This window comes from Emys orbicularis, chromosome 16 (assembly GCF_028017835.1).
Source record: "Emys orbicularis isolate rEmyOrb1 chromosome 16, rEmyOrb1.hap1, whole genome shotgun sequence".
Taxonomy (NCBI): Eukaryota; Metazoa; Chordata; order Testudines; family Emydidae; genus Emys; species Emys orbicularis.
This window is the reverse complement of record NC_088698.1, coordinates 908,829-1,052,330: the sequence shown is the minus strand read 5'-3', so window position 1 is coordinate 1,052,330 and position 143,502 is coordinate 908,829. Positions and strand designations below refer to the sequence as shown.

Here is a 143,502-nt window from a genome sequence, read left to right as displayed (position 1 = left end):
CAGAGGAGAATGGGGCCATGTGGAAACTGACTTAGGACGCCCATGGGGCACCACAGTTCAATAGCTGACTCAAAATACTTAGGTTCTTTTGGCCAAAATATTTCAATTTTGGGGCATTTGGTTTTTCAACAATTTTTTTTTGAAATTTTACATAGAAAGCTGATATTTTTCTCAAAAAAAATCTCTAAGTTGCAAACCCATTTTCCACTGACAACCAGTTTTGATGGAAAATTTTCGCCCTGCCCAAGTTGCCTTGAAAGTGTGAGTGGCCTTGGTGAAAGGCTGGGTGGCCAAAGCCTGGTTACAATGATAAGCTTTGGGTCATGTTTGATTTTCTGCAGATAAAGTAGCTGGCTGTAGCTAATGCTACCTGTTGCTCTTGCTGTGGGGCTGCTGAAGATTATTTCAGAAGAGTTTGCCCTTTAGTTTTACTTTTTATACAGGTTTCAGAGTAGCAGCCGTGTTAGTCTGTATCCGCAAAAAGAACAGGAGTACTTGTGGCACCAAATTTGTTAGTCTCTAAGGTGCCACAAGTACTCCTGTACTTTTTAAACAGACTTTCTCCAACAGGTAACCCCCTGTGAGCTCTTTCACCAGTTCTTACTTTCCTTTCAGGTTATTGCTAATTAGTCGCTATCTTGTCTAACTTTCACTATTAGACTCTGACCCTCCCTTCCCTCCCACACATCTGTTTCATTTACACATTCTTGGCATTTGCTAGACATTGTGGCCAAAAATCCCCTGAGGGAACAGAAATTTGGTTTACAAAATTCGTTACCTTGCTCTGGGGCCTAATGACTGTGACAGTTTCTTAGGATTTATGATCCATTCATAATGATACGTTGCAAAGGAAAGAATCAGCTCCTGGCCATGAAGAACAGCAAAGATAGAAGTTGGGGAGAGGAAAGCACCTGTAACTGGGCTAGTTAATTAACTGGTGTAGATTTCTAGTTTCCCTCTCTGCCACCAGCATGGGTTCTCTTATTGTTGCTGTGACACTTGCTGGTGTGAGGGAGTTGCGGAGTTCCTTAGGACCGGCTACAAACAGCTATCAAAGGTGTACTCTTCCACCCACAACATGGAGCTACCAGTGATGCATGCAGAACCTCCCTCACTACAGTATCCAAGAGTTTTTCCAGCTCAGCTTATCTCTGTAGCTAAATAAGCAAACCTGCATTCTGCCTTAGCCAGAGGAGCCTTGGATCACACCATGCTCCAGCCAGTTCTGCTCTCTCCCAAACTCAAACATTTGGAAGAGATATAAATCCCTATGCTTCAGGGCGTAGTCCAGTCACTCACTGCTCCGAGTCAGGAAGAAACTTCCCCTATGAACAGTTTATTGTACGGATCCTAACACCTTCCTCAGAAGCATCTGATTGTGGCCACTGTTAAAGCCATGATACTGAATTGGATGGACCACTTGTCAGAGCCAGTCTGGCAATCCCTAAATTCCCCCAGGCACTCTAGGGGCTATCTCTGCTGCACTACATTCTTCAGTGATTGCCATCTTGCGCTCGGCCAGATAAGAAGAGTTTTGCAAGTAAGGAAAACAGGGAAATGTGAGGCTATTTTGTAACAGTGCAGGCAACTGGGAATCCCATTGAACTAATTTCCATTACAGGATGACAAAATGCCTGGACATGGGCAAGGGCTGAGAAAAGAGAGAGTTGGATGAGCCACTTCCTGAAGTCTTTACGCAGGCAAAACGCCCATTGACTTCAAGGCGAGATTGCCCCAGTCAGCAAGGAGCAAGGTCTTCCAAAGAGCTTAGTGACATTTTTCTCACAAAACATTTTCCCCCCAGCAAAGAAATGCAGATTCAGATAGACACAGACATTGAGAATATGAGTCAAATTCACAGAATTGTTTTGGTGAAATAAAAAAACAAAAACCCCACCCATTAAAAAAATTCCAAAAAAGTCAAAATGTTTTGTTTCCCCATTTTCTAAATGGAATGGTTCTACTTTTCAATTCAGATCAACATTTCATTTCAACATTGCTTTTAATGAAATATTTTAAAATAAAATTAACAATCTGGTTATACAAAAATAAGTGGGTCTGACTTATCAGAATGATCCAGGTAGCCTACTCCCAAGAGAGAAAAACATTTAAATCCATAAATAAAATATTCTTGTGTTCATATTTTAACATATATTAAAAACACACACATATATATATATAAACCACATATTTTTAAATAGATCTTTCCAGTACAAAGCTATTTTAAATTAAACCATTGTACATAATAAATACAGAACCTGTACAAATATTAATCTATAAATTATTACAGAGCAGGGCATGCTGGTTGTTTCAAAGGTCCCGTTTCATTATGTTGGCATCAGTGCCATGCTACCCTCCAGGGGTACAGCGCAATGGTGCCTTAGGACATCAGCACAGCACCAGCAGGTGATGCCACTCCCAGGTAATACCAGGGAATTAAAACTCCTCTAGAGTCATTTTGACAGCAATACAAATTACCAGGCCAGATCCTCAGTGGGTGTGAATTGAAGTCTTTGGAGCTAAACCAAGTTACTCCAGCTGAGGATCTAGACCATGGTTTGGGATCTCAAAACCACCTCTAGGAAAGCACAACAAGGGGCATAAAGAGAACAAACATCTCCAGCAGTCATGTGCTGAGTGTTGTTGAATCCTGGTTAGGAGAGACACATACTCCACAGTGCACAGCGACTTAGTCAGGCTGGGTCACTGGACCTTTGAATCACTGGAAAATCAGGCCAAGTTTAACAACATGTTTAATGTTCAGACAGTCAGTGCTGCCGGGCCACAGTAACCTCATGATCTGATCTGACCTGGGAGTGACTGGTATGAATCTGCTTCACAGGCTATCAGGCTTCAATCCAGCTAGTGCAGGTAACAATAGAGTGAAGAGATGGCAGTGAAGGAAGTACAAGCCCAGCATGGACTCAGCTCACTGTCTTCAGTGCTATTGTTACTCATGCTAGCTGGATTCAAGCTAGCTAGGTAGCCCATGCACAGCTTTTGCTGTGTAGACATACCCTTTGCCAACCTCCCAACAGCTCTGTGCTGCTGGTGACTTGGAATAACCAGTTAATCTCACATATAATTTAAGTTTCTATACCATTGCCCAGCACCTTGGGTCATCATTTGCCCCAGTGCTAAGTGAGCATAAATTGTTACTGTTCTGTTTTAGAGGCATTTTATTACACTCGCTTGTCATTGGTATAAATAATTGCTCAAGGTGTCGGGCAATGGAAAAAATCAGCCAAGTGGGCAAAATGGGTTAAACTAGGGTTGGATCATCAGGATCAGGATTGGGGTGGGCAAACGTTTTGGTCTGAGGGCCACATCTGAGTATGAAAATTGTATGGTGCACCATGAATGCTCACGAAATTGGGGGTTGGGGTACGGGAGGGGGTGAGGGCTCCGGCTGGGGGTGCGGGCTCAGTGGTGGGGCCAGAAATGAGGAGTTCAGGGTGCGGGAGGGGGCTCTTGGCTGGGGCAGGGGTGCAGGTGAGGGCTCTGGCTGGGTGTGCAGGCTCTGGGGTGCAGGAGGGTGGGACCAAGAGGTTCGGAGGGCAGGAGGGGAATCTGGACTGGGGAAGGAGTTGGGGTGTGGGAGGGTGTCAGGGATGGAGGCTCCGGGTGGCGCTTACTTCAAGCAGCTCCCGAAAGCAGCGGCATGTCCCCCCTCTGACTCCTACGCTGAGGCACAGCCAGGCAGCTCTGCATGCTGCCCCATCTGCAGGTGCCGCCCCTGCAGCTTCCATTGGCCCTGTTTACTGGCCAATGGGAGCTGTGGGGGTGGCGCTTGGGGTGGGGACAGCATGCGGAGCCCCCTGGCTGCCCGTACACATAGGAGCCAGAGGGGGGCCGTGCCGCTGCTTCCGGGAGCCATGCAGAGCAAGCACCTGACCCTGCTCCCTGGCAGGAGCTCAAGGGCTGGATTAAAATGTCTGAAGGGCTGGATGCAGCCCCTGGGCCATAGTTTGCCCATCCCTGGGATAGATGCTGGTTCTTTGTGCATTTGAATCCAGCCTGTTCTACTGTAAAGGATCTCAAACAGTGCAGTAATGAACCATTCCTGCAGAATCCAGTAGTGCTTTTGAGAAGAAAAAAGGCACCTTGGTTTCTGTACGCTGTGCAGAGGTACCTGGAAGCTCTCAGGCCAGCTTTCCATAAGTGCGTGGTCCCCAGCAGCTGCCATTGAGACCAAAGGAGAATCCCCTCCAACCACTTGAGAACAACAGAGAATCCCTCCCACCCCCAAGAGCAATGGTGGCTGCTGCATGCCAAGCACTTTGCCAATCTGGCCCCGAGGGACTGTCTGTCCTAGCACATTGAGTGTGGGACCAGAACATGACATGGCTCTGGTGTACCTGCACTGGGCTCCGGTGCAGCCGCTTCTCAGGGTTAAACAGGAGTTGTGTATTTCATTCAAGTATTTCTCGGAAGCCTGGCTCCGTCCCCACTACCAGGTCTGGGCGGCAGCCATCTAGGGCTCCCTGGCTCCCACTGGGCGGCTCATTCCGGAGCGTGAGGAACCCTCCTTTCTTTTTGTGCCTTTCCGTCTTTTCCTTTGATCTCTGAGTGCCTGCGGCGCTTTCTTCCCTGAGCCCCTGGCCAGTTTCTCCAGGAACTTGTGCCAGTTCCTGAGCACTTTGCATCCGTCAATCTTTTGCTGGAAAGCGTTAGTGGCTGCAGGTCTCTCTGGGGTGTGCCTGGAGTTGGGCGAGACGCCCTCGAGACAGAGGGCACAGCCGGTGTTGGAGAGAAGCCCTCTCACCGCCCACTGGGTTCTTTGGAGTTTGTCAAGTAGTGCAGCACCTGGGGTGCTCAGCACCTGCTGCTGCTTCCCGATGTTCTCGAGGGCGTCCTTCATGTGCACCAGAGTCCGGTATAGCTCCTGCAGCATGACAACCTTTGGCTGGTCTGTTATATTCTCTGTAGGAAACCACTGTACAGCCTCATCGCAGAGTCGGCGAAGGTCGGACATAAGCAAGCCCTGGTGAGTCAACTGGAAATAAAAATAAACAGATACAATGCCAGCCACCATGGGAGAGATTGACGGAGTCGCTTGGGCCACTGTTACGTGGCCAGTAAAGGAAACCCTCTTAGACAAACACCTGCCAATGATTGTCTCACTCCTGCCTCGACATGAGGGGATGGGCTAAATGACCCCTTGAGGTCCCTTCCAGCCTAAATGTCTATGATTCACTACAATACATTACATTTATAGCAACAGGACACTACCTATCGTGGGACCTCAAAGCACTCTGCAGATGTTAAGGAATTAATTGTCACACCAGCCCACAGAAATAGGTCAATATTATTACAGCCATTTTATAGATGGTGAAACTGAGGCACAGAAACATGAAGCAACTTGATTAGTGAGCTGATGACAAAGCCAGAGCTAGAACCAGACTTTTTGGTACCTAGGTCAGTGCTTTAATTACCGAACCATGCTTTTTCTGCTATAGTCCTTGCACTAGACTAGAGGATCCAGTACTAGTGCTTGACAAACTACATACGTATTCAACAACATGAAAATGCAGCTACTTCTGGGGTGGAGAGTAGCAGCCAGCATGCTAAACCACAGCAGGAGAATGGGAGATGTTGGCTGAGGACATGACACAAATTTCAGCTTCATGTTCATACAGTGCAGGCAGGACTGTGGCTTTTAAGATCTAAGAAAACTCCCACACTCTAAATTGCTTGGAACCCAGTTCTCCTCTGGCAACATGGCAGGGTTGGGGGCTGTGCTGGTCATGGTGCTCAAAGGAACATGAGTATGTCAGAGGGAATGCTTACACTGCTTGGGCCTGCCTAGCTAGATGGAGGTGTTCTCCACAGTCAGCTCTCAGGTGATTACTCTTTGACAATGGCAGTCAGGTACATCCAGCCAGACGGCACCAGCTGTGCTGCTGGAGGCACCAAACACGTCTTAACATTCCTCTGATCTATGATTCATTGGCCTGTGAGTTCCCTCCCACACACACATTCTGGCCAAAGCTCAGGGAAGCACTGATGGGCTCTGGGGAAATCTAGCTGGAGGGAAGGTGACTGTGTCAGCGGGGTTATTCCCCCAGACCACCCACACACCTCCAACGACTCACAGCGCACCAGTCTGCCATCCCAGCTAGTCATGCTGACTCTACCACGTGGTATTTCCAGCGAACTCTTGTCCCAACAATAAGGCAGGACACAGAGCAGGTCCCAGGCCTTTTTTGGGCAGAAGGATCCCAACATCATTGTATGTCAGTGAAACAGCCACCTTCGTGGCAGACACTGGGGACCGAACTAGTGACCTCCAGAGCTAAAAGCATGAGTCTTTACAGCTTGAACTACAGAGGGAGGCTGTGTGCTGTAACAGGCCCCTATGTACTGGGCATGAGGTGCTACACACGTCACCCGGCCTCCACCTACAGGGAAATCAGTCAACTCCTTGCTTACTCCATGGGGCCATCCCTGTGGCTGCCACCTTATGGGTACAGTTATGCAGTTACCAGCATGGGCCAACCACCTGTCCCAACCCTGCTGGATTCTGCTGTTCTTAAATGCAGCTGTGCCCTCCATGCAGAGCTTAGTGGCGAATCACTTGAGAGATTCTTCCCAGCCAGAGGTGCCCCCTGGAGGGCAGCACTTACATAGGACCTGAACAGCTCCTTGGCTTCCTTTTCCATCTGTCTTGTCTTTGCTGTGATTTTGTCCAGGGAATTCCGATGACACCCTCGGCAGGGGGCAGTGCTGGAGTTTACATGTGCCAGACATTGGATGAAGACACCCTGAGTCACGGCTAGAAAGGAATAGAAAAGAGTCACATCAACTGATGCAGATGGTAGGGAGACACCAAGATACCTTAGCCCATATTGGAGGCCTTGTATCAAGGCAGGCAGTAATGAAGGAGATGTTAGCTGGAAACCTCTGTGCTTTCTTTGGAAGGAAAAAAAGTAACATGTAATTGCTTCTCCTTTAAGCTCTCAGATCAGCTACTGGTCACATATCACTCTGCGAAAGCTGGCAAGATCAGAGCCCAAAGTGTCTCTTTTAGCACTGGCAATGGCTGAGCGCATCAGCTGGCCATATAGCAATGTGCGGCAGAGCAATAAGACGTGGCTCTCTAGAGTGTTTTACACTGGGACTTCAGAGCGCTTTGCAAAAGCAGGAGTCATCCCTGATTTTCCCGGGGTGGGGAAGTGAGACCCAGCGTGGTTAAAGCATCAGTGAAAACAATCTTCGGTTTGGATTTCAACATTCCTCTGCATGTTTGCAACCCCCACTTTGTAGCATTATGCTTGTGCAGGAGGGCCAAAGACTGACTCGGGAGCCAGGCTACCTGTCCCTGGGGAGTGGATTCTAGTGTGTCCAGGGTAACTGAGCTAGGATCCCTGCATCTGCTCTCAAGGCTGACACGTGCCTGCTTCTTAGGAAGCCAGTTAAAATCCCTGTGTCGTTTCTTTTCCTGTTAGCTCATAGGTGGCCTGATTTTACTCCCACTGAAGTCTATGAGGCCCTGAGTCATTTGCTCTATAACAGTGTTCTCCCCTGGGGCCCATGCTCAGGCGACCTGCTTGGGGGCTCCCCAGTAGGGGGCCGTTCTGGCTCCCAAGTGGAATTTCCCAGAGGCTGGAGTAAAGGAGCCCAATGTGTCCTTTGTCCGTCTAAGCAGCAATGCTCGTTGGAGATGTAAATGACTCTGTGGGGCTAAGCACGGAGTGGCTCGTCCCTTGGGACTATCCCAGCTGGGTATCTGGGGGTATCTGAAAGGTACTAGAAGAGACCTAAGAAGCTACAGGTTCTGCTTTCTCCCCTCATCCCCCCGCATAAATATTGCAGAAAAACTAGAATCCAAGATTTCTAATAACTCCTTGGGCAACATTCATAGATTCTAAGGTTGGAAGGTTTAATTCTGGTCATCTAGTCTGACCTCCTGCAGAACCCAGGCCAGGGCACTGCCCCCAATTACATCTCCATCCAGCCCATAACCACTGTATGAGGCAGACTCATCAACGCCAGCGAATGCCAATCCAGGTGTTCCTGGCAGAAACCTGCGGGGTGTCCCAGGGTAATTTCTTTTGTTCATGCTCTATCCCCTAACTATATCTACTTCCCTAGATCAATAGCTGGGACACAAGGTACCCGCAAGGGTGGAGAGGAAGGTGCCTAAATACCTTTGTGAATCCTACCCACATATCTCCCTGTTTCTCTCATACGCATCACTGTGGTATCTGCCTTTGGTTATTCAGCATTCACCCTCTTGGCTTCGATGACACGATGCAGTTGAAGTAAACATGGTCTAGATAATACTTGGCCCTGCCATGAGTGCAGGGGACTAGATGACCTCTCGAGATCCCTTCCACTCCTACAATTCAATGATTCTGTGCTGCCTGGGCGGGGTGCCCCCTCCTCAGACAGTGTAGCTAGGCGAGTTCGGCAAAGGATTTCTACCAGAAGTTTTCCGTTGGAAAATGATGATTAGACGCAATGGACGTTCCATGGGAACGTGTCAAATCCATCAAAACTTTCAACAGAAAGCAGGCAGGCGCTCTGGGCAGCTCTGAGCCAGCCAGCTGCCTGGTGCCCAGGCTTATCGGCCTTCCCTGCTTCCTGGGCTGCCCAACTCCTTGCTGGCAAGGTGGGCAGCCCCAGAGCTGGGGAGCCTGGGCACGCAGAGCGTTTCCAGGAAATATTTCTGAATTCCTTTCTAGCAAAAAGATTTGAGATTTTTGACTTTTGGTCCCAATTCAGGACAATTTAGCTTTTTACACTAGAAATTTTTCACGGGATGGAAATTCCACTTCCTAGCCAGTGCTAGGAGCCAGGATCCACAGGGCCATCGCCAGAGCTGCTAGACGCAGCACCTTGGGAGCACTTGAATTCCTCAGAGTGCCGCCCACATGGCTCCCAGGTGGGAAGAAACAAGACTCGGAGGAAGTTCACTCCTGATGCAAAGGGGGCCAACTCTATTGACGCTGGCAGAACTGCCCCACTTATGCCTGGTCTGGAGGCAGCCCTCCCTCCTGGGGAAGGTGACGTTTGGCCAGAAATTGAGTTTGGTGAACTTTTCTCAATCTTAAGACTAACAGATGTATTGGAGCATAAGCTTTCGTGGGTGAATGCCCACTGCGTCTGACAAAGTGGGCATTCACCCACGAAAGCTTATGCTCCAATACATCTGTTAGTCTTAAAGGTGCCACAGGACCCTCTGTTGCTTTTTACAGATCCAGACTAACACGGCTACCCCTCTGATACTTTTCTCACTCTTGATGCTCACACAGCTCATGGAGAAGCTCCTGGGTTTTCAGATTAGCAATCTCCCAGAACATACTGCACCACAGGCTAGCTGAAGTCAGCGGGGCTGGGCTGCAGAGATGCTAGCAAGGACAGAGTTGACTTGCTCTTTCCTGTTGCAGAAGAAGTTGTAATCTCCATAAATACCAAGCGTGTTTCTTTAGCAGCATTGCTGTGTGTGTTAATAATTAATATAGACCCACATGCATCTGACGAAGTGGGTATTCACCCACGAAAGCTTATGTTCCAATACATGTTAGTCTTAAAGGTGCCACAGGACTCTCTGTTGCTTTTTACAGATCCAGACTAACACGGCTACCCCTCTGATAATTAATATAGAGTTGCGTATAATGCAGGCAGTCACACATTTTAAAACAACTACCGCACCATTAACCCACCATAACTGCGGCTATGATAATTTGTATACGTAATTCTCAGACGCGCTGCTCACAGTGTCATAGGACATCATTTGACCCTGACACCTTCGACTCTCCAAAAGTCCTTCTGGGCCATACAGTAGAATTTCACCTCGGGACTTAGGTGCTTTTGAAAATTTAACCTGTGGAGAAGGCTAATGTGGTAGGCACCTCTCCCTGCTAGTTTCCAGCCCTTGTGCCACTTGAAGCTGGCTGTGGTGGAGGTATCTGAGCGATGGAACAGGATTGTTACATATTGACACAGTTTTCAGCTCTCTGCTGGCCCACTTAGCCTTCATACACTGATCCTACAGGTGCCACTTGTAGCCAGGAGTCACCTCATGCTGAACTTTTACCTCCTGCCAGCAGTTAAGGAAGAGACAGCTACTGGCTGATCTCCCTCTGGTACCAGATCATGCCCATGTGTCTGTCAAATCAAGTCCTAGACCTAGTCTACAGCTGCCTGGCTCCATATGAAAGCTGCCTGGCTCCCATACAGCCAGAGAAGAAAAGGGCTGAGTCAGGCCCCAGCCATCTCTACATATCTCTGGGCTAAATGATGGTGAAAGGCACCAGACTGACTACTTGGGGACTCCCTAAGCTGTCCACAGACAGGTACAAACTGAATCCCATCCCAACCCACCCGATGTGGAAGGATCTGCTCTATGGGGGAGAGAAGAGATTGCTATAACCTCCCACCCGAGATCTCTTTGTGGAGGCTGCCTACAGTTCTGCTGACACAAGAACACCTTCCTCTCCTGCTAGAACCTTTAGAGAGACCCACCAAGCTCCATTCACAGATGCCATGGAACATCCATGCAATAGAAACCACTTGGGGTTGGTACCAGTAGTGGCTGGTCTCAAACCAACAACTCAGAGGCAAAAAGCACCATCTCTCATTCCCAAAACCAAGATTAAACCCAATGGCAGTCCCCTCTATGCCAGCCAGTGCCCCCAAACTGCCTTGTACAGCAGCTCACGCCCCCCAAACCTAGGGTGTAAGAACTGCAAAGCTAAACCCTAAGGCAAATGTTTTTCAGACCCAGTACAAAGTGTATCTTCTGTGAGGGAGCAAGTACTGATTTTCGCAACCAGTTTTCACTCTTCTTTTTAGTTGTTTCCAGTAAAAGAGCCATTTCCCCAAAAAGCTTTCCAATGCTCACTTTCCACTGACCCAGCTTAGCAGAACAGGTTACAGATTCAGCAAAACACCTCTTAATTTCAGTATGGTAACACAGTTCTATTTTTCTCTTGGGTGACTCAGTCTCCTAAAGGACTGTAACTCTTTCTCACATACTCCTCCACCAAACCCTACACAGCCCTTTCCTTCTGATCACAGCCTGCTGCCAAAGGAGAATGGCAGCGACTCACTGGGGGGACTTTTTCAAAGCTGCCATGACAGCAAGCAATTGGCCGAAGAGTCGAGCAAGGGAAGAAAACGTCGTAACCTACCTAGTAGAAAGCCCAGGGTCTCCACGTTCCACAGCATGCTCAGAGTGGCAAGTGTTCAGTGCAGCCTGCTGTGAAGTGCACTGCCACTTCCTCTGCTAATGGCCAAAAATGGGGAAACTTGCTTTCTTTAGTATACTGATTAGCCAACACCTACTACAGGAGGTGGCCCAGTGTGACAGGAAAAAAAGAGAGAAGCTAACGGAATGACTAGCACCAATGAGTTCTCCGCCGAGCGGCCACCCAGAGGAAATGATGTCTCTGCGCGCTAGCTAATTCTTCGAATAAGTTCCTCGAGATCCCACCAGACCTCATCTGTGATGCAAGCAGCTTCCCAAGTGCCTAGTCAGAGGGCTGCTTCAGAAAAAGACCAGGCCGCTCCACCCTTTGGAGCTACACGGCATTTCAGGGAGCTCTTTATTTTTAAATAGGAAAAAAAATCAGAATGGTAGCTGCTCTATCTGAACCAAAAGCTACCCCTCCTATGGGCACCTAGAAGATGCTGCTTAGAGTCAGCTTGCAGCACCTAGCGATAGACCATCCTCTATAGCTTTTGCCCCTGCGTTGCTCCCTAGATTGCAATGGAGTTACACTCCCATACAGCCAGAGAAGGAAAGGGCTGAGTCAGGCCCTAACCGTCCAGCAGGAAAGGGGGTAGCTTGTTTCACAGCTTCTTATTCACTGAGTCTTCCCCCTGCAGGGTCGAGGGGCTTTTGAGGCTCCAGGCTTGCAGATAGAGGACCATGTGATAGCGTACAGGCCAATGAGTTGGGAGGCCTGGGTTTGGTTCCCAGCTCTTTCATTGCCCTGGTGGATGATCTGGCCCTCAAGGAAGATCATGCACATTTCTCTGTATATCGAATGGGCTGAAGACAGTGGCAGATTTAGAGTTAGTGGGGCCCTGTGCGCAGCTTCATCTTTGGGACTCCCCCTCGGGACCCAGCCAAGAAAAAGAACATTCTCTCTTATCTCCCCCCTTGTTTTTCATTTTTTTTTCTTCATCCTCCTCCTATATTATAAGTAATGGGAAGTAAATGAAAATAAAGTGAGGAACTTTGATTGGGGCAGGTGGTTGGGGTGCAGGAGGAGGTGCGGGGGCAGGCTCTGGGAGGGTGTTTGGGTGTGGGGTGCAGGCTCTGGGCTGGGGCAGGAGGTTGGGGTGCAGGAGGGTCGGGGGGGCGGCACAGTTCCCAAAGTGACCGGCATCCCCTCCCCCGGCAGCAGCTCCCAGGCGGGGGGGAGGGGGGGTGTCTCCACGTGCCACTGTCCACAGGCGCCGCCCCCGCAGCTCCTATTGGCCACAGTTCCTGGCCAATGGGAGCTGCGGAGTCAGCCTCGGGTCGGGGGCTGCAGGGACATGACAGCCGCTTCTGGGATTGGCACGGCACGGAGGGAGGGAAGCAGAGCGGGCAGGGAGCCGTCTTAGCCCTGCTGCTAGCACATCCCCTTGGGGGGAAGGGGGCAGCGGGTCTCCATGTGCTGCCCAGGGCGGGGGCAGTGTGTGGAGCCGCCTCCCCCCACCAGGGGCACGCAGAGACATGCCAGCAGCTGGTTGCTTCTGGGAGCAGCGTGAGGCCACTGGCCATGGCATGCAGGCAGCCTGCCTGAGCCCTGCTGCGCCACTGGCCGGGACTCAGAGGCAGGTTGTCAGATGAGATTTGTCCTGCATTTTGGGGGGCCTGCTGTCGTTGGGGGCCCCGCTGTCGTTGGGGGCCCCATGCCACCACACGGTTTGTTTCATGGTAAATCCACTCTTGGCTGATGACATCCACCTCTGAGACTGCACAATGGAGACTGCTGTATGAGTGCCAAGCATTATATTGCCCAGCTCCAAGGAATCTCTTACAGCCCTTAGCTGCTATCCTAGGCTAGGTCTACACTGCAGCGGGGGTCCGACCTAAGATACGCAACTTCAGCTACGTGAATACCGTAGCTGAAGTTGCGTATTTTAGATCGGCTTACCTAGTGGTGAGGATGCGGGAAAGTCGACCGCTGCCGCGCTGCCGCCGACTCTGCTGCCGCCTCCTGCCGAGGTGGATTTCCGGAGTCGACGGCAGAGCGATCAGGGATCGATTTTACCGCGTCTTCACTAGACGCGGTAAGCCGATCCCCGATAAACCGATTGCTACCCGCCGGATCGGCGGGTAGTGAAGACAAAGCCTTAGTGTGTGTTGGCTAAGACTGCAGCTGTCGCAATAGCTCAGGGGAGGGAATGGGGGCGTGGATGTTCTCTACTTTTCATAGAAGCCCCAGGGAAATGGACTAAGCTCATTGCTGTCTTTGTGCTGCCTCCAAAGCGCTGATGCACCTCACAGGTACAAGGGCTGGCTCCACTCTGAATGCCGATGCTGCTGCCAAACCCCGAGGGACGTAGGGTCTAGAGGGCCAAGCACAATCAGGCCCCCGCTGTGCGAGGTGCTGTACAGAGGAAGAGCTCACCACCCACAGAGACCAGGCAGAGAGGGAGCAGTAACATCCCCAGTTGACAGATGGGGAATTGAGGCACTGACAGATCAAGAGACACACAGGACTGTGCTCAGGGCCACACAGTAAGTTTGTAGCAAACTATGGAACTGAAGCCAGGTCTACTGAGCGTACAGCCAGTGACTTATCAAGCCCTCCTTCCTCTTAGGGACTTGATGATAGTTGAAAAGCATCTACCACTAGCGACATCACTGTGAGCTATTAGCCCCCCGCCATCTCCTGGTCACCAAAGCAGGCCCCAGGGCCGGCGCAACCCATTAGGCGACCTAGGCGGTCGCCTAGGGCACTACAATTTGGGGGGCGGCGACCGCAGCGGTATTTCAGCGGCAGGACCTTCCGCCACCTCTGTGGAGGGCGGCATTTCGGGGCGGGACCTTCCGCCGCCTAGGGCGGCAGAAAAGCTGGCAGCGCTCCTGGCAGGCCCCCCCAATTTTATCTTACAATGGTTTATACCATTGCCTCTGAGTCATGTTTCCTGCTCCGCCCTCTCCTTTCCTCTCAGTGTCTCAATTCCAGCATCCGACACAGATAAGAAATCTACATAACGCTCCATTGATATGCACTTAATCTGTTCCGCAGCGTGCGACACACGCCCTGCAGGCCTCGTGTGTATATCTGTCGTGCGTTCTTTGTGTGAATCATGCTGGACGCTAGGAAGAGAATTTCGTCTCATGTCAAAATAGGGTGACTAGAGAGCAAGTGTGAAAAATCGGGACAGGGGTAATATAAGACAAAGCCCCAAATATCGGGACTGTCCCTATAAAATCGGGACATCTGGTCACCCTATGTCAAAAGCAGATTGACAAGCGACTGTAGTCTGCAGAATCACCCCACCTTTGTCTGGTTGAAATGCGAGCAGAGTTAATTTATGCTTTCAAGTAGGGTGACCAGATGTCCCCATTTTATAGGGACAGTCCTGATTTTTGGAGCTTTTTCTTACATAGGCTCCTATTACCCCCCCACCCCCTGTCCTGATTTTTCACACTTGCTGTCCGGTCACCCTACTTTCAAGTGTGGTTCCGCTCTGAACGTTTACTCTGAAAATAGCATCCCGGGGTCCCCTCTTCATTGAGTCCCAGTGACTAACCAGCCTGCTTTGTTTACAGGTCAAGCCCTCCTAGCTGCTATCCCTGCCAGCTTGGCCTGGGATCTGAGAATCAGGTGGGGGCTCCAACAATAGATTCTGCAGAGGCATGAGCCAGAATAGGCCCAGCTCCCTCTCCCAGAGCTGGACTGGCTCTGCAGGAAGAATAGGTAACTCAGTCCAGTCAGCAAATAGGACTCTGAATTCCCACTTTCATCTCCTCCCAGCTTCCCTTCTTTCCCTTTAGGGACCTGAGTACCCCTGCCCCCCCATCCCATCCCATCCCCCCTTCTTGTCTCATTGGCTGCTGTCCCCTATGCTCTGCAACAACACCAGTCCTGATGCACTGTTTATCCTATAAATGTCCCCATGCGTCTTGCCACCCCACCCCTTCCCCCTTCCTGAGCTGGTCCCCAAGGGCCACCAGCCCACATCACACAGAATCCCACGAGCACTTTGCCAGCTCTGGTTCCTCCATAGCCCCTATGACCATAACCTCTGGGGGCCTCCTTAAGGCATTTACCCTCCTGACCCTCCTGTGTGTCAGGGCAGAGCTGTTATCCCGCTGTATAGCTGAGGAGCCAAGGCACAGGGAGGCCCCAGGAACCTGAACCCAGATCTCTCAAGCCCTAATGTCTGCCCCATCTGGACATCCACACACAGGCCAAGCTTGAGAAGCAAGTGGGCCACCGTACACTGGATCCCTGGCCTTGCCCTTTATCAGACTGTAAGCTGGCTGGGGCAAGCCGCCCCATGAGGTTGGGCAGTGGGTGGTGCCGGAAACAATTAATAATAATAATGATTATGTGGGTGGTGGACCCAGTGAGTAACAAGGGGCTATTTTTACACAATCACTTTACAGAGCAGAATTGCACATCACTCTTCCTGTTAACCCTTTCAGCCCAAAGAAGCTGGAATAATGTCAAGAACCTCACAGCAGTCAGCTTAGATGGTCTAAAGCTGTGCACATGTCGATGGAGCTGCGTGAGCTGCAGGGCCCTTAGCTGAAACATGGCCCAGGAAGGAGCGAACATAACATGGAGGGACTGAGGCATTTGAGGGTGGCTTTGTGGTTACAGCACAGGAGTGGGGGCTGAGATGTGATCTCGCAGGCCCTTGAGATGAGATAGTGGTCCCTTCTGGCCTTGAACTCAACAACTCAGAGAAGTGACTTTCCCCCTCTGTTCAGGATTGCCAGAGACCCCTGTCAACCCCTCCCCAGCCTCTATGCCTAGTGCCAAGCCAATTTGGGGCTGCCTCTGCTGTATTCCAAGTGGCAGGGGGAATTCTGGAAAAGGCAGCATTGCCAACCCTAAGTGTTCCAAACTTCTGATTTCCGAGCCTCTCTGTTATACCCAAATCACATTTTCAAGCTTTTCTCCACAACCATGAGGGTTTGAAACTTACCATCGTGTTTAAAGAAAGCCAAGATTTCCAGGTGAGAAAATGACTCCAGAGGCTGGAGCTTTAAAATAAAACCAAGCAAATATAGTGAGACTTGTGAGAGTTGGCAAGCCTGCAAAGGCCAAGGATTGGCTGGAGGAGGGAAGGGGTGTGGCTGGGGCATTCTAATACCCTGGCTGTTCTGTGCCCTGCAGAGCCCCACAGCCCCAGTAAAGCAGGGGTGCAATTCAGGGCATTGCTCAAGGCCCAACCTGCCCCTGCAGCTGCTGAACAGAGGATGCATCCCCTCTGTTGCTGTGCATAGGCAAAGCTGGATCTGTGCTTCCTTGCCAGATCAGGAGGGTGACGGTGCTTTCGCTGCTTTGCACAGTGATGGGCCAGCTTTGTCAGAGAAGGGCTCTGTACCCATAAAGCCCTAATCACATTCTAGGAAATTGTGCCCACTTGCTAGGAGAAGATGCTGCTTATCTGCATGACAAACTCGTTCGGTTTCCCTTGAACTCAGACATTTCACTGAAGTGCTGACAAACTTTCCCCCATGCAGGTGTTTCCTTCCTGGCTCACACAGCTGCCAAATCACATGCTGATGAGCAGGCTGGGGATGTCCAGAAGGTCTGAGATCTGAGAGTTAGGGGGCCTGTGGTATCCCCTCCCCTTACATGTGACATCCCAGGAGCACAGGGAGTCCACCTACATGTCATGCGACCTCTCTCTCTCACACACACACACACACACACACACACACACACACATTCCTGAATGAACTCATCAGTGTAAAATCTCTCTTTATAATGTTGTTCTCGTACATTCTTTGGGTGCATGTGTATATCTGAATAAGTGCCCTGGGGGGTGAAATAAAGAGAAGTTTGGGAAAGACAGACAGAGAACTGGGGGACAGACAAGACATACATTGTGTAGGGGAGACAGAGAGAAAAAATTGGGCAGATTCAAAGCTATACCTTGCAGTTTCCTTTTATTATTATTACTTGTATTGGGGCAGCCCCTTGAGTCCTGTCTGAGATCGGCGGCACACTGTACATGTACAGAGATGGTCACTGCTCTGAAGCACTTACAGTCTAAATAAACAAGAGCGATGGGAAACACAGAAGAGAAGTAACTGGTCCATGGTTACAGGCAGAGCTGGGAATAGAACCCACAACTCTGTAGGGCACAGCTAATGTTGTACAGGGATACAGCTGCAGCAGTGTAACCCTCCTGCTAGATGGCAGGTTTGCAGTGGGACCAGGGAGCTGCAGGCTCTTTTCTGCTGTGTCAGAGTAACAAGCTGTTTAAATAAAAAATTACGTAGTTGTTACTCAGAAGCTCTTATTGCTTTGATGCAAAGAGCAACCAAGTCTCGTGGCCTGTACACTGGACCAGAGACTTATATTGCGTTAGAGAACAAATGTTTCAAGAGGTCTCCTAGGGAAGTAGCTGTAGTTGTGGATCCAAACACAGTGACACGCTAACTTGCGGGGTTCTGATTTGTTTCATCTGGAATAGCTACGGACTTTGATGGCAGAGTGCATCCACAGGAACCCCCAGACTGGCTCAGAGCTGAGGTCCAGCTAGCCCAGCTGTGTGACAGATGCATCGAAGGAAGGTGTAAGAACCCCACAGTAGCAGGTGTGCTATCATCTGCCCCCCACATTAGGGTTCATCCTCAACTCTAATAGAGATCGGCTTGAGCCCTGCAGCATGAGGTTTAATTTCCCTTCCCCATTAATGAGAACTGCCTATTGTACTGATCAATGCAGACAGCACTCCTGCCAATCGATGGTGCCATATGCTGCTAAGTTGTTGTCTTGCATGTTATTAGGTTGTTGTAGGTGATTTGGGGGGACAGCGGGGTGGTAGCATGCTGCACGTTTGAGTCCTGCCTGTGTGTGCAAGAGTTATTACTTGCAGTGTGTCCGTAAATCCTTTGAGTTCTGTGAGTATTACAGTATTGTTGTTACCCCTGCTTTGGAGGTCTGTGCTCTGAGCTTTGTCTCTCTCTCTCTCTCCCCTGAAATCCATTGTGCTACCAGCATATGGGGTCTTTTCCAAATTGTTCCATTTCGTCCGGATACAACTGAATACAGAGATTTTTTTTTAATTGATAAGAACTAAGCAGAGCATCCCCACTGCCATATTTGACCCAAAGTCACCTGCAGGGGCTCCCAGGATCACTTCCTGCAGGTCACGGAGGATGGATTCTCCAGGTTGTATCATATCACAGCGTAAGCTCCTCGGAGCGGAGATTCCATTCAAACCACTTTGGGGCTCAATTTTGCAAAACCCAGCTGCCCCATTTGAGTCCCAGTGTTGCCAATCCCAAATGTGCAAAAATCCCGAGACAGTCTTTAAAAAATCATGAGATTTAAAAAAAATGTCCATGGTTTGGCGTCTCTTTCTTTGCCTTCTGGCATTGGAGCCGCTAGGCCACAGCTTCATGCTTTTTGTCACAACCACAAGGGCTAGACTTTTTTTTTTTTTTTTTTAAATCAAAGCTGAGATTCTCATATCATCTCCTGACTGGTGTGTTGAAAGAGTAACATTTATTTGCAGTCTGCAGGATAGATTGTCACATTTCCAAAGAGGAAGCTGATCGGAGCCTTCGTAAAACATCAGATATCATGAGACTGGTGCCAAAATGGCAAGTTTGCAATACTGAACCTTTTTTTTAGTGGAGCCCTTTTTGTTCTCCCTTGTCTGTCACCGAGATGAGTCAAATCCAGCCCCATTCCTCCTGCGCTGCCCAGCCTCCTCTTGCAGGAAGTGAAAGGCAGACGTGAACCAGGCTCACTTAGGGATTTGGGGAACAAACAACCCCCCCAGAAATCTGACTCACAAGGTTTAACACAACCAAAGGTGCCCCCTGTTTGTTGCATCTTTACAGGCAGGGAATGTCGGTATAGCCACCCCCTCAGCACAACCCTGAAAGCAGCAGCTACCTCAGTCTCCCCATTCAAGGGACTTTGTCAGTAACTCTCAGACCCTCTGTCCATTCACAGCCCCTCTGAGGTTCTGGTTTATTAAATTAAAGTTCTCAAGTCCATCCATTTTCCCTCATACCGGGTCACTGCCAAATTTGCTGCTTCTCACTCCCAGCAGCCTCTGTGCTCCACCTGAGCATTCACCACTGAGGCTTCCTGCTGCTCTTTCTAGAGGGATCAGCTGGGCCCTGCTCAGATGGGCCTTCTTAGTAACCTAAGATTGGCTGGCCCCAGGCCTCCAGCCCTTAAAGGGCAAGCCACCCTGTTTCCAGGAACATGATCTAGTGTTTAAACCTGGGAAATGGCACTTGAGAAATACATCTATCTCAGCTCTGCCACTGACTCACTGCACAGGCAAATCACTTGACTGCTCGGTGCCTCAGTTTACCTGTCTGCAAATCAATGCAGCAAAGGGTTCAACAGGATTTGAAAAGGGCTGCAGCAGTTTTATGAACAGGAGAACATTTGTACCTACTTTTATTCTAGATCTAGATGTTGCAGAAGAATAGCAACTGGCCTGCTTCAGGGCATACGCTTTTGGTGGGAGTGGGTGTCCAGAGGAGAAACATTCCTTCTTATCAAGGAGGAAGGATAGACCAGGCAGGATGGAACAATGATGCAATAGGGTACTAGACGACAATTCCTATAGGTATTATAATAGTATTTCCAACCTATTCTTCCTGTGAGTCACTGCATGGGAGAAAGTTGGCTAGTTCTCACAACCACTCATTCTGAGGCCCACCACCATAAAGAGCTCTGCTGAGCCACAGAGCACAGCCTGAGAATGCTTGGGCCCAGCTATGAAGAGGTATTTAGGCTCCTAAAGTCCCTGGAAATCAGTGGGAGTTAGGAACCTAGATACCTTTGAGGATCGGGGCCTTTGCTCTCCAGCGCAGAACCTGGCCCTGCCTGGTGGTTAAATAGGTAACACAGGCTTGAAGGAAAGCTTAAGATGGCCATGGTTCCCAAGAGGCAGCTGATTGTCACTTTTCCTGGGTTTAGCGTACATGCAGACGGGACAATCTCTTGGGGATGGCTACGACCCCATAAGTACTTCACCACGCTATGGAGAATTCTGTGCTCTCTGGACCCGTCAGGCCAACTTTTCAGTACTGAACAAGTTTCACTGCTCTGAACTTATCCCCGCTGTTGTCTGCCCCTCATGTCATCCAACAATCATTGCTGATTTGCTCTTCATGCCTCTCCTTCATTCTGCACATTCTCCAGTGCTGTTGTGACAGGTCTCCTGTGAATGGCCCACCCACAGAGACAGTAAGAGCTGCTACAAGCAACTAACAGAGTTGCTCTCTTAGTTCAAGCGGTGGAAACCTGTGCTTTTGGTGCTAACGGTCTTGAGCTCTACCCTTGCTGATGCCCCTGGGGAAAGTTGCAATATGGTGCATTTCATGCCATTTCTCCTCCATCTCTGCATACCATCTTTGAGACTGCCTTGAGCTTTACCATTCAGACTGGGAATAAGGTGTAAATATTTGACAGTGGGGGTCATTAACCATTGGAACAACTTACCAAGGGTCGTGGTGGATTCTCCATCACTGACAATTTTTAAATCAAGTTAGATGTTTTTTCTAAGAGATCTGCACTATGCATTGTTTTGGGGCAGGTCTCTGGCCTGTGTGATACAGGAAGTCGGACTAGGTGGTTACAATGGTCCCTTCTGGCCTTGGAATCTCTTCTCCAAGGGTCTTCATCACAGGCTGTTGGTCTTTGTCACTGGCTGTCATTCCAGCTAGGTCCTCATTCTGTTCAGCTCTCCGTCGGTTGTTCGCTGGGAGCATGTGGCAGTAGCTGCCTGTACTCAGATCTCTCCAATGGCCTTCATTTCAAGGGATGTCTGTCATTTTATCCCCAAAGTTACCTCCATTCTACCTCCATTTGGCCTCCCTTCCCCCGCACTGCCGGCAGTGATTGACACCATTGGCAGAAGGATGGCACTGCAGGAAGGAACCATGCATTGTAAGTTTCCTGTAGGGACCATTTTTCTGGGTCCATCATCTTGGGTCTGTTGCATGTTGTATTCCACTGTGGGCCTTGGTTGGTTGACGGGGGCAGCCCCAGTGCTGGGATTTCATAGGGGGCGTAAAGGAAGGGCGCAAGCCCCAGTATGACGAGTTGCCGTACTCACCACTGCACAGCACTGCCTCCTGGACGTTCTGGGGATTAGCTCAGTCAGGCCAACGCCCCTTCCCATGGTTACACCCTGTCAGTTTCTCTTCCGCAGCCTCTCTCTCGCTCCAGGAACCACAGTGTCCTCTTCATGACTCAGCCTTCCACCCAGGTCACTAGTGTGGTTTCCCCTTCCAGGGAATGTATCAAGCCCTCTCAGGCAGTCTTCTGCTTCACGGCCTCACAGTGCCATGCCCGCAGTGGCTGGCAGGGGAATCCAGGCCCACCCTCTACTCTCGGGACCCTCTACACAGCAGCCAAGATCTGTTCCCTGAACCTTGCTGCCTTTCCCTGAGCTGCTTCAGTACCTCCTGGCCTTCCCCATTCCTCTGGGTTTGCCAGTCTCCTCACTCCCTCCTCCCAAGGAGTAACTGCAGGCAACTTATCTCTGCAGCCCCACAAACATTCCTCCCTTCTCCCCAGCCACCCCCTCTGCTTCCCATTCCCTGGCTTTTGTAAAAGCCCCACCTGTCCCTTGCAGGTGAGCTTCTCTAATTAGCTGCCTTCAGCCTAAATCTCCCCTGTTTACTGCAGCCTAATCAGCTGATTGAGCCCACTTGGCCCACTTCCACAGCGGGAGTGGAGAGCACACCCATCACACCCCCTCAGACTGCAACCCAGGGGTGGCCAGGTATTCTACTCTAAGTCACCTAGAAGGGACCTCAGGAAGTCATCTAGTCCAACCCACTGCTCAAAGCAGGACCACTCCCCAGACAGATTTTTGCCCCAGATCCCTAAATGGCCCCTTCAAGGATTGAACTCATAACCCTGGGTTTAGCAGGCCAATGCTCAAACCACTGAGCTATCCTTCCCCCTATACCTACCCTGCACCTGCCCCAGGTGAGCTCTCAGCTCATCCCTTTCCTGTCTGAGGCCCCTGACCATGAGCTGCAGCCTGTCCCGTTCCTCCAGAGCACCTTGGAGCTTCTCCCGCTGGAACTCTGGTTCCTGTACAGCCTCCTGGCAGGCCTGTGCTGCAATTGACAGCTTCTTTGTCAGTTGGTCAATCTGCTCCACCGAGTCCTCCAGCACCCAGGCTCCCAGGGTCTGGGTCCCCACTGGTATGTGGCTTATCTCGGTATTAGCCCTGCATTGATTACTTTCCTCCCTGGGGGGTCTCTCCTCCCCCCAGTTTCACCTACATGTCTTTACCTGCCTCATGGGCATCTCCACCATTCTTATGGGCTCCTTACAGGCCCCCGGCTCTTCCTTTCCCTCTTGCCTCGGACCCTGGCCCTTTCCCTGACTCTCTGTCTTTGGCCTGTGGGGCAATGCCTTGTTATAGGGCCCTTCTCCCCACATTGAAAGCAGGTCCTCCTCTGACCCAGTCGCTTACTGAGTGGGGCTCTCTGGGCCCTTGCCTCAGTCCCAGCCACCTGGCATGGTTCTTTCCTTCCCTCCAAATAGGGGCAATCCCTCTCCAGGTGCCCCTGCTCCCAAAGCCGTAGCACCTTCCAGCGTGGGCCTCTGGCCTCCTGGTCCCTAAGCGCCCTTCCCATTCTTGGTCCTTACTACGTCTCCTGCTTTTCTCCTGCAGGATTCTGTCCAGCTGCTGCTGTTCACCAGCCACCCACACCAGACAGTCTTGGAAATACACTTTGGCTTCCCACAGTCTCTGCTGGTTCTCTAATATCTGTTCCCACAGAGCAGATACCCACCCCTGCTGCTTCTCAGGTCCCCCCTGTGGGAGCTGCAACTCCAGCATCCCCCCCTTAGTACGGGACAACTTCCCTCCGCAAAGAAAGTCTGTGCTGGGGCATTTCCAGCCTTTTGCCTTCCTTAGGGGCTGTGTCTCTGTTATAGCCCCTTGCCACAGGGTTCAGCCACCTTACAGTCCCTTCCTGCCCTCACTTTGGGGTTCTTGTCAGGCCCAGTCCATAACGGACCCCTTATATGAGAGGCAACCATCCTGCCTGTATTTGCCGCCAAGTGTGATGGGTTGCTGTACTCACCACTGGACGGCGATACCTCCTGGCGGGCAGTTCTGGGGATTACCTCGGTCAGGCTGACACCCCTTCCAATGGTTACATCCCCCCACTTTTTCCTCTGCAACCCCTCTCTCACTCCAGCAACTGCAGCACGGGGTTACCATATTTCAAGTTCCCAAATAGAGGATACTGCCAGGGGAAGGGGAGCTAGAGGCAGGGTGCAGTTGGGGAGTGCTGGAGGGATGTGAGTGTATTTGGGAGCGTGGGAGGGGCTATTGCGTGCTGGAGGGGTTACCTGCAGCCTCACTCTCAAGGTAGGGGACAGTGTTGCTCCCTGTCATGGTGGCAGGGCAGCTGGCACAGGCCCAGGATGCAGCGCCAACCTGTCAGTCGGCATCTCCCCCTCCCCAGGTGGGGAACTGGGGCCTGGCCCCGTCACCCCTCTCGGACGGGCTCTGAGGTCCCACGGCAGGGCAGGCTGCCTGGCTGACAGGCACTTGACTCCACTTACCTGGCGGTCTGGGCTGGGCTGGGGCAGGTGGGACCCAGAAGCTGCGGATGCAGGGGAGGCATCAGTCAGGATGTGGAGATGGCTCTTTCTGAGCTGCAACATCTGGAGCAGAAAAATTCCAGATATTTCCTCTTATTTCAAAAGCCTGCCCAGCCACAGGGTGCAGGACAAAAAACGAGGTCATGTCTAGGAAAACCGGGACTTATGGTAACCCTACCGCAGCGTCCTATTCATGACTCAGCCTTCCACCCAGGTCACTAGTGTGGTTTCCCCTTCCAGGGAATGTATCAAGCCCTCTCAGGCAGTCTTCTGCTTCATGGCCTCACAGTACCATGCCCACAGTGGCTGGCAGGGGAACCCAGGCCCACCCTCTACTCTCGGGACCCTCTACACAGCAGCCAAGATCTGTTCCCTGAACCTTGCTGCCTTTCCCTGAGCTGCTTCAGTACCTCCTGGCCTTCCCCATTCCTCTGGGTTTGCCAGTCTCCTCACTCCCTCCTCCCAGGGAGTAACTGCAGGCAACTCATCTCTGCAACCCCACAAACATTCCTCCCTTCTCCCAGGGAGGGACTGCAGCCTTCTCCCTGCCACCCCATCTGCTTCCCATTCCCTAGCTTTTGTAAAAGCCCCACCTGTCCCTCGCAGGTGAGCCTCTCTAATTAGCTGCCTTCAGCCTAAATCTCCCCTGTTTACTGCAGCCTAATCACTGATTGGGCCCACCTGGCCCAATACCACTCTTGCAGGGCCAGTGTGGGGAGCACACCCATCACACCCAGAAGCAAGCATGATGCTCTTGAAATGATGCCATGAGCATGCACAATGCTCCCCAGAGATGGCTCATCCCCCTGAGTCACTGTCTATGAGAAACACAAGTGGTCCCAAGTAGAGGCCAGGTGGGAGGAGGGAAATCCTGGTCTCAAATACCCAGAATCTCTGTCCTGCCCCCAAAAAGAGAGAAGGAAATGCTGGTTTTCCTCTGAGGTCAGAGCCTTTAGGTTACGTTGATTGAACCAGGATAAAGATAGAAGGGGGGAAGGTTTCAACACCAAATTCAGTTAAAAATAGAGCCTGTGACCACACTGGCAGTGACTTGTTTCTTAATCTTCCTGGCATACGTCACTGCTGCCTTATGACTCTGGAAAAGGCAGGGAGACAGAGGAAGGAAGGAGCCGGCGGACTTCATAGGAACTCAAGGGCTTTGGAGTGCGAGAGCACTTGGCAGAGCACTGCATACCACTGCTGCATAGCAGGAACTTGAGATGGCTCAATTTGTGTTGGGTAAACATTTGGTATAGGCATGGCCATGCCAGGGCAGGTTCTTTGATGGGGGTGGAACCAGCTGCTCCCCACATTCCCTCCACCATTAATATTTCATGTATCAATAATTTTTTTAATTGTTCTCCGGACATAGGGAACCGCCGCCATCCACTGGCACAAATCCCCACAGCGGTCGATGGAGTTACACTAGAATTACACCAGACAGCAGAATCTGGCTCCCTATGTCTAATATGGAAGGGAAAGGTTAATGAGCTTCGCATCAGGGGCCACATCCTAATCAGGCCCTTTCTCAGGCCTTGCTGAGCTAATCTCCCATAGATTCCACTGCCTATGTGAGAACTGAGCAAGGACTAAGGGCGAAATTCACCCCTGGGGCAAAGGCCAGTACCAGGGCTATGTACCACTTCAGCCCTGTTTTGAAGCAGTGGAGAATCAGGCCCTGAGTGTGACTGACCTTCCATCATGTTCTGGTCTCCTGAGGGGCAGGGAGCAGCTTCTTAAACAAGAGGTGCTTATTAAAGAAAAGAGCCACAAACAGCCTCCCACACAGCTTGAGTTCCAGATGTGTCTCCTTTGTTCACCACCCTTGTCTGGCACTCTTTAGAGCACAGAGAGACATCTAGTGGCTGAATAACATAACTGCAATCACATAGCATTACAACACAGACATGCTCCCACATGCTGCCTGCAGGGAGATGGGACTGGCAGGTCTCTCTCACCTCCAGTGTCCATGTGTCCAATAGGCCAGCCTATGTAAATACACCCGGCTCTCAGCTGTGGTTCCCACATGCACCATGCAATCCCCCCCCAGTGTTTTTGTTGTGTGGTGTGTGATTGCTGGTGAGTATTTGCTTCAGGTTTGGGGGCTGTCTGTAAGCAAGGACTGGCCTGTCTCCCAAGATCTGTGAGAGTGATGGATCGTCCTTCAGGATAGGTTGTAGATCCTTGATGATGCGCTGGAGAGGTTTTAGTTGGGGGCTGAAGGTGATGGCTAGTGGCGTTCTGTTACTTTCTTTGTTGGGCCTGTCCACACAACAAAAACACTAACCCAGGAACCTATCCTTGCAACAAAGCCCGTTGCCAACTCTGTCCACATATCTATTCAAGGGACACCATAGGACCTAATCACATCAGCCACACTATCAGAGGCTCGTTCACCTGCACATCTACCAATGTGATATATGCCATCATGTGCCAGCAATGCCCCTCTGCCATGTACATTGGCCAAACCGGACAGTCTCTACGTAAAAGAATAAATGGACACAAATCAGACATCAAGAATTATAACATTCAAAAACCAGTTGGAGAACACTTCAATCTCCCTGGCCACTTGATTACAGACCTAAAAGTTGCAATATTACAACAACAAAACTTCAAAAACAGACTCCAAGGAGAGACTGCTGAATTGGAATTAATTTGCAAATTGGACACCATTAAATTAGACTTGAATAAAGACTGGGAGTGGATGGGCCATTACACAAAGTAAAACTATTTCCCCATCCTTATTTCCCCCCCCTACAGTTCCTTATATCTCCTTGTCAATTGCTGGAAATGGGCCATTTTCATTACCACTACAAACAGTTCTTTTTCTCTCCTGCTGATAAAAGCTCACCTTAACTGATCACTCTCCTTATAGTGTGTATGGTAACACCCATTGTTTCATGTTCTCTGTGTATATATATATCTTCCTACTGTATTTTCCACTACATGCATCCGATGAAGTGGGCTGTAGCCCACGAAAGCTTATGCTCAAATAAATTTATTAGTCTCTAAGGTGCCACAAGTACTCCTGTTCTTTTTGTGGATACAGACTAACACGGCTGCTACTCTGAAACCAGAGTATTTAAGGTGGCTTGGCACTCTCTAGTTCAGAGGTGGGCAAACTACGGCCCGCGGGCCACATCCAGCCTGCAGGACCCTCCTGCCCGGCCCCTGAGCTCCTGGCCCGGAAGGCTCACCCCCGGCCCCTCCCCCGCTGTCCTCCCTCCCCCGCAGCCTCTGCTCACTGCGCCGCTGGCGCAATGCTCTGGGTGTCAGGGCTGCGAGCTCCCGGGGCAGCGCAGCTGCAGAGCCCAGTCTGACCCGGTGCTCTGTGCTGCGCCGTGGTGTGGCTGGCTCCCACTGGGCGGCGTGGCTGCCTGTCTTGGGGCTCTGAGTGGCACGGCTGTAGCGCCGCCAGCCACAGGTGCTCCAGGCAGTGCGGTAAGGGGGCAGGAAGCAAGGGGGCTGGATAGAGGGCAGGGGAGTTCGGGGTGGTGGTGGTCAGGAGGCGAGGGTGTGGATAGGGGTCGGGGCGGTCAGAGGGCAGGGAACAGGGGGGTTGAATGGGGGCAGGGGTTCCAGGGGGCAGTCAGGAAGGAGGGGGGGTTGGATGGGGTGGCAGGGGGCGGTCAGGGGATAGGGAGGGGTGGATGGGGCAGGGGTCCCGGGGGGCCCATCAGGGGACAGGGAACGGGGGGGTCGGATGGGGGCAGGGGCTGGGCCATGCCTTTCTGTTTGGGGAGGCACAGCTACCCCAACCGGCCCTCCATACAATTTTGGAAACCCGATGTGGCCCTCAGGCCAAAAAGTTTGCCCATCCCTGCTCCAGTTCCTGCGTCCTTTTCAAAGCAGGCTCAGTTATTCCAGTCCCCCACTCTGTGCCTCGGCATCAGGCAGCATATCACAGAGCACCCGGGAGAAAGACGGACAAACACTTCTGGGGCCAGTCTGAGACCCTGTCAGAGGCCTGATTTGCAGCGAGCAGGTGCTCAGCACATTCTAAAAATCAGGCCTCTGGGAGGCATCTGAAGTTGGACCCCACATAACTGACCCACCCAAAATCACTAGCTCCCTCTTGCCATTGTAAGCCAAGCCGATCAGCTCAGTGCATCACAATGGAAAGCAGCTAGCCAGCTGTTTTTGTGTGCAAGTGACAAGTGTTTTATTAACTAGCACCCAGGGATGTGTAAACTGAGCATGTGGGTGCAGCTTAAAAATATCCCCTACAGTATGTGTAGTACGGCACCATTGAGGGGCTCTGCTCAGGATCAGCCACCCCACTGTGTGCTAGGCACTGACCATACCCAGAGTGGGAAACAGCCCCTGTCCCACGGAGCTGGCCATCTCAATAGCCAAGGCAGCCAAAGGGTGGGGGAAGGGGACAATCAGAGTGCGGGGTTTGCTGTCATCACAGCTCCGCCTTTGGTTTTGTTACTGCAATAACTGCAAACCTCAGAAGTTACAATGGCCTGTTAGTATTATTACCCACCCCTTAGAGCGTGTGACCAGCCTCTCAGCCCCAGAGATCAAGCTAAATTCAACAGGGGGCTCCAAGGAAGAGCGCTAATGAGGCACAAATGGAGGGGGGAGGGGGGTGCACGGCAGTCAGTAGTGAGCACACACGTTTCCTCGGTTACCCGACACATGGTGCCTCTCACTTGCTCTGGAGTCTTGCTTCCAGGAGGGTGCACCCAGGAGGCTGGTCCCAGCTTCGCAGACCTGAGCTGAATTCCCTTCCCTGACGGCTGCGTGCCCTTGGGCAAGTCACTTAGGCCCAGATTGTTCAAAGTATTTGGGTGGGGCTGTGCCCAGCATCTAGGTGCCTAAATCCAATGAACTGTCCAGGGGAGTTTGGCTCTCAGTGCCTCAATCAGTGAGGTGTTGCACAGCTGAGCTCAGCAACCCCTAAACAACTTGACAACTCTAGGTCTTAGCCTGTCTGTGCTTCAATGCCCATCTGTACAGGGGCTAAAGGCACTGCCCTCCCTTGCAGGGGGCCGGAAGGATAGCACAATTAAAGACTGGGAGGGACTCAGATGTGGCTGGGGAGGGGGTGTTCCTTGTGACACTGCACCCCATGTTCTTCATAGAGCTATGATGATTATGGCATAATTATGATGTATTTTATGCAAGATACGTCATGTGAGGTGTCATTGAAAAGATTACGATTTACTGAATATGATTATCCTATTTGTATGCACTTATCATTTTTGTATCTGAAGTTAGGAATATTGACTATGTATATGTATTACAAACATTTTTACACATGGGGAACACCCACTAGGCAAAAAGCTCAATCTAGATGGCTGGCTGGGAAGGGCCCATTCAGGTTAATGAGCCATTAGGGCAGAATAGGCCTTAGGAGAAGTTTATATCCCACCTGGGAGTTTATATCCCTTCCTGAGGATGCTATATAAAGTTTATATCCCTTCCTGAGGATGCTGCAGACACTCATGGCTGCTGTGACACTACAGTGACATGTGACCAGGTCACCTGGTGCTGGACTCCATCTTGGAATATCAGTGTTTTTCCATTGACTGGTATGGGAACTAAGTTTTTAAACAAAGGCTATTTAAGGCAAGATAGTGATATCATTGTGGTTCACTGACTCCCCACCCAAAGAGACTCCCGGAAACACGCTAAGGAACAAAGACTGAACTGGGGGAAGTGCTGGACCCAGGCTAAAGGGACTTTTAGCCTGTGAATGGAACACCTGGGGACAGGGTTTTTGCCAAGCAGCAAAAAAAATAAAAAAATAAAAAAAAGCTGCGATCGCGATCTGCGGCACTTCTACCGCCGCTTCATTCTTCAGCGGCAATTCGGTGGCACGTCCTTCGCTCCGAGAGGGACCGAGGGACCCGCCGCCGAATTGCCACCCAAGAGCCGGATGTGCCGCCCCTCTCTGTTGGCCGCCCCAAGCACCTGCTTGCTGCGCTGGTGCCTGGAGCCGGCCCTGCCTGGTGATTCCAAGCTGTAAGCAAATGCATCTTACCCCTTAAGAATCTGCAGCCTGCTTGTATCATCACTTAGGGTGAGGATTTGCTATTCATATCCGATCTATGTAGCATTTTAGGCTCAGTTTGCGTGTTTTGTTTATATGCTAGGTGATCTGCTTTGATCTGTTTGCTATCCCTTATAATCACTTAAAATCTATCTTTTGTAGTTAATACATTTGTTTTTGCTTTGTCTAAAACCAGTGTGTGGGAGTTATAACTCAGGGCAGAAAGCTGTTGTGTATATTCCTCTCCACATTGAGGGAGGGAGCAAATTTCACGAGCTTAAGCTGTACAGTTCCCTGTGCGGTGCAAGACAGTATAATTTGGGGTTTACACTCCAGAGGGGGGGCGCGTGCCTGAGTAGGTGGGAAGTTCCGTAGCTGGAGCATTCCCATGCAGCGCTGATCACAGGGTCTGCATGTTAACTGCAGCTGGGTGTGTCCCTACCTGTATGTGTGCTGGTGAAAGTGCAGGCTGGTCACAGCAGTATAGTGTAAAGGGAGCCCAGGCTGGTGGTCAAGGGGGCTCAGTAGTACCCCAATTCCAGGTGGCAGCCCGGGGGGGACCCATCACATTCCTGTCAAAGGCCCTGTGACTAGTTTCAGTTTTAACATCATTTCAGGCGGGGCCAGCCTTGGAAGACAGCAATCAGCATGGAAGAGGCCAGCAGAGCAAAGGAGAGTTTCCAGCACCTGGTGACAGAATAGCAGAGCTACGAATGGAGGGGACGGGTTAGCTATATCAGCAGCACCCTGCCCAAAATCTAACTGCCCATCCAGAGCTGGCAATGCATGGGAAGTTTTCCTGCACCACCAGCCCAGAGGGGGTGAACATTCATAGGCAAATCGATACAATGCTGCGCTACCTGAGGCTAGGTCTACACTACCCGCCTGAATCGGCGGGTAGAAATCGATCTCTCGGGGATCGAATTATCGCGTCTCGTCAGGACACGACAATCGATCCCCAAATCGACGCTCTTACTCCACCAGCGGAGGTGGGAGTAAGCACCGTCGACTGGGAGCCGCGGAGGTCGATTTTGCCGCCGTCCTCACAGCGGGGTAAGTCGGCTCCGATACGTCGAATTCAGCTACGCTATTCGCGTAGCTGAATTTGCGTATCTTAAATTGACACCCCCCCCCCCCCCCCCCCCCCCGTAGTGAAGACCTGCCCTTATATAGGGTTACCATTCGTCCGGTTCTCCCGGACATGTCCTGCTTTTCTGAGTTAAAAATAGCGTCGGGGGGAATTTGTAAATGTCCGGATTTCCCCCCCATGCAGAGCACGCGCGGCTGACAGGGCAGCCAGACGGATCGTGCCACTCGCACGGGGTTCCGGCAGCCAGAGCCCTTCCTCTGCTTCCCCCTCCTCTCCCCTGCTGCTTGAGATCACTCCCCTCCTCCCCCTCCCGCTCCCTGCATTCGCAGATTGCTGGACGTTCGCATCGGGCCTCCGGCAGTCTGGAGCTCCTCCCCCTGCTCCCCCCCCCCCGCTACCCAGCGCGCTGCTCCGCAACACTCTGCGAGGGCGGGGACCGGGCTATGCGCTCCGCTGGGGAGCGCGGCAGTGTGTCGGCTCCGCGTGGAGCCCGACACGCTGTGCTGAGCGGCACGGTAAGGGGGCCAGGGGGTCGGAGAAGGAGCAGGGGGGTTCTGGAGGGGGCAGTCAGGAGACAGGGAGCAGGGGGGAGGGTTGGATGGGTCAGGAGTTCTGGGGGGGGCTGTCTGGGGGTGGGGGTGTGGATAAGGTTTTGGGCAGTCAGGGTACAGGTAGGGGGTAGGGTCTCAGGAGGGGGCAGTTAGGGTGGGGGGGTCTCAGGAGGGGGCAGTCAGGGGACAAGGAACAGAGAGGCTTAGGTAGGGGGTGGGGTTCTGGAGGGCAGTTAGGAGCAGGGGTCCCAGGAGAGGCAGTCAGGGGACAAGGAGCGGGGAGAGGTTGGGAGTTCGGGGGGGGGGCTGTCAGGGGGCAGGGGTGGGGAGAGGGATCGGAGCAGTCAGGGGACATGGAGCAGAGGGGTTTAGATGGGTCGGGAGTTCTGGGGGGGGGTCTGTCAGGGGGTGGGGAGTGGTTGGATGGGGCGTGGGAGTCCCGGGGGTCTGTCTGGGGGCGGGGGTGTGGATAAGGGTTGGGGCAGTCAGGGGACAGGTAGGGGGTAGGGTTCTAGGGGGCCAGTTAGGATGGGGGGAGGGTCTCAGGAGGGGGTAATCAGGGGACAAGGAGCAGGGAGGCTTAGGTAGGGGGTGGAGTCCTGGGGGGCAGTTAGGGGCAGGGGTCCCAGGAGGGGGCAGTCAGGGACAAGGAGTGGGGGGAGGGTTGGGGGTTCTGAGGGGGGCAGGAAGTGGGAGGGAGTGGAAGGGGCAAGGGCGGGGCTAGGGCAGGACAGGGGCGGGGCTAGGGCGGGGCTCCTCCCGTTCTCTTTTTTGATTGTTGAAATATGGTAACCCTAACCTTATACCTTATAGTTTCCTGACAACCCACCTTCCACACTGGACAACACTAGACAGCATGCCATGAGCAGATGGAACCCAGGAAACAAAATCCACCTGCCATGGCCACTGGTGCTGATAATCCAGGCAGCTCACACACTGCAGCAATGCCAGGCGTGCATGCCGATGAACCAAGCCCAACAGGCTGAAATACGCATCCATGCTTGCGAAGGCTAATTCCCTGCTCCCTCTTTCACATAGGAAGTGTGTATCTAGTTACACTAGTAAAATGTCATCACTGGCTGTTTGCTTATTTTTCCCCCTGGCTTGGAACCCATTTTGGATCCCATGGGAGGTGGGAAGGGGGGTGCAATGGTGCAGCTTCCGCCCTCAAGAGAAGCAAAATTCAACCTCCTGCTTGTAATTTTCTGTCTAATACCAATTGCATGGGCACAGCCCGGAAATCCCTCCCATTTTTAATCCCAGATAAGAAGGCAGTCGCACTGTCTGAAGCTCCGTTTCCTCTGCAGGCTGCTTGTTGGGGCCATCCCCAAATACAGGCCCACGCTGGCCCATCTGATCCATCCACTTAGCCTGGTCCAGGGGGGTCTGCTCCTATGACTTGGGGCCTCCCTCCAGTGGTATCCCTGTTCCCTCTGTCTCAGGGATTATCAGCACAGCGTCCAGCTCAGGAGACAGGCACACCGGATGGCATGCTCAGAGCTGGGCAGGGTTCCCAGCACCCAGTCAAATTCTCCCTAGTAGGGGCAGGGAGTTCCTAGACCTCCCAGTCCCACCCTTTGCTTTGCAGGAGATGGGCTTGAGGTGCTAAAGGAGCACGAAAGCTCCAGGAGCAGGGATTGGTGCTTAAGGTCCTGAGCTCCAAGCCTACGTCTGTATGTAGGTGCCCACCATGCATTCCCGTGAGAGACCCCCACACAGCACCTTAGCACAGGGACTGCTACAGACTCCAAGACTCATCAGCATTAATGCTGCTTATGACCATAAGGAGTCAGGATCCTCGCTCAGCATGGGTGGGGTGGGGAGTTGAGCCTCAGACTTTTAAACCAATTTTAGGGTTTTTACTTAAATCCAGTCCCCACTGATTGCACAGGGCAAGATCCAGAGCAGCAGCCTGCATTCACATCAGGCTGCTGCAGGAGCTACAGCCGCTCAACCCCCTCCAGCACCCATCTGCTGTATGATACTCTTCTACTTTGTCCTTTTTAGGCAGCAGTTGAGACACATGATGGTTAAAGGGGAGGCGAGGAGGAGGGAGAGTCAGAGACTTTGTCGGGGGAGAGAATTCAGCGATCCAGAGGGGTGCAGCATGATTTCCCCCAAGGCTATTTTATTCATAATGGATGAAATCCCCCCTGTGCAACGCTGATGGTAGCAGCAAGGCCCACTCCTTGCGCTGGCTCTCTGGGTACGGGCTGAATTTCACCCTGGGCACCAATCGTCCCACTTGGAGCAGCGCAGCTAAGAGTTTGATGACACAGGGGAACTGACCACAATAGGGGGGACTAAGCTAGTTTGCAGCAGTTATTGCAGAGTTGCTTGCCATATGGACACAGTTCCGGAATAAATGTGATTTAATTGCAACATAATTACTCCACTTTGGAAGCTCACCAATTATTTTGGAATAAAGTGACTCTTTAGAGCGTACAGACAGCGTAGTCCACCATTAGTAACTGTGTTTATTACAGGAGGGGCTGAGGGCCAACCAAGATCAGGGCACCATTGTGCTAGGCCCTGCATATATGCAGAGTAGCCCTGAAGAATTTACAAGCTAAAGAGACCAGCCAGATGCAGGGTGGGGAAAGGGGTCTAACAGGATGCGCTGCACAGCTGCTCTGGTCAATCTCCCTCTGCAGACACCTTTCTCTAGTCAGCCAGAAACTGCACCTCCCTCTCCCGCACCCCTCCCTCCACATCTCTCATCCTCTGGAGACTGGTTCAGTCCTGGCAGGAGACAGGCTGTCTGGAACTCTCCTTCCCCCCCAGAGTGAATGTGCCCCCACCCTCCCTGGGCCCTTGGGCTGGGTGGGGCTCTAGCAGGCAGGGGAAACTAATTGCTTGTGTCAGATTGTTACCGTGGTCAAAGATCAGCTTCACTGGGGGACCTGCTGAGCTCCATGTAATGAGCCAGCTGATGGTGGGTAGGAAGCATGGGGGGGCGGGGCTAGTCCATCATAGTCTGGGACCAAGTGAGACAGGCTAGCGGAGTAGCTGGAGCTCGGCTTGGAGGCAGCATGGCATTGTAAGGAGGACTGTCTAGTGGAGATTGCGGCCAGTCCTGGATTTCTATGATTTAATAGATAGAGACTTGGGTTCAAGTCCTAGCTCAGCCATAGCCTGCCTGCACAAGTCAAGTCACTAGCCTGTACCTCAGTTTCCCCATCTGTAAAATGAGAATAGCACTTCCCTACCTAATGGGGCAGCGAGGATAAAATCCAGGAGCGATTGTAAGGCACTCACATACTACAGTGAGCAGGGTCCTATAACGTAAGTGTCTAGATCGATAAACACGGCAATTCCTCTGCTCTCCTAACCTGATCAAGGGGAAATTCTCTCCCCTGTTGTGCACAGTGCAGATCCCAAGGACTAACAGGAGCCTGGCACGGCCCCGAAAGGGCATAAGGAGCAGCTTGCTGCTGCCTGAGCCGCCCAGCACCAGCTCTACGAAGCACGACAGGAGATTCCGAGCTGGAACATCCCTCGGCTGAGTAACGGGCCTCAGGGCCATGTTCTCCCAGGAGCTGGGAGGCTGCAGCGGTGCAGGGAGCCTGCTGTTAACGTGCTGGGAGGGTGGCTCCTGGTGGAGCAATTGTAGAGCAGGGGAATGGAAACTGAGGCACATCCTTGATTTCAGGGCCCTTAGCAGCAGCAGCCCAGCTAGCTCCTCTCAGGCCCCCGTACTCCTGTGACACGCAGGGATAACGCACTCTCCCTTCAGTCATTTCCAAATCACTGAGAATTACACTTAAGAATCCAGGCTCATTCCCTCCCTCTGCCCTCCAAAGGATTCTCTGGCTCAGCGCATGTGTGGGCAGTTTCCCACGCCGCTCAGCTCAGCCTGGGCTGGGCTGCCAGGATCTCCAGGAATTTCCCTGCAGACCATGAGCACGCACAGCCAGACCCGGAGCAGGGGGCGGCCGGAAGAACGCAGTGCAGAGTGCTCGCTCTAGGCCCAGGAGATTCTCCCCCAGTGCTGTCACATCCTGGCCCTTTTTCATGCTCCGACTGCAATGACACGTTCAGATCGTCCTGGGTGGTGAGTGGAGCAGCGCGGGCCAGGAGAGGACGTCACAGCTGCAGATAACAGCGAGCTATGCAAGGGCACGGCCTGATGAGATACAGCCACATGGGTGTTATTAATGAGCCCAGCAGACTCTCCGGGGGCCTTGGGAATGAATGACCCCCACCCTCTCCCCTCTGTTCACAGCCCCCCTGAGGTAATGCCTCTGGATTGCTTGGGGGCTCACTCACTGCCCTGGAATGAGGAAGAGGGAGAGTTGGAGAATAGCGGCCCATGATGCTCAGCAGGCCTGCCCTCAGACCATGCCTCTCACTGCTACAGGCCAGCTTCCTCATGGCGCAGGCTCCTGCCGACTCAGGGAGACGCTGCTGCAGCGCGAAGGAGAGTGCGGGCCGGTGCATGTAGCAGCGAGGGCAGATGCGCAGGACTGAGATTGCGCTGTAGGTTTGGACTAAGAGGAAGAACGTTCTTAGCGAGATACAGGGATGTTATGGCCCAGTGAGCCAGGAACACCCAGTCTCACCCCAGCCTCATTGTGCAACCTTGGGCCACTCACTTCCCCCTTCTATGCCTCAGTTTCCTTACCTCTCTAACAGCCTTCACTGCGCTTTAATAGTGGCACATAGGGCGCAGCAGGGATAATAGGGCCAAGCCCAGTTCTTCTCCTTCAAGTTCTCCTTATTTTCCAAGCTGGCTCCACCGTGAAAGCTGCTCATCCAAGGAGGGGTTTAGAACATTCTGCCTAAGAGAAGGGATGGGGTAGCCCCAGCGGTAATGCTGGGCTCTGCAAGAGCCTGTGAGAGGAGAAGGCACAGGCACAGTGAGGGTTTCAGATGGGGGCCGGGGGGTTTGCTCAGTTGGTTCTGGCGGACGCCAATACTGACACTGCCTGAGTGCCAGGCCGTTGCAGAGCCGGGCAAAGGGATGAATGGTTCAGGTGCAGGGGGTAGCTAAGGTCAATTTTTTTCTTTCACTCAAACAAAACGTTTCCTTAGAGCTGCGACTGAAATTTGAATTTGTTTGAGGGGCTTTTTGGTTTGGTTTGTGAAGGATTTTCTTTTTTTTTTTAATGAAAAGTGATAAAATTTGAAACAAAGTCTGACTGGTGGGTCTGGAAAATGTTAACATAAACATTGTGCTTGGGGGCTGTGGTTCACCAACGCAACTGGGCAAATTTGACACATCTGCACAGTTCAGTCGCTCCACATCTGCTGGCCAAAAAACTGAACATTTCCCCCCATTTTTGCTCTAGTCAACAACTTCAGTTCATTAACCTGTTCCATTCCACACCCAGCGAGGCAGATGGGGTATTAAGGAAAGGGGGAGGGGGGAGCACTAGACAGGGAACCAGATCCACATCGAGGTGTTTTATTTTCCACATTATTTTGCAAAATTCCACCTCACTGGGAACTCTCCCATTGGACAGGAAGGACAGCACAGTGGTTCGGGCAGTAGCCTAGGCCCTGGAAGGCCTGGGTTCAAGCTCCTGCTTTGTCGTAGACTTTCTACGTGACTTTGGCCCAACTGCTCAGAGGTAGACTCCCAACGCCCATTGAAATCAGTACCTGTTTCCCATCTCTAACATGAGAATAATGACACATCCCTACTTCACCAGGCTGTAAATAAAGGCATTGAAGATTATGAGGTGCTCAGACACTCTAGGAATGGGAGCCAGAGAAGGACCTTAGATTGATTTGTAATGAGCAAAAGTTTCACTTCCGTGCTGTCTTAATAGGAACATTTTGCAAAAAAGGGGAGCAGCCTGAAAACCTGCAACATAGCAAGAGTTCCTGCATTTGGGATTTCCTTGAAACTATTTCACTCACCTCTCCCAGCCCCACCTGGGCCTCTTGGTGTAGGGTTCCTCCACCCTTAGGGCCAGCTCCATTAAAAGGAACCTCATGTCATTTTGAGCCTAGCACCTTTAAGATCTAGGTAACTCTAAACCTCACTTGCTTTTATACCCTCTGCTGGCATCACCTCATCAGGCTCCACAGGTTATTGCTTGGGGGCGAAAAAGGAGGGGAAGCCAGATCCACATCTCTGTGGATGAGGAATTTGGGCTTACACAAGCACAAACTGTTCCCACAATAAATAGGTGTGAATAGGGAGAGCATTCTGGGTAGTATGCAAATTAGCATATCATCTACAGCATTCCAGAGTCAGCAAAATTCTGCTCCAGGTTCAAAAGCCACAGGGCTCATGTAAGGCCTGGGCTGGGCAGCAGAGCTGTTAGGGTACAAGCCATAGGGAAGTGATTATTCCCCTCTATTTGGCACTGGTGAGGCCACACCTGGAGTATTGCGTCCACTTTTGGTCTCCCTACTACAGAAGGGATGTGGCCAAATTGGAGAGAGTCCAGCGGAGGGCAACAAAACTGATTAGGGGGCTGAGGCACATGACTTACAAGGAGAGGCTGAGGGAACAGGGGTTATTTAGTCTGCAGACGAGAAGAGTGAGGGGGGATTTGATAGCAGCCTTCAAGGGATGGTACTTGGTCCTGCTGTGAAGGCAGGGAACTGGACTCGATGACCTTTCAAGGTCCCTTCCAGTCCTACACTTCTATGATTCTAACTACCTGAAAAGGGGGGGGGGTCTAAAGAGGATGGAGCTAGGCTGTTCTCAGGGGTGGCAGACGACAGAACAAGAAGCAATGGTCTCAAGTTGCAGTGGGTAAAGTCCAGGTTGGATATTAGGAAACACTAGTTCACTAGGAGGGTGGTGAAGCACTGGAATGGGTTACGTAGGGAGATGGTGGAATCTCCATCCTTAGAGGTTTTTAAGGTCAGGCTTGACAAAGCCCTGGCTGGGATGATTTAGTTGGGGATTGGTCCTGCTTTGAGCAGGGGGTTGGACTAGATGACCTCCTGAGGTCTCTTCCAACCCTAATCTTCTGTGAATGGAAGCTGAAGAAATTGTCATGGCAAGGGCCAAGGGGACAGAGCCTCCTTGCAGATGGAGTGCCTCTCCCCTGTACTCCTCACAGCTCTTTGCACAGGTGGGAAGGGTCCCCATCTTACAGAGGGGAACTGACACATCCCACAGACAGGAATGGCCACCACACCTTCTGGCTGCCAGCTCTCCTCCCTGCCCCACGCTCTCAGCCTGCTGCTAGTTTGTTCCTTTTCAACTCATCGCTGCATTATGTTGATTGCAGCAGCACCTAGAGAACCTCCTTGTACTGGGCGCTATACAGAGTAAGAGAATCTTTGACCTGAGAGTTTACAGTCTAACCTCAATCCCCAATGAATTTCATGCACTTTCAAACTGGATCATAGAACACGTATTACCTGGCCAGTTAGGCCCCTTGGAAGAATCGCATCATGTGTACACAAGTCATTTGAATTAGTGCAATTTAAAGCCCCTGAGTAGACAAGCCCAGAATATAGAAGACAAAGGGGAAACTGAAGCAGGGGTGAGACTAGAACCCCTTTGAGCATCCACTGGCTCAACGCAGCCCTTGGCTCAGCACTCTCCTGGCCCGATTTGCTAGCATGGCACTGCCGTGAAGACAGCTGCAGCTGTTTAATGCTGCCTAGCCAGCCCGGCATGCCAGAGTTCACCATGCCCTGGGAAATGGCCCTGCCCCTCCAGGGAAGCTGGCTAACACAGAGCATACTTTCCATCCCCCGCACGAGTGAAAATCCCTTGTGGCTGGGGAAATGGCGTCAGGGCTCCCCACACCTTCCCTGAAGCAGGCTGCCAAGTCTGTGGTTAACAGGTCCTCCCTCCGGTGCAGCGTGTCAGCACTCGCTGCTGAAGTGGAAGCAGCAGGTTGTAACCGAGGTGAGAGACGCCTGACCGTGGGGATAGACAGGCCTCATGGTAAAGCATGGGGCACCTCCCATCACCACCGCTTCCCCAATCTCACTCAACTCGGTGTGGGGGACCCATCAGATCACAGGGTGTGGTTCATTAGTACACAGGGACCTGAGCCCTCCAGCTGTTGTTTATGATCATGGGAAACATTCCCAGCAAACTAGAAAAACCTCAACAGCAAGAGGACTTTGCCTCCTTGCTCCCATTCTGCAAGCTGGCTCCATTCTCCAGAACCAGCAGTAGTTGGCTTTGACCTGCTCACAGCCCAGGTGCCATGGGTGTGAAACAAGCTTGCCCCTACATGCCAGGAACCAAGAGCTCTGCTTGGCAGAATCCAACATTCCCTTTGGGCAAAGAACAAGCTGTGCCTCAAAACAGAAGGATGGGGGGGGGGGGCGGGGGGAGAGGTGATTTCAGTTTATAAAACCACAAGGGATTTCCCCTAAAGATCACAGGTTATTCATATGCACCAGCTCCCCCAACCCCCCAGCATCCTCACTGCCCCCAGCTTCAAGGGGAAGCCAGCAGCTGCCCCCTTCCCTGAACTACTGATGCTGCCCATCCACCTAGCCAGCAAAAGGGGGGGGGGGGGGAACACAGCCAAGAGATCCCCTCAGAGAGAGGCAATAACATGGGACGGAGTGGGGAGAAAAGCTTCCAAGTGGACACTGGAGAGAAGGCTGCGGTGAGGTAGCACTTGTTCTACGGAGCAGGGGCTAGATGTGAGCAAGTATCTACCTTCCATCACCCTCGTCTCAACAGGGCCCACAGGGGGGCAGGTGCTTCTCCTCCCTCCCTCCCCCCCCCCCCCCCAGGAGCTGGGCAGGGGTAGCAGGAGACAAGACTAGCACTCCAGGCAGAGTCCCACAGCACCCAGGCGTCTGTGTCATGCCGGCTGACCCGGCACTGTGCTGCGGATAGCTCCAGAGGGGGCACTACAGCCAAGGGGGTTGAAGCCAGGAGAGGTGGCAGCAGTCCTGGCACTCTTGGCTTAGGACAGGGCTGGGAGTCTGGATGCCGAGTGCTCCTACACACTCTTCCATGTGACCTTCACCTCTGTGCCTCACTTGCCTCTCCCCACCCAGGCTCCAAGTCCTAATTCACACATTGGTCAGCCACCAAAACCCACACCGGGGGGAGCCCGCAGCAGCACTCATTGTTATGACTGTCACAAGGCCTCAGCTACAGGCACAAGCCTCCAACAGCCCCTGGGAACCACACTGAAGGCCTCAGGCTGCTAGTGCCTGCAGCCCTGCAGGCGAGATACAGGCCTGCAAGTAACTGGCACTTCAGTTTGTAAGTAAGCTGGTGTCCCTTGCACAGCTGAAGTTCACTGCCCAGCAGTCTGCAGCTCCTCCACCACTGCCTGACAGAACAGGGGGGCTGCCTGCTCTATAAACGCTGCAGGCCCGGGCTTCAGTGGGCCCTCCAGGCCTTGGAGAGCATGGGCTTGTCTACACAGCACTGCGGTGTGAATCCACAGCGCACCAGCTTGCTGTGCAATCAGGGCCGGTGCAAGGATGTTTCGCGCCCTAGGCGAAACTTCTACCTTGCGCCCTCCCCGAGCCCTGCGGCAGCTCCCTGCCTCCCTCCGCCCTGAGGCACCCCCCCCCCCCCGCGGCAGCTCCCCACCCCAGCTCACCTCTGCTCCGCCCCCTCCCCGCGCCCCCCTGCCCCAGCTCCCTCCGCCTAAATGCTGACGATGACTGGGGTGGCCGAAGATCAGGCCGCCGCAGAAGAAAATGTCGCCACCCAAATGCTAGCGCCCTAGGCGACCGCCTAGGTCACCTAAGAGGTTGCACTGGCCCTGTGTGCAATAACATCCCCTCTGGATGCTGTTAAGCAAGAGTCTCAGAATGCAGTTTGGCTTATTGCCCTTGGAATTAGTATGTCAAAGCACCAGCTGGGACTTTCCCTGCGCTCTAGTAGCGTCCACACGGGAGGGGACTGGGCGCTGTCAATTCACACCATAGCTTGCCATGGAGGAAGCCCTATGAGACATCTGATCCTTGCTCCCACACCACAAGCAGAGTGCTGAAGGCAGGGCTAGATTAAGGCAGGGGCTTTAGGGGTTGCAGCAGGCCCCGGCTCGAGGGGGGATCCACAAAAATAAATCACAGGCAGCGATCTCCAACTCCGGGCCACTAAGTCCCACAGCGTAGCGGGGCGCTCAGACAGGCTGCCTCCATGCCGTGGCCCCACGCCACCCCCGGAAGCGGATGGCTGCCTAAGCCCTGCTGCGCTGCCCCCTGGGAGCCACCTGTGGTATGCACCTCCTGGCCAGAGCCTACACCTCGCACCCCAGCCCCCTTGCAGAGCCCACACCGCAACCTCCTGCCCCAGCCTTGAGCCTCCTCCCACACCCAGACTCCCTCCTGGACCCTGCATCCCCTCCTGGACTCCAGCCCCCTGCCCCAGAGCAGAATTGCCCTCCTGCACCAAACTCCCTGCCAGGAAAAAGACTCGTATACAGGGGCCCCACAAAATCTAATAGCCCCCAGCCCACAGGAGAGTTAATCCGGCCCTGGCTGGAGGAAAGTGCTCTAGGTCAGTCAGTGCAATGGGCTGCAGAAGTAGCAGGGCTCTTTAGAAGGATGGGGATTAGCTCCCCAGGCTGGTTTGCGGGAAGACTTTTCATGGAACGTTACCTGACCTACCCTCCCAACCCATCCCTCCTGGCGCTGATCATTCGGACATCTACCAACAGCTCCGCGTGGCAGAATCAGGGCACCTCATCTGTCCTCCCCAGCATCCTCCTCTTGCTGGCATCTCCCCTGCCCAGAGCCGCTGAGCTCTGATGGCTTTCCCCTGTTTCCCCCAACATCAGCCATATGGCCATAGGCAGCTTAGCACCTGTTCATGGTCTTTCAGCTCCACTATACCAAATGCATCCAGCAGAGCTGTTGGGAGAAGCTTCGACAGAGCCTTAGTCCATCAGAATAGGCAGTTCAGGTACAAGTCAAAATGCTGCATGAAATCAAGTCAGTTTTGCCAAAATTTCACTTAAGAAAACCAAAAAGTTCCAGCCATGTCAAATGCCCCATTAGGACATTTTCAGGACAAAGACACTTCCATTTTGAAGTTCAGTAAAAAAAGATTTAGATACAAAGTTTGTGATGTTATAACACAATCAGTCAAAATTGAAAGAAAATGGTACAATTGACCCAAAATGATTTTAAAATTTTCCTTTGGAGAATTAAGATTTTCAGGTTTGCTCCAATTTAGACACCAAGTTCCAAAATCCTTTGCAGAATGGAACTGCTGTTCTCTGCCTGAAGACTGTTCAAAAATATGCTAGGCCCTGTGCTTGTCACACACACTACAGGAACACACCTCCATTCCAGGAACCCACTGCCATCCCAGTCAGCATGTTCCATTGGGGCTACAGCTGTCTCTGCTCCACTATGAATTCCTGGCAGGACCCAGCAGCTATTTTTGAGTTAAAAGGAAAAGTGACTTCCCCTCCTGGTAAGGACACCAGAACCAGTATGTTCTGGTTCTGTTTCAATGTCCTACTGCTTATTCTGTACCACATGCACCAGGAGCTGCTGGGGCTTTTCCAATTTCCCAAATGGCTGTGCTACCATAACACAAGGGCTTTTGAATTAGCCTGGCCCTAGACTGCAGCACCCAGTAGCACTTTAGGAGCGACTCAGGGCAGTTGCAGTAGAAGTGAAACCTACTAACAAGGGAATTGGGTAATACGATCTTCTTAAGAACTACAGGCCTGTAGTTTGTTGCTTGCTGTAGCAGATTTGCTGAGAGATAGAGATTACCAGTTAGACAGCTGCCCTTCTCCTTTCCTAGGAAAGGAAGAGCTGGCTTATCAGTATTTGGCTCCCACCCCCAGATGCTTGTTTAATTCCTGAGCAACCTTTGCTGCAGTGTGCCTCTCCCCCCGCCCCCAAGGCCAGCTTGCCTCCTTGATGTGTTGAGAATCCATAATGGTGCTGGCCCAAAGACCATTTCCCTAAACCCCTGCTACCTACTTTCCCCTTCTTCCCACTCCGGTACAGCTGGAAACAACACAGCTAGGTCCCCATTCCCTTTGGCAATGAAGTGGAGGGGTTAGAACTTTACTACACAGACCAAAAATCTGTCTCTAGGCAATACCAGTGAAGTGCCCTTTCATCCTTGTTCAGGGCCTCACTCCTCAGGGAAGCTGGTGTCCCCTGAAGTTTATGCTCCGACACTGCAAAGCTGGACACTCGGCGGATGAGAGGGGCTATTCCCCTCCAACACCTGGCAGATACACAGCAGCAGCCACCAAACGTTCTTCAAATGGGAGATTTATTGACATTAAAAAAACTGTGCAAAACTAGAAGATTAAGGAAATCTGGTTTTGCTGCACAAACTGGTGTGCGCCTTGCTGCATCGGCAAGAAACTCAACAGGGATAAAGTCACTTGAGGATGAACCAGTCAGCCACTGGGCTAGCAGCCAGAGGCCTTTCCTATGCACACTAAACAGATGAACAAGAGTCGCCGGCAGAGGACAGTTGCCCTTTCCCAGAAGGTGACCCTACATCACATCACCCTGCTGTTCTGAGAACCTGCACATGGCCTCCCTGATCACGCCTAGTCCACCCCTAAACTCTTCATTGTGGCACACAGGATGCCCCATCTAGAGAGTGCTTCCAGCAGCCCAGGCCTGGCTTGGACACTGGGCAGTGGACCATGGCAAATTTCTCATGGGTTTTCCTAAGCTAAGCCATGGTGGGAGTGTTCATCCTGGCTGAGAAGTGCTACTGCTGCCATCCCAGCTTGCTCTGTCTTGAAGGCTCACAGAAAAGAGTTGAGCGGTAGGTTGAAATCCAAGAACAGGCTCTGGGAGAATCTCTTCCAGTCACTGCTGGCAGCTGTTCCCTCATGTAAGAGGCACAGCTGTGCTTCAAAGGGGAATGAGTTTTGAGAGGAAGAGTGCCCTTGCGATGAACTGGAGATTGACAGCCACTCCCTTGCAGAAACAAGGAATATCTCTAGGTGAATGAGTAGCTTGTTACCATATAGAGGCAGCTTTCCTGGCCGCCCAGGAGGGACAGCCTCACCACTTTTGGGAGGACCACCCCCGTCTCTGGGTAGCAGCAGGTCTTGGCAGAGGCTGGGGCAGCAGGGGGTCCCTTGAAAGCCACTGCCATGACAATGCTCCAGGAAACAGGGGTGCAGGAGACACAAAGAGGGAATTCCATCTCCCTGGATTCCTCTTGTAACCGTAGGTAATGTTGTGGCTTTCCTACTCCAATCTGAGGGGAATGTGAAAAAACACACCAGGCTCCTGGATCTCTCAGCATCCATCACAAGGGTAGCTCCAGCTATCCCAATGCGCACTCCAGCTGCAATGCAGGCACTTCCACCACACAACTCAGACATGCTTTTCTTCCACAACTGTCTTGTGCCAATCTGGGGAAATTCTCAGCTTCACAACCAGGAGATTTGTATATTTCCCACCATCCTCCCTTCCCCACCTGGAGTTGCATGTACCCTGGAAATCCTAAAAGAACTCAACTGACTAGCACACCCCATTCTGGCACAGACGCCATCCCGCCCATCAGATGGGAGTCTGGGCCAATCAATCCCTGCTCCCCTGCCTTAAGGACAGGGGGCTTATAAAAGCAATAAAAGTATCGTATCCGAGTGTAGCTAGGCAGCCACAGAGGGGGATGGGTCACACGACGACATTTCCCAGCACGCTCTCTGCTCCTCCTTCCTTGGGAGGGTCATGCTACAAATAGGAGCCATTCTTACATGCTTTAGGTTACCTGCAATTCTTAATACTGTACTAAGCCAGGACTGTGCAAGAGGCCGAGCGCCTGTCTTGAGCACCTGGCAGGGCTGTTAACACTGCTACAAGACCACACAATCCCAAGCAAATCATTTCTCCCACACCCTTGACCATGTGTCAGGAATGATTGTACCATAGCAACCCTCTTCCTTGGCAACTCAGCCGCTAGACAACCCAATGCCCAGCACCTCTTCTCATGCAGCCAGCCACTGCCCCTGACACGTGAAGGGAAGAAACTCCCTATCCCCTACCACATACACAGAGATGCCCACCAGCCAGCCTCTAGGGAGAGAGCCCCACTGCTGCCTAAGCCTGGCATCGCAAATGAAATACTAAATACTGGAGGCTCTATGCAACTAGGCAGTTGGCTACAAAAACAGTCAAAGGAAAAAACCAATGTGACAGGCTTGACTCCAAGCCGGGAGAGTTACAGTCCAGGGATGGGCAACGTCTGCCCAACACCAGTTCATGGTGGACTCCGCTCCCTGAGGGGTAGGTCTGGGGATACAAGGAGCCCTGGGGCAGGTAACACTCAGTTCCCCAGTGGGACGCTCCGGGAGCCTGTCAGAGCCGGCACTCCCGTGGAGAACGCAAGGACTCTCCTGCTGGAGCCCAGGGCTCACGCCACAGCTGGAGCCGTGCCACGCCCCAGGCAAGCCACACCCAGAAACTTGAAGACAAACAAGAGGCCCCTGCTGATGTGGAGCCAGCCATCAGAAACAGGAGACTGGAGTGTTCTCTGCCCTGCTCTCAGTGTTGAGCTCCCCGTCGCCTTTCCGGACAGGTGTCAGAGCGCACGGGAGCTGCCATGCCAGCTATCTACTGCTCTCCTGGCGCTTCTGGAGCAGCTCGATGATGCTGTCAATGCCTTCCTCTGGGACCTAGCAGCAGAGAGAGGAAGCCAGAGCTATGTTACCAGAGACAGAACTGCATGGCCGGTCACTCCCTTGCCAACTGTACTGGAGGGAGGACTGGGTGAACCCCAGAAGTCTGTCCCCATGCAGCTCCACAGGGATCGCCAACTCCCACTGCAAGGTGGGATCAGAGCCGACTCCCCAGCTCTATTTATCCTCCCCTTGGCAAGGAAAGCAAGATCAGGACCAAGCTAGTTATCCCCTGCCTTCTCCACACAAGATGGAGATGGTGCTTCATAGCCTCGGGGCAAGGTGGCAGCTAGGCAGGGCTCCCACAATCCTCACGGCACCCCTTTTCCCCAGCCTTTGTGGGGCAGGCACTGACAGCCAACAGTTCAGCAACAGACGTCCTCCTGGACCCACCTGGGGTCCCTCCCGCTTCCCCACACATTCCTGTTACCAGCATTTCTCATCTTGCAGCCCTGGCTTGGCACTAATGCCAGGGAGCGGGAGCCAGAGCCAGTGAGGTTCATTCTTCGGATGAGATGCATTCCTGTGCCTCCCACCCCGAGCAGGCCCCACACAATGGGGCATTGAACCCTGCGCTGGTGTCAGAGCAGCCAGGCTGAAATGCCACCATCCAGGGAGCCATGCAGGGCTAGGAGACTGAGGAGTAAGGCTAGCACTGAGCCGCAGGCCAATGGGGAGAGGCCTATTCAGGCAGCAAGGCAGTCAGGTGGCCTCATCCCCTTGGAATGTCTGTTCCCAGCAGGGGGCTCTGCTCCCCCCCCCCCCCGGGGCTGGGAGAGAACTCCTCAGTTAAGGGGCTGAGAAGCTGGTCAATTAGCAGCATCTGTTTGCCTGGTTCATTTCCAGCATGCTGGGATCTGGGCAGGGGAGTCGACTTACCAGGGCATGGTCGAAGTTAAAGGTGCTGATGTAATACGCCGATATGTCTGCATCGGCCAGAGGCTCGGCGATCTGAGCCACTATCCCACACTCATCTGAGGAAGGGGAGCAGAGGGGCCAGCGTGGGTACCAGCCCAGTGCCTCTAGGGACAACTTCCGCCTATCACCCATGTGCCCCTGCCCCCTAGGCAAGGGGCTCTCTAGCCCTGGGCGGTCTAAGACCGAGCTGGCAGACCCATGCCTAAAATGGGGTTTGAGCAGGGGGCTGGACTAGATGACCTCGAGGGCTCTTCCAACCCTAATCTTCTATGAACTCGGATAGGATGGCACCATGAAATGAGTGCCTCTTGGCTCCTGGCCAGGCAGCCCACAGCCATTGCACTCCCCGCCATTGAGCAGCCACAGTACCAGCATGCTTTGTTGCTCTCTGGGGCCCCGATAGCGATGGGAGGAATGGTCCCCTGGTTACAGCACTGACCTGGAACAGGGGAGCCCAGGCTTCAAGACTGCTCTGCCACTGGCTTCTGTGACTTTGGGCAGGTCACTCTGGGCACACCTATCCCCTGGGGATAACAGCCCGCCCTGCCCCCCGGAGTGCACTGAACATCTCAGCCTGGGAGGGCTCAATGCTGCTCTAAGGCAGCTGATCCGCTGGGCAGGAGAGTTTACATCCTGTTCCACTTACCGAAGCCCAGTGGCTGCCCGCCAATTCTCACCATCCGCCAGAGCTCCCCAGAGGAGCTGGTCAGCAGCAGGTCACTGGGGAACCTAGAAGCGTTTAATGGAGTACATCACTCCCATCCTAAGACCGTTCCTCATTCCCCCACTAGCTGGCATGAGCCAGGGCAGGCTCCCATGAAGCTGCTCCTAGAGGAGGCCCTGCTAGGAGGAGAAACGCCACACCTCTCCCACAAACATCAGAGCGGGGGGGGGAACGGGAGCAGGGAGGAGCCAAAGGGAACGTGACACCTCCAGAATACCAGCCTCCCAATCCCAAGGCCAAATCTTCAGAGCATGTGGGCAGCTTTAGATGGGGTGAAGGACACTGGGTCCATCTTCTGGTGGATGAATGGTACCTACTTCTTCTGGGTCTCCGCATCCATGACGATGGAGATATAGCCCTCGATCAATGAGAAAGCAAAGAACCTGATGGAGTCGAGATCCTGACTGCCTGGGGCAGCTTCCTTTGGAGGGCTGCAAACACACAGGGGACAGAGGGGTTAGCCCCAGAGGCAGGCTGAGCCCCAGGAGCACACAGCAGAACATAGCAGCCATTTCATGGCTGGCTCCTGGAGAGTTACAGAGGTGCAGCCCCCCAAGAGGTGCCTTCACTGGGAGTCAGTGAAGTGCCTTGTTGGCATCTCTAATACCAGCTGGCTGGTGATGCCATGTCTAGCCCAGTGCTGTGAGTAACAGATCTTCTAGGCCAGCCCCTGAAACAAGCCAGGTCAGACCCAGCTGCTCTGTCTACAAAGCCATCTCTCCTCACCTTGAGCACTTGTTGTCTGATCCACCTCCTGCTGGTCAGGAAGGTCCCCCCCTTTCCCTCCCCCACCAACAGCCCAGCTGAGCTAAGGCTGAACTCCAGCCCACCCTCTGCTGGGGGATGCTGTCCTGTGGGAAGAGCCTTTCTCCATCTCTGCCTTTGACAAGGTTCTTTAAACCCCAGTGCTGCACGCAATGTCCCAAGTGCCATCCAAGCCAGGTGCTGGCACGCTTGACATCACCACTGTAGCCCCTAATGCCCCCATAGGGCATTGTGGGCACCCCCAGGTGCACTGCAAAGGCTTTGGTCCCCTGCCCATCAGAGCCCTTGGGTGCCTGAAGGTTCTTTAGCAGTTCATAAATTCTTCAGGGATCTGGAGGTTTTTGGCCACACTCCAGCCCTCCACCCTTCTCTTCAAGGCCTGTGTTGAGGTGAGAGGCTGCCCCCCCACTTCTAGCTGTACTCACACCTGCACTGCAGTGCATTTTAGTACTGAGAATGCCTATGCTAAGGGGTGGGGCTAACACAGTCTCCTCCCACTGCCCCGCGCAGCTGCCTACCTGTGTGAATAGAACAGGACATCTATGAGCATGGTCGCAATGGCCGGCAGGGTGTCAGGAGCCACGGTCAGGATGCAGAACCTGTTCTGGGGACTCTGCACAGGGTGCACGGTAGGGCTCGCAGCTGGGAGGAAACACAATCACTCATACAGCCCAGACTGCCAGAGCACGAAGCACCCTTCTCATGCATGGCGATGAATGCCATATCATGGAGCGGATGGCGCAGCAGCATAGCGGGAGTCTGAGCTGGCAGCACTAAGCAGCTCTCATGAACTCAAACCAGTTGTGGGACTAGCATGTCAGCTTCCAGGAGGGTTGAGCTGTGTGATCAGTACCTGGCCCGACAGACCAGCTTACCCTGGGGAGACTAGACACTACAGATGTGAGCAATGATAGCACAGCAGCGCCACCTTGAGGAGGTACTGCACAGAGACTGACATCTGGATGTGGAAGAGGAAAAATCAACAGGGCTCAATTCCTACAGCTACATTGATAAGGAGCAAATAGGAACAAATCAGCAGAGCAGCATATGCTGTAGGCAGTGCAAGGGGTCAGGCCAGGCCAGGCCAGCTCAAGCCACCTGCACAGACAGCCGCTTCTGTGCGCAGAGCAGGTGCTCAATGGAGGAACTCAAACTTGAGGTACTAATGCCCTCCAGTGGCAGAACTATGCTACTGCTACTCTGGGCCATCAGTAAAAATGTACCTTTGGTCACATGGTCTATTAACGCTCCATTTATAAAAGTGGATTAGAATGGGTTAATATATCAGATGTTACAGATAGCAGTATTATGTGCTATACATTGTTACAGGCAAACCAGCGGAAGGCATGACAGATTGGACTAAAATCACCATTTATTAAAAAACCATGTATTCTCTCTATAAACCATTTATAAATGGAACCTTAATACATGTGAGAGCACATTTCCGATTGTCCCCTAGCTGGACTCCAGTCTCTCCCTGGATCCCCAAGCATTTCTGGTGTCTACCAGAGTGGCACCCGCAGCCATATGCATGTAATGCCTGGTGCATACCACTGGCAGAAGCAGGACTGCCCAAGGTGGAGGGGAGGGGGAAGGAAAGCAGTTTGCGCTAGGCCCTCTGTTTGAGAGGACCCCAAGCCAAGTGGCATGGTGACCTGGCACACTGGGTCACAATGCCACTCAGAGTTTTGGCCTGTCCATCACAACAGAGGGGCTGGGCCACTGGGCCAAAGCTGAGTGGTGCCAGTTAAGTTGAAGTGCGAATGGTTCATACCCACGAGGCGTGTCTGGGGACCCCCCTGGTTTACCACAGTCTGACCCGTTCAGTAACTGATCTGAGCTGGAGTGGCCGGAGCCAGAGAACAGAACTGTTCACGCTGGCAGGGTCAGCGCACAATAGGCAGTTTTCTGTTGCAGGGGACAGTGAAGTTGTTCATTCAAACCCCTCCTCCATTCTGCAGAGGGCAGACAGGGTGAGAGCCCAGGGGGGCGGTCCTGGACTCACCATGCTTGGGTTTCAAGAAGCCGTTGCTCATGTCATCACAGTTAACAGGAATGGACTCTCCCTTCACCTCCTTGTAGATATCAAACTCGCCGGCCAGCGTGTGGATCACCACAGGCAGGTCCTTCTCCCGCACCTGGGGAAAGCAACAGGCCTCAAACCTCACCCTTCAGCTTAACCTCCCCCTGAAAGCCTGCTGTCTCCTTGCCATTCTTCTCTACCCCCCAAGGAAGGAAGAGGTGAGCTTCTAATCCCACATCTCACCTAGCCCACTGCCCATTCAACTGAACAGCATGCAGGGAAAATCTCATGCACGACCCTTCTAGGTGAGGGTAGCCTGACCTCTGCTGTTCTTAGAATGGCACCCAGTACACTCTGAATCACATCCCAGTGTTGAGGTGGATACGTTCATCAGACTGTTGCCATAGGAGAGCCTGCACCATTCACCTAATGAAGGTTACTCCGTCACACTCCTTGTGTAGTTGCTCTCCCACCTCTCCCCTTAGGGCCAATTAGAGTCCTCCACCCACACTCCCGCCTGCTACAGGGGATGGCCATGGGGAGAAGGTGGGGGGCTCACCAGGATGAAGTCCGTTTGGTAGGTAGACAGCATCAGCACCGAGACGTTGTGCTCAGCCAGTGGCGCGATGACGGACTTGGCAATCTTCGTCACTCCTATGGCCTGGGAGCTGGTGGAGGACCTGCCGTTGGACAAGACGTTGAGCACCAGCCAGGTGGAATCCACCACCTGCATGAACTCTGACGGGGGCAACTCTGAAATGCCAAGAGGCTGAGGTGAGACTCCAAGCAGGGATTCAGACTGCAGCATTAGAAACGGACATATCAGGCCACCTAATGACTAGGTCACCTAGCACCTATCCCTTCCCAGCCACAGCTCAGAATGCTTTACCAAGCAGTTAGAGGTTATCAGCCAGTATACAAATTGGGAAACTGAGGCACAAGCTCTCACTGAGCTGCTCAACATCACGCAGCCAGAGGGAAATAAGCCAGTTGCATAGAACTGTTTCAGTACATTCAATGCATTCCCATTAGCTACGCTGACTATTTAAGAAACTTTATTAAATTATTTGTATTGCAGTAGCACATAAGAGCCCAGTCACGGACCAGGACCCCATTGTGCGAGGTGATGTACAGAGAGGACAGAAAGAGCTTGCACTTTGACACTCCACAACCACTAAGTCAGTGGCTCTCAACCTTCCCAAACGACTGTGCCTCTTTTAGGAGTCTGATTCGTCTTGCCTACCCCCAAGTTTCACCTCGCTTAAAAACAACTTGGTTACAAAATCAGATCTAAAAATATAAAAGTGTCACGGCACACTATTATTGAAAATTTGCTTCCTCCCTCATTTTTACCATATAATTATAAAATAAATCAAACGGAACAGAATATTGTACTTGCATTTCAGTGTATATTATATAGAGCAGTATAAACAAGTCTTGTATGAAATTTAATTTGTACTGACTTCGCTAGTGCATTTTACGTAGCCTGTTGAGTTGATGTACCCCCTGGAAGACCTTGGTGTACCCCTAGGGGTATGTGCATCCCTGGGTGAGAACCATTGGACTAGCTGTCCTACACAATTCCAGTTACAGTGCTTTCTGGCTAGCCACCCCACAGCTCCTGGCAGCGCTCCCAGAAATGGTGGTTCTTGAAGGTTTTGAAAGGCCACCTGGGACCCAGTGAACTATAGCAGCTTCCTAGACCACAGGGCCGGAAGGGAGCATTGCGATCCAGTCTGACTGCCTGCCTAACACTGGCCAGAGACCTTTCCCTGAACTAGTTCCTGTTTGAATCATAGCATCTCTCAAACATCCAACTGAAAGAACTGCCAGCGCTGAGAATCCACCACAACCTTTGGGAAGTTGTGCCACTGGTTAATTGCCATAAAAAATTTGTACCTTATGTCTAGCCAACATGTCCAGCTTCAGTCTCCAGCCAGTGGCTCATTATACCTTTGTTAGGCTGACAAGCCCCCTGTTGTCAAGTGTGTTCCCCATATAGGTACTTAGACTGATCAAGTTACCCCTTAATTGTCTTTGTTAAAACAGATCAAGCTCCTTGAGTCTACCACTATAAGGCAGGTTTTCCAATCCTGCAATCATTCTCCTGGCTCGTCTCTTAACCCCCTGCAATTTATCACTATCTGTCTTGAACTGTGGACACTGGAAGAAGATTCCGGCAGCAATTGCATCAGTGCCCAATGCAGAAGTAAAATAACCACCCTGCTCCTACTCTGTGTTCTCCTGTTTATGCATCCAAGGATTGTATTAGCGCTTTTTGCCACAGCATGACAGAGGGAGCTCATGTTCAGCTGACTGGCCCCTATGACTCCCAAGTCTTTCAGAGTCACTGCTTCTCAGGATAAGAGTCCCCCCCATCCTGTAAGTACGGCCTGCATTCTTTGTTCCTAGGCATATGACTTTACATTTGGTTGTATTAAAACACTACTTGTGCCCAGCTTCCTGAGTGATCCAGACCTCTCTGTATCAGTGACCTGTCCTCTTCCTTATTTACCACTCCCCAATCTTTGGGTCATCAGCACACGTTCAGCAGTGATTGTTTTCTACCAGGTCACTGTTAAAAAGTGTTAAGTAGCCCAAGGCCAAGAACTGATTCCTGTGGCCCCCCTCTGGAAACACACCCACTTGAAGAAAAGTCCACATTTAGATTGAGACCTATCAGCTAGTTTTTAATCCATTCAATGTGGGCCATGTTAATTCTGTATTGTTCTAATTTCGTAATCAAAAAGCTTGTCTGCATCCACACTGGCACCAGACGGATGCAGGCTGAACATACCGCAGAATGAACTAGTTCTTAGCATGCATGTACACCAGTTGGAGCACATGGTCCCTTACAAGCATGCTATGGAGACCACAGTTCCTACAGCATTAGATTTCTCTAGTAAAGAGAAGTCCAATGTGTCAGCAGCACAATTGTGAAAAGCTATCTAGTCTTTCAACTCTAAGTCCTGCGCCTGGGCCAACGGGCTGAGCTGCCTACGCCACCACCTAACCCCAGCGTTTGCAGAACTGCACTGTACAGCCTGGTTTATTCAGCCTAGATCTAAGAGAATCCAAGCCAGGCCAAGCCTGGCTCAACATGCAGTCCTGGGGAGGAAGGAGAGCTCTGCTCACAGCCAAGAGGCTCAGAGTCACTGCTTTCATCATCACCACCACCACCACCATAACCACATTGGTCATTGCTCATCAGTGATGGTTCCCCAATCAATCAATTGTTTCCACCCCTGACGACTGTGTGTCAGTGCTTGAGTCTCTGCGAAGTCCATTCCTGTCCACTCTTATGTTGTCAATCCATCTCTTCTTCTGTCTACCTCTTCTTCTCTTCCCCTGTACTGTCCCTTGGAGGATGATCTTGGATAGGCCAGATCTTGTTACATGGCCGTACCACTTCAGCTTGCACTTCTTCATGGTCAGGAGGTCTTCATATGACCCAGTGCATTGGTGATGATGTTGTGGACCTCTTCATTAGTGACATGGTCGAAGTAGGAGATGCCCAAGATTTTACAGAAATATCTCATCTCTACTATCTGTATTTTCCGTTCAAGTGCTGCTGTAAGGGTCTATGTCTCACACACCTACAGAAAAATGGAGATGACTAATGTGTGCAGCAGTTTCAGTCTGGATTCCAGGGAGATGTTCTTATTCCTCCAAATTGGCTTTAGCTTTGCCACTGCTGCTGTTGTTTGCACAGTTCTTGCCCGAATTTCAGCCTTGAATCCTTCATCAGTGATGATTGCCTACCCAGATACTTGAACTGTTTCACTGTCTCCAGCTCTCGTCCACTGACAGGGATATGTGAGCTCATCCCATCACATTTGTTTGTCGTCATCAGCTTGGTTTTCTCTGCACGGATTTCCATGCCATATTTTGGAGAGGTTTCATCCAATCGTTTCACAAGGTTGGCAAGTTGATCTTCGCTGCCTGCCAGGCCATCAATGTCATCAGTGAACCGAAGATTTGAGATTGTTTGCCGCCACCCCTCCCCCCCCCCCCCATGCTGACTGTGCATGTGAGATCTTCTAGGGCATCAGTAATTACGCGCTCCAAGTAGACGTTGAACAGTGTGGGCGAAACAAGGCAGCCTTGCCGGACTCAACAGTGATGTGAAACCGCTCTCCTATTGTGCCACTGATGAGAACTGCACTGCTGGCCTTGGCATACAGTTGTTTAATGGTAAGAATAAGCTTATTACCAACATTGTACTTCTTCATGGTTGCCCAGAGAGCTTCGTGCCATACTCTATCAAACACCTTCTTGAAGTCATAGAATATCAGGGTTGGAAGGGACCTCAGGAGATCCTCTAGTCCAACCCCCTGCTCAAAGCAGGACCAATCCCCAACTAAATCCCCAAATCCCTAAATGGCCCCCTCAAGGATTGAACTCACAACCCTGGGTTTAGCAAGCTAATGCTCAAACCACTGAGCTATCCCTCCCAAAAAGGAAGCCAGCATGTTTCTGCCTGTCAACAAAGACATGGTAGATGTCCTGCTGATGTTGTAAGTACTTCTCACGTAGAACACGAAGGTTGAAAAATCTGTTCTGTGGTACTTCTTCCAGCACAAAAGCCAGCCTATTCTTCAGCGATGATATTCTCCGCTTGCTGCTTCAATCTATTCAATATGACCTTCAACATCACTTGCTGGGATGGCTAATTAAGCTTATGATCCGTTAATTTTGACACAATTGCAGTTTGCTTTTCTTTGGCAGAGTGATGATTAGTGACTTCGTCCACATGGAGGACCACTCACCGGTCTACTGAATCTTGTTGCAGATCTTGGTAGGTACATCTATTGCTATTTCTCCTCTGAATTTCATCAATTTGGCTGGGATGTTGTCAATACCTGTAGCCTTTCCATTCTTGAGTGATTTCACAGCTGTCTCCACTTCTTCACATAGTATTGGAAAATCATCATCCTCTGTTGAATCTGGGCTGTCTAAGACTCTAGGATCTCCATTTGTCTGATGGCTGTATAGATCAGAGCAGTAGTTTGTCCACCTATTGAGGATGTCCCTTTCTTCTGTAAGACTGTTCCCTTCCTTGCCTTGAATTGCGTTAGTTTTGGTCCATCTTTCCTTTGTCAGATCTTTAACAACCTGGAAGGCTCGTTTGCTATTTTTATTATTGATACACTCTTCAATTTTAGAGCATTGTTTTTCAATCTATATCTCCTTGGTCACCTTCATTCCTTTCTTGATCTTTCTGTCAATCGCTCTGTATTTATCCGCTCCCTCAGTGCTCTTCTTGTCTCTCTTAAGTTCTCTTTTAATGTCACATTTGTAGTATTTCATTTGTGACCCAAGGTTTTGTCTTCTTATGATGTTCCCAAGGCTGTCCATTGCTGCCTCATTCATTACAGTGTTGAAATAGTTGGTCATTGTTTCTACGTCTTCCTCTAGAGCAAGCAGCAGGGCAAATTTTCTGCCGATCATTGCTTGGAATGACTCTGCAATGTTTCGGTCTCTGAGTCACTGCAAGTGAAAGTGCCATGAACTGGTTTCCTGTATGGTGGGACAGCCAGGGCCTAGAACAGGGGGCAGGAAGACTCATTCACTGGTTTGAAGCCTCAACAAATAAAGGTTTGTCCAAGATGGTTCATGTTGGGGACAACTTCCTGGTAGAAGTGCTGGAGGGATCAGCTAGGGGCCTTGCTCCTCTTGACCTGCTGCTTACGGTCAAAGTGAAATAAATTATATTAAAGAAATAGAATGAATTAAAGAATGCAGTATGTGCCTTTAAGTAGAAGTGAGAAACGTTGCAATCCAGGTGCCAGGAAGGCAGACATTAAGGTAGAATAAGTGCTGTACTTAAGGGCGATTGGTGAAGCATTAGCCTTAGATCGATAAGAGTTAGTAGGGAAGCAGGATATGTATATTGTGCCTCAGGTATTTTTTACTATTTTACTCTCTTTGTCCCTTTGTTTAGTTCGTGCCCTTTGGGGCTCACATTATCTGAATGTATTAGCAGAGCGCTGTGCTAATAAACAGAGTAGTCTTGACAAAATTGTGAGTCCTGAGTCTAACTTTGACAATTAGGAGGTTCTACCGAGATGGCAACCATCTTCACTGGGGCTGTGTGATTCCTGACCGTTTTTGTAGGACGACCGTGGCAGCCAGCACCTGGGCATTTGGCCCGAGCGGTCCTCCTCCTGAACGGAAGGGCGCACGACCACAGTGAGGTCTACGCCATCGAACCTGTTAGTTCCCACTCTGTTCTGGTAGGGATCCCAGGATCTGACATCAGGAATCTGGTCAGGTAACTATTTCTGTGTTTTGTCCGGACTGAGGACTGTCCTGTCTGTGTCTATCCGTCCTCCTGTGGAGTGTTTGAGTCTGGGTGCCATCTCCGTCCGGGGATCGGCCGACCAAGGGGTTCCTGTCCCCGCGGTCTGAGTGAGTGAAATCTGCACAAATCGCAGGCGCACCGCACCTTGGGTAAAACCCTTGGCATGAAACCAAGGGCGATTGAGGCAGTAGCCTGTGAGCTCCTTTATTTGTGTGTGTTGCACCAGGCATCACTCTGATGAACCCAAATTTCCTTCTTGTGTGATTGGTGTGTGTGTAGAGTCCTCCTGTATGGGTAACCAGACGTCTAAGTTGGGACAGTTCCCTAAAGGAATGCCGGCTCATTTTATGTATTTTAGGAAGGGTCCGGACTCCTGTAAATTTCTGGAAAAATGGTCTAGGCTAACTCAGGGAGATCCCAAAACTCACTGGCCACTGTTAGGATCTTGGGACAAGGACCGAGTGGACGTCTTAAAAGACAAACTTGGCCAATCTAAAACTAAATTGGCCACAGGAGAGGTTGATTGTTTCATGTAGTGGTGGGAAGAGGCAAATTGTAGGTGGACAGAATCGAAACTCGCCTCTCTCAAAGATTCAAATAATAAGTTAAAAGCTTTATTAAAAACCTCCTGTCCCACCACCAGACCGAGCGCTCCCCTTTACCCCGTTCTCCGAGCAGATCCCCCTTCATACTCCTGTCTCTCTGTGAAAAAAGATAAAGAAAACTCCTTGTTAAATTCTGGGGACGATAATGAGGAAGACGCATTAATTGGCTTGGCAGCCTTGCGTCGGATCAATAGACAGTCACCAGATTCCCCAGCTCAGGAACAACTGCCACCAGATTACCCGACTCAGGAACAATTTCCAGAGATCTCCAGTTCAGACCCATCCGGATCGTCCAATACCGCCCATGCCCATTCCTCTGATTCCGCTCTGCCCCGTAAAAGCTTGCACTTGGGCCTTAAAAATATCCAGGCTCCCCTCCGAATCCTGCATACTAGGGGCCAAGACGGGGGTCCCACTCGGAGCTATAAACCCTGGACTCATACAGAGCTCCTTTCAGTTGTAAAAGGCTTTCCAAAGCCCCGGGAAAATCCTACCAAATTCGCAGAGGAATTTTTGTTAGTATGGGACACCTATGAACCCTCTGAGGCAGACCTCCTGCAGCTGTTTAAACTACTTACCCCTAGTGAGTATGAAAAATGGCTCACAGCAGCAAATTGGCTCACCACTGACCGTCACTCTACTTTACCAGACACCGGTCCTAATGCTGAATACCGGAAAAAGTGTAAGGAGCAAGCTAAAAATCTATCTGAAGCCATCCCTCGGGTATGGACTCCTAAAACCAACTGGACGGCCATAAACGGCTGTAAGCAACGACAGGGAGAAAACCCGGGCGACTATCGCTCCCGGTTAACTGACATTTTTCTGCAACATTCTGGTATACAGCAACCGGACAAAAATGAACAGGGTGCCCTAGCTAATGCGTTTGTTAATGGCCTCTTACCTGCTGTGGGCAATATGCTAAAACAAATAAGTGTTGGGTGGAAGACCGAAACCATGGACAAATTGCAAACAGTGGCAGAGCACTGCCAATGTACTTTAAAAGGAAAGGAGGAACAATCAGCCCAATAGTTAATGGCCCTGCAAATACAGCATTATTCGGGGCAGGGCAAACAGTACCGGGGACGGGGAAAATACCGGGGACGGGAGGGGCCATGGAACTGGATTTTTGGGTTATGGGGATGTTTGTAATTACTGTAAGCAGCCCGGACATTGGAAGAACGAATGTCCGAGCCGGCCTGATAGTTCTGTAAATAACCAGCTAAATCCCCTGCCGGCACAGCCAATCAGTCCCCAGCCTTATTTTGTCCCACAGCAATGAAGGGACGCCGGGGAACCTCAGGAAATTTTAGCTCCTTTACTACCTCTCACTCCCACGGGTGAGTGTGTGTTAACTATCAATGATTTGTCTCTCCCTTTCCTTGTTGATACGGGAGCTTCGCTCTCTGCAGTTCGTACTACCGACCTGCCTGTGGTTCCCCGCTCCGGAAAAAACGTGTCCGCTGTGGGCATTTCAGGAATCCCAACCCCTTATCCCCTTTCAGAACCTCTACCGGTCCAGGTTGGTCCCCTATCCGCAGATCATGCCTTCCTTCTCTCCGATTCCACTCCGGTAAACCTTTTGGGTCGGGATCTGTTATGTAAACTTGGCTGAAGCATATACTGTTCCCCGGATGGGGTCTATTTACAAATTCCCCAGTCCTCTCTGAGTGATTCTGTGGCCTCCCTGCTGTCTGAAACCCCCCTTTCCACCCCGGTCCCTTGTTGCCCACTGGTCCCATCCCTTGAACACCTAATTTCACAGGTCCCATCCTCTCTGTGGCCAACCCATCCCTCTGAGGTGGGCCGCCTAAATACTGACCCCGTCTGGATTACTGTTGACTCCTCCAAACCCCTGCCTCGCCTGTCTCAATACCCTTTAAACCCCGAAGCCGAGGCTGGCATTGCTCCGGTCATGACCGCCCTGCGGGAGCAAGGCATTATTGTTCCCTGCTCCAGTCCCTGTAACACCCCATCCTCCCAGTTCAAACAGCTGATGGCAAATCATGGCGATTTGTTCAGGACTTTCGAGCCATTAATCGTATTGTCATACCCGCTTTTCCTGTTGTCCCTAACCCAGCAACGATTCTGGCTTCTCATTTTACTGTTAATTTGTGTTCTGCTTTCTTTTCTGTTCCGGTTCACCCTGACTCCCAGTACCTCTTTGCCTTTTCTTACAAGGAACAACAATACACATGGACTACACTCCCTCAGGAATATACGGAAAGCCCGTCTTACTTTTCCCAGGCACTAGCCCGAGACCTAGCTGACCTTGTTTTCCCATCTGGGTCCACTCTAGTCCAATATGTAGATAATCTACTCCTCTGTTCCCCTTCGTTGTGTGCCTCAGAAACTGATTCTTTAGTGCTCCTTACTGCCCTAGCAACCAAAGGTCACAAGGCTTCTCGCTCTAAACTACAGCTCTGTCAAGCCTCTGTCACATATCTTGGTTTTCTCCTCTCCCAGGGTTCCCGCACACTTTCTCCCGCCTGCGTCCAGGCTATCCTTAGCTTTCCCTGACCCCGCTCCCCACGCCAAGTCCGAAAGTTTTTGGGCATGGCTGGATTTTGCAGGCAATGAATTCCCCAATATGCCTCCCTTGCAAAACCTCTCCAGGAACTCACTTGACTCTGTGCCTGACCCCATGCCGTGGCCCCCTGAAGCAGACTCTGCCTTTTTTTCCCCTCAAACAAGGTTTGGCTTCTGCCCCCGTCTTAGGGCTGCCTGACTATTCTAAGCCTTTTACCCTTTTCTGCCACGAACAATCTGGGTGTGCACTTGGAGTTCTCACTCAGGTGCACGGAGGCAAGAACCGCCCAGTGGCTTATTTCTCTGGCACTTGGACCCTGTGGCCCAAGGCTTACCCCCCTGCCTGCGTGCCGTGGCTGCCGCGGCGCGCCTAGTCGAAATGTCCGAATCCCTTGTCCTTCGCTCTCCCCTTACCCTCATGGTCCCTCACTCTGTGGAAACCCTGCTGTTACAACATAACACAGGCCACCTCTCCTCCGCTCGCCTTACCAGGTATAAACTTTTACTGCTGTCAGCTTCGTATATTACCGTGAAGCGTTGTTCTCAGTTAAACCCTGCCACTCTCCTTCCCTTGTCTGATGAAGGTGATCCCCACGACTGCCTTGCAACTGTTTCTGCTGTCACCGTCCCGCGCCCTGACCTCTCTGATGCCCCTCTCCCTAACTCTGACCTGGTTTTGTTTACTGATGGTTCCTGTTTTCGAGACAACCAAGATCGTCTCCTTGCAGGATATGCTGTAGTGTCACTCTCTGAGACCCTAGAAGCTGCGCCTTTACCTTCTGTAACCTCAGCACAAGTTGCCGAATTAGTCGCCCTCACCCGTGTCTGCTTTTTGGCAGAGGAACGCTCCGCCACTATTTACACTGACTCCCGCTATGCTTTTGGGGTTGTACATGACTTTGGCACCCTCTGGCAAGCTCGGGGTTTCCTTACCTCCGCCGGTACCCCTATTAAGAATGGCCCCTACATCGCTGCTGTCCTGTATGCAGTTTTACTTCCGTCTGCCCTAGCTATTGTTAAGTGCCCTGGCCACTCAATGGCAAATACTAATGTTGCTAAGGGTAACGCATTTGCTGACGCCTCTGCTAAACATGCTGCTGCTATAGAACCTTCCCCAGATGCATTTCTAGGTTCCCTTTCTGCTTCTATACCACCGCCGTCCCTCACTAACCTCACCCTGCTCCAAGACTCTGCCCCAGACGCCAAGAAAGACTCCTGGGTTGCCCAGGGTTGCTTGCTCTCTACATCCTGATTCCCTTTGGCGTTCGCCTACTGGCGACTTCGTGGCCCCCTTTTCACTCTACCCGTCGCTGGCCGACCTGCTACACGGTGTTTCGCATGTCGGAAAGGAGGGGATGGTCTCTGCTCTAACTAAGGCAGGATGGTGGGCCCCCCATTTCAGCTCTTTTGCAGCCTGCCACTGTGCCGCCTGTACCACTTGCCAAAGCCACAATATTGGTAAACCTGTAAAAGTGGCTCAGGGATTCCGGGGCCTGCCCCAAGCACCATTCTTGCATTGGCAACTTGATTTTGTACAAATGCCTAAGTGTCAACTATATGAATTTATTTTGGTTATGGTATGTTTATTTTCTGGTTGGATTGAAGCCTTTCCTTGTCACAAGGCTGACTCACTGTCTATTGCTAAATGTTTGTTAAATCATATTATGCCTGCCAAGGGAATTCCTGCCACTCTGTCCAGCGACCGGGGTACATATTTTACCAGACAAATTGTTCAACACCTGGATCGTATATTACATATTACACACCTGCTGCACTGTCCCTACCACCCACAAAGCGCAGGTGCTGTGGAAAGGCCAAATGGTGTACTTAAGAATAAGCTTGCTAAGATTTGTGACTCCATAGAGTTAAGCTGGCCAGCAGCCTTACCGTTGGCCCTTATGGAAATGCGATCCACTCCATCCCAAAGGCATAAATTGAGTCCCTTTGAAATTGTTATGGGACGCCCTATGCGAGCTATGGCTACCATTACTCCAGTCCCAGACTTGAGCTTGACTCACAGTACGCTCCTTCAATATTGCAAGGGATTAATGCAAGCCGTAAGTCACTTCCATTCACAGGTTCGAGCCGCCTGGCCAACGGAACCCACCTCTGACGCTTGCCATGACCTCGAGCCAGGTGACTGGGTCTACGTACGGCACCATCATCGAAAACACGCCTTGGAACCCCGGTGGAAGGGTCCTCATCAGGTACTGCTTACTACCCAGACAGCTGTTAAACTATCTGGCATCGCAGCATGGATACATGCTTCGCAGTGTAAGAAGACACCCTCCCCGGAGAACCAATCATCACCTCAGAACCGCGCAGAGTCAATTTTGACTCCGGAAGAAGACGTAGAGAAACAGCCTGCAACACCTTACAATCTACGTCCTCGTAAGGGTTGCCAGAAGCAGACGACAACCTAAAGCAAGGCCCGAGAAGGAGCAGTAGTGAGCCTAGCACCTGCTGCCTGGTGGACGTAGAACCGTAACTACGGTTCCCTCAGTTGAGGTTGTCAGAACCAGAAGGGCCTTGCCTCCAACATGCGCCTCTGGTGGCGCCTGTTCCTCGGCTGCTGGTGTCTTAAGGTCTGGGAAGTCCACAATGACAATTCTTTTATCCAGCAGCAAGTGTGGATAGCTCAGACCCTTAATATTTCTAAATGCTGGGTCTGTAGCCACATCCCAGCCCACTCTCAAGCTGGTATTCCTGTCCTGGCAATCCCACTCAATTCCCCAGACCTCACTGGAGGACCTCGCCCGTTTGACAAAACATGGAACAATAACACTTGGAAAGCAGTGGGAATAAATGTATCTAAATGGATAGGTGTGGTGGAGGGAAAAGGTCATTGGTGTTGGGTGTGTAATGGGACAAGACTGGATCTGGGAAAAAGCCGTTGCCTTCAGCATATTGTGGCCAATGGTGTATGGAATTATTCAAACAAAACTGAAGAGTGGCGGGCCGGGTATAGAAATATGAATTTTTTCTCAACTTGGGATCAAACAGAAAAATCAATCTCATGTTCCCCCTACAGTAATCTTAGTGAAAACAATACAATCTTTCAATGCCATGTAAATAACACCACTCCTCGAAAGGAGAATTACCCCGTGCCCTTTGGAGGATATTACTCCTCCTTTGCAGGCACCTATGTGACAAATGGGTGAAACCGACCCTTCCCAGCCTTAATAGGCCATCATTGGGTTTGTGGGACCAAAGCTTATACTGTGTTACCAGCTAACTGGTCAGAACAAGAACGCCTCCGTAATTTCAGGCAAAGAAGAAGAAGGGACTTACCAGATGCCCAATGGTATGTAAATAACATAAGCCCCTTGACCTGGGAAAAGGCCATTGGCGGTTCCCTTATCCCACTTTGGGGAGTAATACACCATGCAAAAAGGCTCCTGAGGTTACAAGCAGTAGTTAAAATAATGGCAAATAAAACCAGAGAGAGTTTAAAAACCCTAGCCAAAGAAACAGGGGCGATCCGACAGATGGCCCTCCAAAATCGCCAGGCATTGAACATAGTGCTGGCAGCCAAAGGAGGGGCCTGTGCTCTCATTGAAAAGAAAATGTTGTGTGTTTATACCTGACGACACCAATGAGGTAATAGATCGCGCTAGTCACTTAGAACAAATTGCATATCTTCCCCATAAAGAGCCAAGTTCTTTATGAAAGTGGCTAAGTAACCTGTTCAATTTTTCTGGCATAGGAAACTGGTTGTTTCAGGGAGCCCTGACTATCCTGTTTGAAAGCCTAATGATTTTTGTATGTTTTCAGTTAATCTCCTGCTGTATCCAGAATTGTGTAAGGTATGCCACCCAGGTGACTGCCCCAAAACAGAGTGCTAATATAATAATGTTAAATATCACTGATGAACAAAGAAATAAACGGTTAATATGTGAAACCCAGTAATTATTGGTCTTTGCATAAGCTTGACCAAAAGGAGGGATTGTGAAAGTGAAATAAATTATATTAAAGAAATAGAATGAATTAAAGAATGCAGTATGTGCCTTTAAGTAGAAGTGAGAAATGTTGCAATCCAGGTGCCAGGAAGGCAAACATTAAGGTAGAATAAGTGCTGTACTTAAGGGCGATTGGTGAAGCATTAGCCTTAGATCGATAAGAGTTAGTAGGGAAGCAGGATATGCATATTGTGCCTCAGGTATTTTTTACTATTTTACTTTGTCCCTTTGTTTAGTTCGTGCCCTTTTACCTGTATAAATAAGATTGTTTGGGTCTTGTATGGGGCTCACATTATCTGAATGTATTAGCAGAGCGCTGTGCTAATAAACAGAGTGGTCTTGACAAAATTGCTAGAGCATGCAGGGGTGTAATCAGGAAGGCCAAGGCACAATTGGAGTTGCAGCTAGCAAGGGATGTGAAGGGTAACAAGGAAGGTTTCTACAGGTATGTTAGCAACAAGAAGGTGGTCAGGGAAAGTGTGGGACCCTTACTGAATGGCAGAGGCAACACAGTGACAGATGTGGAAAAAGCTGAAGTACTCAATGCTTTTTTTGCCTCGGTCTTCACAGACAAAGTCAGCTCCCAGATTGCTGCACTGGGCAACACAGTATGGGGAGGAGGTGAGCAGCCCTCAGTGGTGAAAGAACAGGTTAAGGACTATTTAGAAAAGCTGGACATGCACAAGTCCATGGATCCTGATCTAATGCATCCAAGGGTGCTGAGGGCATTGGCTGATGTGATTGCAGAGCCATTAGCTATTCTCTTTGAAAATTCATGGCGATCCGGGGAGGTCCTAGAGTCAACGATTGGAAAAAGGCAAATATAGTGCCCATATTTTAAAAAAGAGAACCCGGGGAACTACAGACCAGTCAGCCCCACTTCAGTCCCCAGCAAAATCATGGAGCAGGTTATGACTCTGTACCCCATAATGCTTTATGGGAATATGACATAACTGGAATATGTTTTGTGCTGCCTGTGCCATGTAACATATCTCCGTAAAGGTTATGGTCTGCTATATCTATTCATCCTATTTGTACATATATATCATTTTGTACTTGAGGTTAAGAATATTGTCCGTATACTTGCTTGATTTCTAAGTAAGCTTTGTGAGGCATTTGGTCAGCTTCTTTAGGAAGGAATTCGCAAGGTTAAGTACCCAATCAGGAAGCACTTGGGGAACAATGCATCTTGGAATACTCCAATCCACATAAGAAGTCTTCCTAGAGACATACAAAATACCATGTGGACAATGGCTTCTGCCTGTAAAGACTGAGTCATGCATGGATATGTGACTTGCCCAGGTGACTCCAGAACTCCATCTTGGAGCTGGACTTCGCATAGGAGTGAGGAGGGGGTCTCCACCCACAAGAGAGTCTATTTAAACCCCTGGGAGACCCCTCCATTTGGTCTTCAGCTGGCTAAAGAGAGCATCTCCACCCCCCAGGATACTTGAAAGAAACTGGAACAAAGGGCAGTGACTGCAAGGGGTGTGAGTGATTGCTGGACCCAGGCTAAAAGGAGATTAGTCTGTAAAAGGGAGCATTCTGGAACTGGTGAGGATCTTATCTATATTCAGTTTGATTAGACATAGATTTGCACATTTTATTTTATTTTGCTTGGTGAATTACTTTTTTCTGTCTGTTACTACTTGGAACCACTTAAATCCTACTTTCTGTATTTAATAAAATCACTTTTTACTTATTAGTTAACTCAGAGTATGTATTAATACCTGGGGGAGCAAACAACTGTGCATCTCTCTGTGTTATAGAGGACGAACAATTTATGAGTTTTACCCTGTACAAGCTTTATACAGGGTAAAATGGATTTATTTGAGTTTAGACCTCATTGGGAGTTGGGCATCTGAGTGTTAAAGACAGGAACACTTCTGTAAGCTGCTTTCAGGTAAACCTGCAGCTTTGAGGTAAGTAATTCAGACCCTGGGTCTTTGTTGGAGCAGACGGGTGTGTCTGGCTCAGCAAGACAGGGTGCTGGAGTCCTGAGCTGGCAGGGAAAGCAGGGGTAGAAGTAGTCTTGGCACATCAGGTGGCAGCTCCCAAGAGGGTTTCTGTGATCCAACCCGTCACAATAGCATAGTTGGCAGGATCTGTGCACAGCTGATTGCTTTGGAGGTACTGGTAGTGATTTTAAGTGAGTTTTAAGTGTGATGGCTGGAGAACAGAGTGGTTACTGGTTTGTTATTTTCTGTTTGCTTATTTCGGGTAAGGGAAGTAGGGACAGAAAAGGAAGCAAAATAAATAAGACTGAAGATCAGAAGAAGCTAAAACTGCACAGGGTGCAAATTGCCCAGAAAGGCTGAACACTGGGCACTGTGAAAGTCTCTGTTAACTAAGAATCCCCTGAGCTGAGTGCATCCCAGTTTCAGTGAACTACAGAGGGGGTGTGGCTCAGCAGAAGAAAGCAGGAAAATGACTACCAGTGAAGTAGCTAACAAACTAGAGCTGGCTAGACTGGAAGCAAACGAGAAAGAAAATGAACATAAAAGACTGATGGAGAGGGAGGAGGCTGCCCACAGGAGAGCTATGGAGGCAGAGGCAGCTGACCACAAGAGATCTATGGAGGCAGAAAAAGCCAGGATGGAGACAGAGGAAACTGCCCACAAGAGGGCTATGGAGGCCCAGAAACGTGAACTGGCTGTTATGGAGTTGAAGAGACAAAACCCTCCACCTGCTGGCTCCATTTCCCCAAAAATCCACAAATGGGGGTGACTATGTCCACAGTATGACGAGTTCAGAGATATTGCCAAATATTTCATCACCTTTGAGAGACTGTGCACCCTCCATGCCATCCCTGAAGAGGACCACATTGATAGCAAAATTGACTGGCAGAGCTCTGGACATATTCAATAAGATGCCTACTGATAATGCTTCAAACTATGGTAAATTTAAGGAACTGGTTTTGAAACAGTTTCAGGTTGTACCTGAAACCCAGGGTTAAATTCAGGAATCTTAAGAGGGGATCTGGATTGAGTAACGTGGCTTATGCCAATGAAATGAGAGATTTGGTAGATAAGTGGGTGCGGGGGGGGGGGGGGGGGGGAGGCATTACAAGCTTTGAAGGGATGTGTGATCTGGTTACTCAGGAACAATTCCTGAATATGTGCAGTGATGATGTAAGACAGTATTTGTGGGACAAAAAGGTAAATGCAGTGCGTGAATTAGCTGGGTATGCAGACTCTTATGAGCAAGCACAAGCTGCAGTCAAACAAACCACTGGCAGAGGGGTACAGGGTTGGGGGGAAAACAGAATTACTGCTTTACCCCTGGGAAACAGGAGGCTGGGCATTCACCTCCCCATTCCCCTGTTACTCGTCCCAAGTTTCCTGCACAAGCAGGGGATCCCAGAAGGTGCTTTCACTGCAATTCCCCAGGGCACCTGAGAAGCAGCTGTCCCAAATTAATGGAGAGTAAACCTCCCTTGTTCCAGGTTAGCTCGGCTGCCCTCAGCCCTGAGGCCCCAGAGGGCACTCCTACCTCTTATCACACCAGCTTGGTGGACATGGGGCCTAGTGAAGCGGACAGGGAACACATCAAGGTTATCAAGATTGATGGTATGGAGTGTCTGGGGTGGAGGGATACAGCGGCTCAGTTCTCTCTGGTTCGACCGAGTGTGGTTCCAGATGCTAGTGTTCTGACGGGGCAGACGACCCACATTAAGGGGTTGGGGCTGCAGAGGTTCCCTGTGCCCCTGGCTAAGGTTCATGTGGAGTGGGAAGGTATGCAAAGTGATTTACTGGTGGGAATGCTCGAAGATATCCCTGCAGACATGTTGCTGGGAAATGATTTTTTCAGCAAAATTAGGGCTGTTAGCTTTTCTTCATGCTGTGAGTTACCACACTGTGGGTACGTCTACACTTACCTCCGGGTCCAATGGCAGGCAATCGATGTTCTGGGATCGATTTATCGCGTCTTGTCTAGACGCGATAAGTCGATCCCGGATCGATCCCGGAAGTGCTCGCCGTCGACACCGGTACTCCAGCTCGGCGAGAGGAGTACGCGGCATCGACGGGGGAGCCTGCCTGCCGCGTCTGGACCCGCGGTAAGTTCGAACTAAGGTACTTCGAATTCAGCTACGTTATTAACGTAGCTGAATTTGCGTACCTTAGTCCGAAGTGGGGGGGTAGTGTGGACCAGGCCTGTGAGGGGGCTCCTAGAAGGGGTGGCTGTTCCAGCTGATGACTGTAGGTCTGATGCAGCTGAACAACTAACACATCCTGCCCCAGGGAACATGGGGGTGGGGGACTCTGAGGGAGTCCCCAAGAATGGGGCGGGGACCTTGGAACCCACAGGGGAGGTGGGGGAAGGTCCCATTGACACCACAGTGCAGGGAGGCAGGATGCTGCCAAGTAGGGGAAGGCAGAACCAAGCCTTTGCCCTGCTGAAGACAACAGGTTCCCAGGGGAGGGGGCAGGGGAGATGCAGTCAGTGCCCTGAGACCGGGATGCTATCTCAAGGGTTGTCTGTCAGGAATTTGCAGCTAGACAAAGGGCGGACCCCTCCCTTGAGAGTATATGAAAGTGTATCTCGAAGGAAACTCCAGGAAGGGAGGGGGGGGGAGAAGTTTTTTTTTTGTGTGAAGAGGATGGGAAACTGTATAGGCAGGCCCCTGTAGGGAAAAACCGGGTCCCAGTCAACCCTATAAGCAGTTGGTTGTACCCAGCCAACACTGGGAGGAATTAGTGCTGTTAGTGCATGACAGTCCCTTTGCTGGTCACTTGGGGGTACAGAGAACATATGACAGGCTGAGGAGGAATTTCTACTGGCCAGGGATACAGAACGATGTGAGGGATTATTGTAGGACTTGTGCAGTGTGTCAGGAGAGGAAGAAACCGGGGGAGTCCCCAGAAGGCTCTGCTGCGTCCCCTGCCAGTCATCCAGGAGGCGTTCCAAAGAGTGGCAATGGACATAGTGGGCCCTATGCCATGCCCCATGCGGAGAGGGAACAAATATATCTTAGTGGTAGTAGACTTTGCCACTCGGTATCCTGAGGCAATTGCGCTAACAGAAGCTGAAACAGTGGCAAGAGCCCTGCTCACCATATTCAGCAGAGTGGGCTTCCCTAAGGAGATTTTGTCTGATCGGGAGGCAAATTTTATGTCGCAGTTGTTCAATGAGCTATGGAAGGTGTGTGGAGTCAAACAGCTTAAGACGGCCCCCTACCAACCCCAGACCAATGGGCTGGTGGAAAGGTTCAATGGGACCCTAAAATCCATGCTGGGGATGTAGGTCAAGAAAAGGGGCCAGAGTTGGGATGAGCTATTGCCATTCCTGCTGTATGCCTACAGGGAGGTACCCCAAGAGTCCACGGGCTTTTCTCCATTTGACCTTCTGTATGGGAGAAAAGTGAGGGGACCTCTCGATCTCATCAGGGATACCTGGGAAGGGTGCAATACGGTAAGGGAGGAACCCTTGACTGAGTACGTCCAGAGGTTCAGGAAGGAGTTGAAAGACATGATGGAAATTGTCCAAAACAACCTCCAGAGCAGTCAGGCCAAGCAAAAGGCGTGGTATGATAAAAATACTTGTAAACGCACTTTTGACATAAAGAACAGGAGTACTTGTGGCACCTTAGAGACTAACAAATTTATTAGAGCATAAGCTTTCGTGGGCTACAACCCACTTCTTCGGATGCATATAGAGTGAAACATATATTGAGGACCCACACCCCACACACCCACACCCCCCCCCCCCACACACACACACACACCATGAACAGGTGGGAGTTGTCTTACCAACTCTGAGAGGCCAATTAAGTAAGAAAAAAAACTTTTGAAGTGATAATCAAGATGGCTCAGTACAGACAGTTTGATAAGAAGCAAGTGTGAAAATACTTACAAGGGGAGATAGATTCAATGTTTGTAATGGCTCAGCCATTCCCAGTCTTTATTTAATCCTGTGTTGATTGTATCTAGTTTGCATATCAATTCCAGCTCAGCAGTCTCTCGGTTTTTGAAGTTTTTCTGTTTTAAGATAGCCACCCGCAGGTCTGTCATAGAATGGCTGAGCTGGAATTGATATGCAAACTAGACACAATCAACACAGGATTAAATAAAGACTGGGAATGGCTGAGCCATTACAAACATTGAATCTATCTCCCCTTGTAAGTATTTTCACACTTGCTTCTTATCAAACTGTCTGTACTGAGCCATCTTGATTATCACTTCAAAAGTTTTTTTTCTCTTACTTAATTGGCCTCTCAGAGTTGGTAAGACAACTCCCACCTGTTCATACTCTCTGTATGTGTGTGTGTGTGTATATATATCTATATCTATCTATCTCTCCTCAATATATGTTTCACTCTATATGCATCCGAAGAAGCGGGTTGTAGCCCACGAAAGCTTATGCTCTAATAAATTTGTTAGTCTCTAAGGTGCCACAAGTACTCCTGTTCTTTTTGCGGATACAGACTAACACGGCTGCTACTCTGAAACTTTTGACATAGGGGATTTGGTCATGGTACTCAGCCCTGCCAAAAAGTTCAAGATGCAAAACTCCTGGGAGGGGCCCTTTGAAGTGGTGGAAGTGGCGAGTGAGGACACTTATAAAGTTGAAAAGCCCCCGGATGATGCTGTGCCCCAACTGGTACATGTAAACAGACTCAAGGCCTATCACAGTAGAGTGGCCGGAGTAAACATGATCTGTTACGCCGAAGGGGAAACTGAGGCACACCTACTCACTGATCTGATGGCTGAATGCCAAGATGGGTCAACCCTGGAAAGTATGGAAATCTGTAGTGAGCCGACACCAGTCAAAAGGGAGGAAGTGTTTTAGGCACTGCAGAAACACGGCAAGGTATTTTCCAACAAACCAGGGAGGACACACTTGCTGTCCCATAGAATCCTCACGAAAGGGGCTCAGCCCCCTCCTTCCCCACCTTACAGGGCCACCGGCAAGGTGAAGGAGCAAATTCGGGCTGAGCTACAAAGCATGTTGGACTTGGGGGTGATTAAGGAATCTGACAGTGCATGAGCTTCCCCTTTGGTCTTGGTCCCCAAAAGGGATGGCACCGTTCGATTTTGTGTGGACTATAGGAAACTCAATGCTGTCACTGTAACAGATGCATACCCCATGCCAAGAATTGATGACATGCTGGATGTGCTGAGCCAAGCCAAGTACCTTTGATCTGACCAAAGGTTACTGGCAGATTCCCTTTGGAGGGGGGAGGCACAACAAAAATCAGCTTTTATCACTGACATAGGGCTCTATGAATTTACAGTGTTACCTTTTGGTCTGGTAAATGCTGGTGCCACCTTCCAAAGACTGGTCAACAGAGTGTTAAATGGTCTGCAGAATTATGCAAGGGCATACATAGATGACATTGCTGTATTCAGCAACACCTGGGGTGACCACAAGGAGCACCTGGGGGTTGTGCTATCAAAGCTCAAAGAAGCTGGGCTAACTGAAGCCCTCTAAGTGCAAGATAAGGAACTTTGGCTGCCCCTATCTGGGACACTGGGTGGGGGTGGGGGGGATAAAATATCCCCTGACCCTCTTAAGGTGGAAGCCATCGTAAAATGGCCTATACCCCAGGCTAAAAGGCAAGTCCAATCCTTGATAGGCTTGGAAAGCTATTACAGGAGGTTTGTGTGTGGGGGGGGGTTCAGTGACATTGTATCCCCAATCACAGACCTATGTAGAAAGCATCAACCTAATAAGATAATTTGGTCAGAGGCGTGCCAGAAAGGCTTCAACAAGGTAAAAGCACTCCTGTCTGCAGAGCCTGTGCTGGCCAGCCGACTTTGAAAAGCCTTTTGAATGGGCTACTGATGCATCAGACACAGGGTTGGGTGCTGTGCTGATGCAGACAGGGGAAAACAGCAAGAAGCATCCCATTGCCTTCCTAAGCAAAAAGCTGTCCCCTACCGAACAGAATTACTCTGTCATAGAGAAGGAGTGCTATGCCAAGCTGGCTAGATTGTTGGGCTCAATGGGTAGTGATCAATGGCTCGATGTCTAGTTGGTAGCCGGTATCAAGCGGAGTGCCTGAGGGGTCGGTTTTATTCAACATCTTTATTAATGATCTGGATGATGGGATGAATTGCACCCTCAGCAAGTTTGCAGATGACGACTCTAAGCTGGGGGGAGAGGTAGATACGCTGGAGAGTAGGGGTCTAGGTCACTCTGGACCGTATCAATTGGAGGATTGGGCCAAAAGAAATCTGATGAGGTTCAACAAGGACAAGTGCAGAGTCCTGCACTTAGGACGGAAGAATCCCATGCACCTCTACAGGCTGGGGACCGACTGGCTAAGCAGCAGTTCTGCAGAAAAGGACCTGGGAATTACAATGGACGGGAAGCTGGATATGAGTCAGCAGTGTGCCTTTGTTGCCAAGAAGGCCAACAGCATATTGGCTGTATTGGTAGGAGCATTGCCAGCAGATCGAGGGAAGTGATTATTCCCCTCTATTCAGCACTGGTCAGGCCACACCTGGAGTATTGTGTCCAGTTTTGGTCCCCCCACTACAGAAGGGATGTGGACAAATTGGAGAGAGTCCAGCGGAGGGCAACGAAAATTATTAGGGGGCTGGGGCACATGAGTTATGAGGAGAGGCTGAGGGAACTGGGATTGTTTAGTCTGCAGAAGAGAAGAGTGGGGGGGGGGGATTTGATAGCTGCTTTCAACTACTTGAAAGGGGGCTCCAAAGAGGATGGATCTAGACTGTTCTCAGTGGTAGCAGTGCAAGGAGTAATGGTCTCAAGTTGCAGTGAGGGAGGTTTAGGTTGGATATTAGGAAACACTATTTCACTAGGAGGGTGGTGAAGCACTGGAATGGGTTACCTAGCGAGGTGGTAAAATCTCCTTCCTTAGAGGTTTTTAAGGTCAGGCTTGACAAAGCCCTGGCTGGGATGATTTAGTTGGTGTTGGTCCTGCTTTGAGCAGGGGATTGGACTAGGTGACCTCCTGAGGTCTCTTCCAACCCTAATCTTCTAGGATAGGGCTCATCTCCTCCTAGCAGGGTGTGGCTGGAAAAGAATGGCAGCTGATCAAAGGAGAAGGCAGGAGTGTGCACCAGGCTGCCAGGATCAGTGGAGGAAAGGAGCTAGGAGAAGGGTAACAGCCCCTGCCAGCTAGCACTGCCAGCCTCAGAGCTCCACCCATGCAACAGCCTGGCAACCTGCTTCGTAGGAGACAGCAAGGCCAAGGCAGTGCTAGGAGACTCTGCATTTGCACCACAGCCCGAAAGCCTCACCCACTCACAGACAGACTAGTCCAGATCAAGGATCCCTTCGGGTACATCTACACTGTAATAAGAGATCCGCAGCATGTCTGCAGCTGGCCCAGGCTCACAGAGCTCTGAAACTGCAGTGTAGATGTCTGGACTTGGGCTGGAACCCAGATTCTGAGACCCTGCAAGGGGGAAGGTCATAGAGCCCAGGCTCCAGCATGAGCCTGAATGTCTACCCTGCTAGGTTTAGCCCACAGCCCAGCCTGAGCCACCCGACCCGTTCTCGGAGACCCACTGCCAAGGGTTTATCATTGCCGCATCGACATCCCCTTCATTACTGTGGGTCAGCCTGCACAGCCCTCCGAACCAGGCCAGGGACTGTTATGCATCTACATAGGCTGTTCGACACTGCCCCACAGCCATGGTACTGTGTGAACAGGCCTGTGCTAAGCAGCCAGCCAAGTGTCCCTTGAGAAGGGCCAGGACAGGAGCCATCAGCACTTAGGAGAGAGAACCAGGCAGCTCAGCACTCTCCCCTCAGAGCAAACAGGGCTCCCAGGCCTATGAGCCAACAAAAGCAAACGCTGCACGGCACTAGCTACAGCAGAGTTTTAACCCCAGCCAGCTCCATGGCATCTAGGCTCTAGAGACACCTGCCCCTCGGCCCCTCCAGCAGGATGGACCCTGCCATCCAAGAGCCCCCATTAGCAAGAGGTGCCAAGACTGCTCCCCACACCTGCCACCTTTCCTGCCTCAGGATGCTCCCTGCCAGTGCGTTCCTGCCCAGCTACAGCATTTCCACCAGGAAGCCAGGCCCTGCAGTCCGGCTGTGCAGAGCCTGGGTCCAAGGCAGTTCAGCTGAAGTGTGGGAGATGAAAGCAAGACAGCCTCAGAGCCAGCCAAGAGTAGGGGGGTGCGGCAGAAGCCATGAGGCTGCTGCAACAAGTACAGAGACCCAACTGCAGCTGCTGCCTGGGCAACATACGAACCTTCCCCACAGCAGCTAGTAACCTCCCACGTACGTAGCCATTCGTTGGGCCAAGCCTCACCAGCTGCAGGCACTGTGCAAGAAGGCCAGGACCCCTCTCAAGGAACCAATGTAGGCAACAGCTGCCTTAGACGGGGACTTACTGTTTCCACGCTGCAGTGTAACACATGCTGACTGGTGACAGAGCTTGCTAGTTCCAGGACAGAGCCCTGTCCCTTTGCTGGTGCATACCTCTCCCTGCACAAGAGAGCTAACACAGGAACAGTCTCCATGGCGCCAAAAGAATGTCCTGCTTAGCTTGTATTCAGTGCTGTATGTTTATGCAGTACCTGAAGGGCAAATGCCACATAGGCAGAGGCAGGCTGGGGAGGTGGGGCTGCAGTCAATATCAGTAGGGAGAGATGGTTCACTGACTCAGATGGTATTGGGGGACCCAGCTTGAGACAAGCCAAGGAAGGTGTGCACTGATCCACATTGGGATGGGGCCCAGTTCCAGGCCACAGCAGGGATCGGTTTGGGTTGGGTGAAGTTATGCCAGGAGCCAGATGACAAGGTTTTGGTCAGACCTTAGGCCAAAGGAGTGGGTTTGGATATGGCTTTTCAAATCCCGTATCGCATTTGTTTTATCTCACATCTAGCTTCCATTCAGCCTGCTGCAATCCCCAGCATGCCTAGCTCTGACATCAGAAACCAGAAGACCTGTTATTTGCATGGCCTTATGCATATTGTGGTTTTTTTCACTGGTGTCAGTTGTCAAGTCTCTCACCATTACTGCAGCAGAGCCCTGTTGTAAAGGCATAAGCTCAGGTTAACACCCACTAGCAGTTCTCATCACGATGAGCACACAGAAAGCTTCTTGACTTGGACAGGCAAAGCAGAACAGCCAAAGGCAGCCAGCTAGAGTGGGTTCAGACAGGCAGCTTAGTGCGAAGACAGGACAGATGGTTGTTAAGGCACTGTCTGTAGCTGGCCCTTCCTCGAGCTGTGCACTCCTCTCCCTCCGCAAAAGAAAGGGGAGAAATCCTCTTTCCCATGAAAGCAAAGGGACTGACAGCGTTTACGTCTGTCAGTATTTCAGGCCAGAATTACAATAGTAACAGCCGCGATCCAGCAATCAGTGTTACTACACCCTGACTTGCCCTTGCCTGCACATCTGCTTTGCACTGCACCAGGTGCTGGATCAGAGCCATTCCCTAGTGCAAGTAAGGCCTTACTGCTCCAAAAATCAGCATGAGCGGGGCAGGAGCCAAAAACTGAAGGGCCTCTAGTGCACCTGTCCCCAGGTACCTCAGGAGCTAATGGACAATTCAGAGCCAGTGAGATGGATAATTCTCAAACCAGGACCAAAGCCAGAGCCCTCTGTATTTACAAGCTATGAACTCCTTGACAAACATTGAAGTGTGAGGTCCTTTCCCAGAATTCAAAGCAATTTAATCTCAACCCTTCTGATTGGAAGGGCAGATGGGGAAAGAAAGAATCATTAAGTGACTTGCTCAAGGCCACAGCAAGTTGCTGGCAGCACTGGGAGTAGAAGCTAGCACCCACCCCTCCTAGTCCTGTGCTCTCACTACTAGACAACACTCCCCCACAGATGAAAAGGTTTCTTAATTCAGCCAAAAGACTTGTCTGCATTAGGATTTTAGCCATCAGTGTAGCTGTCCCTTAGCACAGACCCACAGCATTAGGATAAGCTGCACCAGGTGCAAGTCACGGCTTATACTGGGGCACCGCATTTAGGGCTTGTCTAGACTAGCCCTTTACAGCGCTGCAACTTTCTCCCCTGAGCGCTGCAAGTTTCAGCACTGTAAAGTGCCAGTGTTGACAGCGCTCCCAGCGCTGGGAGCTATTCCCCTTGTGGAGGTGGGTTTTTTTTAAACCAGCGCTATGCCATGACTACACAGCCATGTTAAAGCGCTGCCACAGCCAGCGCTTTAACGTTGCTAGTGAAGACATGCCCTTACACTGGTGCAGTTTCACCAGGTCTGAAAATCCCAGTGTAGAAAAGGCCAGAGTGAAAGCTCATATTGGCATTTGTAATTACAGTCTAAAGCCCCCGTTACACTGAAACAGGATAGAGTCATTAGCTTTCATGTGCTGCTATCTGAGTAACAATCATATAAATAAGCCTAAAGGGGCCTTGGGCACCTGAGATCCAATTACACATCAAAAGAAGAAGCTAACTCTGCAGAACCCACATCAGGGGCTCTGCTAATAAAATGCATCTCAAAGCAAAGAACAATTGCAACCTCAACCAGCTGGAGCTATGCCCCAGGCTCTATCACTAACTCCAGCTTGTTTATCCAGGCTCTGGGAAAGAGCAGTGCTTTGTTATGAATCTAGGGGGAATACACAGGAAGATGTGTCCAGGGGCGGCAGGTTTGTATAAGTTTCAGTGGTGCCCAGAACATGTCCATACACACAGTAAACCAATATACAGTAACTCCTCACTTAAAGTTGTCCCAGTTAACATTGTTTACCGTTGCTGATCAATTATTAGAGAACATGCTCGTTTAAAGTTGCCCAATGCTCCCTTATAGTGTTTGGCAGCCGCCTGCTTTGTCCACTGCTTGCAGAAAGAGCAGCCCGTTGGAGCTAGCTGGTGGGGGCTTGGAACCAATGTGTTAACCCTTGAGGGGTCAGCCGAGTGCTAGTTCATCATTTAGCAGTAAGGCATTCCCTGGGAAATATCCCACCCTCTTCCACCCCCTGACTTCACCACCTCAACCAAGCTTCACAATCATCATTGCTGTGTACAGTATTAAATTGTTTAACACACAGTATAAGTTTGTGTGTGTTTCATATATTAATGAGAGAGAGAGAGTGAGAGTGTGTGTGTGTGTGTGTGTGTGTGTGTGTGTGTGTGTGTGTGTGTCAGTCTTGTCTGGCAAAAAAAAATTCCCTGGAACCTAATCCCCCTATTTACATTAATGCTTATGGGGAAATTGGATTCGCTTAACATCATTTCACTTAAAGTAGCATTTTTCAGGAACATAACTACAACATTAAGTGAGGAATTACTGTATATTTTTAAAAAATGTAAAAAATGTGATGGCTCTGGGGTGGGGCTGGTGTTGAGGGGTTTGGGGTGTGGGAGGGGGCTCAGGGCTAGGGCAGAGGGTTGGGTTGCAGGGGATGAGGGCTCTGGATGAGGAGTCTGGGGTGCAGACAGGCTGCCCTAGGGCAAGAGCCAGAGAGGAGTGCAGCAGCGAGCTCCCGGGGAGGCGCCCCCCCCTCAACATCCCCCCTGCACCACACTTGCCTTGCACCACTGCCACTGCACGTGCTCCTAGGGCCCCTCTCAGGTACCGGAAGCCCCCTCGCCTCTCCTGCAGTGGGTGCCGGAGGGGGGGGGGGCTGCCATCACATGTGCGCCTCCTCCCCTGCTGCTGCCCCTTGTCCAGTGTGGGGCAGGAGCAATGACTGCAGGCGGGGGCCCCCCCTGTGCTGGTGGAGGGTCCCATTGGAAAGTGAAAGGGTCTAAGGGGGAAGGGCATGCTCAGAGTCAGTCTGCCCTGGCAGTAGTGGATGGGGGGACCCTGCGGCTGCAGTTGATGCAGGGAGGCAGCATGGAGCTGCAGGGGAGACAGGGACACTTCTCTCCAGGGGCCCGGGGAGGTGCACGGGGGCAGCAAATGGGGGCCAGGGGACACTGCGCAGGGGTGGCAGGCAGGGCTGGGGGAGAGACCCGGCCCCGAACACTGGTGGAGTTGAATATTGCTGGAGCCCGGGCACCATGAGCCCATATAAAACTCACCGCCTATGGATGTGTCACATGGGTACAGTGCCCCATATAGACCTTATTCTGGTATCAGAATGGCTTTTGGTTTAGCTTAAGCCTCTTTCCAAGCGACAAATTAAACCAAAACACATCTCTTATTCCAGAGCCAGAGCATCTACATGGAGGGGGGAGGGGTTATACAGGTAGAGCTCACTTTAAATGTACATTTTGGCTTATGGTGAAAAAATCCCCCTTGTACACAAGGCAGTTCAAACACTGGCTACAGCATTCCCTTTCACCGCCAACTTGTGTTGAAGTTTGCATCTTTGAAGTTACAAACCCCTTGGGAATGGAGGTTGTTGGAACTCTGAACAAAATGTCGTAAACTTTTTTGAAAGAACCATAACTGAATGTTGACTTAATACAGCTAATTACTCCTGAGGTCCCTTCCAACCCTGATACTCTAGGATTCTAAACCAGGAGGAGGGGTAACCTGCCATATACCTGTATATATATATACTCCTGAAGTGGGGATGGGGTCAAGTGAGCACCAGAGCTTAGTCCCCATGTCACAGCATTCCACACCATGTAGCACGAGCACAAATGACAACAGCAGAGCAGCCTCTGTGGGCTTGTCCCCCCTCCTTCCACTCCCATGACACAGCCTGTTAAAACTGCAGCACAAGCTGCTCTGGGACTTGGATGTGGGGGAGGATGGGCCTAGGGAACATGGAGAGGAGCCCAGCCACCCCAGAGCACTGCAGCTTTGAAGCCTCTTGGAAGGTGCTTATTTGCCTTCGAGCTACAGAGCTAGTGCTGCATAAGGGATCCACCCCAAATCACATTGGGGTGGAACAGCTGAGCTGAATGAAGAGGTTGATGAGAACCCAGGCCCTTGATCTGCATTTAACACATGCCCTCCAACCCAAAATAGCAGGCTCAATAGGTGGGCAACAACCCAGAATTGGCTGACCAGTACTCAATAGAGAACAATAACGTATCACTCTTTAGATTCTTTTATCCAGGCACCCTTTCCCTGAATAAAAGAACAGGAGTACTTGTGGCACCTTAGAGACTAACAAATTTATTAGAGCATAAGCTTAAAAGTTTTTTTCTCTTACTTAATTGGCCTCTCAGAGTTGGTAAGACAACTCCCACCTGTTCATGCTCTCTGTATGTGTGTGTGTGTATATATATATATATATCTCCTCAATATATGTTCCACTCTATATGCATCCGAAGAAGTGGGCTGTAGCCCACGAAAGCTTATGCTCTAATAAATTTGTTAGTCTCTAAGGTGCCACAAGTACTCCTGTTCTTTTTGCGGATACAGACTAACACGGCTGCTACTCTGAAACCTTTCCCTGAATGCAGACTAAAAGGCCTGTCTTCGCTGGAGTCATTAGTAGAAGTTAGGGCTAGTCTACACTGGCGATGCTAAAGTGCTGCCCCGGCAGCACTTTAACGTGCCCTGTGTGGTTGCGGCACACCAGTGCTCTTTAAATAAATAAATAAAACAAAACAACCCATCTCCATGAGGGGTGTAGGTCCCAGCACTGGTGCATTGTCTACACTAGCGCTTTACAGTGCTGAAACTTGCTGTGCTCAGGGATGTTTTTTCACACCCGAGTGAGAAAGTTGCAGCGCTGTAAATTGCCAGTGTAGACAAGCCCTAGAGCTGCATGTCCTTGCTAGTCAATACCCTTCCCTTTCTGTTGCTCTCTCTCTCTCTCCTCTCCACTACAGATTATTTGCTTCCTTGCCCTTCCTGGTCTTTCTCCAGACTCCCTAGCCACTCCTGGGCTACTGCAGCTGGAGAAGCTCGTTATGCAGACCGTCAGTAAGATTTCCCCAGGCATAAGTGCGGAAGTGGCAACAGAACTGGGCTCAGCCTCTTGGAGGGGAAAGCAAGAGTCTCATCATAGCATTGCAAGCTGGACTGTGTCTAGCCCCATCCCTCTCCCACAAACACCCCCATCAAGGCCTGATCCTAGACGGGTCTTTGTTGCACCAACTCCAGCCACCCTGGTGCACCGTGTCCCACCAATAAAGCCCTTGAAGTTGTGCAGTCCCGTAGCACAGGCAGAATCTGAAGTGCAGTAACCATGCGCTCAGCTGCCCTGGCTCCACTCTCAGCTGTGGATGTCAGACATTCCCCTGGCAGTCACCAGCATGAGACACTGGCAGGCACAAGAGAGGACTTAGGCAGGACTGGGTTAGAGCAGCAAGGGTGCAGCCACCCCCATAATAACCTCAGGCACATCTCAGAGAGAGGGACCTCTCCTGCGTTTAGCGCCCCTCTTCCTTCTCCTGCTCCCCAGTGATCAGGCACATCTATACTCCCACAGTGGTGCAGAGCAGGTAGCCCTCCCCCTCAGGAAGAGGGGGATGTAATGAATGGAGGGTTCCTTAACTCAGCTCCGAGCATTCAGCCACGCCCACCTGGATGGGATCCAGGAACTAATTACACAAAAGCTGCCTTTGCAGGCATCAGCCAGGCATCCTTGTTGCTTCCTTCCTGCCCCCTCTACCCCTTCCCAAGGAGCAAAGATCCTGGTTGTGATTCTCTCCCAGCTAGGTTCTGGGAATATCTGTTGTGCATCTGGGACCCCAGCTTCTTCAATGCATTGGGGACCCAGCTAACTGTCTATCATTTGACATGAGGAAAAGCCATCTAATTGCAAAATCTGCTTCTCTTGAGAGGCTGAGGGCTGCCAAAGCCAAGTAGCTGCAAAATACTTTGGTAGGTATCTGGTGACATTTCCCCTGCTTCCAAAGCAGCATTCCAGATGCAGGCCCCACATTACAAAACACTCTCCTCCCTGACACCCGGAGGCTTGAGTGACAACAGGTTTCCCCGTAAAGACTGAAAATGCAGCTCCCACGGAGATGGGAACCTGACCAAGAAAATTATTCTGCTACAGCCTGGCTCTCACCTGCCCAAGGTTAACAGAGCTCCTCCGTCAGAGCCAAAGGCCAACTACAAGCCTTCACTAGGGGGAACAGAACTGCTGAGCCATGCCATCTGGGAGAGCAGTGACTAGCAGGATCAGCCAGGGGCTGGGACTGCCAAGGTCAGCAATGGATGCAGGCTTCGTAAGGGTGAGATGTTCTCCAGCTTGACCAAGTGAGCTGGTCTGGCTAAACCATGCAGAGGAAGTGTGGGATAAAGACCTTCAGTGATGGAGGGGTCAAGCCGTAACTTTGCATCAAGAGCAGCATCAGGGTTAGCAGTGAAGCTCTAATTGTAACTGAGCTGAGAATAGAAACATCACGCCTAAGAACTCAAGATATTGCATCAGACCAGGGGAAGGGGAGCAGTGTGATGGATCTCAGCAATGCAGTTAGACAGTGAATAGACATGGCAACTCAAGTGGTGATGGGAAGGGAGAAAACAATTTAGTTACCTCTTGATGCAGGGCTCCTTAAGCAGCAAAAGAAACATCAAAGCTGAGCTCTCCTAATGGATCAGAGATTGCTTGTCTGACTACAGCTAACCTAAAGGAGTACAATATAAAAGCTGTGGTGGATCAAATTCAGTCCAGACCTTCTTGGGGTTTCTCCAAGACAATAATGGTTAGTGATAGACCAGAGATTCTCAAACTGTGGTCCACAGATAGTTCCCTCTAAGGTGCGCATCTGGGCGGCTGCACACAAGGGAATGAAGGGCCACACACCTAATTAGTGGAGCCACGCCTGCGCAGCTCCACTAATTAGATGCCTGGACCCTGGAGAAGATGCACATGTAAGGTGAGGTGGTGGCCTTGGGGGGAGGGGGGGGGGGGGAAGAGGTAGGTGGGAGGGGGCAGTGGAGCGAGAAGAGGGGGTGGAGGGGAATTTGGGACGTGCAGCACTGTGGCAGCCAGAGAAAGACAACTTTCCCCAGCTCCGGGGCTGCGGCTGCTGGGGAGAGATAGCCCTCCTTCCCAACCCCAGCTTGGGGGTTGCTGCAGCAGGAGAGAGAGGGCACATCCATTGCATTAGAAAGGCAAGACTACTGATATTAAAATATGGGTTGTGCACTTTTATTTGTAGAACAAAAAAGTTTATTATTAATTATTATAATTATTATTATTAAGGGTTTTTTTTTTAAACTATAGTGCTTTTATCCAAAGTGCTTTACAATAGTTAGCTAACGGTGCAAACAACATTTGGAAAGATCATTAAGTCGTCCGCCAAGACCCTCTGCAATTTTCAAGTGGTCTGAGAACCACTGTGATAGACCAAACCCAAGCAAGGAAGTGTTTGGGCAAAAACCATCAGGAATCTGCACTGTCATCACTGATTCCAGACCACTGCTTCAAAAACACTTACTGGTTTTGAAGACCTTTGTACTGTCCCAGAGCACTGTAGCCATGGCAGGCTGAGCAATACTAGACCCTAAAAGTCACAATGCCAAACATCATGCTCTCCCACCCCCACATCCATTTCTAACATGGCAGTAAGCAGCCGATCTGATGTGAATTTTCTGCCACTGGAAACCTGATTCTTAAATGGGACAGCTATCCCACAGTGATTTCTAGCTCCAGCAAAGACAGAGGCTGCTAAAATCATGGCAAAGCTTAAGTGATGGGGGAACACAAGCTATTAAAGAGAATGAGACTCAATCATCGGATTCAAGTTTAGAAAAAACATTGCACAGCATTCAACCTTAATCCTGATGGGTTGTGAGACGGTCAGAACTGTCACAGATCTTTACTCAACACTGGTACAGGATGCACTCTAGCAAATCCCAGACTGATGTTCAACATCCTCCTCAATCCCTCATGTACAGAGAACCCTTGAGGGAGATAGTCACCCAACTTCAAAGGAGGCTTAAGGACAACCACTTCAAACCCTGTTAGTCCCTTGTTTAAACAGCTGTTTGGCTTGACATCTCAATGGAGAGGGCTGGTATCCATGGTACAGAGCAAGGCGAGCGTGTAACACAGACATGCCCAGGCACACCTAGGCCCATTGCCCTGTGTGTGACTACCTCAGTATTTCACTGAAGGGTGCTGGGGGGCGGGGGGGGGGGGGGTGTTCTGCTGAAAGCCAACAGCTAGCTGATTGCCTTGGTTACTGTGATGTGTGATTGGAAAATAATTGGAATTCTGTAACACACTGGAGATTTGGTTTAACAACAGTTAAAGTGAAACTTAGCCCTGAGACCTGCCCTGCCTCAGGTGAGCACAGACCTCCATTAAGCCTGCCCTACATTCATCATTCGGACCATGCAGGCTTAGGGTGGCCACTCTCACCTTTCTGGAACACCAGACATTAAGTACTTCTGGGCATGGCATGACCCCATGCCGTGACGCCACACACACTGCATGTGAGATCACACCACCCAGGGGTGCCATTTGGAGGAGCACACCGCTTCACTCCCACCAGCATGACCTTGTATGCATGGTATATTCAAGGTCACACTGGTCAGGGCAGAGCACACATTCACTAGGGTGTCCCCGTTGGTCTCAGTATCAGATTGGGGACAAGCCCCCCAGAAGAGCACCGTTCAGTCGATAACCAGACGAACGGCCTCTCCACGCAGGCATGAGGATTTACAAAGACAAAAGAACCCCCAAGAAACATTTCTGAATAGGGACCCCCCGGGGTACGAGACAACAGTGTGTAACTGTGCAGGAGAAGAGAGCACACGATTTTATCCATTACGAAGGAGATTCTGCCAGCAGGGGTGTCTCATGAAAGGTGGATCCCAGCTTTTTGGACTGGGCAAGAACTGTCAGAACCAAGCCTTGGGTGAGAAATACCTTAGGCAGGAAAGTAACTTGATTACTACCCGGATCGGCGGGTAGTAATCGATCCATCGGGGATAGATGTGATAAATCGATCCCCAAATGCACTCCCCGTCAACTCCGGAACGCCACCAGGGCAAGAGGCGGAAGCGGAGTTGACGGGGAGCCGCAGCCGTCGATCCCGCGCCGCGAGGACGCGAGGTAAGTCGATCTAAAATACGTCGACTTCAGCTACACTATTCTCGTAGCTGAAGTTGCATATCTTAGATCGATCCCCCACACAGTGTAGACCAGCCCCAAGTATAGGTGCTTTATGGTTTTCTTCTACCTGTAACCTTGTTTCCAAACCCTTATATTTGAATCTGTTAAATAAACTTCACTTTGGTTTTACTATAGACCTGTATAAGTGCCTTATGCTAAGGAGAGCGTGGAATGAGGTGAAATCAGTGAACTGGGGTGCATTGCCTCCACAAAGGCAGCGATCAGTGTACATTGCAGGCATCCAGAAGGGCCTAGGCACTCGAGTAACAAGGTACAGTGTGCTAATTGCTAGCCCGCAGAGGGAAAGGGCGGGGCTCAAAGAGCCCAGAGCAGAGAGCCCTGTGTTGCAAGCAGCTAATGGCTGGGGAAGAGTTCCTCTCATGGGCACAGACAGGGCTCCCTCCTGCTGTAGTAGGGATTCACCCCAGACACCCTGGGTAATCCTGAAAGGCGCCAGAGAAAAGGAAAGCAGGTGAATGCATTGTGATACATGGCATGAGACAAGCTAAAAGCCAGCTGTGTTCCTAGGCAAAGCAGACAGGCAGTTCTTCAGTTATGATTTCCTGGTTAGCCTCTTTCATTACATACACGAATTACTGGCATTTGTTTTGTAACAACATCTGGCATTTAAAAGCTCACCATAGTTTCTCTGCAATAATATTACCTTGTATTTAATGCTAGCTGTGTAGGATGGTGTGATTGCAGAGTGAGCTTTGATGCAATCTTTCCTGAGCCAGGTAACAAGCAGGGTAATTGACATCCTGGATAAGAAGTGGGGCTGTGGGTGCTGATTAACGCTTCGGACATGTCTTCATGTACAGTGCTACAGCGGTAGTTTCAGCAGTGCAGCTGCACCGCTGTAACACTGTATGTGAAGACACTACTATGCCAACGGGCAAGCTTCTCCTGTCAGCATAGTTAATACATCTCCCCAAGAGGTGGTAGCTATGGCAACAGGAGAACTCTCCTGTCAACATAGCGCTCTCTATGGGGGGTGGTTTAATGCCTTCACTATAACTATGTCGCTCAGGGTGTGGATTTTTCACACCCTGAGCAATGTAGTTATACTGATATAGGTCTGAACTGTTACTAGCTAAGGCCAGGTCTACAACACTGGGCTCTAGTGACACACTTCCCTGCCTGCTCTAGGTTACATAACCCACCCCAGCAGAGTGTGGACATCCAATTCTAGTAGCTTGTCCAGCAAGACTACAGCCTACTACTGCTACTCTTTAAGGGAATTACTCCTTTATCTCAAGTGCCATAGGTGTGTGCTTTGGTATTGAAGGTCCCAGGTTCAAACCCTGACAACCTAAACAAAAGGGTTGTTACAGCAACTTGGCCACACTGCACCTATGTAGCATTTGCTATTCCAGCTCCTTTTAAAGATGTAGCTTAGTGATACGGGGCAGGCTTTATCTACACTACACTAAGCCAACCCCCATTAGTAGAATTACAGCGATGTAGTTATGCCAGTGACATTTGCCAGTCACCCAATCACTTCAGTGCTTCACACCAGCACATCACCCATGTAAACTGCACCACATGAGCTCCACTGAGTATTGCCACTGCTGTGATGACATCAGCATAGTTCGCCAATGGTGTGAATTTCTTTGATGAAGACAGGGCCTAGGTTAAATATATCACAAAATTCACAGAATCGTCAACAGGGCCAAGTGCTGTGGCAGCTTTAACTGTACATTTATTGGTTGATTTTAAGCTGTGCAGCCTTCACACTACTAGCACAGCATTTGACCTTTAATAGGCATTCTGCTTCTTGCTGACACTCTTCACTGTGTCAGCATGTGCTAGCTTTACATCACCCCACCAAGCAGGGCCGGCTTTAGGCCAATTCAACCAAATCCCCTGAATCAGGCCCCGCCCCTAAGAGGGCCCCGCGCCCAAGCCCTGGTACGGCGTACGGGCAAGAGCGTACTCGGGGCGGAGGCATCGGCAGCCCAGCCCCGTTCGTTCCCCTGCGGGACCCGAGTGGGACGGGGGGCTGGGGCCTGCTGCCCCCACTCCAGGGCCGCCTGCGGGATTGCACCAGCTGGGCAGCCAGCCCAGACGCGACTGGCCAGGGGCTGGGCGCAGCGTGCGCGCTGCTGGGTCCCCGCAACAGGCCCGGGCTCGGGGGGTTCGGGCCCGGGCGCCAGAGCTGCAGCCGCTGAGCTTGGCCATCGGCCGCTTCCTCCCCCCGCGGCAGTGGGAGCTGCAGCAGCGGCTGCTCCTGAGTCCCGCTGCCCAGGTGGGGAGAACAGCCGCCGCCTGGCCCCGTGGGCCGCCCCCCTACTCTCCCTCCAGGTACCGCCCAACTGAGTCCTGCCTGCACTTGGGGCCAGGCTGGACTCTCACTCACCCCAGCCCCGCGCTCCCCCTGCGTCTCCGGGGCCTCCCTCCAGCGCTTGCGGAGGTGGTTGTTTTTTTGCTCTGCCGCTGGTTTTTTTTTTTTTTTTTGCTCCGCCCTGCGCCCCCGTGTCCCGATATTTGACCTGGGTGATCTGGTCACCCTGTCTCCAGCCAGCCCCGCCCTGCCTCCAGCCCCGCACTCCCTGCCCTGCCCACACCCCCTGCCCTGCCCGCAGCCAGCCCCACACCCCCTGCCCTGCCCGCAGCCAGCCCGTCTCCAGCCAGCCCTGCACCCCGTGCCCTGCCTGCAGCCAGACCCTACCTCCAGTCAGCCCCTGCCCTGCCACCAGCCAGCCCCATGTCCAGTGGTGCCCTGCAGTTCCCAGGGCAGTAACCCTACACACCTGCTTCAATGAGGGGGGCAGGGAGCAGCTGGGACCCACACATGTGCACACCTAGGGTGACCAGACAGCAAGTGTGAAAAATCGGGACGGAGGTGTTGGGGAGGGTAATAGGATCCTATATAAGAAAGACCCCAAAATCGGGACAGTCCCTATAAAATCAGGACATCTGGACACACTAGCACACCCCCAGGGAGTGGTGGGGACCCACACATGTGAAACGGAGCTCATTTCTAGTTCAGGCCCATCTTTTTAAAAAAGAACTTTAGGTAGGGTTAACATACATCCATATTTTCCCGGACATGTCAGGCTTTTTGGTTCTTTTTGGACGTATGGTAACCCTATTGGTACAAAAAATACATACTGTGGCACATCCCTTAAATCAGAACTTTTTATAGGGAACCGGTTACTAAGAAATGAAAGGCTTTTTTTTAAACATATATATATATATATATATATATATTTTAGTCATCCCTGCCGGGGCCCCCCCGAAAATGTTCGAATTGGGCCCCGCACTTCCTAAAGCCGGCCCTGCCACCAAGGCACTTTTGCTCTGTTGAAGTTACAGCTCAGGATGAAGAGGTAGCAATTCAGCGGGGTCCAGAATGCTGCTCTCAGATCTATTGTTCTACATTTCCTGCCCTCCCCAGTGTTAGCGTGTCCTATGTATAAATATGTATCAATGAACAATGCATTAAAAACAGCTTTTAAGTGACTGGTTGTTACAGTACAACTCACAATAGGGACCTAGCTGTGAAGCTCTTTGTGTTCACAGCCCAAAACGATTTCACTGAATTACTTTCCACCCCCTGCCCTGAAGGCAGAGATTCCAAATTGGCCTGAGCAAGGCAGGGCAGCTTGTAATGGATTAGAAGCTAAGTGACCACCAGATCCTCAGCTAAAATAGAAAGACCAGTGCCCACTGATAGATCCACCAGACCCAATCTAGTGCCATGCTGCAGCTGGGGGAAGCAGGGAACTTGAGTTCAGTTTCCAGGTCAGTGACACCTCCTGGGCCAGATCCAACAAGATAAGACATTCATTTTATTCTCTGCCAGCCTGCGCTGTCCTGCAACAGGAAGACACAGGAGTGGGAAGTTGGAAAACACACCCAGATTGGCAAGCACAAATCAGAGGCCTCGTTCTCCAAGCATACATGCACACCATGTGCAGGAGAGGGCTAAGTTAGCCTGGGTTAGCTTTAGGCTGCATCATGCATATAGCTGGCATGAGTCGTGCAGATATAGAGCACACACAGTTCCAGTGATAAGGTCCCTTCCCAACTCCTCTGACAAGCACTGAGTGAGAGGCAGAAATCTATATATAGGAATGAACTCCCTAACACCTCCACCATATTTTGGTGTGGGAGACAAGGGAACCCTACAAAAATAAACTGAAGGGACTTTCATTTGTGCTTGCTAGTATAATATGCTAACTGAAAAGGAATGGAAGCATCTCTTTCTGGTCCTAGTTTCACCAGCACAGAACCGGTATGTTGCAGACAGAGTGCCAGTGCTCGGTGCTGCAGAGCATCCTCATCAGGTTACAGCAGTGGTTTTCAAACTTTTTTTCTGGCAACCCAGTTGAAGAAAATTGTTGATGCCCGTGACCCAACGGAGCTGGGGATGAGGGGTGTGGGAGGGGCTCAGGGCTGGGGCAGAGGGTTGGGATCAGGGCCAGTGCAAGGATATTTTGCGCCCTAGGCGAAACTTCCACCTTGCACGCCCCCTCCGATGTCCAGCCCCCACCTTCCTACGGCCAAGTTCCCCCCAGGGGCCCAGATGTTCACAAAGTGCAGGGAGCACGGGGGGGCTGCAAAGAGGGGGTCATATGGGGGCTCTTCCAGGGGGTGAAGGTGGCAGAGAGGGGGGTGCATGGGATTGTTGCAGGGGGTGGAGGTGGCGGGGGTGTAGTGGCAGGGAAGAGATTGCACAGAGGCAAAAGGGGCTCGTTGCAGGGGGTGCAGTGGCAGGGAGGGAGCGGCACAAGGGAGAAGTGGACAGGAGGGGGTTGTTGCAAGGGGCTGGCAGGCAGGGGTGTGTCTGTGCCCTGGGTTGTTGCAGGGGGGTGAAGGTGGCACGGAGGGGTTTGCACAAGGGAGGAGTGGGCAGAAGGGAGATGGCAGGTGGAGGGGTGGGTTCTGAGGTTGATGCAGGGGTGAAGGTGACCGTGTGGCTGGGAAGGGGGGATTGTTGGGTGGAGGTTGCCCAGAGGCAAAAGTGGCAGGAAAGGATGGGTTGTTGGGGCATGGGGTGCACAGGGGAGAAGGTAGCTGGTCGGTGGGTGTTGGAGGGGGTGGCGCTGGCTGGGGGACAGGTACCCGGGTTGCTCCCACATACACCATTCCCCAGGCCAGGGACTGGACCTGCCCACTCCGCGGTGCTCCGCGGGCCCGTACGGCTCCCTGCGGCCCGGCTAGGTACCTTGCAGGAGGAGACGACACCCAGCTTCTGCTCCCGAAGAGCAGAGCGCAGCTGCGCCTTCTTCCCTATGCCGCGGGCCAAGCCGGGCTCTCCGCTGCCCCCAGGGCTCTCGGCAGCGGTACAGGCAGCCAGACCCCTGCGCCCAATCCTGCTGCTGCCGCTGAGAGCCCCAGGGGTGGCGGGGAGCCCGACTCAGCCCGTGGCGCAGGGAAGAAGGCGCAGCTGCTAGTGCTAGACCCTCCCCTTCCCCGCTCCGCCGCTGGCTGCTCCCCTGGGGGGAGGGACTGATCGCGCCGCAGGCAGCCCCTCTGGAACCGGGAAGCAGCGGGAGCCTTGTGCTCCGCTGTTATATATATATATATATATATATATATATCACTGCTTTTTGGCGCCCCCAACCACTTGGCGCCCTAGGCGGCCGCCTAGTCTGCCTAGTGGTTGCACCGGCCCTGGTTGGGATGTAGGGGTGGGGCCAGGGATGAGGGGTTTGGAGGGGGCTCCAGGTTTGAGGGGCTCAGGAATGGGACAGTGGGTTGGGGTGCAGGAGGGGGGTCAAGGCTCTGGGCTGGGGGTGCAGGTTCTGGAGTGGGGCCAGGGATGAGGGATTTGGGTGGAGGAAGGGGCTCTGGGTTTGGTGGGGCTCAGGGCTGAGGCAGGGGATTGGTATGTGGGGTTGGGTATTGGGCTTACCTTGGGCAGCTCCCGGTCAGCGGGGGTGCTAAGGCAGGCTTCCTGCCTGTCCTGGCAACACAGACCGCACTACGCCCCGGAAGCAGCCAGCAGCAGGCCCAGCTCCTAGACGAACTGGCCAATGGCAGTGCAGAGCCAGTGCTTGGGGCGGAGGCAGCGCACAGAGCCCCGTGGCCCCCCCACCTAGGAGCCGGAGCTGCTGCTGGCCGCTTCCGGGGCACAGCGTCAGAACAGACAGGGACTAGCCTGCCTCTGCTGGGCAGCACCGCCAATGGGACTTTTAACGGCGCGGTCGACGGTGCTGACCAGAGCCGCCGTGACCCAGTGTCTTAGAATCCGCAACCCAGTACCTGATTGCAACCCGCAGTTTGGAAATCACTGGGTTAGAGTATGGACAACCCTGTACTGAATGGTGAATTGATTACAGTGGGGGAGGTCTAGGCTGGATATTAGGAAAAACTATTTCACCAGGAGGGTGGTGAAGCACTGGAATGGGTTACCTAGGGAGATGGCGGAATCTCCTTCCTTGGAGGTTTTTAAGGCCCGGCTTGACAAAGCCCTGGCTGGGATGATTTAGTTGGGGATTGGTCCTGCTTTGAGCAGGGGATTGGACTAGATGACCTCCTGAGGTCCCTTCCAACCCTGATAGCACTCGTCTACAATTTTTGAGAAGTCGTCTGCTTCAGAGATAAAATGTGCTATTTATTATGTATTTTGATGTGCTGAATTCAAATATGACAATTAAAACAACTGATTGGCTACTGTTTCTAAGATATTTAAGTTTTTACATTTTAGATCTATGTATATTGTGTAGATAGAGTTTTAATCATAAATTGTAAACCTAGGTCTTTTCATGTGTTTATGGTTGCTTTACATGATAATATTTCACCTGTCCTGTTTATGTAACCCTTTAAAAATCGGCCAAACGGTTATATAAATAACATTTATTATGAAACAAAAGGCAAAAAACTATTCTGTACATAGTTTAGTCCTATTCAGTGTCTACTCGGCGCTTCTTGGCTTGTCTCTTGTATTCATTAAATGGAGCATCTCTTGTCACTGTCCAGCAATAGTCTGCAAGCACTGATGGGCTCCATTTGCCCTGATAGCGTTGCTCCATTGTTGCAATGTCCTGGTGAAATCGCTCGCCGTGCTCGTCGCTCACTGCTCCGCAGTTCGGTGGAAAAAAATCTAGATGAGAGTGCAAAAAAATGTATCTTTAGTGACATGTTGCAACCGAGGCTTTTGTATGCCTTGAGGAGGTTTTCCACCAACAACCTGTAGTTGTCTGCCTTGTTGTTTCCGAGAAAATGTATTGCCACTAACTGGAAGGCTTTCCATGCCGTCTTTTCCTTGTCACGCAGTGTATAGTCAAATGCATCACCTCGAAGAAGTTCACGAATCTGAGGACCAACAAAGACACCTTCCTTTATCTTAGCGTCACTTAACCTTGGAAATTTTCCACGGAGGTACTTGAAAGCTGCTTGTGTTTTGTCAATGGTCTTGACAAAGTTCTTCATCAGACCCAGCTTGATGTGTAAGGGTGGTAACAAAATCTTCCTTGATTCAACAAGTGGTGGATGCTGAACACTTTTCCTCCCAGGCTCCAATGACTGTCGGAGTGGCCAACCTTTCTTGATGTAGTGGGAATCTCTTGCACGACTATCCCATTCGCAGAGAAAACAGCAGTACTTTGTGTATCCAGTCTGCAGACCAAGCAAGAGAGCAACAACCTTCAAATCGCCACAAAGCTGCCACTGATGTTGGTCATAGTTTATGCACCTCAAAAGTTGTTTCATGTTGTCATAGGTTTCCTTCATATGGACTGCATGACCAACTGGAATTGATGGCAAAACATTGCCATTATGCAGTAAAACAGCTTTAAGACTCGTCTTCGATGAATCAATGAACAGTCTCCACTCTTCTGGATCGTGAACGATGTTGAGGGCTGCCATCACACCATCGATGTTGTTGCAGGCTACAAGATCACCTTCCATGAAGAAGAATGGGACAAGATCCTTTTGACGGTCACGGAACATGGAAACCCTAACATCACCTGCCAGGAGATTCCACTGCTGTAGTCTGGAGCCCAACAGCTCTGCCTTACTCTTGGGTAGTTCCAAATCCCTGACAAGGTCATTCAGTTCACCTTGTGTTATGAGGTGTGGTTCAGAGGAGGAGGATGGGAGAAAATGTGGGTCCTGTGACATTGATGGTTCAGGACCAGAAGTTTCATCCTCTTCCTCGTCTGACTCAAGTCAGAATGATTCTGGTGCATCAGGAACCGGCAGTCCTTCTCCGTGGGGTACTGGGCGTATAGCTGATGGAATGTTTGGATAATGCACAGTCCACTTTTTCTTCTTTGACACACCTTTCCCAACTGGAGGCACCATGCAGAAGTAACAATTGCTGGTATGATCTGTTGGCTCTCTCCAAATCATTGGCACTGCAAAAGGCATAGATTTCCTTTTCCTGTTCAACCACTGGCGAAGATTTGTTGCACAAGTGTTGCAGCATATGTGTGGGGCCCACCTCTTGTCCTGATCTCCAATTTTGCAGCCAAAATAAAGGTGATAGGCTCTCTTAACCATAGTGGTTATACTGCGCTTTTGTGATGCAAAAGTCACTTCACCACAAATGTAGCAGAAGTTATCTGCACTGTTCACACAAGTACGAGGCATCTCTGCTCACTTTGGCTAAACAGAAATGTGTCCCTTTGCAAAATCAAACACTGACAAATAAGAGAGCACGACACTGTATGATTTCTAGAGCTGATATAGGGCAATTTGTTCAGCAGAGTGATGTAAGCTTCGTTATGATTGCATCATCCATGACTTCTAGGAATAACATGATGCAATTCATATCATGTATGATGCAATACCAGCTTCAGATTGCATCATTCATTGTTTCGCCTAAAAAGCAAGTACTGTCCAAACCCAGTCATAGATTTATTCATAGATCCAGTCAAAGATGTATTTTAGTCATTTCTGGTTTAAATTGAGATCCCTTCCCTTTATAACTCACTTATCCTCCGCCATTCCCAAGTCAAGGGTCGTATATACTGACCCAATAGCATATCTTGAAAACTAGAGCCAATCAACAATTTTAAGCATCATTTTCATTCTCAGTGACCCAGAATTAGTAAAGTTTGACTACATTTATTTCAGAAGCATTTTGGCTGTAGAGCAGTGTAGTCTACAGCCTACAGAGGCAGTTTGCATCTTGGTCATTTATTTTATGCAGCCTGTCTGGCAACAAAGGTACAGAACCACCACCATTTACTTACTAAATCTATCGTCTCTCTGCTTCATTGAAGACTCCCTGAACTCACTTCCTGCCTGCTAAATTCCCTCTAAACTACATGGCTGTGCAGCTACCTATTAAGCCCCGGACAGGGACCTGCCCTGGACTTGCCATGGCGGGGGAGGGGGTGCCCCTCCCCAGGCCCCAACCCAGCCCTGACACAGACCTGCCGTGGCCTGGGGAGAGGCACCTCTCCCCCACCAGCCCAGGTGCTGCTGCAGGGAGAGAGGTGGGGGTCCTCTCTCCCCCATCATAGCCCCTGGGGCAGCTTGCACCCCAAACCCCTCATCCCCAACCCCACCTCAGAGCCCACACCGCCAACTGGAGCCCTCACCCACCCACCCCCCAATCCTCTGCCCCAGCCAAGCCCCCTCTCACACGCCGAACCCCTCGGCCCCACCCCCACCACATGAAATTTTGTTATGTGCAGCAAAATAGAGGCGATGTGTCACACAACACCTCCATATTGGTGCACATAATTTATTCTGCACATGGGCGGGAAAAATTAGAGGAAACACTGCCTGCCTGGCTTACTGCTACAGTTTTAAAGAAACAATACATGTATCCTCTTCCAGCCTTAGTTTATCTATATTACTGATATTGCTTCATTACATTGTAGTAATTTGGAATAGTAAGTCTTAGCAAGGTCTACAAGCAGCTGTGGTAGCAGCAACAACTCAAGCAACCAGAGTTTATTTTCACTTGAGTTCTACTGTATGCCAGGGCAATGGATTCTTCCTAACAGTGGAGGAGCAACGAAGCTCTGTTCCCACCATGGCCCTGCTCTCCCCCCCACCCCCACGCCCTGTCCCCCCAGGCAAGCCGGAAGCCAGAGCTGCGCCAGGAAGCACTGGCCCCTCCACCTACCTGGAGTGGGAGGGCCTGGGAGCAGACCCTGGCCATGTCCCCATTCCCAGGGGTCCCCCGCCCAGGGTGGGGTGTGTGTGTCTGCATCTCCCCACAGCTGCCTACATGGCTCTTACTCCAACCCGGCTCCGGCGTGGCCGGGGGGCAGGGACTCGGGGGTCAAAATGCCACAGGCAGGCCATGGCCCTCCACCCGGGAGCCATGGACCCTCCACCTGCCCTGGGCGGGGGGGGCGGGGGGGCCTGGGGACACAGGCTAAGGGCTGCTCTCATGACCCCCACCGCAGGCAAGTGGAGAGTCCACGGCTCCCCACAGCTGCCTGGGCTGCTCTTATGCAGGCCAGGCTTCAGCTTCCAGCCTGACTGTGGGGTGGGGCCTCAGGGGGAAAAGTTGGGGCAGGAGGCTGGGCCCATGGCAAAAAGTGCACAGGGCAGGCCCATCCACTTTCAAAAGTGGTGGGGCCATGGCCCCTTGCCCCCCCCCCCCCCCCCCCGCTGTATACTGCACCATCTATAAAGCATTAAGTTGTCACACCTTCTTGTCTCTAGAAGTACAGTTGGCAAGACCACATCACCAACACTTCCCTGGCCTCTATAGGCCAGCTGGCAAGGTTCCATGGTGAATGTGACATCAGCAGCACATCACAGGCTAGGAAGGCATTGAGCAGGAGCCACAACTCCAGAAGTAGAAGTATGGCCGGTTTTGAGAACCCCACCAGATGTGGAAAAGCCTCACCCTCACATATCCAGGTTATGAGGGGCATTCAAGCTCATTACACTGAAGCTGGTTAATATTTGCATTTCCTCTTTAAATACCAAAATGCATCTAGCAAGCAACATGATAACAAGTACTCATCTAGTATTAACATGTACAGACAGCTACAGGGCACCCAATGCACATCTACATGAGCATTCATAACATGGATCGAGGCACACATTATACTGATAGACCTGTATTAAGCCTAAAGCCAGTAACAGCAACGGGGCTCTACAGAAAAATCTACCCTATGTCCTGCAGTTGCCCTCTGACGTAGGGTTTTCAAAGCAGCAAAGAGAAACAATGGGCCTGAACAGCATTTGAATGGCAATGAAACAGGAAGCATGCTAATGCCAGAACTGGGGAAAGCATTGTGTCTCCATGAATTGCAGCTTCAGCATGAGAGAGTTGTCACACGGTACCTTTAAAGCCTTCTTCATCCAGCATAATGGTGTAGTCCTCGGGAGTCTCTGTCAAGCTGAAGAACTTGCACCTACCAACACATAATTGAATGTAATGCGCACACTGAAAGATTTTCCAGTACTGGTTCACTTGCCACAGGCAGAGCAATTCCTCTCAGGTAAGGATAGTTAAGGTACTTTTCCATGTACCTGTATGCTTGCCTCACCCACCATTTCCCCTCTGCAAACTGGAAGGAACCATCTACACTACACAGCCACATTTAAGCACTGTTGTGAAACACAGCAGTGGCCCAACAGGATTAGAAACACTCATGTTTCACAACAGTGCTTAGACAGGACCTGTTTCCTTCCATCCAATCATGTTTAGTACTGCAAGATTACTGACTTTGATTTTTAAAGATGCATCCAGTCTTTGAGGAGGGAGACCCAGGCTATAGCATGTTTTTATAAACCCCGCCTCATTATTATCTACAGTAGGACTTGAAAGCATTAGCACTGTTCTAGCAAGAATCAACATCAAACATGACTCTAGCTAACATGACTACTCTCTGGCATAGAGTGATGCCCACAGACAGCACCACATCCAAGGGCAGCTGGGATGTTTCAGTAGATTCGGGGTGAGAGGGAATGGTTTTAAAGAGCACACCTGAATTCAGAAGCACACTTCTCAGTGGAGAGAAGACACCCAGCAACAGAGTTAAGTGTTCTCATGAAGGGAGCTAGGGCTCTCTGAGCCTGGGGCAATTTCATTCACAGACACCCAACAGATGGGCCTGGGTTTTGTAGGCATATCAGGACAGGGGAAATCCCCCAGCTGCTGAATCACAAGGAAATTTGATGCAAGCCAGAGAAGCAACAAGCATGGCAACAAACAGCTGCCCAGTGCCAACATTCACTTGTGTTAGGAGTGAGCAAGACCCAACTTGGAGTGAGCACAAAGCGGACTTATCCATGATTGTGTGTGAAAGTCTCAGGTAAGCGTGTCTGGCGCGCACAGCCTATCAGCTTCCAAATATACTATGCATTTTTGCACAGGTTAAAGTTCTATTTTACATCAGTACTCGTTATGCTAAAGTTCCAGAGCACCAGCCCATGAACAAGAATGTGCAAAGAGCAATCTAGCACAGGAGTGTGCATAGTTGTGAAAGCATCTTGTATTATGACAGGTTTCAGAGTAGCAGCCGTGTCAGTCTGTATCCGCAAAAAGAACAGGAGTACTTGTGGTTAGTCTCTAAGGTGCCACAAGTACTCCTGTTCATCTTGTATTATATGACCCAAAAAAGCTTTTCATACTCACACTTCTAACATGTGCCTACCCTGGGAATGTGGGAGAAAGAAAATGTCTGAATGTCATGGTCTCCATATTAAAGGAAGACAGGACTCCCTTCACCCTGGCCCAGTTTCATCTGATCATAGAAGCTGCCTACCAAAGCAACATGTACTCCAGCAAGCCATCTCCACACATACAGCCTGCTACGCACTGCATCCCACCTCACCCTGCAAGCAAAGCAACCATTCTCCCATAATTTGCCCCAATCCAACTCATTATCCATGCCCACCCACCTCAATCGTGGCCCCGACATCTAGCTAAAGCTCATCCAACTGGGATCCTTCAATTACAGTTCACTCCCATTAGCTCCTACCACAATCAGAAAGAGGGAGCAGGATGCCCAGAGAGGATTGAGGGTATCCATCTCCCCCCATATCCATTATCTACTGCCCTGACTCACTGGGGGCACACAGCTTCCCACCCCAAATTAACCAATCCTCCTAACCCCCCTCACTCTCATCCGCTCCCCCAACACCAGTATCTCCTTCTCTCCCTGACCCCACCACATGTTTCACAGCCCCCGCCTTCCATCACCCCTCCTCACATACAAAGGGCAGCCCATAGGCCCATACACATCCCCAGGGACTCTGCAGTTTGGAAAGGAAGTGAGAGACTGAACTTGGGACACTAGCTCTTCCATCAGCTGCCCCACAGCCATACTCACCTGATCTGCTCCTGGCCGGCCCACTGCCCCCAGGAAACCAAGGCCCACTGGTTCCCCTCCCCGTGCCAAGCCGGGACCCTCTGACCCTCCAGCCCCCAACACGCCAGTGCAAGGCAGGCTCCCTCCTCCCGGTACCTGCTGCGGCGGGGCAGGAGCAGCAGCTTGAGGAGCGGGTGCGTGTAGAGCCAGAGGCCGCGGCGGGCGAGGCTCAGCACCCGCACGCGATGCTCCAGGATCTGCAGATCCATGGCGGAGCCGCTCCGGAGCAGGCACGGGAAGAGGCAGGGCCCGCTGTCCGCGCGACCGGGCCGGGGCACGGCTATAAACGGGCCGCGGCCCCAGCCCGCCCCGCCCCGCGGGGAGGAGCCCGCGACCCGGATCCTCCCCTGGCCCGGCCTTGGGGAGGCGGGTGAGCGGGCGCACGGCGAGGGCACCCAGCGCTAAGCCGCGCCTCTCCCAGGCCCGGACTCTGAGCCGGCCCGGCTCCGGTTCCAGTGGATCTGTGGGTGAGCCCGGGAATTGGGAACGGGCTCCAACCCATTAGCCTCAGCCAAGAACCGGGCCCACAACCACAGGGACCGCAACATTAGATTCAGCTCCTGAACCCGAGCCAGGGCCGAGCCCTCACCTGATTCCAGCCCAGAGCTGAGCCTACAGGGACCCCAGAAGAACCATATCCCCCAGCTGCTCCCAAACTAAAGCCAACACCTATTCCTAGCCCAGCCCAGAACTGAACTCACAAGGCCCACCAAACCAGGTCACTTCCTAATTCCAGCCCAGAACCAGACCCAAACCAACAGGATCCCAGAACCACCTCCACCTGACTGCCCCATCCTCATTCCTCTCCTTTACATCAGTACACTACAGAGGCTGTCTCTGATTTGGTGAGATATAAATAACAAGCAGGCTGTACTTTTAGGTTGCAGCTAAAAATGCCTGCTGCTGCAGTGACTTTAACTCAGCCATGTGACTCTTAGGAACTGGAGACCAGTCTTGTTTTCCTGTTTAAATGTGCAGTGCAGTCTATTATGCCTGCACCATGGGCAGACTCCTGCTCCAATGGTCTCCACACAGATGCCCAGTGGTTCTCAACCTTTCCAGACTATTGTACCCCTTTCAGGAGTCTGATCAGACATAAAATACAAAAGTGTCACAGCACACTATTACTGAAAAATTGTTACTTTCTCATTTAACCATATAATTATAAAATAAATCAATTGGAACATAAATACTGTTCTTACATTCCAGTGTATAGTCTATAGAGCAGTATAAATAAGTCATTGTCTGTATGAAATTTTAGTTTGTACTGACTTCGCTAGTGCTTTTTATGTAGCCTGTTGTAAAATTAGGCAAATATTTAGATGAGTTGATGTACCCTCTGGAAGACATCTGTGTACCCCCAGGGATTCACATACCCCCGGTTGAGAACCACTGTAAGTGTAGCCCACCCGCACAGTGCTCATTGTAGGATTGGGGCCTTGTCCTATATTGTGGCCTTCAGTGTATCTCATTTGCAGGACATGCAACACAACTAATAGGTTTCCCAAGCTGTCAACTGTCCTGGGAAATTGGCCAGGACACCAAGGCACTGAGATTGGCTCAGTCAAACTAGTACTGTTGGCAGGTACGTGAAGCCCAGGCCTGCTTCTGAAATGTGCAGGGATCCTATCATCAGTTGACCTTGTTGCAGGAATCTGATCTCTTTAGATTTCAGCTGTGCGGCCGGAACATTGAACGAATGAAGGTTTTATTTGTATTTAATTTCTTAGGTATTTTTGGGAGGAGGCAATGAGGTTTGAAGGAAAACCAAGAAAAAAATCTCTCTATCTATTCCAACAGGCCTCAACTGGGTTTACTGCTCAGTGACAGCTCATCTTCCTCAGAAACCACTCAATGCAACTGGCTCAAAATTATATATTAAAAAAAAAAAAAACTAATAAAACCCCACCCAATCATCACGTTAGCGTGGAGCCCAAGCATGGAAAATTTCAACCCAAAAGACAATTGTGTGGAAAGCTACAAGCAACTATTGGCAGAAGGTCATAGCAAAAACCATTGTGCAATTTATCTTAGATGACTACTACCCACCAAAGTTATAATTCCAGTTAATCCAGGTTTTAGTTCATCATTGACAGAAATACAAGTTAATTAACAAATGATAAACAGAAGCAGCTGGGCGATAATGGGACTGATGCCATGGAGCTCATTACAGGATAGAACTGATGGGAAATTTTTCAATCAGACTTTGCTGAAAAATACAATTTTGTCAAAAATGCTTTATGTGTGTTGAAATGTATCAGGGTAGAGGGCTTCCCTGTGTTAGAATAGTCAATAGCCCAGTGGTTAGGCCACTTACCTACAATGTGGGAAAAACCAAGTTGCAGTCCTTGCGCCTGCTCAGGCAGAATAGTCACTAGAATCTGGGTGTCCTACATTCCAGGTGAGTGTCCTAACCACTATGGGTGGAGTCCAACTCTCCTGTTGGAACTGTTCCACTAAATAATTGAATAGTCACTTGTGGGGTTGGTTGGTTGTTTTTACAAAAAATGTGTGGGCATGTTGTGAAGGACAAAAGTATAACTGGGTTCAAAAAAGAATTTGATGCGTTCATGGAGGCTTCGTCCATCAATGGCTATTATCCAAGATGGTCAGGGACACCATCCTATGCTCTAGGTGTCCCTAAATCTCTGACTGCCAGAAGCTAGGATTGGACGATGGGATGGATCACTCGATAACTGCCTTTTTCTGTTCATTCCCTCTGAAGCAGCTGGCCATTGTCTGAAGACAGGATACTGGACTAGATGGACCATTGGTCTGACCCATAGGCCGTTCCTATGTTGAAAAGTCTCCATTTTATTCTGATGGGGTATTCCAAATTCCAAAACCTCAATTTTTTTCATAAAGCCAATGCGTTTGCCCTTGCTTTCAAAGAGAGCAGTCTAAGGCCTTCTTTTACAGCTAACAGACCACGCATCATTTTAAGCTCCCTCATGGGCATGTGTCCTTCCTCTTGTGAGGTGGCCTGGCGGTTAAGGCACTGGCCAGTGGCTCAGATCTGGGCTCAGTTCTTGCTACTGCCCTAGAATTCCTTTGTGATCCTAGGAAGACTCTATGTACTCCATCTGTAAAATGGGGACCATCACACTCCCTTCTCCCATTTTTTATCCATCTTATCTAGCTAGAGTGTAAGCTTTTCAGGGCAGAGACTGCCTCTCCCCTTATGTATGTAAAAGGCCTAGCACAACTGATCTCAGCTGGAATTTCTGACTGTTACTGGCATACACATACACCATAAGAAATGAGTCTCTGTTCCTGTGACTTGGCAGTCTTCTCCACCCTTTGGACCACCTCAAACACCCTGGACATCCACATATTTGCAAGTAGCACCATGGTATTTATTGAGTGCCTTCCACCAGTTCAGCCTTGTACAGCAACATACAATTGGAAGTAAACTTTCCCTGCCTTAGCCCACTCTCCAGGGAGGGGGAAGAAAAGATTGCCCCATCCTGAGATCCTGTTTCCTCTGCCAGCTTTTCCCTTGCACTTCCTTTCTGTCCTTTAACTGTTCCCAGCTGATGAGTTGATTGCTCTCATTAGCTCATCAACCCCATGCCTAATAAGCCACTGAGAACCCATCTGCCAATTAAGTCCACTCCAGGGCAGGGGATAGCTGGGTCAGCACTAAGCTCCTAGTACTCTATCATGTTCCAGTTTTAAAACCCCCAGATCTCTAAAAGAATGTCCATACTGCTGCCAATGAAATAAATGGAGCTTGAGATGATAACAGATATATCATAGTACTAACAACAGATATATCATATTACAGTAGCCCCGACAAAAAACTGTTGCTTAACTCTAAAAATATATCAAATATTGCACAAACTGTTGAAAGCAATGGAGAAAAAATTCAAACGTTCACAACACTGAGTTGAAGAATTTTCAAACTTCTACAGTAAACCACTCTTTGGCTACCAGGGGCCAAAAAAATCATGAGGATCTGTTTTTTCCCACTGTGAAATTAATAGATTGTTTGAGTCCTTGCCATATAAACCCTTATGATCCTACTGTGATGTTGCACTCTATATGATTTTATGAAAATGTGCTAATGAGTGTGAATATAATATAACTGGAATTTGCTTCATGCAAAAGGTCTCTTGTAAGGTATCATTACAAAGTTTATAATCTACTGAGTGTGGTAATCCTATTTGTATAAATGTACCATTCTTGTATCTGAAACTAGAAATATGAAATATAACTCTGAGGACCTATTGTAGTTATGCAAAGTGTGGGCCATTAATGGTGGTTTGGAATCTTGATGGATCCCATCAACCAGGACAATTGACTGTGGATGGCTCTGTTTGCTTGCAGGCCTTCCTGTGAGTCAGGCTGGGAGGAATGAAAGCTTGGGGTCTCACAGGACATGTAACCATGTCACCTGGTACTGAAATTCATCTTAAACCTGGTGCTTTTCCATTTAGAAGGAGGGGTGGGGACCCAGGGAGATAAAAGATTCCCGCCTTGTGCCAAAGCTATATAAGGGGGTGGAACAGAACAAAGGGGGCTGCAATCATGAGAAATCCCCTAGCTACCAACTGAGCTGGAACAAGGGCTGTACCAGGGGAAAGGATTGTGCCCAGACTAGGAAGACATCCAATCTGTGATAGAAGCTTATTGAAACATCTGAGGGTGAGGTTTTATCTGTAATCACTTTCTTACTGTATTAGGTTTAGACTTGCGTGTTTTATTTTATTTTGCTTGGTAATTCACTTTGTTCTGTCTGTAATTACTTGGAACCACTTAAATCTGCTGGGAGAGCAATACAGCGGTGCACAGAAAATCCAGGAAGTTTTTGGAAAGTGTAGGGGACAATTCCCTGGTGCAAGTGCTGAAGGAACCAACTAGGGGCAGAGCTTTTCTTGATCTGCTGCTCACAAACAGGGAAGAATTAGTAGGGGAAGCAAAAGTGGATGGGAACCTGGGACGCAGTGACCATGAGATGGTCGAGTTCAGGATCCTGACACAAGGAAGAAAGGAGAGCAGCAGAATACGGACCCTGGACTTCAGAAAAGCAGACTTTGACTCCCTCAGGGAACAGATGGGCAGGATCCCCTGGGAGAATAACATGAAGGGCAAAGGGGTCCAGGAGAGCTGGCTGTATTTTAAAGAATCCTTATTGTGGTTGCAGGAACAAACCATCCCGATGTGTAGAAAGAATAGTAAATATGGCAGGCGACCAGGTTGGCTTAACAGTGAAATCCTTGCTGACCTGAAACGCAAAAAAGAAGCTTACAAGAAGTGGAAGATTGGACAAATGACCAGGGAGGAGTATAAAAATATCACTCAGGCATGCAAGAGTGAAATCAGGAAGGCCAAATCGCACTTGGAGTTGCAGCTAGCAAGAGATGTTAAGAGTAACAAGAAGGGTTTCTTCGGGTATGTTAGCAACAAGAAGAAAGTCAAGGAAAGTGTGGGCCCCTTACTGAATGAGGGAGGCAACCTCGTGACAGAGGATGTGGAAAAAGCTAATGTACTCAATGCTTTTTTTGCCTCTGTCTTCACAAACAAGGTCAGCTCCCAGACTGCTGGACTGGACAGCACAGTATGGGGAGGAGGTGACCAGCCCTCCGTGGAGAAAGAAGTGGTTCGGGACTATTTAGAAAAACTGGATGAGCACAAATCCATGGGGCCGGATGCGCTGCATCCGAGGGTGCTAAAGGAGTTGGTGGATGTGATTGCGGAGCCATTGGCTATCATCTTTGAAAACTCATGGCGATCGGGGGAGGTCCCGGATGACTGGAAAAAGGCTAATGTAGTGCCCATCTTTAAAAAAGGGAAGAAGGAGGATCCGGGGAACTACAAGCCAGTCAGCCTCACCTCAGTCCCTGGAAAAATCATGGAGCAGGTCCTCAAGGAATCAATTATGAAACACTTAGAGGAGAGGAAAGTGATCAGGAACAGTCAGCATGGATTCACCAAGGGGAAGTCGTGCCTGACTAACCTAATTGCCTTCTACGATGAGATAACTGACTCTGTGGATGAGGGGAAAGCAGTGGATGTGTTATTCCTTGACTTTAGCAAAGCTTTTGATACGGTCTCCCACAGTATTCTTGCCGCCAAGTTAAAGAAGTATGGGCTGGATGAATGGACTGTAAGGTGGATAGAAAGCTGGCTAGATCGTCGGGCTCAACAGGTAGTGATCAATGGCTCCATGTCTAGTTGGCAGCCGGTTTCAAGCGGAGTGCCCCAAGGGTCGGTCCTGGGGCCGGTTTTGTTTAATATCTTTATTAATGATCTGGAGGATGGTGTGGACTGCACTCTCAGCAAGTTTGCAGATGACACTAAACTGGGAGGCGTGGTAGATACGCTGGAGGGTAGGGATCAGATACAGAGGGACCTAGACAAATTGGAGGATTGGGCCAAAAAAAACCTGATGAGGTTCAACAAGGACAAGTGCAGAGTCCTGCACTTAGGACGGAAGAATCCTATGCACTGCTACAGACTAGGGACCGAATGGCTAGGTAGCACTTCTGCAGAAAAGGACCTAGGGGTCACAGTGGACGAGAAGCTGGATATGAGTCAACAGTGTGCTCTTGTTGCCAAGAAGGCTAATGGCATTTTGGGCTGTATAAGTAGGGGCATTGCCAGCAGATCGAGGGACGTGATCGTTCCCCTTTATGCGACATTGGTGAGGCCTCATCTGGAGTACTGTGTCCAGTTTTGGGCCCCACACTACAAGAAGGATGTGGAAATATTGGAAAGAGTCCAGCGGAGGGCAACAAAAATGATTAGGGGTCTGGAGCACATGACTTATGAGGAGAGGCTGAGGGAACTGGGATTGTTTAGTCTCTAGAAGAGAAGAATGAGGGGGGATTTGATAGCTGCTTTCAACTATCTGAGGGGGGGTTCCAAAGAGGATGGAGCTCGGCTGTTCTCAGTGGTGGCAGATGACAGAACAAGGAGCAATGGTCTCAAGTTGCAGTGGGGGAGGTCTAGGTTGGATATTAGGAAACACTATTTCACTAGGAGGGTGGTGAAGCACTGGAATGCTTTAGCTAGGGAGGTGGTGGAATCTCCTTCCTTGGAGGTTTTTAAGGCCCGGCTTGACAAAGCCCTGGCTGGGATGATTTAGTTGGGAATTGGTCCTGCTTTGAGCAGGGGGTTGGACTAGATGACCTCCTGAGGTCCCTTCCAACCCTGATATTCTATGATATTCTATGAAATCCTACTTTTTGTATTTAATAAAATCACTTTTTACTTATTAATTAACCCAGAGTATGTATTAATACCTGGGGGGGGGCAAACAGCTGTGCATATCTCTCTATCAGTGTTATAGAGGGTGAACAATTTATGAGTTTACCCTGTATAAGCTTTATACAGAGTAAAACGGATTTATTTGGGGTTTGGATCCCATTGGGAGCTGGGCATCTGAGTGTTGGAGACAGGAACACTTCTTAAGCTGTTTTCAGTTAAGCCTGCAGCTTTTGGGGGACGTTGTTCTGACCTGGGTCTGGGTTTATAGCAGGCTAGTGGGTCTGGCTCAGACAAGTAGGGCACTGAACCCCAAAGCTGGCAGGGAAAACGGGCTCAGAGGTAGTCTCGGCACATCAGGTGGCAGACCCAAAGGGGTTTCTGTGATCCAACCCGTCACACCTACATTTTATAATATGCACTCACATCAGTCAGAGACACATTCAGACCAATAGCTTCTTTAGTTAAAAGATGGGGATGTGTCAAAATAGGGTTTATAATGGAACATTAGTCGCAATCTCACCTTGGTGTCATGACGAGCAATTCCCTTTGTATGAGATGTTGCTAGCTAGTGGCTGTTGCAAAGACGGCCAAGTGGCTGAGCTGTCCTTTAGCTCAAGTGGCAGAGGCCTACATTTTTGCAGCTGTGCACTGTAATTCTGTTCCCAGCTCCCTTTGTGTGTGTGATTTATTCCCCAGTAAATGTGCGCTTGGTCTGCAGTATGTGAGTTCAGAGATATGCTGGGCTTTAATAAGCATTGCTTTCATGCCAGTGGTGCAACATCCTTGCAGAACCTCGCTAGTCATGATTTTATCTTCCTACTTGATATGCCTGCTAAATGCCTTGAAGGTTGCTATTGATGGAATGCTTCCAGCTCAGTGACAGGCCAGTGAAAACTTCCCTGTGTTTCATAGCTCGAGTTCGCTGGAAATCACAGGACAGTGACAATGGAGTTTGGCCTTTTTGGTGAGTCTGTGCTGATCCCCGAACGAATATTATAAGTTGTTGTATGTAGAACATGCCTGACAAGCCAGCTGGAAATTAGACTCAATTCACTGCCTGGCCTAGAGAAACGTGAAGCCAGGGCCTGTGCAAGGAAGTTTCGCGCCCTAGGCGAAACTTCCACCTTGCGCCCCCCCTCCAGCTAACCCTGCCCCCCCGCGGAAGCTAACCCAGCCCCCCACCCAGGGAGCCCACCACCCCCCCTCCCAGGGAGCCCCCACCCCGCAGCAGCTACCCCCCCTCCGCGGCAGCTAACCCCGCCCGGGGAGACCCCCCCCCCATGGAAGCTAACCCCACCTGGGGAGACCCCCCCCACGGCAGCTAACCCCGCCTGGGGAGACTCCCCCCCATGGAAGCTGACCCCACCTGGGGAGACCCCCCCACGGCAGCTAACCCTGCCCGGGGATCCCGCCTCCACGGCAGCTAACCCCGCCTGGGGAGACTCCCCCCCCCCCCCCCCCCCCGCGGTAGCCCTAGGCGAAACTTCCACCTTGCGCCCCCCCCCCAGCTAACCCCACCCCCCCACAGCAGCTAACCCAGCACCCCACCTGGGGAGCCCGCCACCCCCCCCCCCCGTCTGGGGAGCCCCCCCCTGCAGCAGCTACCCCCCCTCCGTGGCAGCTAACCCCACCCGGGGAGCCCCCCCTCTGCGGCAGCTAACTTTGCCTGGGGAGACTCCCCCGCCGCGGCAGCTAACCCTGCCTGGGGAGCCCGCCCCAGCTCACCCCCACTCCACCTCCTCGCCTGAGCGGGCTTTTAGGTGCCCCCAACCACTAGGCGCCCTAGGCGGCCGCCTAATTTGCCTAAATGGTTGCACCGGCCCTGGGTGAAGCCCCTCACCAGTCACATTTGAATTTGGGGGTCTGTAAGTAATCAGAGCCTCAGAATATGTGGATTGAGATCTGGAAAATGTATCATGGAAATAATAGGGATTGTTATTATTTTATACCATCCACACATGTACTAGGGCTCTGATCCAGCAAAGCACATAGGCATGTGCTTCAACTTTAGTCTCAGTGAATTTCAATACTTCAAGGGTTTAATTTCTTTGCTGAATTGGGCCTTAGGTGCTTTATAGACTCCACAGAGGAGGTTGGTTCTGGCTTCAAAGAATTTACAATCCAAATAATAGAGAGACAAGGTGTGGGAGGTAATATATTTTATTGAACCAACTTCTGTTGGTGAGAGAGACAAGCTTTCCACCTTCCACACCAGGGGTCTCAAACTCAAATGACCACGAGGGCCACATGAGGACTAGTACATTGGCTGAGGGCCGCATTACTAACACCTCCCCCAGCTCCCTTTGGCCCCGCCCCCACTCTACCCCTTCCATGAGACCCTGCCCCCATTCCAACCCCTTCCCTGAAATCCCCACCCCAACTCTGCCCCCTTCCTACCCCCAGGAAGGGCAGGAGGGGTGTGGGGTGTGGGGCTCAGGGCAGGGAGTTGGGGTGTGGGGTGCAGGAGAAGTGTGGGGTACAGCAGGGGGTTGAGCTGCAGGAGGGGCTCGGGGGGCGGGCTCCAGCTGTTGCTGTTGCTTCAGGCACCACCCCTAGCAACTCCCATTGGCCGGGAATGGGGAACTGCGGCCAATGGGAGCTGCTGGGGGCGCTGTGTGAAGCAAGAGCAACACACAGAGCCCTGTGCCCCCCTTCCCCACGTTCCGGCTGCTTCCTGGAGCGGCAGGGGGCAGGGCAGGCAGGGAGCCTGCCCTTCCTCCGGTGCGCGTCGGGCTGGAGCCGCTCTAGGTAAACGCTGGGGGGGGGGGGCGCGAGGAGCTCGCGGGCCGCAGAAAACAACCCCGCGGGCCGCATGCAGCCCCCGGGCCGCGTGTTTGAGACCCCTGTTCCACACAGCTCTTCTTTAGGGCTGGGCCTGGGAAAGGTACTCAGGAAACCTACACAGCTAAATACAAGGTGAAACCGATTGTTTAGCGTAAGTAGTTAATGTGTATTTCAAGGGACCATTCAAGTGAAGTGGCCTGTTAACACCCCTCCAGTCATAGAGGGGGGAAGAGGAGGGGGAGGTAGCTGCAGGGGTTGTTAGTGGGTTACAGATTGTTGTAATAAGCCATAAATCCAGTGTGTCTACTTAGTCCCTGATTTTTAGTGTCTAGCAAAGTTATGAATTTAAGCACCCAGGCTTGTCTTTTGAAAGTACTGTGCAGATTTTCTTTGAGGATGAGGACTGATAGGTCAGCTATAAAGCGATCGCTTTGTGAAAAGTCTTCACCCATAGGTGATACAGTGGTTTTGTCTTTCATCATTTTTCTGTGTGAGTTCATTTGAGAGTTTAGTGATTGTCTGGTTTAGTGCACTGGATGAGGTGCACCACACTGGATTTATGGTTTATTAATCTATAATCCCCCAACAAGCACCCCCAAGCAGCTTTTCCCTCTTATGACTGGAGAGGTGTTAACCTTGAATGGTCCCATGAAATATATGTTAACTATTTATGCTAATCAATCTGTTCCACCGGCTGTGACACTCCCCTTTCCCAGACCTGACCCTGAAGAAGAACTCTGTGTAAGCTCAAAAGCTTGTCTCTCACCAACAGAAATTGGTCCAATAAAAGATATTACCTCCCCCTCCCCCTTGTCTCTCTAATATCCTGGGACCAACATGGTTACCACAAAATTGAATCCCAATAATAGAGATCCGAGGATATAAACTCCCCTAGAGAGGGGCAGGGCAAGGGAGGGCACATGTTACAGGAAGGAGACAGTGAGCTCATTCAGTTTAGGCCATACATTTTAAATCCGTCTCAGTGGTTCAAGTTGTGGGGACTGGCTTACTAAAAGTGCAGACACACTCATTTTTTGTAGGCACTTCTGCACCTGGGACCAAATATAAACAGCATCCAAAGAACGGGCAGAGAAGAGTGGAGATCTGCTGGGACTTGTTCATTCAGAGATGGGTCCAAAGCAAAACCATGCCTGGTTTCCCCCAGATTTTATTAATGTGGGTGAACCTGTCTCCCACCTACATCCACAAACCAGTCACAGAGGCTTCACTGACCACCAGCCAACTCACTGAGAGCTGTGCTCAGAAGCCACCTTCTGCACTGGGTCCCATTCAAAACCCAGCCAGAGGAAGAGGCGCTCACTCACCTGGGATCGGGGAGGGCCAAGTTCAATTAACCACTTTGATAAGGGAGCCCTGTAGCAGAATATCCCTCAGTAGTGGTTAGCCCACTCTCTGGAGAGATTGGAGACCCCTGTTCAAATCCTTTCTCCCCCTGTGGCAGAGCAGGGGGAATTGAACCCGGCTCTCCCACATCCCAGGCAAGTGCTAAATACCAGCTTCAGAGTTAGAAGGTCACAGCCAGCTTGTTGCTCCAGTGGCATAAGATGCTTAACCCTAAAGAGGGTTCCCAGCTTCAGAATCACAAGCTGCCCATCTCCATGAGAGGGGTGGGGCTTCTCACACACCTCTCTGGCTGGCATCTTCTATTGACTAGCTTAGGCAGCTCCCCACCTAGGGTGCAGAGGTTTGTGAATTGCAGTCCAAGGTGCCTTGCTCACCCCATTCATTATATAGGGGCTCAGGCACCTGACTCAGGCTTTGAGAATTGCAGTGAGTTTTCCAGGTGCCTAACCCCTTTTGGGTATTCAGCCCTAAATCCCCCCAGGCTTTACCTTATGGCCCATACCCAGTACAGGATCACTCCAAGGTAGATTACTAGTGGGTTACTCATGTTCCTAGTGGGTTACTCATGTTCCTAGTGAGAACTCATGTTCTCACCGCAGGCCACAAACCTGGATCCACTCCCCAACCTGAGCCCTCCCATTCCCCCACGAATCAGAGCAATGGGTACATCACACTTTCCAGTGCATGTCTGGGCAGTGTTCAGAATCAGGTGCCTCTTGATTCCCAATAATAATGACCCATGGCCTGGGACACAGACTCTTGTCAACTCGCTAATTCCCTTCAGGCTTTGCCTCATGCCCTTTTCCTAGCCAATCATTAACTACCCAGTAAAGGATCACACCAGGGTACATTACTAGTGGGTTACTCATTGGATCTACAGTATTTATGCGGGTGGACTTATGCCTTCCTATTAACGTCTCGCTTTCTGGCTACTGCCATGATAGCACATTCCTTCAGCATGGAAGTCCAGTCAGGAAGGAGGGATTACTGAGTTAGGAGTCTTGTGGAACAAAAAGGGGAACCAGGGCTGGGGTTCTGGGAGTAGAGGGGCTGCTGGATAATTGGGGCTCCGGGTGGGGGCCTGTTCAGAGTGAGCCTGCAAGTAGTATAAGGTGCCTACCATCAATCAAACATAGGCCCCACCCTTTGACTCCTCAGGCCCCACCCACCTGTCACCCTAAGGCCCCCTGGGTGTATTACTTCTGGGGTCAAGATGGACACATGACCGGAAGCAAAGGGTGTCATGTGACCCCTCTAAGAACTTTTTCCACCGCCCTCTATCAATCAGGATGGGTTTCAGATGCAGAGGACCTCCCCGAGAGCATTGGCATAGGTTTTACCAATCAGGGGGTGTTCTGGTGACCTGCCCAGAAGAGGGTTGTGTGACCCGTCTAAGAGCTCTCCCTACTGCCCTCTACCAATCAGAGCACAGCACCACCCTCGAAAGTCCCAGCGCCATGCGGAAGAGGCTGTTTTGTTACAAGAAACACTGAGAGGAAACATGGACTCCTTCACCACCCCCATGAGAACTTCAGACTTTGTTTTAGCTCCGAGGTCCTTCGACCGCATGTGGAGACGCGCTATATCAGCGACAGTTCTGAGGAGGAGGAGGAAGTGGCTGAGGGCAGCCCTTTGGCCCAGCTGTTGATGGATACGCCAGAACTCAATCCCGAAACCCAACCGCTTGTGAGGAAGACTGACGAGCATGACGGCCTCTCGTTTTCCACCCCTATGGAGGAAGGCGACCACGGCTCCTGGGAGTCACCGGCGGACAAGGTGAACGGAAAAGACGTCACTCAGGTAAATGAATGATTAAGAAGTGACGGTCAAGGATGGGGTGTAATGGGGTTAGGAACCAACACAGGGTTGCGTAAATCTAAAAACAAGCAGTGGGGGCTTACAGTTGTTTCTTTTCTGGAAATATCTCAACAGCTTAACGATGCCTTTGTAGAGGACCCGGAGGCCCTGGACAGTGATGCATCAGACAACGAAGACAAACCTGGCCCTCCTCGTTTTTGCTCAGCGCAAATCATTGATGAGGATGACGGCTATGTGGATTTAAGGAGGAGGCTTGGCATGGAACTAACTGAGCCAGTGCCATGTCATAAGCGTAAAAAAGTAATGCGTTCTATTGTACATGTTGCTGTTTATGCTGTCCTTAATCACTGCCTTAGAGAAAAGCTTTTCGAAGATTGTGAGGGCTGTGTCATAGATGCGCCAGCCCAACCGCTGTGTGAGTTGGACTGCGAAGGATCTAAACTGCAAGCTCCGGGACCTGTGCGCTGACCTGTGTTTGGAAAGCTTATTAAACACTGTTATTGCCATAGGTTATGATTTGCAATGTCTGTGGCTAACGCAAGAAAATTTAGCACAAGGGGTGACCTTGGCAAATGCTGTACAATTCAGTTGAGACCCTGTCACGGAGTCCCTGGGCGATGCTCTGGAACTGCTCCCCACAAAGCCAGTCAGGACTTTGGGGAGCCTCCTCTCCCTCGGAGCAGACTGTCTTCAGGGCAAGAAGCTCAAACGGCTTCACCTCCTGGGTCTGACATTGGAACATTCAGCATATGCCCCTCCGTGCACTTCCCACAGTGAGTCCACCCAGGCGGGGTCCTGGGGAAGCCAGAGGGTCCTCCACGCACCCCCACTTTGCAGTCATACGTGACTCTCAGCCAGCCAGTAAAACAGAGGTTTATTAGATGACAGGAACACGGTCTAAAACAGAACTTGTAGGTACATAGAACGGGATCCCTCAGCCGGGTCCATTCTGGGGCCCAACGAGCCAGACACCCACGTCTGCACTCACTTCCCATCCCCAGCCAGCTCCCAACTGAAAACCCCCTCCAGCCCCTCCTTTCTGGCCTTTTTCTCTTTCCCGGGCCAGGAGGTCACCTAATCTCTTTGTTCACCTTTAGCTATTCCCTTGCAGGGGGGGAAGGGCCCCAGCCATTTGTTGCCAGGATACAAAGTGTCGGCCATTTATGCACACTGTAGACTTAAGAAATGCATAGGGGAAACGGAGGCACCCACACAGTATTCAGAGGAAACATTAAGAACAGTCCCACTTCATCACAGACCCTGACAGTGTTTTAAAGAAAATCACCAAAGATGACCGGAAGATGCCTGCTTACAGCGGTATATTGACCATCTGATCCGCACAAAAAGTAACAGAACCCTGCTAAGAAAAAGACTATTTGTAAGAAATCTAAAAGGATTAAGAGAATGGTGAGGGGACAAACATTTGATATAAAATTTGGTAGCTGTAAATAAAAAATCTATTGAAAAAGGCTTTGTGACTATCTGTATTTCTGTTAGAAGGTCTGTGTGGCCATTAAGTAAGATAAAAGTTTTGATGGAGCATCTTGGTTTGTTTTCAAGGGGCATATGTCTTTTAAATAAAAAAATAGTTTGTGAGATACTAGCTCTTGTGTCTTTGTGTAAAAGAGACCCATTTACAGCAAAAAGCTGAAATGTGTGTAGTAGAATATTGTGGGGAACCCCGCCCCCACCGCAAAAAAAAAAAAGTGTTTAAAATAAAAGCCAAAAAAAGAGGCTTCTATATAAAACAGGGATGTTTGAGACGTGTTTGAATAGAACAGAGCTGACGCACCCTGTTGAGCTGATGGTTTAACCACACCCTCATTGATTAGCCAGGGTGACTCTATTGAGTCTGTAGGTCTAGATGTGATACCCACCCAAGGGTTAATCGTATTAGTGATCAGTAACTAAGTTTGATGGGTGTACACCCACAGTAAGGGAGGTGGATGGGGATCATAGAATCATAAAATCTCAGGGTTGGAAGGGACCTCAGGAGGTCATCTAGTCCAACCCCCTGCTCAAAGCAGGACCAATCCCCAACTAAATCATCCCAGCCAGGGCTTTGTCAAGCTGGGCCTTAAAAACCTCTAAGGAAGGAGATTCCACCACCTCCCTAGGTAACCCATTCCAGTGCTTCACCACCCTCCTAGTGAAAAAGTTTTTCCTAATATCCAACCTAAACCTCCCCCACTGCAACTTGGGACCATTACTCCTTGTTCTGTCATCTGCTACCACTGAGAACAGTCTAGATCCATCTTCTTTGAAACCTCCTTTCAGGTAGTTGAAAGCAGCTCTCAAATCCCCCCTCATTCTTCTCTTCTGCAGACTAAACAATCCCAGTTCCCTCAGCCTCTCCCCATAAATCATGTGCTCCAGCCCCCTAATCATTTTTGTTGCCCTCCACTGGACTCTTTCCAATTTTTCCACATCCTTCTTGTAGTGTGGGGCCCAAAACTGGACACAGTACTCCAGACAGTATTTGGTCCTGCCATGAGGATAGGGGACTGGACTCGATGACCTCTCGAGGTCCCTTCCAGTCCTAGAGTCTATGAATCTATGAATGAGGCCTCACCAATGCCGAATAGAGGGGAATGATCACGTCCCTCGATCTGCTGGCAATGCTCCTAATTATACAGCCCAAAATGCCGTTAGCCTTTTTTGGCAACAAGGGCACACTTTTGACTCATATCCAGCTTCTCGTCCACTGTAACCCCTAGGTCCTTTTCTGCAGAACTGCTGCCTAGCCATTCGGTCCCCAGCCTGTAGCAGTGCATGGGATTCTTCCGTCCTAAGTGCAGGACTCTGCACTTGTCCTTGTTGAACCTCATCAGATTTCTTTTGGCCCAATCCTCTAACTTGTCTAGGTCTCTCTGTATCCTATCCCCACCCTAATTGAATTGGCCTCGTTAGCACTGATCCCCCACTTGGTAAGGCAACTCTCATCTTTTCATGTGCTGTATATTTATTCCTGCTTACTGTATTTTTCACTTCATGCATCTGATGAAGTGGGTTATATCCCACGAAAGCTTATACCCAAATAAATTTGTTACTCTCTAAGGTGCCACAAGGACTCCTAGTTGTTTTTATGATTTAGTAAGGACAGCATAGACAAAGAGTGACATTATATAATATATATTTTCTGAGTTTAAAACAAGCAGCATACATCATCTTGCAGTTCAGCAGCTATTCTGTTCAAAAATAACAGGAGTACTTGTGGCACCTTAGAGACTAACAAATTTATTAGAGCATAAGCTAGAAACTAAGGTGCCACAAGTACTCCTGTTATTTTTGCGGATACAGACTAACACGGCTGCTACTCTGAAATCTGTATTCTGTTCAAGTTTCTGTTGAAAGAGGACAGTCTCCAAAAAACCAGAGGTTTTTATACCATCCTACTCTTTGTTTCAGAGTCTGTAGTTAGCAGGTTGATTTGATCACTTACAACTCTGCATTAATAGATACTTAAGGAAATTAAGTGGGTATTCACCCACGAAAGCTTATGCTCCAATACGTCTGTTAGTCTGTAAGGTGCCACAGGACTCTTTGTCGCCACAGATCCAGACTAACACAGCTACTCCTCTGATACCTAAGGAAATTAGGCTCCCCTTCCTAACGTTCCCTTTTGTGATCTGAGGGGTGAGGGAATTAAGTTGTCTGCACAACTGGGCTGCTTTTGACTATTTTTTTTTTTTTAGTTAAAATACATTTTTCTGTTTCAATGAAAAAACAGAGCACTGCGGGGCCTTCTTTCAGTATTAAACAGTAAATCACCATACACAACAATCCTTAATGTTACTGATATCAATTAATGTCTTGTTTTTGTTTTGTTTTTAAACATGTTTCTTTCATGCTTAAAGTTTTGGGCTGTTTTGAAAGAAAATGGATGTATCACAACCACAGTAAACACCCTACAAATACCCATAGCTTTTAAATGTTTTTACAGCAAATGCTTGTTCTATAAAAGTATGGTGGAGGTTTGGGAACCCTTGAAGCATTTCAGTTTTGGGTTAGACCCTTGTTTATTTTTGTAAATTTTTATTATTTTAATGACTTTGAATTGCTAGAAAGTGTGACCCATAGCGTTCAACCAACTGCTGAGTTATATTTAAACTGTCCAATAGCATTCTACAAACTCCCATGGTTATATTTAAATTGTTCAATAGAGTTCTACCAACTCCTGGGGTTTTATTTAATTTACTATTAATCAGAGCTCACCATCCCTCTGTTCTCATCCATCCTCCCTGTGGAAGGAAAAGGCCCAGGTAGAGACCATTGAATCATGGAAGTCAACGAATGGCTATGCAGGTGGTGTCAGAGAGAAGGCTTTGGATATCAGGGTTGTTTTTTTATTCACAACCCCTAAAGCACGTCATAGGATGAAACTCCACGCCATATCTCCAAAGGTGATTTCGAAAAGGGTGTCTTCATTGATAGTGTTCCAGCTGTGCAGGTATTGTATTGTAGTTCCACTAACCCCACCTCCCAGGCACCCAGGAGATCCAAGGGCTTAATTAGCCGTATTGTAAAGTTTGAGCTGGTGTTTTGGGGAAAAACCCCAAAGCTGGCGTTGCTGGGCAAAGTAATGTAAAACCTGCCGTCGCTCATCTCTCTCTCTCTCTGCAGGAGGAATCGTTTTCTTTCATGTCTAAGTGTCACAGAGTTGAGAAGCTTCCACCCAGCTGTTAAACTTATCGGGCCACCCCAACCATTTCACCAGTAGCTGCTTTTTTCACCAGTTTCCTTTCTCCACTAGAACTTTTTCAATCCTGTAAATCCTGTCTCGTTTGGGGTTTACTTTTTGTAATTCTTCCGGGTAAAAAGATCCAGTAACTCTCTCACCCTTGTAATCTTTTAATAGGTATACAGGTCTCTGGCCCCTGGTTGAGGCTTCATCCACTATGAATATCTCATCGGTAAACGTCTGTTCATAACCTTTTTCAAAAGCTCCTTTGGTTTTAGATAGTCTCACGTGGCTGCTTTTTCTAAAAGGGACAACAACCGGTTTTATTTTAAAACTGTCTTTGTCGGGGCTGTCCTTAGGCATACGCAACATACGTGGCTGCGTAGGGCACCCGAAAATTTGGGGCACCCCTGGGTCTTAGTGTCCACCTTCCCGCCTCTTCCCATCCCTTTCCTGACCCTTCCTGCAGGCTCCCACCACCACTGGCTGCTGCAGCCTGGTGAGTTTTCCTCTGGAGGGGATCTAGTAACTTAAAAGTGAAAAAGCCTCCAGCAGCCAGGCCTATCAGCACAACATTGAAACTGTTAAAGAGCCATTCAAGTGGTAATGAAGCCATTTAACAGGCATTTGCCAACCCCCAGGTATATACTGTCAGTTTCTGAATTTACTGACAAAAACAGTTGTGCATCACTGTAATATTTACTCAGAACATGTCAGTCTACAGGACCTTAGTTTAAAATTTACTTTAAAAATATTTCATCAGTGAGTTAGTGAAGATTATAAAATCACATCTCTAAAAAATCCTTGCATAGATTTTTAGCTGCACAATCTGAGTATTCATCTTTAGCCTTAAATGCTTGGATCTTCAGACATACAGTTTTTTAAATAAATCCTTCAAAAGACCACTGTAGCGGGGTGGTCACCCCCCTCCTGCCCTGAAGGGCATAAAACAGCCCTGAGAGAGGGCTGCAGCGGGGAAAAGCCAGGCTGATTGGGGGAAGCAGCCACAGGTGGGGCCATGCCCCAGTCAGACCACAGCTGGCCCTATAAGAGGGGTGAGGGGTGAGAGACTAAGACAGAGTCTCTCTCTAGATGTTGAGAGGGATGGACCGGGCTGCCTGGGAGAGAAGGGTACCTAGGGTGGAGCAGTGCTGGGGAAGGGTAGAGGGAGCTGGGGAGCTCCAGCCTAGCAAAGCCTCAGGCTGCAGGCCAAGCTAAGGGCCCACAAAAGGGGCAGCCCAGATATAGGCAGAGGCAGCTGGTCCAACCCCCCTTGCTGATGAGGAGTGGTTTACAGACTGCCGTCTTCCCCAGGGAGCGGGGGCTAGATGGTGACTGGCAGTAGCCACTGAGGCAAGGTGGGGATAGGGGGTGGGGGTTCCCCTGGGAGGGAATACCCAGACAGAGGGGATACTACGGTGGGCAGAACCCCTGGGCAAAGAGCACTGGGGTCCGGGAGGGACACGGGGCCAGCGGCAGGTGAGACACCGGCCTGCAGAGGGCGCTCCGAGCTGGAAAGAGCTAATTCCCTGGATGACCAGCAGGAGGCGAAGCACCGGTGAGTCGTCGCCCCGCCATAACCTCCCTTATCTAAAATACACATTTTAATTTTAATTACTATAGTACAAAAAACTTGCTTTCAAAGTCTTCCTGTCCTTTCTGTCCATCCCTTTTTCCCTTCGCCCCCTGTTGAAGAGAGCCCGTAAAGGGGCAACACCCTTTTCCTTCCAGATAGATGGACAAATGAGTTTCCCTTTCTTTACTTCGGACTATCTGATTAACTAGTTTTAAGAGAAACCTCCAGCAAAATCAGTACCTTAGTAAGAGATAAAATCTTTCGAATCATATTTTTTAAAGTTGGTGAAATTTCATAAACATGTCTATTGTTATGGAGATCACACAAAGTAAATTAGTGTTCCCTTTTTCTAAAAGCAATGAACATTGTTATGAACACACTAAATCTCTGTGACTGATTAATTTAAAATAATGTCTTTGTTTCAGTGAGTTAAATATGTAGTAATTTGGAATGATTACTTTATGAAGGCTTAAGAGTACATTTAAAATATAAAATCAGCTTAGAAGTACTGATTAAGAAAATGTAAAACAGAGAAGAGCTGCATCATGTAGACTCTAATATTTAAGCAGAGTACCCCAGGGGTTGGTCCTGGGACTGGTTTCATTCAACATCTTTATTAATGATCTGGATGATGGGATAGATTGCACCCTCAGTAAGTTCGCAGATGACACTAAGCTGGGGGGAGAGGTACAGTCGCTGGAGGGTAGGGATAGGGTCCAGAGTGACCTAGACAAATTGGAGGATTGGGCCAAAAGAAATCTGATGCGGTTCAACAAGGACAAGTGCAGAGTCCTGCACTTAGGACAGAAGAATCCCATGCTCTGCTACAGACTAGGGACAAACTGGCTAAGCAGCAGTTCTGCAGAAAAGGACCTGGGGATTACAGTGGATGAGAAGCTGGATATGAGTCAGCAGTTTGCCCTTGTTGCCAAGAAGGCTAACGGCATATTGGGCTGCATTAATAGGAGCATTGCCAGCAGATCGAGGGATGTGATTATTCCCCTCTATTCGGCACTGGTGAGGCCACATCTGGAGTATTGCATCCAGTTTTGGGCCCCCCACTACAGAAAGGATGTGGACAAATTGGAGAGAGTCCAGCGGAGGGCAACGAAAATGATTAGGGGCTGGGGCACATGACTTACGAGGAGCGGCTGAGGGAACTGGGATTATTTAGTCTGCAGAAGAAAAGAATGACGGGGGATTTGATAGCTGCCTTCAACTACCTGAAGGGGGGTTCCAAAGAGGATGGAGCTCGGCTGTTCTCAATGGTGGCAGATGACAGAACAAGGAGCAATGGTCTCAAGTTGCAGTGGGGGAGGTCTAGGTTGGATATTAGGAAACACTATTTCACTAGGAGGATGGTGAAGCACTGGAATGGGTTATGGAATCTCCATCCTTAGAGGTTTTTAAGGCCTGGCTTGACAAAGCCCTGGCTGGGATGATTTAGTTGGTGTTGGTCCTGCTTTGAGCAGGGGGTTGGACTAGATGACCTCCTGAGTTCTCTTCCAACCCTAATATTCTATGATTCTATGATTCAGCAGGACAGCTGACTTGCCCTTACTACAAAGTTTTTGCAAATAAATCTCTGACAAACTTCAGGGCATATGAAAAAACCTGTGACTGACATTTTTTATTCCCAAGTTTAGTGCTTTTAATTAGTTACCTTCTGCATGTCCAGTCTTCACCTTCTGGCATGCAGTGAAAAACATGCTCCATTTCTTTAGAAAGAAATTGCAGAAGAGTGTTTTTTTTCAAATGTAATTTGCTTCATTTGGGTTCAGGGATTTGTCTGGAAGAGGGTGAGCAGGGAGGGGGAGTGAAGAGAGGAGGGAGACAGTGGGGAGAGGGCGGGGCCTGGGCAGAGTGGGGCGGGGCCTGGGGCGGAGCAGGAGTGGAGTATGGGCGGGGCCGCAGGCAGAGGTGGGCTGGGGAGCTAGCCTCCTCAAGTGGCAGCTTCACCCACCGTCCATGACAGCAGGTAAGAGCGGGTCGGCTCCCGCACATCCAGCGCGTGCTGCAGTGTCCTTAGGCAGGGGCCATATTCACAGAGCTGAACACATCGGCGCCGCACATTCTGCATGAGGGAGAGGGTACCGGGGTCGCTGCGGGGAACTGTGACTCTCCGCTGCCGTGAGGCAGGCCAGGCGGCTCGGTATCCTCTGCTGCTTCATCCCTCCCTCTGCCAGGCTGCGAGCCCGGGCTGCCGTCGGGCATAGGAGCACCAATTTAATAATACTGCGTAGGGCCCCATAAATCCTAAGGATGGCCCTGGTCTCCGTAAACCATTTTCCATACCTTTAGAGAATTTGAAGGGTTAACATCAGCGGGTCTGGTACGTATAGTTCTGTGAAAGCTCTGGTTGTAACTCTTTATAAAGTCAGGTAACACGTCGATGTGTTGGAACAAAATGGTCTCTTCCACGCGGTGCTGGGACTTCCGGAGGCGGTGCTGTGCTCTGATTGGAAGAGGGCAGTATTGGGAGCTCTTAGCGGGGTCACATGACCCTCTTCTGGGCAGATCACCCCGCCCCGGAACACGCCCTGATTGGTCAAATCTGCTCTCAGGGAGGTCCTCTGCAGCTGAAACCCATCCTGATTGATAGGGGGTGGTGGGAGGAGTTCTTAGAGGAGTCACATGAAATCCTTTGCTTCCGATCATGTGTCCGTCTTGACCCCTGAAGTAATACCCCCAGGGGCAGGTCTTAGAGTGACAGGTGGGCATGGCCTGAGAGGGTCAGGGGGCGGGGCCTACATTTGATTAATAGTAGGCCCCTTATACTACTCCTGCACAATTTCTACCAGACATTTGGATCAGCATGTAGGCCTGTTGGCCTGGCTGTAAGAGTGAGGTGCCATGCATGGGAAAAGGTAACCAACAGAAGCAGCCTCCTCCCTCTTCCTGATACGCCTGCTTTTAATGCTGCATCAACATTCATAACACTGAGGGAGGCCCATAGGCCAGATGCTTCCCACCGAGTTCTAGAATATGGTCCCGGAGACTAGAGGTTCCAAGATCAGTCATGGTCCAGCCAGGCCTACACTACTGCATGCTGGGACCTGTAGTCTCTGCAGGCAGCTCCTCTTGATTAAAGATGAGGACAGCTACAGTCTACTCCAGTTTAGGCCAATGAGGTGTTGCCCTTGGGCTCCCACCATATTGTTAAATCCTCAGTTTAGCAGTGTTTGGGCCAAATCCCACTCTGAGTTACACCAGTATCAACCTGGAGAAACTTCACTGAATCAACCAAGTTACTCCAGATTTGCACTGGTATAACCAAGAGCAGGAAGCAGCCCCCACTGCTTACCATGACCCTGCCCATGACAGTAATAATTCCTCAGTTGCCTCAGGCACTATATGCAATGGTTTGATTTGTGGTGTGTGAATGAGGGCCCCAAACTGAGCATTTATCTGGAGCTCCTAGAAATCTTAAACACCCCACCTGCCCCCAGCAGGACACTGGAACTGAGTTCCCTAGGATTAATGCAGCGAATGTGTCTTCTCCTTTGTCTCTGGACTCAGACAACAATGCAGGCATCTATCAGGCTCATCATGTGAAACATGAGTGATCCTGGACGACGTGTTCAACTAGAGAGGCTTCTACATAGCAAACCAATAAATGTTCACAGGCCATTAACCCCAAAGTCCAAGGTGTTGGATTCCAAGGGACATTTGCTGAGATTAGTGGCATTTATCCCCATTCCCCAACATACTGATCTTTCTCTTTCTCCCCCAACCCTCTTGAAAGGCAAATCAGACATGTTGTGCACGAGGCACAGGCCCTGGGAGATGGCAAAGTTCAAAAGGATCCCGGGCGATGTTAAATATCTCACTGAAACACACACAGAGAGCTCCTCCAACAGGAGGGGGAGATTAATGATGAATCTGAAAGGAGGTAGGCCTCCCTCACCAGCCAAGGCTTGGCAGCTACTCTGGAGGCCTTAGCTTGGCCTGGTTTCAAAGGTTGGATTCCAAGCGAGTAAATATTTCATTAAATCCATGAGCACAGGACCTGGGGAACACCTTCTGATTTCACCCTGAGCCCTCGCACAGGGAAGGGCTATGGTGCAGTCTGATACTCTGGACCTCCAGCCCCCTAAATCACTACACAGACCAGGCCCTTACACCCTTCTGCTTTACATGAAGCCTGGCCAAATGAAAGCGCGATCACTTTTTCTATTCAAGCAGGCAGCATCACTCACTCAGACCTGGCCTCTGCCCAGGTCTGGCCTGTGAGTGTCACTTGCTCATTTCAAATTAATTCACACAGCACAGAATGCTGCTGGAGTTTCCTTTCCCATCCGCTATGGGGAGATTTCTCTTTTTTTCTCACAGCTTTCCTGTGCCTCAAATTTTAAAGAGAAAGTGACCCTGATCAGAGGCACATCCCAACCCAACTGAATCTTTCGTTTGAACGCAATAGCCTGTTGGTATAATTATATCTCTCATCACCAAGGCACAGAAGTTACTCCAAAAGCTCACTCCCTACTAAAATGCTCTGCCCTACTGCACTCTGGGGCAGCAGGTGGCAGCTATTTAGCAGTGCACACCCACACTACACTTACGGGCAAGAAGCACAGAAATAGCCAACTGATATTGGAGGGGGAATGTAGGGAAGCAGAATGTAATTACGTAAACTGGAATTTTGCTAGGACACTAGCACAGTGGTTTTCAACCTTTTTTTTCATTTGCGGACCGCTAAAAATTTTTCAAATGGAGGTGCGGACCCCTTTGGACATCTTAGACAAAGTCTGCAGACCCCCAGGGGTCCATGGCCCACAGGTTGAAAACCACTGCTCTAGGGTTCAAGTATCAGAGGGTAGCCGTGTTAGTCTGTATCCACAAAAACAATGAGGAGTCCGGTGGCACCTTAAAGACTAACATATTTATTTGGGCATAAGCTTTCATGGGTAAAAAACCCACTTCTTCAGATGCATGGAAGAAGTGGGATTTTTACCCACAAAAGCTTATGCCCAAATAAATCTGTTAGTCTTTACGGTGCCACTGGACTCTCCGTTGCTCTAGGGTTAACATCTTGGATCTTGCAAAAAATTCTATGTGGTTGTTAATAATCCCAAGCGATGAGGACCTTGGTTTTACATTTCAGCTGAAAGACAGCAATGCTAGTAGCACAGGGTCCACTTGCACCATGCTGGGGCACTGGATCAGTACTGACTCAATGGGAAATAGACTCTTTACTAGATCACCAATACCTCTTCCTGCAGTCAGGGCCGGCTCCAGGCACCAGCGCAGCAAGCTGGTGCTTGGGGCGGCCCATGGAAGGGGGCGGCACGTCCGGGTCTTTGGCGGCAGGCCCCTCAGTCCCTCTCGGAGGGAAGGACCGGCCACCGAATTGCCGCTGAAGAATGAAGCGGTGCAGGAGAGCAGTCGCCGAAGTGCTGCCGATCGCGGCTTTTTTTTTTTTTCTCTTCGCTGCTTGGGGCGGCAAAAAAGCTGGAGCCAGCCCTGCCTGCAGTACCTTGCATTTTCCTTGAAGGTCTCCCACCTGAGTACAGGCCTGGCCAAATCTTGTTTGGTTTGTAATTGGATCCAAAACTGCAGTCTTAGGTAGCATGATTGCAAGCTGAGTCGAGAGCAAACAGTAGCCATAAAAAAAAAATGCATCAGGGATGTGACAAATGGGGCTTAGTGCTCTCCACACTGAGACTCACACTGAGGCCAGGGAGAAAGTATACAATGCCTTGGAGGAAACTGATGTGATTCTGAGGGCGGGGTGCATGTCAGGGGCACACTTGGCGGGGAGCTTCTGTGGATGGTTCTGTGCTCCAGCAATCCCCATGGGGGATACTGGCCCTTTTGGGGATACAGAGTGACAGATAAAGGGAGTGAACACAGAGCAGAAGTCACATTGCAAACAGCAAAGGGTCCACTCCAAATCTTCAATACACACAGAGACTCAAGACCCCTAGGTTACCTACTGGCATATTATCTCCCCGATTCATCAAAGCACTTAAGCATGTGATTATATTGCACTGAAGTCAATGGGATTTGCACGTGTGTTCAGTACTTTACCGAACTGGGGCCTGCATTGGATTTAGCCTACAAGTAAAAAGCAGAGGGAGGAAGGCTGGGCTAGCAGAATTATCCTAGGAGCCATTATCTCCCATGGTGTGTCTCTTTTGGTAAGTAACTAATAGTTTGATGTACCGGGTGTTGGAAGGCAGGGAAACTTCTTCATGGTCTCCCGAGTATCTAGCTGCCACTAGAAGCGGTGAGGTTTATCCCTTAGATCTGCCACCTTGGCTGCACTGGGAAACCCAGTGTAACCAGGAATTTGCAATTAGGCCCAAATTCCCCTCACCTATGCAAAGCCGGAATAAAAGGTCTTGAGTGGTGGTCCTCCATGGGGGTTACAGAATGCTGCCCCCAGGTGGGCAAGCACATGTGGAGACATTTCCTAGCTGCTCCTGCAGCCTCTGCTGCTGCCATGCACCTAGGGTGACCAGACAGCAAGTGTGAAAAATTGGGACGGGGCTGGGGGGTAATAGGTGCCTATATAAGACAAAGCCCCAAATATCGGGACTGTCCCTATAAAATCAGGACATCTGGTCACCCTACATGCACCCCCTATGGTGTGTACAGCTACAGATATAGATATATACAGGACAGTTTGGCTGGTGGATCCACAAATTTGCAAAGACACCAGCTATCCCATGCCTTCTGACCCCCTCCTCCAGTGGGGCAGATGGCGCACCTATGGAGCAGCACCATGGCACTACTTCTATGTAGGCTCTCAACAGCCTGAACCCACTGCACAGCAGAATTCACCTTGCTTTTCAACCTACACAATTGCAGTTATTGTGGGAGAAGTAGCATGCAGAAATTTCGGTTTTACTCTTCAGTATATGAAGTGTTGTATTTGCGTCCAATGGCGGTGCATGATTGGGACAGTCCCCACAAATAAAGGCTCACACAAGTTATTGGGCTTGATATATCTCCCTTTGGTAACAGAGAGAATAACTCTCCACTCATCTCTTCTGCAAACTAAATAACCCCAGTTCCTTCAGCCTCTCCTCGTAAGTCATGTGCCCCAGCCCCCTAATCATTTTCGTTGCCCTCCGCTGGACTCTCTCCAATTTGTCCACGTCCCTTCTGTAGTGGGGGGACCAAAACTGGATACTATACTCCAGGTGTGGCCTCACCAGTGGTGAATAGAGCAGAATAATCACTTCCCTTGATCCGCTGGCAATGCTCCTACTAATACAGCCCAATATGCTGTTGGCTTTCTTGGCAACAAGGGCACACTGCTGACTCATATCCAGCTTCTCATCCACTGTAACCCCTAGGTCCTTTTCTGCAGAACTGCCGCTTAGCCAGTCAGTCCCCAGCCTGTAGTGGTGAATGGGATTCTTCCTTCCTAAGTGCAGGACTCTCCCCTTGTCCTTGTTGAACCGCATCAGATTTCTTTTGGCCCATCCTCCATTTGTCTAGGTCACTCTTGTTGGCTGCCTATGGGGCTCGAGGGGACAACAATGGTCCGTGGCCCGGTGTGCTTAGCACCAATGAAGACACCGAGGGGAGAAAGCAAGCCAAGTTTATTTCAGAGCTCTGAAATGGCACTAGGAGACCAGCATGTCTCAAATCCAGTGCAACAAATACAAACAAATTTTACCTTTTATACTCCAAACTGTTTGCATACATCTCTTTGTCTGGCTGTTCCCCCTCACCCCTCCCTTCCAGACACCTGTTACAATAAACTCTACATAAGCTTGTGAGAAAACTTTCCCCATCTCTGCGGCCTTGAGTTAGACATCTGCAAACTAACTACCCCTCCTCCTTATCTCTATTATTTCTGCTAGTGTGAGTGAAACTGCAGCCATCTGCTAGAAACGCTGACCAATACATTTCTGCTTCAGCCTGCTTCAGAGCATGTAAGCAGTGAGCACAGAAGTAGGTGAGAGTTCACAAGATGGAGTTTGGGGGTTCAGATAGGCCCAGAGCAAAAGAGTTTCATCGACACTTTGGCCTTCCACTCTCCCGAGTTACCTGGTAGCTATGCCTAGTGGACCCCAACACTCTGGACCCTATCCCTACCCTCCAGCGACTCTACCTCTCCCCCCAGTTTAGTGTCATCTGCGAACTTGCTGAGGGTGCAATTCATCCCATCATCCTGATCATTAATAAAGATGTTGAATGAAACCGGTCCCAGGACCGACCCCTGGGGTACTCTGCTTGATACCGGCTCCCAACTAGACATCGAGCCGTTGATCACTATCTGTTGAGACTGACAGTCTAGCCAGCTTTCTAGTCACCTTATAGTACATTCATCCAATCCATACTTTTTTAACTTGCTGGCAAGAATACTGTTAGAATCATAGAATCATAGAATATCAGGGTTGGAAGGGACCTCTGGAGGTCATCTTGTCCAACCCCCTGCTCAAAGCAGGACCAATCCTCAACTAAATCATCCCAGCCAGGGCTTTGTCAAGCCGGGCCTTAAAAACCGCTAAGGAAGGAGGTTCCACCACCTCCCTAGCTAACCCATTCCAGTGCTTCACCACCCTCCTAGTGAAAAAGTTTTTCCTAATATCCAACCTAAACTTACCCCACTGCAACTTGAGACCATTACTCCTTGTTTTGTCATCTGCTACCACTGAGAACAGTATAGATCTATCTTCTTTGGAACCCCCTTTCAGGTAGTTGAAAGCAGCTATCAAATTCCCCCTCATTCTTTTCTTCTGCAGACTAAGTAATGCCAGTTCCCTCAGCCTTTCCACATAAGTCATGTGCTCCAACCCCCTAATCATTTTTATTGCCCTCCACTGGACTCTTTCCAATTTTTCCACATCCTTCTTGTAATGTGGGGCCCAAAACTGGACACAGTACTCCAGATGAGGCCTCACCAATGCCGAATAGAGGGGAATAATCACGTCCCTCGATCTGCTGCCAATGCCCCTACTTATACAGCCCAAAATGCCGTTAGCCTTCTTGGCAACAAGGGCACACCATTGACTCATATCCAGCTTCTCGTCCACTGTAACCCCTAGGTCCTTTTCTGCAGAACTGCTGCCTAGCCACTCGGTCCCTAGTCTGTAGCAGTGCATGGGATTCTTCCTTCCTAAGTGCAGGACTCTGCACTTGTCCTTGTTGAACCTCATCAGATTTCTTTTGGCCCAATCCTCTAATTTGTCTAGGTCCCTCTGTATCCTATCCCTACTCTCCAGCGTATCTACCACTCCTCCCAGTTTAGTGTCATCTGCAAACTTGCTGAGGGTGCAGTCCACTCCATCCTCCAGATCATTAATGAAGATATTGAACAAAACTGGCCCCAGGACTGACCCTTGGGGCACTCCGCTTGATACCGGCTGCCAACTAGACATGGAGCCATTGATCATTACCCGTTGAGCCCGATGATCTAGCCAACTTTCTATCCACCTTATAGTCCATTCATCCAGCCCATACTTCTTTAACTTGCTGGCAAGAATACTGTGGGAGACCATATCAAAAGCTTTGCTAAAGTCAAGGAATAACACGTCCACTGCTTTCCAAAAACTTCCTGTCCCCTACACTTTTCAAAAACTTCCTGGATTGTCTGTGCACTGCTGTATTGCTCTCTCAGCAGATATCTCGGTGATTGAAGTCCCCCATGAGAACCGAGGGGGACCGTATCAAAACCAAAACCAGAAGTCCCCCCATGAGAACCAGAACTGTGGGAGACCATATCAAAAGCTTTGCTAAAGTCAAGATATATCACATCCACCGCTTTCCCAATATCCACAGAGCCAGTTATCTCATCATAGAAGGCAATCAGGTTGGTCAGGCATGACTTGTCCTTGGTGAATCCATATTGACTGTTCCCGATCACCTTCTGTCAAGGCTGTATCCCCACTTTGAACTTTAGGGTACAAATGTAGGGGCCTGCATGAAAACTTCTAAGCTTATCTACCAGCTTAGCTCTGGTCCGCTGCCACCATCTCAAGAATTCCCTCCCTGGGAAGCCTTGAGAAACCTTTCACCAATTCCCTGGTGAATACAGATCCAAACTCCTTGGATCTTAAACAAGGAGAAATTGATCCTTCCCCCCTCCTTCCTTTCACCAACTCCTGGTGAATACAGATCCAAACCCCTTTTGGATCTTAAAACAAGGAGAAATCAATCAGGTTCTTAAAAAGAAGGCTTTTAATTAAAGAAAAAGGTAAAAATCATCTCTGTAAAATCAGTATGGAAAATAACTTTACAGGGTAATCAAACTTAAAGAGCTCAGAGGACCCCCCTCTTCTGTCTTAGGTTCAAAGTACAGCAAACAAAAATAAACACTCTGGTAAAAGGTACATTTACAAGTTGAGAAAAACAAAGTAAATCTAAGACGCCTTGCCTGGATTTTACTTACAATTTTGAAATAAGAGAGACTTGTTTAGAAAGATGGGGAGAACCTGGATTGATGTCTGGTCCCTCTCAGTCCCAAGAGCGAACAACCCCTTAAACAAAGGACACACACAAAAGCCTTTCCCCCCCCAAGATTTGAAAGTATCTTGTCCCCTTATTGGTCCTTGGGGTCAGGTGTCAGCCAGGTTACCCGAGCTTCTTAACCCTTTACAGGTAAAAGGATTTGGAGTCTCTGGCTAGGAGGGATTCCATAGCACTGTACACAGGAGAGCTGTCACCCTTCCCTTTATAGTTATGACACGCCCCCCAAATCACAGATAGTGTTGGACATCCGGTTCCACACTGGCTGTGATTTCTTCCTGGAGCTTTAGGAGAAAACAGAGTTAATAAAACACATGTACCTTTAGACATACTACTGATTATATAAAAACTAACAATATGTTTTATTTCAAGAACAATTGTTAACCAGTTAATTCTGGGAAACTTTCCTGGGAGAGTGCATCAGCCACTTTGTTAGAAGCTCCCGAAATGTGTTGTATTTCAAAATCAAAATCTTGGAGAGCTAAACTCCACCGAAGAAGTTTTTTGTTATTTCCCTTGGCGGTACGAAGCCACTGTAGCGCAGCATGGTTTGTTTGTAGTTGGAACCGCCGTCCCCAAACATATGGGCGTAGCTTTTCCAGCGCGTACACAATGGCGTAGCATTCCTTTTCGCTGATTGACCAGTGGCTTTCCCTCTCAGACAGTTTCTTGCTGAGAAACACGACAGGATGGAATTCTTGATCCGGTCCTTCCTGCATTAAAACTGCTCCCACGCCTCGCTCGGACGCATCTGTGGTTACTAGGAACGGTTTGTCAAAGTCTGGGGCCCTTAGCACAGGGTCAGACATGAGTGTTGCCTTAAGCTGGTTAAAGGCCTTTTGACACTTATCAGTCCACTGAACTGCATTTGGCTGTTTCTTTCTGGTTAGGTCTGTTAGCGGGGCGGCGATTTGGCTGTAGTGTGGTACAAATCGCCTATAATATCCAGCCAAGCCTAAGAAGGATTGGACCTGTTTCTTTGACTTTGGAACCGGCCACTTTTGGATAGCATCCACTTTGGCCTGTAGGGGATTTATAGTTCCTTGACCCACCTGGTGTCCCAGGTACGCCACTCTGTTTTGGCCTATTTGACACTTTTTAGCCTTAACAGTTAGTCCTGCCTGCCGGATGCGCTCGAAGACTTTTTTCAGGTGCTCCAGGTGTTCTGTCCATGAATCAGAAAAAATGGCCACATCATCGAGATAGGCAACGGCAGATTCTCCCAATCCCGCTAAGAGACCATCTACAAGTCTTTGGAAGGTGGCGGGTGCATTTCGCAACCCGAAAGGGAGTACATTAAATTCATACACCCCTGCCTGGGTGACGAAGGCTGACCTTTCCTTAGCGGGTTCATCTAGTGGTACTTGCCAGTACCCTTTGGTTAAGTCTAAAGTAGAGATGAATTGGGCATGTCCCAATTTTTCCAATAGCTCATCTGTGCGTGGCATTGGATAGTTGTCAGGACGAGTTACAGCATTTAGCTTACGGTAGTCCACGCAAAAGCGTATTTCCCCATCTGGTTTGGGAACTAGAACCACTGGAGATGCCCATGCACTGGTAGAGGGGCGGATTATACCCATCTGTAGCATGTCCTGGATCTCCCTTTGTATAGCAGCTTGGGCATGAGGTGACTCCCGGTAGGGTGGGGTTCTAATTGGGTGAGCATTACCTGTGTCAATGGAGTGGTATGCCCGTTCGGTCCGTCCTGGAGTGGCTGAGAAAATCGGTGCAAAGCTTGTGCACAGCTCCTTGATCTGCTGTCGCTGCAGACGTCCCAGGGTCGTGGAGAGGTTCACCTCTTCCACGCCACCATTCCTTTTTCCTTCGTAGTAGACACCTGCAGGCCACTCCGCGTCATCAGTTTCCTGGGCTGTAAACTGGCAAACGTTTAATTCTCTAGAATAAAAGGGCTTAAGAGAATTAACATGGTATACCTTAGGCTTTATGTTGGAGGTGGGGGAGGCTATGAGATAGTTAACAGCTCCTAGGCGCTCCTGGACCGTGAATGGTCCTTCCCACGACGCTTCCATTTTATGGGCCTGGAGCGCCTTTAAGACCATGACTTGGTCTCCTACTTTGAAGGACTGTTCTCTGGAATGTTTATCATACCAGGCCTTTTGCTCTTCCTGAGCATCCTTTAGGTTTTCTTTAGCAAGGGCTAAAGAGTGTCGGAGGGTGTTTTGTAGGTTGCTTACAAAGTCTAGAATGTTAGTTCCTGGAGAAGGCGTAAACCCCTCCCATTGCTGCTTCACCAACTGTAATGGCCCCTTAACCTCGCGGCCATACACAAGTTCAAATGGTGAAAACCCTAAACTGGGATGTGGTACAGCCCTGTAGGCAAAAAGCAACTGCTGCAACACTAGGTCCCAATCATTGGAGTGTTCATTTACGAATTTACGTATCATGGCCCCCAAAGTTCCATTAAACCTCTCCACCAGACCATTGGTTTGATGGTGATGAGGGGTGGCAACCAAGTGATTCACCCCATGAGCTTCCCACAGGTTTTTCATGTTCCCTGCCAGGAAATTAGTTCCCGAATCTGTAAGGATGTCGGAGGGCCAACCTACCCTGGCAAAAATGTCTGCTAATGCCTGGCACACACTTTTAGCCTTGGTGTTGCTTAAGGGTACAGCTTCCGGCCATCGGGTAGCAAAATCCATGAAAGTCAGTACGTACTGCTTTCCTCTGGGTGTCTTCTTTGGGAAAGGACCCAGAATATCCACAGCTACTCGCTGAAATGGGACCTCAATTATGGGTAGTGGCTGGAGAGGGGCTTTAACCTGGTCTTGGGGCTTTCCCACTCGTTGGCACACCTCACAAGACCGGACATAATTAGCAACATCCTTGCCCATTCCCTCCCAGTGGAAGGACTTCCCCAACCGGTCTTTGGTTCTGTTCACCCCAGAATGGCCACTGGGATGATCATGGGCTAAGCTCAAGAGTTTTACCCGATACTTAGTGGGAACTACCAGCTGTTTTTGAGGATGCCAGTCTTCCTGGTGCCCACCAGAAAGAGTCTCCTTGTATAAAAGTCCTTTTTCTACAACAAACCGGGATCGGTTAGAAGAGCTGAGAGGCGGTGGGGTGCTCCGTGCCGCCGCCCAAGCTTTTTGAAGGCTGTCATCTGCTTCCTGCTCGGCCTGGAACTGTTCCCTTGATGCTGGAGACATCAGTTCCTCCTTGGACTGTGGACTGGGGCTTGGTCCCTCTGGAAGCGATGCAGGTGCTGGAGCTTTTTCCATTGACTGTGAACCGCTGTCCGCTGGTGCACTATGTGGTATTTCAGGCTCTGGCTGAGCCTCTTGGGTAGGGTTATCTGCTGCTTCCGCCAGTTTAGGCTCGCTGGTGCCCTCTGGCATTGGAGTTGTAGACGGGGTTGCAAGCGCTGGACTCAGTGCTGGCAATGGTTCTGGTGCTGGTTGCGTTGCCAGTTCCGGTTCTGGGACTGGCTTTGGCTGGGACTCTGGGATTGGATCCACTACGGCTGTTGCAATCGTTGGCAGGGGATCCGGTTCCACCACCTGTGTTTGGGTCTCCGGTAACACAGACGGGGCCCTGGTGGACGGCTCAGGAACAGGGATGGGGGTGAAAGCTTGCTTAGCCTGGCTGCGGGTGACTATTCCCACCCTCTTGGCTAGCTTCACATGGTTGGCCAAGTCTTCCCCCAGCAGCATGGGAATGGGATAATTGTCATAGACTGCAAAAGTCCACATTCCTGACCAGCCCTTGTACTGGACATGCAACTGGGCTGTAGGCAAGGTTACAGACTGTGACACGAAGGGTTGAATTGTCACTGTAGCCTCCGGGTTGATGAGTTTGGGGTCCACTAGGGATTGGTGAATAGTTGACACTTGTGCCCCAGTGTCCCTCCAAGCGATAACCTTCTTTCCGCCCACTCTCAAGGTTTCCCTTCGCTCCGAGGGTATGAGAGAGGCATCTGGGTCTGGGGTTCTTTGGTGTGATTGGGGTGTAATGAACTGTAATCGGTTGGGGTTCTTGGGGCAGTGAGCCTTTATATGCCCCAGTTCATTACATTTAAAACATCGCCCTGCTAAGGTATCACCGGGGCGATGTTGGTTGATGGAGACTGGTGTGGTGGGGTGAGAAGGCGTCTGGGGTTTCCCTTGGGATGTGGGTGGGGCCTTGGGTTGTCCCCGGTGATAAGGTTTTGTTTCGGCTTGCCCCTTCTGATATTCGCTCCAACTGCTACTAGCTTTTTTCTTTTCTGTCACCTCCACCCATTTGGCTCCAATCTCCCCCGCCTCGGTTATAGTTTTGGGCTTCCCATCTAGGATGTACCTTTCTATTTCCTCAGGAACACCCTCTAAAAACTGCTCCATTTTTACTAGGGAAAGCAGATCTTCCAGAGATTTAACATTTGCTCCTGATACCCAGGCATCACAATTTTTGTCAATGTGGTAGGCATGCCGGGTAAATGACACATCTGGTTTCCACCTTAGGGCTCTGAACCGCCGACGGGCATGCTCGGGTGTTAGCCCCATTCTGAGTCTGGCCTTGTTTTTAAAAAGTTCATAACTGTTCATATGTTCCTTAGGCATTTCAGCCGCCACTTCTGCTAAGGGTCCACTGAGCTGCGGCCTCAGCTCTACCATGTACTGGGTTGGAGGGATGTCGTATCCAAGGCACGCCCTTTCAAAATTTTCTAAGAAGGCCTCAGTATCATCGCCTGCCTTGTAGGTGGGGAATTTCCTGGGATGGGAAGTGGTACCTGGAGAGGAGTTGTTAGGATGGTCTGATGCACCCTGCCTAGTCCTTGCTGCTTCCAGTTCCATCTCTCTTTTATGGGCCTCCTGTTTGGCTTTTTCTTCTCTTTCATGGGCCTCCTGTTTGGCTTTTTCCTCTCTTTCATGGGCCTCCTGTTTGGCTTTTTCCTCGAGTTTTTTAATTTCAAGCAGTCTTTGATGTTTTCTTTCATTTTCTTCTGCTTCTAGTTTGGCCAGTTCTATTTTGTTAGCTGCTTCTTTGGTAGTCATTTTCCTGTTTTCTTGTGCTGGGTCACACCCTCTGCAGTTGACTGAAACTGGGATGTATTTAGCTCAGGCTCCTGCTGAGTGCTGCTGAGTTAACAGAGACTTTCTAACTAGCTACTTCCGAGGATGTAAAAAGAAAAAAAAACAATTCAGATTGTAAATTACCTTTACCAGATCAAAGTTTGCTCACTTATTGAACCGTTCTCTTAACAAAGGACCTTGTTAAAAAAACTTAACACCTCTGCCTTCAGGCAAGGAGAGATAAGATATGCATCTACCTTCAGCTCTGCTCTCCAAGCAGCTAGAAGGAAAAAAAAATCTCTTACTGGCTTTTGGGTTTAAAACGATCCCACCGCTGTGCCACCATGTCAAGGCTGTATCCCCACTTTGAACTTTAGGGTACAAATGTAGGGGCCTGCATGAAAACTTCTAAGCTTATCTACCAGCTTAGCTCTGGTCCGCTGCCACCATCTCAAGAATTCCCTCCCTGGGAAGCCTTGAGAAACCTTTCACCAATTCCCTGGTGAATACAGATCCAAACTCCTTGGATCTTAAACAAGGAGAAATTGACCCTTCCCCCCTCCTTCCTTTCACCAACTCCTGGTGAATACAGATCCAAACCACTTTTGGATCTTAAAACAAGGAGAAATCAATCAGGTTCTTAAAAAGAAGGCTTTTAATTAAAGAAAAAGGTAAAAATCATCTCTGTAAAATCAGTATGGAAAATAACTTTACAGGGTAATCAAACTTAAAGAGCTCAGAGGACCCCCCTCTTCTGTCTTAGGTTCAAAGTACAGCAAACAAAAATAAACACTCTGGTAAAAGGTACATTTACAAGTTGAGAAAAACAAAGTAAATCTAAGACGCCTTGCCTGGCTTTTACTTACAATTTTGAAATAAGAGAGACTTGTTTAGAAAGATGGGGAGAACCTGGATTGATGTCTGGTCCCTCTCAGTCCCAAGAGCGAACAACCCCTTAAACAAAGGACACACACAAAAGCCTTTCCCCCCCCAAGATTTGAAAGTATCTTGTCCCCTTATTGGTCCTTGGGGTCAGGTGTCAGCCAGGTTACCCGAGCTTCTTAACCCTTTACAGGTAAAAGGATTTGGAGTCTCTGGCTAGGAGGGATTCCATAGCACTGTACACAGGAGAGCTGTCACCCTTCCCTTTATAGTTATGACACCTTCCTCTCGTCCAAGTGCTTCAGAATGGATTCCTTGAGGACCTGCTCCATGATTTTGCCGGGGACTTAAGTGAGGCTGACCGGTCTGTAGTTCCCCGGGTTCTATTTCTTCCCTTTTTAAAATATGGGCACTATATTTGCCTTTTTCCAATCATCCGGGACCTCCCCCGATCACCATGAGTTTTCAAAGATAATGGCCAATGGCTCTGCAATCACATCAGCCAACTCCCTCAGCACCCTTGGATGCATTAGATCTGTACCCATGGACTTGTGCACGTCCAGCTTTTCTAAATAGTCCTTAACCTGTTCTTTCACCACTGAGGGCTGCTCACCTCCTCCCCATACTGTGTTGCCCAGTGCAGCAGTTTGGGAGCTGACCTTGTCTATGAAGACCAAGGCAAAAAAAGCATTGAGTACTTCAGCTTTTTCCACATCATCTGTCATTATGTTGCTTCCCCCATTCAGTAAGGGTCCCACACTTTCCCTGACCGTCTTCTTGTTGCTAACATACCTGTAGAAACCCTTCTTGTTACCCTTCACATCCCTTGCTAGCTGCAACTCCAATTGTGCCTTGGCCTTTCTGATTACACCCCTGCATGCTCTAGCAATATTTTTATACTCCTCCCTAGTCATTTCCACTTCTTGTAAGCTTCCTTTTTGTGTTTAAGCTCACCGAAGATTTCACTGTTAAGCCAAGCTGGTCGCCTGCCATATTTGCTATTCTGTCTGCACTTCGGGATGGTTTGTTCCTGTGCCCTCAATAAGGATTCTTTAAAATACAGCCAGCTCTCCTGGACTCCTTTCCCCCTCCCGTAAGGAAGTCAAAGTCTGCTTTTCTGAAGTCCAGGGTCCATATTTTGCTACTCTCCTCTGTTCCTTTTGTCAGGATCCTGAACTCAACCATCTCATGGTCACTGCTGCCTAGGCTGTTCGGTTTTGTGCAAGTAGAAAGTTGGCAACGCTAGCCTCCACTGCAGGAATCCCTTGGTGAAATAGAATGGCCTGCACTATGCAGGACATCAGATCACAGTGGTTCTTTTGGATCTTAAAATCTGTGGGCCTGATTCTCATATACAGCAAGGCCCCTGTCAACCAGTTTGGCACAGTGAAGTGGGGACTTTAGTGTAAAGAGTTTCAGGCCCTTTGAAACATACAGTCTCCTCTCCTGGTCTAGAAAATTTCAAAATGTAATTTTTAATTTTATTTTATTCTATTTTTTCATGTTTATATTATATTATTTTTACATTATTTCATAGCATGTCAGTGGTAGTGGTGCATAACTATGGCTGACATGTCATAATACAACACAATAGTTGCGCTAGTCTATTATTATTTTTGTTTTTAAAATCATTAAGTGTCTAAGAGTTTCACAAAGTGTCAAATAGTTTAATTACAACACAGACATTTGTTACCTTCCTTAGAGGTTTTTAAGGTCAGGCTTGACAAAGCCCTGGCTGGGATGATTTAGTTGGGAATTGGTCCTGCTTTGAGCAGGGGGTTGGACTAGATGACCTCCTGAGGTCCCTTCCAACCCTGATATTCTATGATTCTATGATTCTACCAGATTTGCCTGTTACTTTGGGGTACGCTCATTTATTAGGGTTACTCTTCTGGGAGGGAGGTTCTGTAATACTATTAATGTATTGCTTGTGTCACTTGTGTTTTCATATGGAGCTCTACTTCTCACTTCTGCAAGTCCCCTCCCAACGGACCTATCCTGCAGGACCTAGATTCCCCAGGGCTGGGTTCCTCCAGCCCCAGAACCAGATGAACACACACACACACACACACACAGAGTCTGAGTGGACTGGGTCAATCAGCACTTTCAAGCTGACCCCTTATATGTCCCTGGACTCAGTGGGCTGGATCAAGCAGCACTTTCAGGCTGCCACCCTTATATGCCCCTGGACTCAGTAGTCTGGGTCGAGCAGCACTTTCAAGCTGTCACAGGTTCAGCACGTCCCTATCCCCACTTTCATGTTACAAGTGTTCTGGCAGTAACCCATTTGATGAGCAAACCCCACAGGATTTTTGGGCGCTACAGGGATCTTTAGCTTAGGTAAGAGAAGCGTTGCTGCAGAGTAAATGGGGAAGCTAAAAACACAAAAGAGTAAAGTTCTGAGAGAGAGAGAGGGAAGCAACCAGCCTAACCATAAAAGTTATTTATTGAATAATAGTGATAAATATACAAGGAGCCTAAACCAACATAACAGTTACATTATTAAAGGTTACAAAAGTCATATATAGAAAACTATACCTGCCTGAGATAGAAAAGAAAACAGAGAGAGAGAGAGAGCTGGGATCTCACCAATCCATGAAGCTTGAACTGGTCAGGGTTCCCAGGTGAAAGTGGTAGCTCAGGGTCCTGAGTGCTGGAGATAGTTCAGAGCCCTCAGCACGATCAGTCATGAGAAGATGAAATTCCAGTGGAACTGATGCAGAGTTGTATCCATGCATCAGACCACACTTGAGCATGGGTAGGGGTTTTTTGTAGGGAAACAACAAGGGTTCAAGGGAGAGCACTAGATTTGTTTATGGGTAAACTGATGCCTCAAGGGTTTTCTTTAGGCAAGACAATAGGAGTTGATCACTCCTAGCTATAGGTGGTGTTCCTTCCAGGGAGCTCACAATGCAATTAGGCTGCTTCAGTATTTTGGATCTCAATCAAGGATTTATTACTAGAATTGGTCTGATAACTGCTGAGCTAGGTGTGTGCAGGAGTAGGTTCATTAACATCTGGAGCAGAGATTCCCCATAATGCAGTGCATCCCTGCTTTTCTGGTCCCAGAGTTCAGTGCGGTTCTTGCCTTGGAATCTTTGTTCTCCATTCTGTGTGCTAATGGAGATGCCTCCCTGTCCTATCTTTGATGCAGATGAGGCTAGGGGAGTTGCCTTAATCTTGTCACCCTTGTCAGGAGGGGTCTAGGTGTGTCTCCCACCACCCTTCACTGCTCTCTGCAAGTCTTTTCTCTGATCAGTTTTGGTTCAAGCAGAGGCTGGGGGAGGGGGTGTCCTTTCATGAGTCAGACAGGCTGGATACTGCACCCTGGTTCCCCAAGAACACAGAGCTGACTGGTATCACAGGAGACACTTTGATCCAGAAAAGCAGATAAGATGTTTCCATCAGAACTAAGTAGCAAGCTGCCCTCAATGGTTTTAAAAATAAAAGAATATTTCAGCTATCATATTATGCTGTGGCAGTAGTAGAAGTGCATATCATGCACTACCACTATTGATATGTCATAATGTAATGTAAAAAATAATACAAATAATATAAAAATGAAAAATAAAATAAAATTCAAAGAAAATTGGAATTAAAAAAATAATTTTGAAATGTCCTCCCACCCCTCCACCCCCAGAAATTTAATAAAAATCAGTACAATTTGGGGGGGAAATTGGTTTGGTTGAAATAGCTTTTTCTGACAAAAAACTCTTTCAATGAAAATTTTCCAACCAGCTCTATCAATATACCGCTCTGTGCCTCAGTTTCCCCATCCCCCAAATGGGGTTAATACCGCTCTCGTGCACAGTGCTAGGAGATCGAGAGAGAGAGAGATGCTAAGGTCAGACGGGACCACTGTGATCATCTCATCTGACCTCCTGCATAGCACAGGCCAGAGAACTGCCCCCCAAATAATTCCCAGAGAAGAGCTTTTAGAAAACCTCCCATCTTGATTTAAAAATGTCATGGATGGAAACTCTACCATGCCCCTTGGTAAACTGTTCCAGTGGTTAACGACTCTCACTGTTGACAAAAAGAGAGTGCGAGCGCTAGCTTAGGGGATTTCTTCCTAATTTAAAGAGATGAGCCAAAATCAGGGTACATCTCTCTGAGCCCCAGACCCATCCTTCACTTAACTTTGAGAATTCAGCTAAAGTGGGATCTGAATCTTAATGATCCCTGGTTTGCTCAGCTCTCATTCAAATGTTGCCCATGACCGGTGGGGGTTTGAGGCTAAGAAGACCAGTATCCAAACCACCAAAACCACACCCAGTTTAAAACTGTGCCAAATAGGCCCTTTACTGAACATTTCCCAGTGCATTTGGACTCAGGCCCTGCTGGAGGGCACCAGAGACTGCTCCACACCTTTTCCCAAACTGCCTGGCTGTCTCCTTGGTTTAGGGTGACCAGACAGCAAATGTGAAACATCGTGATGGGGGGGGGCTTAATAGGAGCCTGTATAAGAAAAAGACCCAAAAATCGGGACTGTCCCTATAAAATCGGGACATCTGGTCACCCTACCTTGGTTGAACTGAGATGACCCCAATCAACTAGCCCAAATATCTTAAAGGCATTAGTGGCAACAAATTTTCCTTCAAGATCTGGATCCAGCGCTGATTGTGCCCTCCTAGTTCTGGGGGTGTTTGGATCTGGGGTTCTGAACCAGGCCCATCTTCAATTCAACCTTTTCCAATCCTCTTATCTGATTTGTTCCTTCCCAGAATATCACAGGATCTGTCTGGGTTCATTAGACAGGGCTGTTGCAATCCTTATCTGTGCCTTGGTTCTTTGGAGGACTCATGATTGCCATTCTTTTTGTTTTTGCTAATGGCCTTCCTGATACGGTTACGCCAAGACAGAAGCATTTTGCAAATCTAGCAGCTCACATTTGGGCTTACCCCGATAGGAGAGAGTTCTCAGACTTTTTCTGGCCATTGCCTCTTGGGCTGATGCCAGGACTGCTCCCCTCCCCCACGGGACTGCAGTGGCAGTGTTTAAGTAACGCATGGCCTTTCTCTTGCTTATCTCTCCACTCTTTCACAGTGAAAAGTGTTTGGGTTGTCATCGCTGTTCACTGGGTAGTGAACCACCAGTTTGGGGTCCTGCACAGGGAAAGTGCTGTCATTAGAGCTTTGCATTGATATAGACTGGGCAGCTGTAACAAACCCGACACTGACCGTCCATGCCAATTGCATTCCATCGCCCAGCTTCGGACCCTGCTGTTCTTTCACTCCAAAGCTCCCTTTGTGTGTCCTTTGCCTCTGCCCCAGCACTCCCCAGCTCCTACTGCCCCAGGGAGTGAGACAGTCCCAGGTCTCTCATTATTCAGCTCCTACTGCCAGAGTTCTTTCTGATTATTACCAGACGACAGGTACAACACTGGCCATGTTGGTGCAAGCTCCTCCTGTCTCGCCCTGCCTGTCCAAAGTGCCTGAATGCTCACCCAAAGAGATCCCTGCCAGCAGTGAGAGGGGAATTGACTCTTCCTGGTCCTTTCTGTCCTGGGCTGCTACACTGAGGGTACCAATTGGCATCAGGGCCAATTGTGGTGAGGTCTATCGTGATGTCGCCACCTGTCCGTGAGGCCCTGGATTGGGACCTGCTAGACTCGTTTCACAAGTCACTACATTGCCACCAGATGGTAGTGACTGTCAGTCACTAACCTCAGCTGGACTCCGTAGAATCTAGACAATGACACACTAGGGCAGGGCCAGTCATGCCAGCCATCCTCCAAATGTGCTGTGAGCTGGACATTCAGAGGTGAAAGGGTTTGTAGCTCGTCCAGCCCCCCCGCGATGCCTAAAGTCTGGGAGTAACACGTGAGTTGGATTAGGAACAATGGGCATCACTGAATAGTAACCATTTACTTCAGCTCAGAAAAGACCCTTCAGTACAGGCCACATTCTAAACCCAGGTGACACTCGGCTGCTATGCACCCACTGCAGAACTGTCATTTTCAAGGGTTGAAAGGGTAATGCCACAGAACTTGCCTGAAGTCTCTGCAGCCTGGTCCCTCCTCACATGTCTGTGCATTTGCTTTTAAAAATGGCCCAAACCCTCAATTGGTGTAAATCCTCCCAAGTATCTACCTCCTGAACCTTATGCCCCATGAAATGGCCCAGCAGGCCAAGGGAAGCAGTCCAGACTCTGCCCACTTTCCACCGTTGGGGCGATCCCAGGTGAGCCAGACTCCCCCCTCCCACCATAGGCGCCGACTCCATGGGTGCTCTGGGGCTGGAGCACCCACGGGGAAAAATTGCTCTGCACCCACCGGCAGCTCCCCGTCATGCCCCCCTGCCCCAGCTCACCTCTGCCTCTGCTCCGCCTCCTCCCCTGAGCACGCTGCATCCCGCTTTTCCCCCCTCCCTCCCAGCGCGTGCCGCTGCGAACCAGCTGTTTCACATGGCAAGCTGGGGGGGAGGAGCGGGAACACGGCGCAGGGGGGAGGCGGGGCCGGGGTGGGGATTTGGGGCAGGGGTCCAATAGGGGCAAGGAGGGAGTAAAGTTGGGGCGGAGACTTTGGAGAATGGGGGCGGGGCAGGAGGAGGTGGGGCAGGGGTGCAGTTGGGGCAGGGCCGGGGGTGGGAGGGCAGACCCACCGGCGCCGGGAAAAGTTGGTGCCTATGCCTCCCACTCTGGATTAGGGATTAAACTGGTTGGGAATGAACTCCATTAAAAGCACTGCAGCAGCAAAAGTGACAAGAGGGTAGAGGAGGAAACAGCCCATGTACAAAGGAGACTTTCCTGGATGGACAGGAGCTGTTCTGTCTCTGCTGTGGCTGCTCGGTTTGTGTTGTGTTCCTGGGATTATGTGCTAATTTCATCCCCCCCCCACATAATCCCAATATATCAAACCATTTGGGCAAGTTTCTCTGTAGATTCTGCCACAATGCCCCTTCCCCCACCCCCAGGTTCCTGGAGTCCATTGTATAAGGGTCACTCCTGTTCCTCCTGAGGCTCTGTCACCTGGCAAGTTGATTTGTCATGGATGGAGGAAGGACATGCGATGTTGCCAGGGCCGGGACTGCAAGGTCTCTACTGGATCCATATCTGCTTCTGGGATAAATATTTACACAGTGGAGAGGGAGAGCTGCCATCATTATTGCCAATAGGAAACCACATTGTGTAAATAACGTCGGCAAGTTTGGGTCTGTCGGACTGTTATTTTGGGGAGAGTAAATTAAGTGCTCATAAAAGTGACAGATTGGCCATGCTAGCCAGAGCTGGGAATAGGGCAGGAAGGGTTCCCCCCCATGTTAGGGGGCTTATTCCTTCACCCGCTCGCTTCCCTGGCCCTTCTCGCATGAACAGAGAGCAACAATACCCGAAGTCCAAAGGTGCAAACAATTCGATGTTTATTGGGGTGAACTTCCAGCAAGCATGAAACTGATTCCAGTTTCCTTCCTCAGTGTCCCCCTTCCCAGCTTTGACACCACAGAGCCTTGCCTGTGTCCCTGTTCCCATTTCCCTAGCAAAACATGATTCCAATTCCCCCACCCCCATTCCCTGTTCCCATTCCCCCCTTACTTTCTGATTGACTGCAGACTATATAGTAAAACTTGAGTTTTGCTTAGCTATACCTTAACCAATCATTTTACGAAATTTAACTAACCAATCCTAACATATTGTAACATGATTATTTAACCAATTATATCCTACCACCTTAATTGGTTTACACCCAACAAAATTAATTATACAGCAGACAGAAACAATCACAGAACCAGACAGCGATTATACAGACAAACAATAAGGAAGTGGAGACTACAGTGATAGAACAATACAGAAATGAGGATTTCACATTCCAGCTATTGATAAGTGAGTTCTTGCCAGACAGAAAACTATCAAACTAAGTTTCCTTTTACATCTTCTAGGCTCTTCCCTTTCTCTGGAGGTGATAGATCGGATCACCATTCTAACAGCCCCAGATTGACTTATTTCAGTGTAACTGGTTTGGGATGTGAGGATGTGACCGTTCGCTTCCCAGCTTATGGCTGCCTCTGCTGCTTAGCCAAAGGCCTTACTTAGCCTAAGAACAGAGCCTCAGACTGTCACAGTACGAGAAGGCTCTTACACCGGCAGACAGTGATTTTGATTCTTTCTTTTATAACTAGCTAAGTGATAAGAATACACCTAAATTCTTAAAGTATAGGCCTTTGCAGACAGGCCTGAATATCTATATCCTAACACCCCACACCTCTGATGATGGACCTCAGTCCTGACCTGGCCAAACTCTGCCATTCATCCTGGGAACCCCTTACATCTTTGGTAACACACCCTAGTTATGTCCTGTAGCAAGCCCTGCTATTTCAGTCCTTAGCAGAAACTATATGCAATGTTGTAGCCGTGTCGGTCCCAGAACCAGAATAATAGAGAGACAAAGTGGGTGAGATAATATCTTTTATTGGAACAACTTCTGTTGGTGAGAGAGACAAGCTCTCTGTAAGCTTGAAAGCTTTTCTCTCTCACCAACAGACATTGCTCCAATAAAAGCTATTACCTCACCCACCTTGTCTCTCTTAACAGAAGCTGTCGGTTAAGTCAGATCATGCAGCGAAACAAGTAGGAAGTAAAACAACAGTGGTGGGTTGATCCGGGGAAGCACTAGTCCACCTAAAACTTTGCATAGGCTCCTGCTGCTTCAATGAATGATGCCCCTGTGAAACAATATAACAATCGCAGGGATGCTAAAGTACTGCTCAGCAGCACGGTTAGAGAAATGCTAATCAAAGTATATCTATTTCTGCCACTCACGCAGTGTGGCTGACTAGATAAGGTTTGTGTTAGAGATCCCTTCACCCTCTCCCTGGGTTCTTGTCATGCAGACAGGAAGCAGAAGACCAGAAGTCCGAAGTGCAGACAATGCAATGTTTATTGGGGTTAGTTCCAAGAAAGCATATCCAGAGCTCTATACACCAGCAGAGTCTGTTTCCAGTGTTCAGTTCCAGCTCTGACACCACAGAGCATTTACCCCATGCCCCTTTCCCAGCTCTGACACTGCAGAGCGTTTACCCCGTGTTCCCCTTTCCCAGCTCTGACACTGCAGAGCGTTTACCCCGTGTTCCTCCTTCCCAGCTCTGACACCGCAGAGCCTTTACCCCATTTCCCCCCTTCCCAGCTCTGACACCTCAGACCCTTGCCTGTGTCCCCATTCCCCATTCTCATTCCCCATTCCCTATTTCCCACTTCCTCCTTCTTAGTAGGCCCAAATACACCTGCCATGCACGCCCACAGTCCCACCCCTTACAACTTAGGGTCATGTTCCATTTTGGGTCTGGGGGTCTTCGTTCCACCTCTTTTGTATCCCATGGGAGGGGTAAGGAGTGAGGTTGTGCTGCGATCAGGGATGGGCATTTCTTTGGTCTTTTAGTATTTTATACATTCCCCCAAGCCTCTTTGCCCCTCCTGACTGGTTGTTTGACTTGCCTTGAGATAGGGATTGAGGCAATCTTAAAGTGTGCTCAGAGTAACACTTTAACCGCTCTTATCCTATCTAACAAATTCAGCTGACTAGGCAGACGCAACATCACAGTGTCTTTGTCCTTTGTATATACATATAAGAGTATCAAAAAGTCAAACCCAAAATTCTATCCCAGGCTAACAAACAGATCTCTATACTAACAGTTTGCATCTGTCATAGTAAAGACCTGGGTTCCATACCCAAGCAGCTTGACGTTACCTAGTGTAACCTTTCTGTTCAGGTTTCAGTGATAGCCGTGTTAGTCTGTATCAGCAAAAAAAATGAGGCATCCTTGTGGCACCTTAGAGACTAACACATTTATTTGGGAATAAGCTTTCATGGTCTAGAACCCACTTCATCAGATGTATGAAGTAAAAAATACAGGAGCAGGTATAAATATATGAAAGGATGGGGGTGCTTTACCAAGTGTTAGGTCAGTCTAACGAGATAAATCAATTAACAGCAGGATACCAAGGGAGGAAAAATAACTTTTGAAGTGGTAAGAGAGTGGCTCATTACAGACAGTTGACAAGGTGTGAGTAACAGTAGGGGGAAATTAGTATTGGGGAAATTAAGTTTAGGTTTTGTAATGACCCAACCACTCCCAGTCTTTATTCAGGCCTAATCTGATGAATTGGGTTAGGGTTAGGGTTAGGTTCTAGCCCACGAAAGCTTATGCCCAAATAAATTTGTTAGTCTCTAAGGTGCCACAAGGACTCCTCGTTTTCTTTCTGTTCACTTATTTGTAAAATGGGAGGAGGTAATGTCTGATTACTGTCTAGGGCTGCGATATGAGGCCTTGATCAGTAATAAGGGCTGTGAAATGCATGGAAATATAAACAGCGGTCAATAGAGATTAGCTCTGAATTCATGGTCTCTTGCTTCCCAGCTCAGCGCACTTTCCTCTAGACTATGGTGTGAAAGTAGACTGAATCCTATTGTAGAAGTAGACTGAATTGAAGAAATGCTGTATGTTCCTTTAAGCAGGAATGAGGAATGTTGAAATAAAGTTGTCAGGAAGAGGAACATTAAGGTATTGAACAATGGGTCCACTTAAGCTGATGGTGGGACATTAACAGGAGATTGGTGAGAGTTAATAAGGACATGAGATATGTGTCTAGCCCCAGGTAAATTTATCAGTTCTGCTCCCTTTGTAATCTTGTTAATCTCACGCCCTTTTATCTGTATAAATAAGGTGGTTTGAGCCTTGTATGGCGCTCACATTTTCTGGGTGTATTAGCAGAGCGCTTTTGCTAATAAACAGAGTGGTCTGACAAATTGTGAGTCCTGAATCTGACTTTGACAATGGGCAGGGGAGTTGCTCTAGGTAGCATGTCTGGATGTGCCTTTGCAGTGAAGTGGAAAAGGCAACCTAACTCAGCTAAAGTGTGGAATGACCCACAAGCTCCAGTACATGTGTG

The 143,502-nt window shown here is 50.0% G+C and overlaps 2 protein-coding genes across 2 annotated transcripts; both read right to left on the bottom strand.

Moving 5' to 3' along the window:
- Positions 1–4,474: 4,474 nt before the first annotated feature.
- On the bottom strand, positions 4,475–6,662 carry OSM (oncostatin M). The gene is made up of 2 exons (XM_065417945.1): positions 6,627–6,662; positions 4,475–4,996 (listed from the first exon to the last, which is right to left on the bottom strand). The coding sequence occupies exons 1-2, from the start codon at positions 6,660–6,662 to the stop codon at positions 4,475–4,477; spliced, it is 558 nt and encodes a 185-aa protein (XP_065274017.1).
- Positions 6,663–45,830: 39,168 nt separating this feature from the next.
- On the bottom strand, positions 45,831–97,075 carry CASTOR1 (cytosolic arginine sensor for mTORC1 subunit 1). The gene is made up of 9 exons (XM_065417887.1): positions 96,963–97,075; positions 94,834–94,904; positions 50,901–51,094; positions 50,324–50,456; positions 48,837–48,960; positions 47,871–47,984; positions 47,476–47,558; positions 46,791–46,885; positions 45,831–45,908 (listed from the first exon to the last, which is right to left on the bottom strand). The coding sequence occupies exons 1-9, from the start codon at positions 97,073–97,075 to the stop codon at positions 45,843–45,845; spliced, it is 993 nt and encodes a 330-aa protein (XP_065273959.1). The 3' UTR covers positions 45,831–45,842.
- Positions 97,076–143,502: the final 46,427 nt, after the last annotated feature.

Coding starts and splice junctions, on each gene's coding strand:
- OSM (XM_065417945.1), bottom strand. CDS start 6,662: ATGGAAAAGGAAGCCAAGGAGCTGTTCAGGTCCTAT. Junction 4,997..6,626: donor AGGAGCTGTTCAGGTCCTAT/GTAAGTGCTGCC, acceptor TTTTATTTCCAG/TTGACTCACCAGGGCTTGCT.
- CASTOR1 (XM_065417887.1), bottom strand. CDS start 97,075: ATGGATCTGCAGATCCTGGAGCATCGCGTGCGGGTGCTGAGCCTCGCC. Junction 48,961..50,323: donor CTTCTTGAAACCCAAGCATG/GTGAGTCCAGGA, acceptor GTTTCCTCCCAG/CTGCGAGCCCTACCGTGCAC. Junction 46,886..47,475: donor CGGGCAGCCACTGGGCTTCG/GTAAGTGGAACA, acceptor CCCCTTCCTCAG/ATGAGTGTGGGATAGTGGCT.